Source organism: Cavia porcellus, unplaced genomic scaffold, assembly GCF_034190915.1.
Source record: "Cavia porcellus strain 051 isolate PalLab524CR breed Dunkin Hartley unplaced genomic scaffold, mCavPor4.1 scaffold_18, whole genome shotgun sequence".
Classification (NCBI taxonomy): domain Eukaryota; kingdom Metazoa; phylum Chordata; class Mammalia; order Rodentia; family Caviidae; genus Cavia; species Cavia porcellus.
The window spans coordinates 62,682,084-62,826,262 of record NW_026947501.1 but is presented as its reverse complement, the minus strand read 5'-3'; the positions used below and the strand labels follow the sequence as shown (position 1 = coordinate 62,826,262).

The window sequence follows — 144,179 nt, the reverse complement described above, 5'->3', positions numbered from 1 at the left end:
GTTAGTTCAAGAAGCCTCCTTAACCTCACAAGCAACAGGGTACTTCCCCACCTGTAGCCTTCCCTTGGGGACCCCTTACACTCCCAGCAGTACCACCTATGCTAAGCAGCCACCCTATTACTGCAACTAGACTAGAAACAAGCACCTTGGTGAAACCGGCACTCCCATTATCTGCACAGTCAGACCACCCGACTACAACTCTGCACAGGGACTACGGCCGCCCAGCAAGATGTTTCCATGCCCTAAGGATTCCCCCAGGAGTAGAAATCCGAGTGAGATTAGGTGAGCAGTGTGAGTGACTGCGTCTGCACAGCCCTGGAGGCCAGCGTTGCTCCTCTGACCCATCGCCCGGCAGACTATAGCAATTCTGCCCTTATAGAAATGGGTCAAAATGGGGCCCTAGTGTACGACAGGAGGTTAAGAGAGCCCATCAGGATGGTGGCACCTCTCAGCAGCCAGGTTGGGTCCACCAGGTCCTCTCTTAGCTCTGGAGTTCATCTTTGTCTGGCAACTAAACTGTATTGGTCCTCTCCCACCACCTGTTGGCACCACCAGCGTGTTGTAGTGAGTGACACACCTGTCATGGGTTTGCCGTTCTGTGAGAGGGCCAGCTCTGACTCAGCCACAGCAGCATTTGGGAGTGAGCTGTGCCAAGTGTTTGGCTATCTGGATCCCTGGTTGGTGCATCATCCAGAAAACAGGGCTCCCGACAGTGGGCAGTGGGCAAGGCGGTCCATGCCCCTTCCCATTCTCAAGCTGGCAGCTGGCAGCTGGCAGCTGGCACTGCCTTTAGGACCTGGCTGGGAAAGTTGCTGGATGCTGCACAGATGGTACTGTCTGCATTGTGTGGCTGACACTTTTCAGGTGATCACATTAGACACAGCTTGTTCTCAAGGCGAATATTTCCTCTGAAGGAGACGTTTGAAGAAAATCAGAACAGAAGAAGCTAAGGATTGAAGAGATTAATTCTCCATGTCCAAAATTTGACTCTAAAATCCTTCAATTACTGCTTTGTCATTTTCTAATGACCCCACTGCCCGCATGGCCTGAAGGGTTTTGTTGTTAGGGACATCACATGTGATAACACAAAGAGTGAGTCCAGTCTGTATCTCCTATCCCCCTGGACTTGGCCATTGGATACAGAAGATTATGGACAAGGAGAGTCATGATGAGCAGCTGCAATCTATAAGCCTTGGTGCACTCTACTGAGGTAAGCTGGAAGCAATAGGGGACATCTTTGAACTATGCACAGTTTCCTGAGTCCTGACCCATCTACCAGCAAGGTCTGAGGTGAAAGGGTGATCAGCTGGCGAAGGGGGGGTACAATGGCACTGGAATTGAGCAAACTATCTTCATCATCCTGGAAAGATGATCTCATCCTACAGATATAGAAATGAGAGCACAGAAAGGTTAAGGAACTTCCCGGGAAATTTACTTAAACCTGGCAATCGGGTTTGTCCCGTGACTGAGGGAGAATTTCACTGACTTCATAGGGCTGTGTGTGCTTTAAAAGAGATCTGACTAAATGGAAAAAAGAAAGCAGACGCATGACACACGAGGAAGATCACTTCTGAATAACTTTGTCTTCCTTTTTTTGTCTTTATGACCTGTCAATCATCATCATCTCCTCTTCCTCTTGATCCTATCTTTCTTCTATTTTTGGATTTTAGCATCCATTCACAGAAAAATTACATCTCACGTGTAATTGCACTCCACACCCAGAATACTCTAACATTAATATCTTACACAACTGTATAATATTTATAATGCATAGTATATCAGGACTCATCCATGGTTATCAATTAGAACTTATAGTCTAAAAAAATTTCTAGTTTTTAGCGGATGCTCTTTTATTGTTATTACAAGACTTCCTCTAGAGCACTTTTGAGTCCATGGTGAGTTGGAGAGCGCCTAGGTTCCTGTGTATCCCTGTCGCCACCCACATGCAACTGAAACACTACCACTCTCCCACACCATGACTCTCCTTCTGTCACAGTGAGGAGCCACCCTGACATGTCATCACCACCAGAGTCCAGTTTTCATAGAGGCTCAGTGCTGGTCTTAACGTATTTTATTGGCTTTCATGTGTATGTCCCATTATTGTGCCATACCCAATGACTCTGCCATCCCCAACCCCCCATATTTTGCATATTCATCCATTTTGCTCCCTATCCCCTGGACATCATCGGTCTTTTTGTGTGTGTGTGGTACTGGGGATCGAACTCATAGCCTTGCGTTTGCCAGGCAGGCACTTACACCACTGAGCTAAACCCCAACCCACTGGTCTTTGTACTGTTTCCATGCTTTTGTCTGTTCCAGAACGTCATAATAGTTGGAATCATGCAATACATAAGATTTTCAGATTGGTTTCTTGCACTTGGCAATATACATTTAAGCTTTCTTCTTAAGTTAATGTCTCTTCACGGCTGATGACTCATTTCTTTTTAACGTGGAATAATATTCCATGATGTGACTGCACTACAACTGGCTTAACACTTACCTAATGAGGGACACGATATTTGCTTCCACATTTTAGTAATTAGGAATAAAGATGCCAGGGCTGGGGATTTAGCTCAGTGGCATAAGCGCCTGCCTTGCAAGTGTGTGGTCGTGAGTTCGATCCCCGGTACTGATAAAAAAGAAAAAGACAAAAAAAAAAAAAAAAAAAAAAAAAAGGAGTAGAGATGCTACAAAGTCTCAAGTGAAGAATTCGTGTGGACGTTGGATTTCCATTCTTTTTCTCTCCAGGATCTCAATGAACATATCACGTTTCATTTAGTCTTCATATCTTCTTGGGCTCCTTTTGGCTGTGACAGTTTACATTCCTTGTTTTTGACCGTCACAGTCATCAGCATAACTGGTAGAATCTTTTGAGAAAACTTTCTTCTTTGGAATTTGATGCTTTCATCATCATCAGATTGAGTTATATCGTCCTCTCATTGAATAGCTGGTCTGTCTCTTTCAGGAGCTCTAAAGGAAGTCTGCGCACAATGGGGAGTCAAGTACCAGATAAAGCTGGTAACATCTCAACCAGTCTGGTCACTAGCAGGGACTTCGAGTTCAAGGCTGATTTTCTTATGTGTAACCTAAATCCTGGCCCTGTCAGAGCGGATACCAGAGATTGTGTAGCTGTGACTTGGTTCTGCGGTGAGACCAAATGCAGGATTATCAGGACTAATGTGCCAACACCCAATTCCTCCTTCAAAAGTGATCTCATAAATAGGCAGAAAGAACTGAGCTGCTGCATCAGGGTAATATTAGTTTGTTGGACCAAATATCGTGCACTAGCATCTTATTTATTATCAGAAAATGGAGAAGTTGGCTAAATGAACATCAGTAAAATCCAAGTAGTTTGGGAAAATAATTTTAAAAGCATTCATCTTAGATCTCCTGAAAAATATATGCCTTCCAAATTTAAAATGCTCATTAGTCAGGAGCTACCAGAAAATTAGCAAATCAAATGATGCACAGTGCTGCCTCCTTACTTCTTCAGAAAAACAAGATACCAAGGTACGATAGTACAGTATTCTTTACGAGGGCAGGTTTTCAAACTACAAAGCTCATCTACTTTAATCCTGTTCCCATGTCATGATTTTAAAACATTTTGATAGATAGAACCTTTGTGTCTCGATTCAATTTGTGAATCTTCTGAGGAGGAACCCATAAGTAATATCAGCCTAAGACAGATGAAAGTAATGCATTGTGATATATTTAAAGTGGTAGATAATCAGCAATTTGAAATAATCAACCTAAAAATAGTAAGATTGCTCTCCTCTAGTAATAGAGTTCTTTTAAACTCTCATATGTTCTTTTAAATTTTTCTTAGCTCTTTCATAACAAATCTTCCTGACAGCATGTGTTTGACCATGTCTGGATTTTTCTTTTTTTATTGGTATATGTTCTGTTTTTGTTTTTGTTTTTGTCTTTGTTTTTAATTTTTAACTATGTCTGAAGGTATGTGCAGCTATTTTGAAGACAAGAGGCATTACAGCAACCATTGTTGATTTCCTATTGTTTTAAAGTCCTGTGTCACTTACACTGATTTATTTTGATTGGCTTTATTCTGCTTGGTCGATTTTGCTTGGTTTTATTCTCTTTAAAAATAAAAATTAAAAACAAAAACAAAATAACTCAGACATGCTGGGTGGATTTTATATATATATTTCTTAAATCATTTGAAGAAGTCTGTTCCTTTCCAACAAAAATTTTCCAAGGCAAAACAGTGTCTACACATACACTGACACACCCGGAGATGCACATATACACAGATGCACAAGCATACACACATATTCTCATGCACATGCATCATGTGCAACATGTAAATGTGCACATCCCTGAATTCCAGCTATGTGTCTCTGGGAAGACGACTCTAGGGAGACTCCTTCTGATCTTTAAGCCTCCATTTGTGTGTACACACAGTGCCAGTTACTCCCCTAGGGGCTGGGAGGATGAGCAAACAGGCTATGCTTTCCCTGTGTTCAGCCTGAGATGAAAGTGTTTTGATGAAAGCTCCCAGAACGTGCTCTGAAAAGCCATCGAAGGGGACCAGGGGCAGAAGGTGACAACTTACAAAGAACAAAAAGTTGCACAGTGGTGGTGGCTGTTCAGGAGAAGAAGGGAGTAGACAGAGGAGTAAAATTGTGAGTGGCTTCAAAATAAAAAGAGCTGGATTCTACCCCAGTGCGTTCACTGGGCCACTCAACCACTCTTTCAGTCCCTACTTCCTTCATGACCCAAAGGGCATTCAGACACTGCTCCGCAAGTGACTGGCTGAGAACGCAGTCAAGACTGCCACTGTCCTGCTCCCAAGAAGACGATGGCACACACAGGAAAGAGCATGGATCTCAGCCCTGGTCAGGCAGGCGTTCCCCGCTCTGGTAAAGGGAAGCCCGGGTGCTGTGGGTGGGGACATCCAGTTTAGCCAGAGGCAGAGAAGAATTCTCAACAGCCAGCGATACACAGAGGCAGCTCAATCTCTCTGAAAAAAGGAAATGATTAATTCATTTCTCACTCAGCAATCACTGACTGAAAGTAGTTGAAACAGGCACTCAGGAATATGGTGTGAAATTTACTCAGCTTCTGTTTTGCAGTCTAATGTGTGGCTCCTCATCTGACCGGCGGTGCAGGTTGTCTCCCGCTCCAGGGCGTTGGCTTTTAACCAGTGCACAGAGGAGAACCCGCATTTCTGCAGTGGTCTGTGGTCCTGCTCCCTTCTGATCCTTATGAACTTCAGACTCAGACCCACCACACTTCCTGCAAGTACTTGGGGTCCAAAATAAACTCTCTGCATGTCGAAGACTAAAACTAGACCCATGTCTATCACCATGCAATAAACTAGAGTCAAAATGGGTCAAAGATCTAAATATTAAAATGGAAACATTAAATCTACCGGAAGAAACAAGTAAAATCTTGAAGGCGTGTGTAGGCAGAGACCTCATGAACTAAACTCAGACTGCATGGAAAATGCTACAAAGAATCAACAAATGGGATCTTATCTCATTAAAAAATAACTGTTGTACAACAAAAGAAACTATCAACAGAGTAAAAAGGCAACCCACTGAGAGGGAAAAAATTATAGCCAGTTGTCCCTCAGACAACTCTAGTTTTATATCTAGAACATACAAAGATTTGAAGGAAATTAGACTCCCAAATTCAAAGATGGGCATCTGAGATGAATATTCACCTCTCAGATGAAGAAAGGCAAATAAAGGCAGAGATGCAAATTGAAACAACACTGAAATTTCATCTCATCTCAGAAAGAATGGCTGCCATCAAGAAATCAACCAATAACAAATGCTGCTGGGGCTATGGGAAAAAAGAAATGCTTCTCCATTGCTGGCAGGAGTGTGGATCGCCATAATCATTGTAGAAATCAGTATAGAGATTTCTCAAAAACCTGGATTAGAGCTTCCTTTTGCCACAGTTATTCACCTTCTGGGTATTTTCCTAGATGAACTGAAAACATACCACAGCGATATATGTGCATATATATATATATATATATATATATATATATATATATAGCAGCACACTTTGTAATAGCTAAATCTTGGAAACAACACAAACACCCATCAACTGAGGGTTGGATAAAAAAGACTTGGTGATTTTATATAATGGAGTACTACTCAGCTATGAAGAAAGATAAACCAGAGGCTTTTATAGGTAAATGGATGGAAATTTAGATCATACTCATAAGTGAAATAAATCAGACTCACATGTGTAAGCATCATATTGTTTCCTCTTCTGTAAAAAAAGGAAAAAGTAAACAAGCTCCCAAATTGTACAGTAGATATTGTGAAATAGGAAGAAACTGTTCAAAAGAAAAGACAAAATGGGGTGAGAGAAATGAGAAAGGAAGGAAAAAGGGAAAAATACACACACACACACACACACACGATAGTTAAGACAGTTATAGAGCTAGTTTCTCCTGATTCATTTAAAAAAAAGATTTGTGCTAATATTGTTTGGACAGTGTTTCATGCCTGTGTCTTGTACTCTGAGTAACTACTATAAAGACAACAACAAGCAATGTATTGATTATTGTTACTCTTAGCCTGTGTTAAAACTGTTTCATTTTTACTTTTATTTCTATTTATTCTCTTTATAATAAAAATTTCAAAAAGAAAAAATAAAGGAGAGTGTTTAATTAAAAAACATAACACTTGGGGTCCAGCTCTATCCGCCTGGCCATTCTTTTTCCTGTGTCAGGCTTTTCCATCCCCTTTTGTCTCCTTCCTGCTTCTCTGGCTTGAAAATTCGCATTCTGGCTCCCTGCACCACTGGCTGCATTCCACGCTCCTTCATCTGGATCTGTAAAATTTGACAGCCTTCACATTAAAATTGTGGCAGATGAGTCATTTTGCTGGGGTTCATGTATGTGCCTGATGCAGTGTCCTGATTCTGGGAAGTTGTATCTTCAAGTCCAGAGCTCACCTACAAACCACAGAACCCACTCAGAAGTTAAATATCATTGAGTGTTATGTTTATGCCAAATGCACACAAAACCGAGAACCTAGCAGAAGTCTTTTGTAACTCATAGAAGGCAGGGGCTGAGCAGGACCACCCACACACATAGTGTTGGGGACATGAATGTCCCCAGCATCTTCTGTGCTTGTGTGCCATCTCAGGGTTTCTAGTATGTGTCCTTTGTGATCTAGTCTGCTTTCCTCCACAGTTGGAAACATGGATGCAGCAGATTTGAGCTGAGCCACAGTGTGAAAAATGCCGCACAGACTCTTGGTAGGAGGGGATTAAGTCATGTTCTGCCCTCAGACTCCTCATCCATGTCCCACAGCCCCAACCCTGAAAGCTGAGCTTGGCTTCAGAAGAGCAACTGTCCTTCACCAAGTGCAGAGCTGACTCCAGAAAGGTGGACTAGGAGGAGCTATGGGTGAGGAGGCGTGCAGGAGAACATTCAAGAGTTCACCTCAGGCTTCACCCAAAGCTTTCCAAAATGGGGACGTCGACACCCTGTTCACACTCACCCCATCTCTGCACTCACACATTTAAACACAGAGTTTGAGAAACAATTTTGATGGTGAGAGACAGCAGTTGCCATGAGCTATTCGTTTATGCAGCTTGCATGGATAATCACAGTGTTTCTTGCCTGGAAGAATTCCAAGGTCACAGAGCTCTGCTTTGTATGGAGGAGAAAACAAAATGTCATTGTTATACTCAAGGCTTAGAAGGGAATGGATTTAATACAGGGCACATAATTTATAGGACTATTCTATAATATTTACCCAAAGAATCAAATGCAGATGAGCACAAGGGATCTGTTCACACACTAGAGGCCCAAAGAACCCAGCTGATAGCCTGGATCCCACAGCAATGCTCTGCATGAGTTCAGCTGAATACCTAGAGCCCATGTCAGTGTCTTATGCAAGTTTGGATCAAGGGAAGACCCACAGACGGTAGTGGAAGTTAGGAAGTCTACAGCAGTGGGATGAAGGATCTGTGTTACTGGGCTGAGGGACCTGCACTGAAGCCAGGAAGCAATGTTCAAGGTAAGGGCCAGAGAGCTCCCTCGAAAAGAACTGCATCCATCCTCAGTCACAGCCGGGATCTGAGCGCCGTCTACGATGAAAACAGCTGACTTCGTATCAGACAAACCAGCGTGGCAGTCTTCTCCAGTGCACCATCTTTTCCTCTAGCTCTGCTTTTGTGCCACTGGCAACAAGCCTCAAGTGGGTCTTCCACATCCAGCACCATGCTGATTCAGCTCAGCTGGGTGTTACAAGTTAGTCCAGTAGTTAGTCCATCACAGTCATCCGAGGTCAGACAGCTAGTGACCACGAGAAACAGGATTCCATCTCAGACCTCTGAGATTCCTCCCCTCAATCCTTATACTTCACCAAAAATGCTGCAATTCAGATGGGAATTCAACCCACACCTTGAAATGCAGCCCCATTTTACTTACTGTAATACTATCTAGTCTCGTTTGAGAATAAATTGCTTATTTGTTTACAAGATATTGCTAATTCACTATCCTCATAAACCCCTTCAGCTACTCCCTCTTTGAGCACATGGGTTCTTCCTACCCAAGGACAGCCCTTGCTTTGGGTCCTTCAAAGCCACCAATGAGAAAATTCTGACATAACACAGGCTACCAAATGAGTGGGGAACAGGAATTTTACTCTGGGACTAGGACAAGACACAGCTACAAGCAATAGTGTCACCAGCTTCATCGGTTTATAACCTGGGCGCTTAACTCACCATCACAGACATGGGTGAGTCAATCCCTTCTCAGTGACCATGCATCTGGATGTGACAGATGAAGGGACAGCAAAAGATAACAAGTGATACTGCAACATATGACCAAGCTTGACAGCAACTGACAGCAGCATTGTGGGAAGAATTTAACAGAAAACTGCACAGAGAAAATCTCAGTCAGATACCAGTTTTCAGCCTAGCCTGACTTGGCTTCTAAAAGCAGAGAAGGCTCCCAAAGATCAGTGACCTACAAAGGGAATAGACCCTTCCTGGGACATGTCAGGCAGAGGGTGGATAATTTAGAGACCAAAGAGAGATGGAGAATGTGCTTTTGTGTAAACTAGTTACCATCATTTAGCAGATTTAAGTCTTTTTCTACTCTAATTTCTAAGATTTTGATAGATATAGAATAGCTTGGGGGGACACAAAAGTATTGTTGAAGGAGTGATTCCAATATTTCATGTAAAACTCTAGAATGGCAACAGTTTAGCTGTACAGGTAGAAAAAACATCTTTTGAAAAGACTTTTTGCTGATTAACTGCAATCATTGTGGAGAACACACAAATGTACTTGCAACTAGCGCATTGCAAAAGGTTTTTCATGCTTATACTTTTCTTAACTGTTTTATTCAAAGCAGTTACACCCAAATCATAATTCATACATCTCTGCAATTTTTCAAATCCTTTCTCCAGACAGTGGGATGGTTATTAAAAAGGTGAGGAGTTGGCCCAGTGCCCAAACTACCAAAAGCTCAAGTAACCTTTGTATTGTGGGAAGTAAGAACAAGATGTATTAGAAACCACGGAGGTCAATGCTACAGTCTCAAATGCAGCAATTCAATTAATGTAACAAGTATTTATTGAGCCCAGACAGTTGAGTGTCACACAACAGGCCCTGTCATCTGTAAAGCAGCACAGAGGGCTGGCTGAGTGCTGCCAGCTACTGTAAAAGACAAATAAAGCCCCAGATCTTTGGTGCTTAACACACAGAATCTTATTTCTGCCTCACATGAAATCCAGATTGGATGTTTCTAATCCACAGTGAGTCAGTACCAGGCAATTTCCTTTGCTGTCTCAAACGCACAAATCAGATCTTGCAAATGCAGTTACACAGTGGCACTCACTGTCAGGACAGGGATAATGCTTTGTTCTCAGTCTCTGTGACCAAGTATCAAATACCAATTTGCCTGGAAGATCACTGAACCTTAAAATTTGGTTACTGTCTTGATACAGGGCCACTGAATTTTGTTTGCCACCAAGGGATGAGACAGGACATGAGATCAGCTTTGGTCCTTTCAGGAGTTGGTAAACAAACAAACAAACAAACAAACAAGTGGTAACGTAGAAATGCCCCCTATGAAAGCCCCAGATATCTTAGTCCTAAAAAAATGCATGGATAAGACACCCAAGTGTTGAGAGCACTTGGACTGAGGATCCAAGACTGATTCTTGAGTAAAGGGAAAGTTATTTACTGTACAGGTACCACACCCCAATCTGAAAGCTCTGACTTTAATTAGACTGATTAGGGCTGAGAGATAACATATACCTCATGCTGGAGCTATTTGTCATTTCATGTATAAGTTAACCAGAAAAACAACCAAATCTATTAGAGGACCCAGCAGCAGGTGCATTACAAATAACCCTACAGGGCCAGGAATGTAGCTCTGAGATACAGTGCCTTCCTGGCAAGTGTGAGGTCCAGAGTTCAATTCCCAGTACAAAAAAAAAAAAAAAAAAGATAACTAACCCCTTCGGTGTCTCGGCAGCCCTGCCACTGTGGTCTGTGCCCTGCAAGCATCCTTGTGGACTTTGGGATTTTGCTGCTGCTAACTGCTGATAATCGCCTCTGGCAGTCTTTGCCCCGTCACCCTTTGAGATTTTGATCTCTTGGAACATGATGTGACTGCCTGCTGCACTCTACCTGAGAAACAGTTGGTGGCTTGCTTCTGGGCACCTGTGGAAACTGTCAAAATTAGGACCACCAGAGACCTGTGCTCCCAGGTGCTCCCATCCTGCTGGGGTCTCTCATGCTAATGACAGAGATGGGGGTGTAAACGGACTCCTCCTATCACGTAGAAGAGCAGCATTTCTGGTCCTACTGATTTCTCTTGACACGAAAATAGCTGAGGCCACAGCCTTGGGGACCTACTGTCTCACTCTCGAATACGCACGGGGACAGCTTCCTAGACACCATGCCCAGGAAGTCCTTGAGGTCTCTCTGATGAAGGTGCAGCCCACCCAAAAGCTGATGATGCCCACTTGGTGGCAGCAGCTTTCTATTCCTAGTGGTGTCGGCCTAAACTTGTTATGGGAGCCCGTAGTCTTATGGACAGGACAGAAGGCCATTGGTCTGGCTGAACATACCACTGCTAGTGACCAGGCTTGCCCGTTTTCACCTGCTCGTGAGCTTGGCTACTGGCTTAACTACTGAATGACGACAAATGAGTATATTAAAGACATTTCTGTCTGAAGCCGTCAGCTCTGAGAAGCTGCTGGTCCAGCTCCTGTGATACTTCTTGTATCCCCTGTGAGTGCCCCGGGGAGACAGATGAGACTGGACAGAATGATGTGGCTCCCTGGGGCCCCATGGCCCTAGTGGATTACTCAGTCAGCTGTGAGACTGGCCATAACAGAATTGTCATTAACCTAATGGGCTCAAAACTGGGCTTGCATCAACATGCCATGGAGCCTGAATCCCTACCGGGACTGTGTCACAGGCGCCAAAGGAGGACAGAGACCCATACCTCTAATGGGCCCAGCCCCTGTATGACAAATAGAATATGTTTGTCTTACCCCGCCTTGGACACTTGCCCATCATGACAGAGTTGTCCTTCGGTGAAAGTGGCCAACTGTGACCACGCCACAGCAACAGAGTCCAGGCTCTGCCCTGTTTCTGACTCTCTAGGTCACTGGTGACAGCACTTGTTCACAGCAAATAGGTCTCAGTAGTGATGGACACAGCCATCAGGGAACATTTCATGCCCCTTGTCACTCCCAGGCTGGTGGGAACCCTCCCATGGTGCAATGAACTTCTAAAGATGTGACTGAAAAGTTGCTGGACATAGGTAGGTATCAGAACTGGGGCCTCCACTTTGTAAGTGAGTCATGGGGGACAGTAAATGCAGCTGTTCCCTGAAACAGATGATCCATGAAAGCCGTGCTTAGAGATGATGTGGGGAGAAAGGTTGGTGGATCCCATGATCCACCTCCACCGCTCCACCCTAACAATACCTACTGGACACTTTCTTCCCCGACCGCTAAGACTGCCTGGGAAACTCCCCTGCACGTCAAAGGAGACAAAGCTGAGAGAGCGACCTGAGTCAGCTGTTTAAAAGGAAGCTTATAAAGAGCATGAAGAGTACAGTCGGTCAGTGAACCCTAGAAATCTCCTACAATGGGGCAATTGGGAGGCAATAAGAGATGTCATTAACATCGCAAATCCTTTTGTGCCCCGGCCCTATAATCCTTTAATTATTTTCTAGAAGGTTTGGGTGTGGGACATAATTAGTTGGTAAAGGGAGAAACAGAGGTAGTGGATTCAGACAAACAAGATTGTGCCACTGTGAAGGAAGGTGACCACACCTGAGAAGGGAACACAATTACAGTAGCGCATACAACCCAATTGTAAAACTTTCTGTGTGTCATGTGGGGCAATGGTCAGCTTTCTTTTTTGTATGGATACCTTGTTGTTTCAGTACTATTTGGTGAAAGGGATTTCAGTGTTTAAGTCCACTGTTTTAAGTACTGTAGTTTTCCAGTAAGTTTTGAAATCAGAAAGTATAGATCTCTACATTGTGCTCTTTTTAAAGCACTGTTTTGATTGTTTAGGGTCCCTTGAATTTGGGGCAAATTTCAAGGTGGATTTTTCTCTTTCTCTAAAAAATGTTATCGGGCTTTTGACAGGGTACAATATGGAGACAACACTAAGTGTTCCTTTCTACGAGCATGGTATATTTTTCTAATGACTGCCTTTCAGAAATGACTTTTAGTGTTGATTCTACAAATCTTTCAACTCACTGGTACCTTAGTTCATAAGTTTTAAAATCTTTTTAATGTTATTAAAAATAGCAGTTTTCTTAATTTCCTTCTCAAATTCTTCATAGTTAATGTATGAAAATACAGCTGATTGTCATGTGCTTCCAGTTTGGTATGTTCATTTGTTAGGTCTAATATTTACTCCACGGAATTTTAGTACTATCTATATTAAAGATCATATCGTGTGCAACACATCATTTTACTTTTTCCTTTCCGATTTGGGTGTTTTTGGTTTCTTTTCACCACCCAGTTGCTTTAGAACTCGCAATATTATGTTGAGGAGAAATAATAAAAATTGATACCTGGTATTAGAGAAAAAAGTTTCAGTCTGGCATTCTCAAGTGTGATGGTTGCTGTGGGTTTTCATATGTGGTACCAGCATGCTGAGATGTTTTCTTTCTATTCCTTGTTTGTTGAGTATTTTTTAAAGTTATGAAATCTGTAGAGTTTTGTCAAATACTTTCTGGGCTTCAACTGAGATGTCATATGAGTTTTATTCTCCATCCTTTTAATGTGATGCATCAATTTTCATATTTTGAATCATCTTTTCATTCCAGGAATAAATTCTGCTTGGTCATGATGTATAATTCTCTTAACATTGCATTCAGTTTACTGAATTTTGTTGAGTGTCCCATAATGAATATTTATCTCTACTTTTCTTTTCTGATGTCTGTCTGGCTTTAATGTTAAGATAATGATGGCCACACAGAATAAACTTGTAATTTTTCTTCCTCTTCAATTTCTTGGAAAATATCAACAAGGATTTCTCTCAGTTCTTTAAATGTTTAACAAAATTCACCAATAAAGCTATCATATCTTGGACTTTCTGTTAAAGTAGATCTTTTTTTCAAAATTGTGCATTTAAAATTTTTCAGAGAGATTGATTTGATTAATCTTGGGCGGTATTTCTCAAACTTGACTTAAACTCAACAGGGGAAAATTAAAATCCCACATGCTCAGCTCCTGTCCCTCGCCAATGACTTTCTAATCTCCGGGGTCACAGCCGAGGCAGCATTAGTTTTATACAGTTGGTCCAGGTGAGTTAACTGTGTAGCTGGAAGCGAGCTTCCCAGGGCTGAGGAGCAATGTAAGCACACAGCTGTATATAAGGAATGTGCTCTTAGATAAAGAAGCAAAAATTAAAAGAGGGGAGTGAGTTACCATTTTTCTTTTTTGTCCTTTCCTCTTTCTTTTTTTAAAATTATTTTGAAGGTAGTAAAATACAACAGAACAAGACAGAATAAAGCCAATCGAGACAATGCAGTAAAATTGGTACAAAACTTCTCAGCAGGTTACCGGGATAGATACTATAGTATATCTTGTTGTCTTCACAGTAGTTGTCCTTTCAATCAGGTATAAAACCTATCAAAACAGAGTACTGAATAGAGCAATCCAACTAAGCAAAACAGTGATAATAATATTTGTCTTCACAGAGATGGTAGAAGGAAATCCCTCTTATTTGCTATCTTGCATATGGTCAACCTCCCAAGAGATGCTCAGATCTCTGGTTCCCATTTGCTAAGGGGAGGGAGGCAGGAGGGATGTTTGATTCTCAGCCTGCACTCTGGTAGGCTCACAGCTGCCTATCAGGGAAGCGAGTGGGTTGCTTTGTTGCCCAGCGCCCTAAGTTCCAACATGGAGCGGATCTTGGGAGACGCTGGCTGGCTGGTTCCCTCCCTGGGTCGCCCGCCACTCACTTGAGCCTCGGCTGCTTACCAGGGAGGCGAGCAGGTTCCTTTGTTGCCCAGCGCCCTAAGCCGAGTTACCATTTTTCTTGTGCCTAACAAAACTTTATGTTTTGTCCTTTCCAACTCTAATGATTTGAGTGTGGAACATAGAACTAGTGTCTTCCAACTCCGTTTCTCTATCATTTTGTCCATTTGCTAATGAATGGGGTGACTGCTGGGTGAATAGCATCTCCACAAAATTCAGGCCCACCTAGAAACTGCGAATATGACTTTCCTTGGAAACAGATCTACTATCAGGAACTTTTATAGAGTAAAACTCCAAAGTGAGGCAGGACCAAGGTGGGGAAAAAATGGGAAATCACAAGGCAGGCATGAGGTGGGACAGAATTATGGCCAACCAATACCATCACGAGTATAATTGCTCAGGTAAAAGTTGATTAAATCGGGGACAAATGAGGGAGCGAGTCACAGAGCAAGCAGGCATTAATATAGAAGGATTCTGTTTGTAGGAGGTTTAGTGACTCCTTCTGGCTTCCTCAGGGTGACAGAGACCTATTTAGAATACCCTCCCTGATGTTCATCCTTAGGATGTGGAGATACTCGTTTGATCATCTGTCTTGAGGTCTGGCCTACAGCGGGAGGTGTCTGTCTCCCACAGTTTCAAGGTACCTGGCCTTCTGCGTGGGTTTCTTAGAGGTTTCAGCCCTGTCTGACTACCTATTAGCATTTCTGTCTAACTCAGCTGCCTGTAACAATACAGGAGGAAACAGAGGCTCTAAAAATACAGATGGATCTCCCATCTGAAATGAAAATTGTTTGCTAATTGTTATGAGCTTCAGTGTACTCCCCCAAAACTGTATATTGAAGCCTCAGCTTCCAACACTTCATAATTCTGACTGTGTTTGCAGATAGGGCTTTTACAGAGGTGATTAAGGTTGGGGTGAGTGTTGAGGTTTCAATAGGGCTATTAGGATGCAATTTAACCCTATATGACTGGCATCTCTGTAAGAGGAGACAGACACAGATCCATAGGGGAAAGAGCAAATAGAGACAGAGCAGATGGCCACCTACAAGCCAAGGGAAGAAGCTTTGGAGGAGATCCACCCACTCACACTTCGACCTTGGACTCCCTACTTCCACAGCTGAGATGCTGGAAGCTCCCAGTCTGTGGCATTTGCTCTGGCAGCCCTACTGAGCTATAACCAGGAGCCAGGTACAGCTTTTCTGCAGGATCAAGACTTTGAGCTTTAACAGCCATGGCACTGGCTATAAACTCTGGCCTATTTGTAAATAGGCGTAGAAGGATGTCTTCATGGCTGCACCTCGAAGCCATGACATTATTTGTCTCTAAATGAGAGGATTATGGGTGGGGGTTCTTTGTACTTCTCCACTGTGTTTGATTTTTAAAACTCATGTGTGTGTTATTTGAGTAAAGGCAAATTTTAAAATCTACTTTAAAATGAAGGGGGAAAAAGAGGAAAAAAACAAGTATCTTCTCTCAACAGCATTGACTATGCTGGCTCCAGAGAGCTCTAACAATCTGGAATATTATATAAACAGAAAACCTGGTGCCTGAGCAGCAAACAACAGACAAACCGACTCTGATATGACCCGGCACTTCCAGCTTCCCCAGGCCTTTCAGAAAAGAGAAAATTGGGGGGCTGGGATTTAGCTCAGCAGCATAAGCGCCTGCCTTGCAAGCAGGCAGTCGTGAGTTCGATCCCTGGTACCGATAAAAACGAAAAAGACAAAAAAAAAAAAGAGAGAAAATTTGCTTCATTTGGTATCAGTTATGAAGGTGTTATTGATCAGGAAATCTGCTTCTTTTTCCTCCGTTTTTCCCCCAGAGATGATATGAAAAACCTCAGACTCTTTGTAAACTTAAAGTGTTACAGGCAGCTGAGTTAGATAGAAACATTATAGGCAACCAGACAGGGCCCTCAAAGGAATCAATGCAAAAGCCCAGACAGATATCCTGCAACTGTGGGAGAGACAGACACCTCCACTGTGGGCCAGACCTTAAGACAAATCAAATGCACCTGCATACTTCCTATGGCTAAGCATCAGGAATTGATGCTCCAGGTCGGTCTCTGTCACCCTGAGGAAGCCAGGAGTCACCACCCCAACTCCCCACAGGATGAGTGCCTGCTCTCTTCCCACTTGCTCTATGACCTGCTTCCCCATTTGTCCTGATGTAATCAATTTTGCCTGAACAATTATACTCATGATCTTATTGGTTGGCCATAGCTCTGTTCCATCTCATGCCCACCTTGTTGAGTTCCCATTCTTTCCCCTACCTTGGATCTGCCTCAACTTAGAATTTTACACTATAAAAATTCCTAGAATAGGCAATAAATATATTCTTCTTTTAACCTCTGTTGTTTCTAAAATTCATTCTTCAATTTTAGAGAACACAAAATCCTACTGGATACACAGTAGGTTGGGAGTTTCATTCCCCTATATCAAAAGGACCAAAAGGAATGCGGGAATCCATGCACTTTGCTGGTATATCAAGCGGGTGCTTTTTTTTCTTTCTTTCTTTTCTTTTTTTTTTTTTTTTTTTTTTTTTGGTACGGAGGGGATTGAATTCATGACCTTGCGCTTGCCAGGCAGGTGCTTGTGCTGCTGAGCTAAACCCTTGGCCCTAAGAAGGTGCTTTAAAGAGAGAGGTTAATAATAAACCTTACTTTCCCCAGAGGCAAATGTTTGTCTTCCAGGGCAGTATCTGGAGCTGGCTGAGTCTGTTATTATTGGTCACCTCTTCTCTTTGGTGACCCAGAAAATGACCAATGGTTCTTAGAGCTGCAGGAAAGGTTTGGAGACTGCTGAACCTGAGCCCTTCCCCTGCTCTGCAGCTGCACCCCACTCCATTAGAGGACAAGAAACTGAGACCAAGAAGGGACAGGACCGGTATCTTCCCATGCATGTCAGATGGAAGAGATGAATCTTGTATTCCCTGGCCCAGCCCCTACACTGAACACCACTGTGAAGGAGAACAAGGTATACAAAACACTCAACTGTGTGGAAACTCGGGTAGCCAGAGGCCACCCCTTCATCCCTGGCTACAAAGCACAGGAGTCAAGATTTAGATCTTTGGAAAGTCTCCAGCAAGAATCCCAAGCGCCTCTGAGTTGGTGCCACCCCACAAAGCTTCTCAACCTTGGTTTGAAGGAAAATTTTAGAGGATATTGGGTTCAAGTCCACAGCTTTGCACTAAACTACATGTCCGGTGCCCACCTCTCATTATACAGAGCCCTTTCCTGTCCTTGTCACAGTTCACAGTTTATATGTGTAATGGAAATGTTACTGGAACCCCAGCAAGTTAATTCTAATTTACCACCACTTACAGTGCAACTCATGGCGAGAATAAAGACACTAATATATATTTATAATTATGGGGTGCCAAGGGCGTCCTGCATCCAGCCAGGATGAAGGTTCATTGAAACAAAGGATTCAGCCCAAGGCCTAACCTAGATTTTATTAATTTGTGAAGAAGGGAGGGGCTTGAAGATGAGTGACTGTGAGAATGGTGGGAAACACATGAGTACCGTGAGCTGTACTAGTGAGAGGCCTAAAAGTGCCACTGCAAATGCAGAGAGAAGCATATGCAGAAAGAGCAATGCATATAACACAACTGAGTGGCATTTAATGTTTTGGGAGCCTAGTGTTTCAGCTCCAGTGCATACGCTTTTCTGCCCTGGGAAGTCACAGCCTCTTATCTGGAGGCTTGAACCTGGGCTTGACAGCCCGGGAGCAGTGGCTCTTCATCTTGCTCTGCTCTACCATGTTTTGGGAATCACGGAGCTGGAAACAGCAGTGACTGGCCTAGCTTCAAAGATTATACCTCAGCACCTCAGCCAGCCCTATTCACAGTGCTTACAGTCAACTGAAGGGAAAGGAAATGGCTTAGCCCCGTACCTATCAGTACGTGGAGACAAGGTCAGCTTTAGCCAAAATGGAGACAACTGCTCTCTGTTCAAGGAAAGTCTTCCAGGTGGTCCTCCACACCTCATCCTTAAAAAAAAAAAAAATGAACATTTTTAAATGCTGGGGTTGAATTTTTAATCCTCTTGCTTCAGTCTCCCTGAGTGTTTGAATTACAGGTTTGCCCCACCATGCCCAGCTTGAGAGTTTAAAGCCCTATTCCTGGGCCCCCACCATTGAGGAGCTGCTATTTAAATGATCTGCTGCGTAGGTCAGGGCATCAGCATTTTTAGAGCGTCTTCTGTGGCTCTTGCATGTCACCAGAGTGAAGTTTACTCCTGGTGTGCCAACCTACCTTGTCCACACTACTTTGCCTCAGAATCCTCCAACATGACCCAAATGCATGCTGAGGCTGATGTGGTACCACGTCTCTGTGTGAGGAAGAGCAGGTAGAGTCACCGCAGGGGACTTTCCCTTTTCCTCAGCTGTGCTGCTTTCATGGGTTTTCAAGGGCCCTGGGCCTTGGAGAAGAATTCTCAGCTTTGGCAGCCTGGATGGTTGCAGGGGAACACGGGTTGCTCGTGATACTAGAAGCTGCCAGCTGCATGTGGCAGGCCTGGCCATCCGGTACCCAGACGGCCTCAGCACAGGGTCCCCAGCAAGGACTTGGGGCTGGCAGCAAAGGCTCAGCTCACACATGGCTGCTGGCTGTACTCAGACTGCTCAGGGTCGGAGAGCTGGCAGTGGGCGTGCAGACAGGCTTCCCCATCGTTCTGGCCAGGTACAGCACCGGAATCCTCCCTCCAGTCTGGAAATGGAATTCCTCTCACATGCTTCTTTGTTTGCACCCCAGAGTTGGCTGCCAAGCCTCCCACAGGACAGGGCCACCAGTTATGGGCAGCAGATGCCCTTTGCCCATAAACCTGCCTGCAACCCTACATGAGGAAAGAACCCAAGCGGGGGAAGTCACACTTTAAAGGGCTCTACACAAACAGGTCCTTCTCTGAAGGGGTGGGTGGGGTGTCTCACAGCAGAAAATGCACATGCACTGACCAAGAGTTGAGCAGCCTCCCAGAGAAAAGGAGAGTGCATCGGAATCTGCCATGGCTGGGGCAATCGCTCATGGCACCTGCGTAGCATGTGTGAGGTCCTGGGACTGATCCGCAGTACTATGAAAGAGAAAAGAAAAAACAAGAAGAAAAAGGAGGAGAAGCAGGGGGAGGAAGAGGAGGGAGAAGGGAGGACAGGAAGAAGGAGGAGAAAGGGAGAGGAGAGCTGTGCTGCCCTGCAAAGTACTCTCAGGATTAGGGCTGTTTCGCATCTTCCAACCATGAGGCGCTTGCTCTGTAACCAGCTCTTGCCTGCAACAGTCTTTTTCGTCAACATCTGGGATACACCAAGGTGTGGCAGGAGTTCTGGAGTGGTTGTTGCTTGGAGCCTAGGGCTGGCTACCTTGGGGCTCCTTCTGCCTCCTGGTAGTGCCTCTTTGGTAGCCTACGTGTTTAGTCCACCCAAAGGCTGCTGAGGTCTTGTGAACCTGTCCTTGGGCTCTAGCAAATGCAAAACTACACTCGGGTTTACAAAGTGTGTGTGAGGGAAAAGACCTGTACAGAGTGCATGTCAAGCACCTGAGGGATGCAGGGAGGTGTCACCCCTGGGGAGCTGAGTCACCTCGGCCGCCTCTGGGGATGCCCTGCCGTTACCGGGAGGCACTACCCGCACCAAATGAAGCATGAACGACAAAGTCTGCCCAATGTGTGTTGTCACCATGCCTTAGTCTGTTGCACACCATCAATTCTAAGTTTAATTCAAATGACATAGAATTTAACTCATGTCAGGGGAAAAAATCCTTATTGCACTAAACAAGTGAAAGACTGAAAATAACCTGATTCTGTATCAAAATCGTATTTTGGTGAAGACATGTTTTCTGGTGACCCATTCAACTGCGTCTATGGGATGGATTCAGGTGGAAATGGGTTGTGGGGGTGAGGTTCGTTAGGGCTGGTGGGTTAGGAGTCTGGTGTGAACAGAAGGGACTGAATTTTGGAAATCCCACAAGGCGGCCCTGTTCCTGGCACAAACTGTCCCACCCAGGTAGCCTGAGGCCTGAGGAGACGCAGTGGGGCAAGGACTTTATCCAGGCAGAGCTCAGTGGTGTGCCCTGATCCTGCTCGGTGGCGTTAAACATGCTGGAGGAGTCTGCCAGTTTGTCGGATTAAGGGCTAGAGAGGGCAGGGCTATTTATTTAGCAGTACAGGGGATTGAACTCAGGGCCTTTGCAATGAGATACATCCCCAGGCCTTTTTATGTTAAAACCTTATCTCAGTTGCTCAATTGCCTGGACTGGGCTCAAACTTGCAATCCTTCTGTTTTAGCCTCAAAGAGTGCTGGGATTACAGGCTTGCACCATCTCACCTGGCTGAGGGCAGACTTTCCAAGTTCCTGGAGTATGGATTTATGGACAAGGGAAACGTCAAGGCAAGGAGGCCATCAGACCCCAGAGTCTGTAAAGAGTGATGCCCAGCAGCTGCAGCGCCCACCACATGGCCTCTTGTGTTGACTGACTGGGGGGCTGGGTACAAGGCTGGGCTTTGTGCATTTCAGACCTGGGAGCCCCTGGGGTGTGCAGTGCTCTGAGCCGAGCTTACTATGCCACCAGCAAGGTGGTTACTCAGCTCTGCCCACCATGGCATTATTGTGAGCAGAGAAACACCTGCCCCAAAATGCCCAGCAGTCCTGAGGTTATGCTCACTCTTTCCAAGTGAATTTTCAGTGAACTTGATTTTCCCTGCAGTGGAACTTACAGAAAAATAAACACACAAATTAAAAAAAATAAAAACTGTAAAAGCTCTAGTTGTGCTCTTTTGTTTGTTGGAACAAGCCAAGTACGAAGACCTTCACACGCTGGGAACTTATTGTCCCTGTTTATTGCATGCTGGGCTCTTTGTGGCCACCTCCCTGACCATTCGGCACCAAGGAGTTCTACAACTGACACCGTTCCTGTCTTAATCCTAAAAGCCGATTTCCATTCCCTGTCTGCAAGGGAGTCTGGGAAATGTAGTAGCCACACAAGCAGCCACAAGTCAAGCCAAAACACAGGCACTGGAAGCCTAAAAGCAGCATAATGCCACACTAACCTAAAGGAGGTAACACAAATAGTAAAAAGGTAGTTTTTGTGGAACAGAAAAGAGGCTCGGTGGTTGGAAGCAAGGAAAGCAGAGCTGGCTTGAGGACTACAGTGAGGGTAAAGCAATTCAAGAAAGAACACACGGACGCAAGTACTGCAAGGTGCACAGGACAGGGTATAGTTTATAGCAGAGATCAGGGACCTGTGGTCTTTGTTTTTGTAATGTATTGTGGAACCAAGCTAAGGGCACTGTCTTACACATTGCCTATTGACTCCTCCTAAGGTACCAGGGAACTAGACATAGAACTGAGGCCCAGAAAGTCTGACACTGTCCAGCCCATTATAGGGAAGAGAGTGACCCCTCGATCAAAGCACATCTGGTGGAGATGGCCCGGGGGCATGGACTGCTAGAACTCTACCATGTCTTGAGCAAAGTATCAGAGACCTAGGGGAGGCAGGTGAAGGCGTGAGCCTGATGGAACTGCCCAGCTAGAAAGCGAGGGGTGGACCAGGAGAGAAGATGAGCACAGGAAGGATGCTGATGGACAGACAGCCAAGCCCAGGGCAGCACAGGTGAGGGCTCTTTTGGGGGTCTTGGAAGGCCGTGTATGTAAAGCACCAGTGGTCAATGGTCATGTCACCTTCAGGGTGGAAGCATGGAAGCCAGATCATAGCAGCTGAAGAACCCACGGAGGCGAGGAAGGAGAGGCTGGAGCAGTGCTGAGAGTTCTTTCAAGGCAATGAATTGCACAGGAGAACGGGAGAGAAAAAATATGCTGCTCTAATGAGAGCACAGTGGGGTGGAAAAAAGATGAGACCTTTAAGGTCACCTCCCACCACTTGCACGTTTGACACTGGGAGACCACTGAATAAAACAGTTCCCCAGAGACAAGCTCAGCAGGTTTAAATGATGTGGTGTTTAAAAAGATAGGATGTGAAAATTAGGTTCAAAAAATAAAGGATGGTTTCTTCTTAAAGAACGATACACTACATGATTTGTCTAAACTGCAAAGCCTCTCTCATGTTGTGTTACAGAAGCTCATTTTTGAATTTTGTATACTCAGGAGCATATCAAACAGAATTTGCCTGTGGGGGTATTATAGGGTGTCCAACTTGGAACTGTTCCCTACGGAATGGTGACTTCAGAGCTGGAAAACTGAGTTCTTAAAAGACAGCTGACTTGGGCAGCAGAGGAGGGGAAAAAATACATAGCTTAAGCCACATTTCATCACCTGGAACCTGGCAGGTCTCGGTCTGCTCCAGGAAGTAACACATCACACGTTTTCAAGCTCCTTTTTTATTGAAATGGATCAACACAGTGATGTGAACATGGAAAGAAGCTCACTTTGGTTTGACCAGCTTTTCACTGCTGGTCACTTTTGGAAATAACAAAGCCAACCCAAACAGCCAAAGTAAATACATACTGATCTTGTACTCGCATGGGACCAAATGCAAAGGCTTCATTTATGCTGGATACAAAATCTAAGAATCACAACAAGCTCTCCTAGTATTTCATTGCCCCATAATTGACCGACACTCCAGCTGATGCCTATCCTTATGAATGAAAAAACTCCATCAAAGAGCACACCGTGATGGGAATGTTTTAACACAACTCCACTGTCTGATGAGCACTGATTGCTGCCTTCGCTCAAATTATTTCTTCCCTTTCTCTTTGAATTTCCAGTGGAGAAGCGAAGCTGATTTCTCTGTGACTGCTCATGTTCTATATCTAAGCATCATAAAAATCATTGACAAAGCAGGTGCAAATCCAAGTGGAAAGATATGCTGCAGGCTTCACCCCACTTTTAGTGAAAATGAACTACTTCCAACAGCACCAGTAAGTCAATACTGACCTGATAGTAAGCTCGTTTAGAAGACTGCTGTAGTCATTTGTTTAAAAAACTCTTCTTGGCTAAAAGGTATATACAATTTACTATACAAAAAAATACATCTGTTATGTAAACTGGTATGGGGGTAGCACACTCCACATGTGGGAGTAAGTCAGGAACTCAGTTACCTCATCTGAACAGCTGTCAGACATAGAAACGTGTCTGGTGGGAACAAACACTCATATATTGTAGTGTCTGCAAAGGAATTTGCTGTAAAAATAGTACAAAACAAAAATAAACATGGGAGGGGAGAACTATACTTAAATAATAATGGACACACAGTAAATGTGATCGTGTTCATTCTTAACCAAGTACCACCCGGAGACCAATGACACTGCCCCCTCAGGGCCGCCTGGGTCAGTGCTGCCACCAAAGTTCCTCCTGGATCTGGAAAGTTCTTGTAGATAGGCCGGGACACCACCAGCAGTCTGTGAGCCTTTCCACTTTGGGAGTCTTGCTGCTGAAATGAGGATGCAACAAAATTTGAGAAACTGACTTGGAATTATTAAAGAACTCAGGAAGGCATAACCCTAAAATGGGTTCCTACCGAAAGTGCTACAGAAAACACAAATGTATACAAGAAGCAGCCACCCTGGGTAGCTTTTTTGGGTCACCTCAGTATGATTTTAGTTTCTGAAATAATTAAAAAAAAAAAAAAAAAACACAATCACAGAAATGTTTGCTGCAAAAAATGGTTTAAAATATAAAAAGTCTAAAAAAGCTTCTAACCCCATACTACTGAATACATAACTAGCACTTCTTTTTTTACAGTATAAGCACACATATGTATAACACAGAGTCATCTAAGTATAATCACTGTGTTATATATATGAAAAATCATACTGTGTAACCTACATGTTAACCTAGATTTTCCACTAATTAGGATTACCATCAGAACATTATACTCTAATATTCTCACCCTGAAAGCTCTAATCCTATAAACGGTTTTATACAAAAGCATGAAACTCACCTCAAGCCATTTCAACATCAGCTATCAATATCGTGATGCACTAGAAAACAAAAACATACAGAAATGTAATACTTTTGGGCATTTGTGTGTGGTTTCAGCAGGCAGATGAATACAGACCTCACCTCTGTGCATTTATCAGGGGATAAAAAGCTTGTCAGTAAAGCTGCTTCCTGCAGATTCTGTTTGTATAGCTTTTAGAAACAGGCTAAGGAGGATAGAGACACACAAACTGTGACAAGTGAAACTATGCCTAGTCACCATCTAGGTTAGAAGTGGAGAAAGTCACTAAGAAGATGTGTCCGAGACCTAGAGTAGGGGAAACCAGACCACACTGGCAGGTGCAGAATGGGCCACAAGCAGCTTTTGAAAGTCTGCTGCTAGGACCGGAGAGCAGAAGCAAATGCAAGTTCTGCAGGGGCTGGATTGTGCATGTTCTCAGGCCAGCTCTCTGGTTAGCGATCAGCAGTGGCCCTGCTGCTCTCTGCAGTTTCCATGCGATCATGGAGGACCAGTGGGCAGGGGAACTCTGCAGGGAAGGCGTGCAGCTCGGCTCTAGCACCGTCCCAACCTCAGGCTACCCTGCAGCAGGTGTCCTGCTGGGAGACCCAAGGGCAGGGAGGAAGGGCACCCATGACAGAAAGCTCCTGCAGGGCAGGCGACCCTCCAAAGGGATATCCGGTAGTGGAAAAGTAATCACACACGCTCCGTCCCGTGAGCCTCCTCTCTCTCTCACTTTCTCCCTTACGCTCTCGGTAAAGCAGCGAACTCTTTACTAAAGGGACCTGGGGCTCCAGATACAGGGTGCAGGGTGCAGGCAGGGTGGCTGAATATCCTGCTCCAGCCCACAGCACTGGAAGCAGACGGCACAGTGTGAGGATGGCAGGCTCTGGGGTCACCGCTAAAGAACATCTGCCTTCTACGGTGGGGGAGGCTGGGCACACTTGATCCAAGTCTACTTCACTCCCTCCTGTAAAAGGGGATGCTTCAGAAAACTGAGAACCAGGAAATAAGGAACATAAACCAATCTAAGCAACTGAAACCAGTTCCCCCAAATTCTCATGTGATGGGGATCAGGAGCCACTGGGATGGGGCAATTTGAGGACTAGTTTGTTCAGGCCATGGAATACTAAAGGAGGCCAAGGAATGACAGGCGGGCCATGTTTCTTGCAGAGCAGATGTCACACACTGTTGGGGACCCTTGTTGAATTAGTTTGGATTCACTCTTGGGGTCTCCATCACCACGAGCTCTGGGTAACCTGAACCACACAGGAAGTGGCCAGGAGATGGCATCTGTTAGAAATCACTGATGCTCTTTGCCTTTATGTAAGAACACCCCCACCTCTGCTCTGACCAAGGCCTGGAGCATCACGCAGAGTCAGGGGCTCCCAGTACTTTTTACTAAACCCATCTGGCCACAACCTGCGCAGAGCGGGGAATCTGTCATTCTCCTTCAATCCCTGGGATCTACCTGTTCCATCAAGGGCTGAGGCTTTGGCAGGCCCACCTGGACTTCTGCTCTCAGCTGGACTTCTGCTTTCTTGCACAACTGTGGAGCCTAAGATAAACATCTTGTATCCAACTCCATCTCAGCACTGCTGCAAGGAGGCCTGACTTATGACTCCCTCCCACTCACACCTGTCCCTCTCTTCACTGTCTTCCAAGAAGCCTCAGTGACATTTCTGGCTGTATAGAGGACATCTGGAGACTTTACAGCCAGGAAGCAAGCACCAGGAAGCAGTCCCACTAGGTCCTACTAAAGTCCTAGGAGAACTGATTTGGAGATCACATAGGCCTTAAAAAGCCCTTTTGATCTTGAAGATTTCAGTTTGCAATCTCAGTCATCAGCAAAGGTGGCACCACAAGAAAAGACAGGCCAAGTACTGTCTACTCACTCTGGAGCTGACCCTTGTCCTGTATCAACCTCACAGCATAGGACTTTAGCCACCATGTCCAGTGTACTCCAAAAAGCAAATGAAACGAAGGCCACTTGCCATTTCAGAACATTGCTGTCTCTGTTCTTGACTATGGGCCATTTCTGCTGTGGTCTGAACATTTACATCCCTTTCTAATTCATAAACTGAGGTCCTTAGCACCAGATGATGGTGTGAGGAGCCAAAATTATCTAGTGTGGGGGCCTCTGGGAGGTGACTGGAGCGCTAGCCTTTCTGCCGTGAGAGCACACAGTGAGAAAGATGGCCCTTACCAGACACTGAGCCCGACAGCACAACTGTCACTTCTCACCTCCAGAACTGGGAAAATAAATTCCTGTCATTTAGTAGCCATCTAGTTGATAGTATTTTGTTCTAGCAGCCCAAAGACATTAAGACAATTTCCTTTTCATTAAATGGTAAATTAAAGGTTATGAAGTTTGTATAATGCTCAAGTGGTAAGTTAGGAAAAATCTTTTATCTTTTGCTGAAAAGACGAATGTTGATAACTTTCTGGTTGTTTCTTTTGACGAAAGTACAACACCAGCTATTACCAGGCAATCCTGCCTGAGATAAGGATTCCCCTGCCTAGGTTGAGAGGCTCTACACAGAAACCCCTGGGATTCCCTGGTGATCTTCTAACTGGACGTGTCCCATGAAAAATGTGGGGCTTCCAGGACAAAGGGACCACCCTAGCACTGATGTTGGACTCACAGCTTTGCTCCTGCCTGCGATGTTCCCTGATAGGGAGGCAAAGAACACTGGCTTGGGACCAACTGTGTGCACAGAGGGAGGACCACATCCACCAAAGGAGACAGCTCCCTGCTGGGCCCTGTGTATCCTCTCCGCACCTCATCTCAGCAGAAAGGTCCCAGACACTTGGTAGGTAATACTCAGAGATACCTGGTGAACATCCAGAACCACAGGAAGCTCCTTAATTCTAGAGAATGAAAATTCATACAGAATTTGGCAGAAAGGTTGGAGCTCTTTTTTGGGTTGAATATAGTTAATTTACTGGAAGAAAAGGAGGAAAGGAACAAGGGAGGAAGGAACAAAGGATAAGTCTGGAAAACCATAAATACTTAAATTTATCTAGTGCAGAGAAATGCTAAATCAAAGGTGTGCATGCGTTTAATCCACAATGATTTAGAGGGGCCACACACAGCATTTTAAGATGAAACCAAACTTTAGTGGCCGCCCAAATCCACTGCTAAGAAATTCATTAAAAACACAAACTTAAGGCATCGGGGAATGCTATGTAGGGCGGAGACAGCCAGAGAAAGAGTCCTGCAGGCAGGGACAAGTGAGGGGTCAGCAGCATGCAGAGGGCTCAGGGTCTGATCTACAGGAAACGAGCACATTCGTCACACGACAGGCATGCACTCCCAGGCTTCAGTTACCTTGTCATAACGGGGTTGTGAACACCATATAAATGATCTTTATGATAACCATTATTACCATTTTCCATACTGTAACAAAAATAAATATACCAAAAACACCATGTTACCTCTAAGATGAAATGTTTACACCACAGAATACAAAGACAATGTAATGGTCATGAAAAGTTCGTGATGGTATGTAAACTCTGCAAAGGTCTAATATATGCATTCCACTCCCTTTGGAAGCTGAGGATGGAAATGACTACTGTATAGATGAATAAACACATATCACGTTCATTCCTTCCTGTTTCTTAAGTACCTTCTATGTGCTGGTTCTCATTTTAAGAGAGATCATAATTTTTACTTGGATATGTCTAGCACTTTTAATGCAATTAAGATGTTAATTAATTTCATTTAAAAATCTGTTAAATACTAATAAAAGCCTCCCCCATCCCATTTATGGAGAGTTAAAAGCAAAAAAGGCTTACTTTTTCATAGGTAGAATTTCAACACTATAAAATACAAAAAGGGGAGATAGAATTATTTATTTTCTGGTCACTATCCAAGCCCAACAATGACATCCCCCACCTTTTTACTCCAGGATGGATGCAGACAGTGCAAATTCTAGAGAAAAACATGTTGAGGAGACGAGTGAAGTGACAGACATCGAGGTCACCACACACAAGCAAAAGGCAGACTACAGAGCCAAAAGGAGAAGCAGTAATAACAGTTATCATAAAGTAAAGTGCCAAGTCCCCGACAGAGCAGAACTGTGAACAAGAAATAGGAAGGTTGGTTAAAGAACCTGAGATCAAGTGAGAGAAAGAAAACAGGACAAGCGTAAGAAAATCAGTAAAAAACGTAAACCAGCCCACCAGAAGAGGAACGACCCGCTACTCAAAGAACGGTCGAGCTCAGGCTCACCAGAGCTCATCTTTAGCAGACACTGGGAAGCAGCACTACTTGGTCAATGGTCCCCACCCCAAGAGAAGACTCTCAGCTACTCACTCATCATACACGTCCTCGGAGTTCATTCGACGATAGTACTTGGCCAGCTTCACAGCAAAGATGATTGTCGGAAGTAACAACACAGTAGCTTGTCCTATGCCAAACCAAAACAAATTCTGGGAGAAAAAAAAATCAGCAGAGTTACATTGCTTGAAGATAGAATATGCAAAATAACAGTTATGGGCCGAGGATTTAGCTCAGTGGTGTAAAGACCTGCCTGGCAAGTGTGAGGTCATGAGTTCGATCCCCAGTACCAAAAAAAAAAAAAAAAAAAAAAAAAAAAATAAGAATACAAAATAACAGTTACTTGGGGAAAAGGTTTTTTTGCAAGTTTTTTTTTTTTTTTTTTTTTTTTTGTCTTTCTCCTTTTTATTGGTACCAGGGATCGAACTCACGACTGCCTGCTAGCAAGGCAGACTCTTATGCAGCTGAGCTAAATCCCTAGCCCTTTTTGCAAGTTTTTTACATGAGTTTTTATTTTGTTCTTTAAAGTCATTTGTGAATCTAACAAAAACCAGCCATTGTGTGAAACATTGAGTTATTACACTGAGTGATAATCCAGTTATTCTTCTGGAAACCTTGAGTGGATCCTCTTATTTATTTTCCAAAAGAGGAACAGAAGCAGCCAGCGGAGAAGCCAGGATTTAGTCTCGGACCCTCTAAAGGGTCCACCCACACACACTCCATGCCCCTGCCCTACCGCCTGACTCTAACCAAGAGGCAGGCAGTTCCACAGGTCCACGCTGAAGTCCTGCTTGCTACTGTGGTTCTGCATCTGCACACCTGGAACAGTGGCATCCTTCATCTTGAAAAGATGAAGACATGCTTAGCACACCCCAGGGTCTCAACAAATGCTCCATATTTAATTTAACTTATTCTGAAGATTGCCCGTGGTTGAATTCAATCATTCTTTGTCTAAAAAGTAATGTTTGAAGTATTCTTTTTAAAATAGTTGCTGATATTTGTGACTCAGATCTCACACATAAACCTGGATTTACTAGTTATGTTGAAAAATCTGAGGTTTTATTTCATGATACTCAGTCCTTGCTTCCAAGGAGCAACAGCTGTGCAAGTGTAGCTAAGTAGTGGTTCTTCCTTCAAGGGGGATCTGGCATAGTTTACATCACTAACATGTGCAGGATGATATTCAAATATATTCAAATTCCTTAACCTTCTCAGCCAATCAGAGCGGCTATGCATGTAGTATGACCCTGTAGGTACTATGGAGGCTGCACATCACATCTGACCAGCATCCTGCTCAGCTGTAACCCCCAGGTACCTACAGAAGTTCATGTCTGAGCAACACCCAAAGCCACTCTGCCAGCCACCATGCTGCAGAATACAGCGGGGACATAGCAGTGGCCACCTGATCTCTCCAGGCTCGACCCTGATATCTGCTTGGCTCCTGGCTAAGTCTTGGTGGTCCACCTCTGATCTCTAATTTCCCATAAATGTGCTTTTCCGTTGCTTCCCTGTTCGCTGACTGGAAGATCTGTTAATGTCTCTAAACTTGCTTAGAGGTATTTTAGAGTTTTATAGCCTTATCCTTTTTCTAGATGCTGCCTCAATTCTCTGAATATCAATCAAGATATACAAGAAGCATGTTAGTTGGCCTGTGATCTATTTTGTTGGTAAAGTGAATGCCCAGAGCACTTCCTTATTCTTTCAGTCACCGTCTACAAAGCCCCAGTTATCACCCCCCAGCAGTCTCCAGGCTGCCCCTCTTTGCCACAAGACATCTGGAGGTTGGGTGACTCGATTGATTGGGGATGGAGGGTGGACACGGGGAGAGGTCAGTTCAGAATCAAGCAAGTAAACTCGAGTCTGCTAATGATAGCTTCAAACCACAGCAAGAGCTGCCAAGCACAAGACAAAATGGGGAAGAAATTGCCAGAGGAGAAAGCAACTAGGAAGCCAGGGCCCAGGACATGCACAGTTCGGAGACTGGAGGGATCATTTCCATTGGGCACAAAAGCCCACCCAGCAGACAGATGGACATGGAGTGAGGCAGGGCCAGGGCCAGAGGGCATAATATAATGCACAAGATGCCTGTGTGGTCATCCATTCACTCCACAGTGATGCTCACTGCTGGAGAGGCTGCCCCATGAGAGACGCCACAGCCACGTGCCCTGTACTCATGGGGTTCCATCTAGCATGTGCTGCAGGGAACAGATCTCAGAGAATCACAAACATATGCAATTCAACAGCAACAACATCACTACTGGAAAAACACAGTATTCTGTGGGAATGTGGAAAAGGAAGCTTTGCAATATGCTGCATCAGAACACCCTCTCTGGAAAAAAGGCTGGTTTGGACTGAGACCTAAAAACTGAACAAGAATGAAGCCATCAAGGAGGGTGCTGATGGCATTCACATGATTTCACTGAACGCTCAAAGCACCCCATTCAGGAGAGGAAGCTCAGGAAATTTCAGTTGTTTTTCAAAGTCAAGAGTTCAGCGAATGGAGAAGCAGCGCTTGAATTTAGAATGTGTTACAAAATCTGGGGACGTCAGCTGGAGGGGACAGGCTGGAGGGGGTGGTGAGAGACAGAAAAGGACAGGGAGCCCGTGCAAAGGCCTGGCATGAGGACAGTGAGATGCACGGGGAGAAATGAAGGAAGACAAGGATGTGGGAGCCCACGGAGAAGGGGGTGGGCAACAGCGTAATGGACAGGCAGAGCTGGGGTGACCTAGGAAGGGGACCACCTTTATCCCGATGCGGAGGGAAGCCACTAAGGCACTCAGCCGAGCCAGTGAGGAGTCAGCTCCGGGAGAGTCAGTGAACGCTGGGTGGTGAATGGAGTGGAGGAAGAAACCTGATTAACTGAAATTTACTGTCGCAGCAGTCACATATTAGAGAGCTTCGAAATAGAGTAAGTTTCGCCGTAGCTCTGGGGCTGTGCAGCCAGTTCCACTTGCAGTCCTGGAATAAAAGCCATCAGCTTCCCAATGACTTCCTTTCTGATGATGCCTCCTGACAAACAGGAATTTTGTTCTGATTTCTGTCATGTGACTTAGGAGAGAATGAAGAGACACAACCAGGTCTTTCATTTGTCTAGCCTACTAGGTATCAATACCAAATCACTGATCTAGATTTTAGGGTTTAGCTTCTAGAACTATATCAAATCCAAGCAGAAAACTAGTATTAGAGTATACATTACAAGGGGATCAAGGGTGGTGGATTTATTACGCCTCCTTTGGAAAGATGAAGTCTTACCAGAGGGTGGACAACGTAGCCACACAGAACGACATCAACAGCAGAATCCAGGGCGGTAGCCACGGGCTTGCAGGATAACATTTTCTCAGTAATCTATGGGACAAGAAACGAAGGCACACTCAGAAAACTCCATGAAAACTACGCACATCACTTCCTGTTGGCCTGCTTTCCCAAGAGGACCGCCATTTCAAAGACACTGAGCTGACGTCCAGTCTGTACAGAGGAGGCTCGCAGTGTTCAGTTACAGCTCTAAGCCAGACCCACGTTCTCTGAGTCTCTTTCCACCTGCATTCATTTGTTGCTTCCAACATGAAAACCCATCCAATAGGACAGTGAAGGGGACTGAGCGGCATGCAGGTCTAGCACGAGGCTTTAGTCCAGGTTTTTTATTTGACCCCTTTGTTATCTGACAAAGGAAGCAAGAAGAAAATCGAAGAACCCGTGTGATAACAGTGAGTGAAGGAAAGGGATCTGAAAGGGGGCTTGTTCCTTACATGGTGGCTTGGCCTGGAGGGCTTGATCTCCATGATAACTCCTTTCCCTTCCAAGCAAATTACCAGGAATTTGATTTTATTTTCTCCAGATTTTACCCTAGAAAATGACTCCTCTCAGATGTGGCCCCTTTTATATGCATAAAGCAATTTACTACTTACAGCATCCTTGACCCACTGGAGATATCGCTCAAAGTGTCCCAGTATTATCTTCCCATACTTTTTAGTTTCCTGGAAAGAAATCAAAGACCAGTAAAATCACTAAAATGATAACCGCATGCTTAAATATGCTGGACATTTAGCCATGGGGTGGACACATGCTTGCCTACTGCTAGGCTTATATTTTTTAAAAAAACTCACTTCAACAATAATAGAGGAGATGTTGTTTGAGACAAAGCTCTGAGCAGCATCCAGAGAGATGAGGATCTTGTCCATTTTCTCCTGGAAAACACAACAATCGGAGGCAGATCATGTGACACAGGGATTAATTAAATGATTTGCAACTCAATTTCAGTACAGCGGTCCCTGGAGATTAATTCCAGGCACCTCCCTCGGATGCCAAAGGCCACAGGTGTTCACGTCCCACATATAAAATGGCACAGTGTTTGCAAATAACCTACACACATCATACCTTCCTCTATACTTCATGTCATCCCAATTACTTTTTCTTTTTAATTTTTATTAGTACATGTCTTCAAGTGCATAACAGTTACATTCATAATGGGGAGTTGGTACGTGTACCTAACACATACTGGTTTGGGTTTTTTTTTTGTCTTTTTGGGACAGTTCACTATGCAGTACAGGCTGGCCTTGAACTCACTTTGTAGCCCAGGCTGGCCTCAAACTCACAATCACCTTCCCAGCCCTAGCACATTAATTCATTTTTATCCCCTCTTCCTCTTCTTCCTCACTCTCTCCATCTCTTAATCAATTCCCTTTGCATCTCAAAAGATTTATCTCCCTGTGTACTATTATCTGTCTTACTTTTCTCTTTAATATTTATATCGCTTATCATTTGTACTTAATTATTTATACTTCTCATATAAAAGAAAACGTGATATTTAAGCTTATGTGTGATTTATTTCACTTAACATTATGGTCTCAACGTGCATCCATTTTCCTACAAATAACTTAGATTTATTCCTCTTTATAGCGGAATAGTACTCCACTGTGTATAAATACAAATACAATATAATACCTAATGCTGTGTCATATGATCAATTGTCATACTGTGTTGTTCAGGGTACAATGATGAGAAAAAGTCTGTATGTGTTGAGTGCAGAACATTTTTTTCCTCCAAAATATTTTGACTCTGCGGTTCGTTGAACCTGCAGATGGAGAACCCATAGCTACAGACAGCCCACGATAGTGGCGGCTGAGTCCCACACTCATGAGCTGGCCCAGCCCCTGGAGGGCAGGGAAAGCACAGGGCCCAGCACAAGCACTTGCTTGGAGCCAGATACTGAGTGAGGTCTTTGACAGGACCTGTACCGCCCTAGCCTGATGATGATGACCACAGACGTGGCTGTGTCATATGCTTTAGCCCATGGAGTAGGCTCAGGGGTGGTGCTGCCAGTTCTGAACAATGCTTACAAGACGACCGGCCAGCGTTTCCATTTATCCCTGAACGCACCTCTTCCACTAAGAACACAGGAGGCCCGGCCAGCAGTTGCTCCTGAGGAGAACTGTGTAGAGGGTAGAGGGGAAGCTGTGTAGAGAGCCAGCAGGCAGCACAGGAGTGAAGGTAGGTTCTTGTGGTTGGAAGGTGCTGGGATTGACAGTTTATCATGCAACATTATCTCTATAAAAGGGACCAATGTGCCTTCCATACCTGCATCCTCCACGTCAAAACACACTTTCCACCTATGTATCTAACAACCTAAGAAGCATCTGCAGAAAGAATATGGTAGGAAAACTCATTTAAAGTGAGTAGATAAATGTCTATATTAAAAACTCAACATCTTTGAAATTCTGTGCGTGGTACTTGATAACAAAACCCATGGCAGAAAAGAAAATAAATGCTGACCTTCAGTCCACTGCTTGTGCTTTGAAGTATCCTGACATTTTTCTTTAAATTGCTCTGAGGAACAAATATGACATTTTCCAATTATTATATGAAGCAGCATGAGCATGGGTTATGTCCTCCTCCCCCAATACAGCCAGCAAAGTTGACTCTACACAAGAAGGGTTTCCTTCTAGAAAAACTATTACACTCACACCAGTAAAAAAATCAGGATACATACTTGAAGGCACACGATACATACTTGTGGGGCAGCACAGCACATGCAAGGGATCGAAGAAAACCCCTTGATGCAGGTTAGATCAAAGTGGAAGGTACTAAAGCATTTCTAAAAACAGGTATGGCTCAGCAGAGTGCTTTCGGTCAGGGTGACCATTTTTATCTATACTGAGCCATTCAGTTACTACTTTGGGCTTTGGGGGCTGTTGTCAGTCCCAACTACTCTGCTTTGCCTTTACAAACAAGAACAGCCACAGACAGCTGTTAAGTAAGTGAGCATGATCATGTTCCAGTAAAACTACCAGACCTGGCAGCAGACTATATTTGGCCCCCAGACCATGAAGGCCATAGTTGGCAAAACAACTTGCCTTTTAATGCAAAGGTTGCCCTAGCTCTGAAGAGGCCAAGAAACCCTGTCCACTTGAAGAAAAGCATTTAAAGAAAATGCCAAACCAACTTAAAGTGTTAACAACTTTGTTTTGTACTGGGAGTCATCAAGGATAGCAGAGAATTGTGAGGAGTCCAGCATACATGTTAAGATAATTCATCGGGAGGACTTTGTGACTTCCTTAGTGAATTATGAAATCAGCAGGAACTAAAGAGACAATTACAGCTAGACCCAAAGAATGGGTTTTGGACTCAACAGACTTAGCGAACCTGAGCAACTGACCTGGGGGCGTAATCCTCGCCCCCACTATTCTCCCCTGGTCCCTCATAGAAACATAGTAACTCCTCCCATTTCTGAGTCTCTCCTGGTCCCTCATAGAAACATAGTAACTCCTCCCATTTCTGAGTCTCTCTGAAATCAGTAGTCCTTCACCGTAGGAATCCTTCCTGCCATTTTTATTTTTAATTTTAAAAATTTTATTTTTAGATGAGGAAACTGAGAAGCTATAAAACTTTGCAAAGGCAGAAACAGGATGTGAAATGAGCTCAGCCTCACTCTCCTCCACTCTTGTTCTTTCTGGCCTGAAAACTGTCTTTACTGTCTTCAGGAAGAGAGAAGACCAGGGAGGCCAGGATGGGAAAGAGAAGGAAATTAGTGGCCTCAGAGAGCTACGTGGATGCTAGGTGCAGAAGGAAAGCACTTACCCTTACCTTCACATATTTCTAGGCAGAGTTTGGAGAAAAAGAATTGGACAATAGTGAGACTGAGACATAGCAAAGCCATCGGCACTGTCCTACATGCGTGGTTAAGGAGACCTGTGAGCAGCTGCAGAAATCTGAGCTAAGGGACAGAAGCCAGACACCCACGGCAATACACTGCTCACTCCTGAGGAGAAGGGAGAGGACGGATGAGGAGGGGTGGCACAATTTTGGCTTTATGGTCTTCAAAGCAGACACAGGGAGCTCTGGGAGGTCAGCAGGTGTCCTAAGGCTACATGGAAGGCAGCCAGGCACAAGCAGTCTGGCCCAGGCCCCCGGGATACGTCACAGCTTGGTGACTTACCAGTGACTGTTCCATAGGAAGGACTTGCTGATGGTGAGTCCTTCGAATATTCTCTACTTGGGCTTGGAGGGTATCTTTCATATTTCCTGGGGGCTATAAGGAGAAGAAAATAAAGGAAACTGAACTCCGTCTCTCCACACTCGGAAGCACACGCTGCTGTGGGTTTACTTCAATGACAACAATCCCACAGGAATGGTACTAGTACCCCCATTTTACAGATGGGGAAACAATGACACAAAGTGGCAAAATATCTTGCTCAGTCTCTTAGTATGAGGAAGAGGCTGTCTATGCCCAAGTCTTCCTCCAGAGTCTAGGGTCCTCATTTCTAGTCTGCCACTTCTTGGAAGAGAACAGTGAAGGTCATGTAGTCAACGCTCAGCAGATGAGGTGATAAAGTGGAAGACCACAGGGTCTAATGGTGCCTCTGCCCATCATTATCCACTTACTACCAACAATGCAAAGTACTGCGTGGAGTTTTCCTTCCACACTTCCAATCGCTATTCCCTAAACTGCAAGAAAAATGAGTGCGCATGCGTGCATTCCTGCGTGTGTATTAAAGCTGCATGGCCAGGGCTGCCCGTGAGAACTGCACGGGACAGGCTTTGTTCAATCAGTCTAAACTCATGCAAAAATCAAACTCTAGTCACATCCCTCACCCTTCCCTCATGTGACTTCTACAACTCCTACAGCATTTAATGGGATTATTTGAACTTACCAAATGATTTACTTTTGCTTCTAGGTCACGTGCAAATAATAAAAGATTCACTTTTACAGGGGTTTTATCAGTCTGCAAAAGAGGTAAACAAAAATTATGTTACAGATATGAAATTTTTAAACCTTAACATCTATTAGGCAACAGATTGACCATGGGTCCACAACCATAAAAAAATAAAATAAGGCTAGAAACTATTTATTTATTCATTTATTTATTTTGTCTTTTTGAGACAGGGTCTCACTATGCAGTTCAGGCTGGTCTTGAGCTCACTTTGTAGCCCACGCTGGTCTTGAACTCACAATTCTGCCTCAACTTCCCAAATGCTAGGAGTATAGGCGTGTACTACCACACCCGGCTCAAAGCTATAAGTGACAACATTCTTACCTATACATATCATTTTCCCAAAATACATTTTTATTAGTACATACTGGTTATGTAGACTACTGGGTTTCATTGTGAAATTTCCATGCACATAACATACTTTACTGTTACTATCCCCCATTACCCTTTATTGCCCTCCCGTCCCCCTCCTCATTCCTTTCCTCTTCTCTAATAATCTTCATTCTACTTTATATGTATCATTTTTATATTCAACCATAAAAAAGAATGAGGCCCGTGTATAACACGTAAGAACCTCAACAGCATACTAAGTGGCAGAAGCTAGACACAAAAGGTCTTACACGGTGTATTCTATTTACATGATAGATCCAGAATAGGTAAATCCATAGAAATACAACACAGAATGGTAGGAGCCAAAAATCTGGGGGAGTGGGGAGCAGCTGGTAATGATACAGCATTTTCTTTAGGGTAATGAAAACATTTTGGAACCAGAGGTGGTAATTGTATAACACCATGATTATACTAAATGCTACTAAATTGTTTAAAAATAATAGATTGTATGTGATGTGAATCTTGTGTCATTGAAGATACAAATCTTAGAATTATGCACATCTGGTACTGTGATCCCGCCCCGATCACACATGTGGACATGTGCTGTACCTGGGCCAGGTAGGTGTTGTAGTCTATATCCTGTATTCCAGAAGTTGCGAAGGCCTGAAGGTTTTTTCTTCTTTCTGCATCCAGCAGAACAACATTATCAAGATTTAAATTCAGATTTTCAAGTTCATTGATTATGTTTCCAGTATGCTGCATGAAACAAGTTTTAAACCAATGCATTATTCTCAAAGAATGTCACCAACTTAAGGCTTGAAGACAGCAATAAAATTAAGCAGGCATAAATGCATGCAGGCATTTGATGGGTATTCTTCCTTCCCTGCCTCCTTACACCCACGGCAAACACTCTTCTTTGTATCTTTTCTCTCAAAGAACCCAAAAGGAACAAGCGAGTATCATAAGAATGGGATATGAACTCCACTGGGCCACCTAGGAGAAAGGACCTCAGAAGGACTCATAGACTGGAGCCACAGAGGAGGTAGCTTGTGAATTCCAAGGCTTGACACACAGAGATGCTGAAAGGGACAGGGCAGGGTGGCATTCCAGGGACAGGACCAGCCCAAGGCTGGGGCTGGGTAGGTATCTCCCACATAGGAGATACCCTCTGGGAAACAGGGTTTGGTTACTTGGGCAAAGGTCAAGGCGATGTGGCTGTTATTCTGGGGTGGGCCTAATAACCTGTCTGTGGTTTCAGACAGCGTGAGCCAGGTGAGATTCTCCGGACCAGAACCCTGCATGGCACAGGGGAAGTGGCTCACGGTGTGATGGGCAAAGGAGAGAGCTTCTAGTTAGGATTTATTACACAACTGTATTCTGCTTATGGACATGTAAGAAGGGCTTAGGGAAGATAATCAATGGAAAATTTACATGCACCTTTCAAATAAAGCACATTTTTATATTTGAGAACCATCAAATCATCATGGTCTTATGGTCACTCCTGTGATACCTCAGTGGGCAAACTATAGGACTTGGAGGGCATCTCGTTCTTCGGTACCTCTTGGGATCTACTGTCATTCTGGAAGTCCCAAAGAAGAAGAGCACTCTAGATCCTTCTAGGCTAATGATGCCCTAGACCCATGTAGCAGGGATTCTGTTGTTTCCTTCTGCCTGGTGTGTTTTGGCTCTTTTTAAGAGCCTAAAGACTCAGTCTGGCTTGTGGACTGCAGCAAAACAGGCAAGAAGGTTACTGTCTGCTTCAATCTTTTTGCTTCTTGCCAAGGGCCAGCAGAGCTCAGCAGAGCCCATCTTACGGCCAAGTGCCACACACGAGTGAGGGTAGTATGGGTCATACTTTCTGGTCTGGGAGCTGGTAGACAAGAGAAGCTGGTTGGAGAACCAACCTCCCTGAGGAGCAGGCAGGACTTTTTCTTACAGGGTCATCAACACTCAGTGAAACGAAATCTTCCACTGGGAAGAGTTTTAAGTGAGGTCCCTCTGAAGATCTACTAGGAAAACTGAAACCACAAAATAGACAAGGGGTTAGTGTTACAGAATTTGACCAAGAGGAGGACTACACAACCTTGTGGATATACTAAATGCCACTTTAAGCTTGTTTATTTTATCTTAAAGAATCTCACACCCATTTCAACAAAAAGGCACTTAGTGCAACAATGTCAAGTACTTGGCTGTCCTGCTACCTCACCTTCTGAATGTTGAGCTCCTCACTGACATTGAAGTAGTTCTCTAGCTTCAGTGTGGTGTAAATGCCTTTATCATTTTTGCAATCACTGTGGGAAGAAACAGAAATCATGACCCAGAAAAGCAATGTGGCCACCTGTGCTCACGGTTAAGGATGAAGGGTGAGTCTTTCTCACTGTGCCATCTGTGGATGCACAAGTGGGTTCAAAGTGCCACCTTTAGCCGAAAAAAACCACAGCACTCACCACTCCCGACTCCCTTCCCTGTCTTAGTTTTGGAACAGACGCAATGGGTCTGATAAATACATCATTCTGTCTGTTTCCTTTGTGTTATTTCTTATTCTGCTGTGGACAAGTTGATAAATAGAGAAGAAATAAACTCTGTTTTAAAAAGTCAAAATGATATTTGCTAGAAAGAGATGCCCTACAAAGTTTGTCACGGGTTTTATTAAAGCCCTTGCCATGACATTTTTCCCTCTGTATTTCCAATGTTTTGACTTCACATGCTTAGATATCTAAAGGTGAGGCTATGACAGGTGAGGGTGTGCAGACATCCAGACACAGTCTATTTTGTCTATAACTAGATCATGGAAATGCTAGTCTTACCAGTGGACTCATCCATTAATGAGATCACAACTGAATGAGCTACTAGCAGGCAGGGTCTAATTGACAGAAGAGGTCGTCAGGACCATGCCTTTGAAGAGTATATCTTGTCCCAGACCCCACCTTCCTTGGTTTTCCTGTTCCCTCTGCTTCCTGGCCACTATGAGGTGAGCAGCATTCCTCCAGCATGCTCTTTCATGATGTCCTGCCTCACCACCGGCATAAAATCAATGGAGTTAGGTGACCATGGACCGAGACCTCTGAAACTGTGAGCCAAAATAAATTTTGCCTCCTTTAAGTTACTCTCAGGTAGTTTGTCACGTGACACAAAGCTGATGAATCTTTAAATGACTTCTTTCTGTATGGCTGAGATCAAACACAGAAGACTATCAACCATTAGACCAGGAGGGACTTTTTACCATCTACAAAAGTGTACTCTGTGAAGTAACACTAGACTGGGGAGGGAAAGAATACTATACAGCATTGGGGGGACTGTTTCACAAGCTAAACTAAGAGGCAAGAAAAAACCCAAGCAATTCCTTGAAGAAAAGCTTGGTGAATCCTTGACTCCTCAGAACCCAGGGCTAAGGACAAGCTCCTTCCCTGTCCCGGTGGATGACCTACAACTACTTGGGGGGCTCAAAAGAAAACTCTCCAACCCTGAGGTCTTCTGGCTCTTCCACATGAAGATGTGGTTATATAGCTGCTGAACCTCAAAACACGCTTACTAATGGGCTGAAGAGATTCAGCGTGAGAAAGTGACCAAAGCAGTGGAAAGACAGCTCACCAGCAAGATAAGGACTGCAGCTGACCTACTCTAGCAGAAAGAGTTTCCAGGGAAAGGACGCTGGCTACCTGAACACGCACTTGGTCACCTCATCTGGCAGTGACCACACCACTAAGGAGAGGGTCTCTCCCATTCTTTGGAGGTGCAAAGAGGCAAGTGATGGGAAGGCTGAAAAAAGGGAAGGATTCATTACACAGAGCAGTCTGCGGTGCATCTCGGCTGCAGCCCACAGGACCTTGAAGATTCGAGACGGCTTTAAGAGGTCGAGAGGAATGTGTGTACCACAGAGCATTCCACAGATACTAGCATTAAGTTAGGGAGTTTCTCCACATCCTCATGTGTCACAGATAGGGAAATAAATGCTGATGAACAATTAGAAGTGAGGATAGTATTATAATGTTCTGATGATGTGTCGGGCACTGTTCCAATCTGAGGTACCTTGCTGGACTCTAAAATGTCCCCCAGATGAGAGTCTTATAATAGCAAACACTGTTGAGTGGAGAGAAAGTGGAGTTGTCCAATGTCACGGGGCTCTCTTAAGCAGAAGGACACGGGTGGCCGGATTGCTTGGACCAGCCCTATAATTATATCACTGTTATGCCAACTTGGATTTGGGCTGTTCACTGAATTCTCACAAGGTCCTGTTAATGCCCCTTAGGGTCACCTTATCCAAAGCATTCCAGGATACCTTGGAAGGAGAACCCTGAGACATCACTGGTCCCAGGTTTCAAAAGTTTTTGGCTCAAGGTATCTTTTCAGTCTCATTTTTATTCTCTTTGCTAAGATTAGAAAACAGCATACCTCTGAAACTGGCAAGTTTTATGAGCAAGGTTAAAAGAAACACTTTGAAAGCAATTTTGTAATTCTGGAGAAAAGACATTTTGCATAGCAAAATATGTAATGCAGTTATTGATACCTGTAAACTTGTTCAAAAGTGAGTTTAACATTTGGGTTTTTAAGTACAATGCCAGAGAGATAATATTCCCATTCCTTATTTAGTAAGTAGGGGGTGTCCAAAACCTAAAACAAATGAAATAACATTTTTTAAAAAACAGATTTACATTAACATGCATACATACAGTAAAATGAATATTCTATTAAACAGTTTGATACTTTTTATGTCATAATACATCTCATCAACTTCCAACCAAAACCAGAAAATAATAGTGTAACCGAAATCAATCAATTGACTACTGGGAAGCACCGAAGTTACTGAACTCTTTTTTTTTTTTTTTGAGAATTCAACTTTATTTCAGTAAACACAGTAGAAATTAGGAATTTTGCTTCAGAATAGTTAATTCAAAATCACGGAGCTGCAGACCTAACCCTTCACTTCTCTCAGGACAAAATGAGATAAAACTCACACACTCTGACTCTGTACCACATATATTTAAGGTGGACAAACTAACCCATGACTGGGCATGTACCCGGTAAGTACCAGCTGAATATCTCCTTTCTGAAATGCTTGCAACCAGAAGGGTTTCAGAACTTTTTTCTAGCTTCAAAATGTTTATATAAAGGGGACAGGACCCAAGTCTAAAAATGAAATGCATCTATGTTTTATATATTCCTTAGACACATCCCGAGGGTAATTTTATACTATCTTTTAAAATATTTTATACATGAAATAAAGTGTCAAGCTGTGGAGTTTTCCCATTTGTGATGTCATGTCAGTGGTTAGAAACTTCCAGAGTTGGAAAATTCTGGATTTCAAATTTGTTTGGATTAGGGATAATCAATCCGAATAAATGGTTTTGAAATATCCCTTGCTTTTAAAGAATCACTTTTTTAATGACCCAGTAATAGAGTAAATAGTGAGCCTGGTTCGATGTCTTATTAGTGTTATTAAAAGGCCAAGGAAAGATAATATGATTCACCAACACTTTCATTCCCCTTGACCAAATGAACAATCAAAACAACATCACTATGACAATTGTTTACCTTCTACAGTCTGGTGACTTCATTACAGACTTGAGGTGAAAAACATACACACAATACAAGGGGGAAAAAGAAGCAGATTTTAAAACTCAGAATCTGGAGAACAACGCTGGATACCCAAGTCAGAAGCCAGAGACTTGAATCATAACCTCCTTGTCAGTGAGGAAGGTAAAATCCTGACAGAGCCCTGCAGGCTGCAGCAGCTGACCTCGGAGGGACCTTGAAGCCTGAATTCAGCTCCTGACTGTCCCAGCGGACATCCCCAGGGACAATCCTCTGCCACCAAGGTGTCCTTTATTGGCTCTTTTCACTTCAAATGCACAGCCCCAAGTTCTCTGGGTGGTAGGCTTTGGGTTTGAGCAACTCTTTAAAATGTCAGAAACCTCTGAAGAACAATGGAAAAAACTGAGAATTTACCTTCTCATCTTCTCAGACACCTGGGGGAGCTTCTACTGAGAATTATTTTACCTGTACCTGCATAGAAGCCACTGGTGCTCTACCACTGAGCTGTATCACCAGCCACTTTTAAAATCTGACTTTGATGCAACTCTTACTAAGTACTCTAGGCTGGGCTCTATCCTGCAGTCCTCCTGCTTCAGCCTTCTGAGTAGCTGGGATTACAGGTGTGAGGCATGAGCTTTATTTTCCAATAATATTAAAATCAACATGGACAAGCAGGCTTTAATTCTTGGCACTGATTTCACATACAATCAGAAAATAAGAATACTATTATACACATATGTATAAGCATATGAGTATTATTATATACATATGTGATTTGTGTGTATCTACATAAGTATGTGTGTGTATATGTGTGCATGTTTGTGCATATATATATTTATGTATAATATAAAACTTTTTCTCTTACAAACAGAATCTCAACTTGATGAATTCAAATCAGACTGGCTGAGTTTGGCCACACATGTCTGAAATCCTAGCACTATAGGAAGCTGAGGCAGGATGACCGTAAGTTTGAGGCTGCCCAGCACAGGCAACTTTGCAAGACAGAGTCTAAAATTAAAAAGTAAAAACAAAAAACAACTCATGTTTTAATCTGCTCTCGAAGAACACAAATTATGGGGGAAATTCAAGTGTTCCTTTAAGTCCTGCCACAGTGAACAGAAAATCACACTTACTTGGAATAACTTCCCATTTGTATAAGGTTCACAGACCAATTTTTCCATATTTACACCAATGACAAAAGTAAGAACAACGATGATCATCAATAGCCAGCAGAAGAGGAAAGATAATCCAGCCGCACTGGAAAAAATACAGATAAAGTTAGTGGTTCTGGAGGAAGTACTCAGTGCTGCTGCCCAGGGCCTATTCACTCCATCTGCTCCTGGTGTGAAATACGGCCTGCGGGTCCACCTGCCTAGGAGCGCAGAGGAAGTGGGTAGCACTTTCCGTCCTTGGCTCATAATTATGGACCCTTAGGATGACAATGCCCGCTCCACTTGCTGTCTAGCACAATGAGCTAAGAACCAATCCCTTCTGCAGAAGTGACAGAAAGTAGAGAGATTCCAGCCTGCCAACGTACCCTGGAGACTCAGAAGGAGGCTGTCATGGCCCCCATTCGCATGGTGGAGAATTGCATGAGGTATCTTTGGAGGCAGGGAGAGGTGAACAGGGCAGGGCCAAGGGGATCCCAGGAGGAGAAGCCATGGAAAGGCACAGAAGGGGAAGCATGAGGGACAGGTTGCATAGGTGTCCCCCTGCCTAGGAGTCATTGTGGATGGCACCGTGACTGTGGCCTTTGATGAATCTCCTGGTGGTGGAGAGAAATCAGTGGGTGAAAGACACACAGGCTGGCAGGCAGATGCAGCAGGATGAGAAGTGAAGGCAGGAAGGCCCAAGGGTCAGGATGGGAATGCTGATCTCCGGACCTGAATGGAAAGAAAAGCTGGATCGGGCATTGGTCGGGTTGCCAGGGAGACACTTCTGGGAAGACGCAGGGATGGAGTCTGGAGCGCAGACACCTGGATGGAGACAGCAGGAGTGGGAAATGAGCATCTGTCCCTGGGGCTGGGTGGCAGAGGGAAGCAGCCTAGGACCCACCCGGAGGACTTCGACCTTTGTGGAACAGGTGGCAGCCAGTGAGGGAGACCGGGGGAAGCCATCTGCGTGTGACATCGCTGAGGGGAGAAGGACAGTGTGCAGGAGGGTGCATGGGCGGAGGGGGCAGCACGCCGCTGTGGACACTGCTGCCCCTCTACTCTGGGGTCAGGGGTCACCGCTGACTTGGCCAGAGTGGAGCAACAGTGGAGGAAGCGGGAGCCATGTTCCACCCAGACCCAAGGAGCTGTGGCTCAGAGAGGACGGCGTCCCTGTTTCTTTTCCTTTGAAGCAGATAGCAGTTTTTGTGATCCCACTAAAAACCAGTGTGATTTTTATGAACAAGGCCCTTTGGAAGCAGTGATAAAGAGAGAATTACACAGTCACCACCAAAACGCAGGTAAAGCAGCAAATACCAGGGTTACTTAGTTGTTCAGAATAAACTAACTTCCTGTATCTGAGTAAAGTTGAACAAAACAGCAAAGCAAACACATTTTCCCTTACTAGTGTCATTTCTTCTCGTTTATTCTTTCCTGAGCAGAGATACTCCCAATTGAGTGCCATTTTCTGTATCTAGCCTCTCATGTGTGGAATTCCATTTCAGGCCTTAAGAGACCCCACGTCATTGGTTTTGAGGCTATTCTGAAGCTATTTGAGGCTATTCTAAGCCTGCATGAATGACAGCAAAGGCTTGTTCTGCGCTGAGGCCTACCTGTTTCGGGGAAAGGACTTTACACTCATGCATGGTTCAATTACTCACTTGTGACCCTGTGTCCAAAAGACATATTAGTGCATGCCACGTGGTCTCCCGCCCGCCCTTCCCCGATGCTGGTGATGCTCGTAGGTGAATGAGAACGTGCGGCCGATGCTCTGGTTCTCTATTCCCTGAAGGAGCTATGTTGACTCTTTCAGCCCCATCACACACCTCACAGCTGATTCCTAATGCATTTATCTATCCAAAAAGAGCCCCATGTTGATGCTGTGGCTCCATCCCTTGCATGGCCAGCTCTGGCATCTGGCACCCATGCATGGAATCCAGGCTGCTTGTCTAAGTCCTAACGGCACTAGTAGAGAGAATACTGTAACTCCAAGCTGCTAGAGCTTGCAGCTGGCAGCTCTGCTGACTATGGAGAATGGTGTCTTGGCTCAGCTTCTGATGCCTCTAACAAACAGATGAGTGAATTAACAAGATAAAGAAAGAACAATGCTCCCTCCGCAGATGAATGAGAAAAGAAAATGGAACATTACTCTGCCATGAAGAAGGCTAAACTGACATCATTTGTACCAAAATGGACGCACGCTGAGAAAACACAAGCTTAAATATCACATGGTTTCTCTTACAGGAGAAACCCAAAGTATAAATAATTAAAAGTGCAAAATAAAAGACAAATAATAAGAAACAGGGAGACAGATCTCCTGCAAATGGGAAGGGAACCAAGCGCTGGAGGGAAAGGGGAGGGAGGAGAGGGTAAGAGGATATAAAAAGAATTGAAAGGTTATATATGTAACCAACTTCCCATGATGAACATAATCACTATGTACTGCAAAGTTTTACTAATAAAAATTTTTTTAAAAAGAGGAGGAAGGAACAATAGATACAAAGGCCAAGTTGGAAATGGTTTCCATGGCAGCCAATTTCCACGGAGCCACCCAGTGTAAATAGTGCACCTAAACTGGTCTGTCTTATGCAATCAATCAACAGTTTTCCTTTACTTGTTTGGAGAAGTATCTACGCCAAAGAGCAAAGCACTGCGCCAAGACCCCTACTCCACAGAACTGGAGCATGGGGTCTGGGCGCACTGCCTGTCCCCCCTCCCATCTTCCCACCCACGTGGCAGAGGTATCACACTCACACCATGAGGAAGATGCCTCCCGTGTTGGACACACAGCCTCTGCTCGTCGGGGTAGCATGCTTGTCAAAGCCGCAAATGCCACACAACAAGCCCAGGAAGCAAAAGACCACGATGAGGGCCAGGAGGAAGCAGATGATCAAGCTTGCGAGCCACCTGGGAAAGCAAGCATACTGTTAGTGCACAACATAGCAACGGCAACCAGACATGGGAGTTGCCGACTAAGGCTGGAGAGTGTGTGCATGTGGGTGTTGGGGGAACTCCTGGCCATCTATGAATCTTCAGGGTTCGCTGAGCATTCCTGAGCGCTGGAGCCATCCTTGCCCTGTTCCTCCAACCAACCCACCAGCAACATGCTCCTTCAATGATCACAACATGTTTGCTTTCTTTTTTTTTTTTTGAATGTGCTACTGATAAAATATCCTTAAACCCCTCCAGCTCTTGCAAGTTTTCTGATGCTGGAAGATGGGGGAAGATATTCCAGTCTGCTTTCCCCAGCCTTTCTCTAAAATATTCTGTGGCTGCAGGACTGTTCTGGGTCATCGTGCTCTCTACTAAACCAGAAATGCTCTACGTGCCAGCAGCATGGGACATTTAGAATTTTATAAGCATCCTAAATCAAATGCCTGCAGAATGCAAATCTCAATTTTGTAATGGTCCTGGGAGACATTTGAGGATAATGGAGGTGCAATTAGGTCTTACCGACATTCCCAGAATAAACAACCTTTCCCAGCAGTGAGGAGCATTCAAGGGTAGAAACTGCTCCCCAACATTTAAGATACTGAAAAACAAAAGAATTGGCTCTGCCCAGTACCTCTCGGCAAAATTACCATAAAGCTTTTTATTCAATTAAGAGCAATCTGGGTAATTATAATAATGGCCATCAGCAGCCATTCCATGGAGGTTGGTTCCAAGTATTGGCGATGCAAAATTAAATAAGTCTTGGAGCCTAGCCTCAGAAAAGTTTTAATCAACCTATTTAAATTTCTTTTTAAAATAAGCTTATGGTCCTGAGGCAGGGGGAGGAGGAAGGGCGAGTGAGTAGCAGGCAGATATCTGTACTGTTCTTATTTGAGAAGCTCAGACTGTTGCTGAGTTTGCAAGGTCAGGGGGTTGGCCTGGCTCATGCGTCCCCTGATACCTGTTGGGGTGTCTGAGACATGGGTCATAACCCCAAAATCTTGTCGATCCCCAGACAGTAGCAGCACTGTCAGGCAAGGGTGAAAACCCACGTCTGACACATCTCAGCTGACTTTAACCAAGTCACTTCATGTCCCTGACCCCCAATATCCTCATCTACAAAACAGAGTGGTAAGTAGAACATGACCTGGGAGACCTTCGTGGGTGTAAAGGAGGTGTCACATGGAAAGCACCTGATAGGGACAAAGACTGTTATTTTATCATTTATCTGGTGCTTTGGCACAAAACACAACCTGAGTAAGAATGGCTCTGGACTCTCCAAAGGCTTGAGCAGGACAGAGATGGAAGCTGAATCCTTTGGACAGGAAGTCCTTCCTCTAAATTTCTCAGGCCCTCAAGCCCTGCCCTTGCTCATGCTCCCTCTGGGTATGGTCACCCTGCAAAGCTAAACTCTACTGCCCAAATTTTCTGAGCACTGACCTATAGCACAGCTCTGCAAGTGACTTATTAGCTTCTGGGCACAGCAGAGCAGATGGTGTGCTCTCAGTAAGAACTGATCTCAGCTATTTATGTTACAATCCCATCAGTGCAGAGTATTTTCCAAAGGCCTTTGTGAATTACATTTAAGCTTTAAATCCCATTCCACACCTAGCTTACTAATCATAATAGATTCGGAAAGCAACTGATAATCGGAAACTGCAAATTGTTGCATATTTCATTCAAGAACCTTTTTAAATAATGGAGAAGCCACGCCAGTCTCCAGGGTTTCAGTCTCCAAGCACTCACCAGTATGCGTTATATTCCTCCAACTTGGGCAAATTCCGTCGGATGTAAGTCTCAGTGTCATTGATGTAACCCGTGAAATTGGACAGCGTGGCCGTGATAGGGTATTCCGCCACACTCCTGATGTCTACACTAATGCCATTCAGGACATTTTTGATATCTGAAAACAGAGGGAACTGGTTATGTATTTTCAAACACGGAGGCAAAGGGAGCTGTGTCTTGGAACCAAACACAAACACTGGAGCCACTTTTGGCTTTTCACATGTTATGCACGTGTTTAGAATAGCGTAAGACTCTACAGCAAGTCCAGCCAGGGTCATCGAAAAGCAACAATAGCAAGCCATGAACGTGTTTTTCATAAGATGATGCCGAAGTCAGGCCAGGGTCGTCTTCATCCACTAAGTTGCTAAAACAATGGATCAGGTGGGCTGGGCATTGTAGCACACACCTGTAACCCCAGCACTCTGCGGGCTGAGGCAGAAGTTCAAGGCCAGCCTGAACTATACAGCAATAACCCGTCTTAAAAAAAAAAAAAGACCAAAAAATGGACCAAGTGATTAACATGTACGGTTGTACCTACCCTGTGCCAGGCACATTGGTGAATCTTAACTGCTTCCCTCCCAAGAGGCAGATCCAGTACTTGTAATTCTCAGTTTACTAACAGAGACCCGGACGCTCATAGAGGTTACTCATTCACAGGCCTCCTTTCCAGGAAGCTCTGGTAATGAGACCGAAAGTGGAGTGTTTCTAATGCTGAAGCTCTGTTACATGATTTGGGAATCATAATTTCACAGCTAAGAAATGGTATTCAAGGACAAAGTTATTCTCCAGGGCCGTATTTTGAATAAGTGACCCCAGATGATACATTTGGCCAGATTTTATTTGACTCTTAAAGAAGTGTGTTTGGCTAGGGATGGTGGTGCATGTCTGGAACCCCAGCTATTTGGCAAGATGAGGTGGAGGGACTGTGAGTTCCAGGCCAGCCTGAGCAGTTTAGTGAGACTCAAAACAATAGTGCATCTATGTCTTCTGTGCACAAAGAGAAATTCGCAGTGGCCACATGGATCCTATCAACGTCCAAGTCATTCTCAGTAAGGAGGTTAAGTCCCAAGAGAGCAGTGTGGAGACAAACATCCACCCCAACAGGCAGGTCCTCGGGTCACAGCTCCCTGGGTACAGAGTCACGTGGGCCAGCAGTCACTGCTTCCGGGGCTGGCTTTCCCATGGTGACTTTCAGGGGTGTTTTCTTTTCCTGTAGAGAAACCCAGGGCCTCATGTTTTACATGACCCCCTGCCCCAGGGCTGCCTGCACAACCCTGTGTCATTGCTTGCCAAGGACATACCGAGGGCGGCTCACCCCTCAGGAGTCCACTGACCCTCTAGGATCCTGAAAGGAAGAGGAACCTCCCAACAGCAGCGAAGACTAATACGATCTGAGGCCTTTGGGGACTTAAGGGGTAAATGCCAGACAGGGTAGCTTGGTCTTACATGGAATTACATAAACACAGCTGGAACTTTTTGCTGTTGTTGTTAGACAGGCTCTTTATATAGTTCAGACAGGCTGGCCTGGAACTCACTCTGTGACCCTGATGGTCTCCTTAACGCATGGGCATCCTTCTACCTCGGCCTCTCAAGAGCTGCGATGACAGGTATTCACCACTACGATCAACGGGAACCTTTTTGAAAGTGTGTTGTTCATATGGATATGAAATTTCAAAACCCAAGAAAGACGCAGACATAAACGCAGAGCCGGAGGTCTGGATGCGGTTCCGCTGAGTCCCATGGGGGGTGGCTCCCCGACTCCTCGCATGGCTCAGGGGCAGGGACCCCTGAGGATCCTCCCCCAGATGAGGCAGGGGGCCTGGCCTGCGCTCTGGGATGGTGACAGCTGTGACCCACAGGCTGCCCAGGGCCATGTCCCTCCCCTGCCTGCCTCGCCCTCCCTGGGCACATGAGGTTGTTCCTTCTTGTGGCCAGGCCTCCTGTCTGGACGCAGCTTCCTCTAGAATGCCTCCCATATGCAGGCCATCTGCAAGCACGGTGGCCAAAAGACAGGCAGGACTTGAGCCTCACACACTCACATCCCCAGCACCCGCAAAGCCTGGCACGGAATAGGCCTTCAAAGCAGGCCTTAGCCCCAAAGGCCTGCAGGCCCTGAGAACGCACAGGGGTGGGCAGTGACCTTGTGCGCACTCACTTGACTGTGTCACCCTTACAAGGGGTCTGCACAACACCACATGACAAAACGCAGAGGAGGTCCAGGGCTCTGTCAAACCCCAGAACCCACAAAGATCTGCAACACAATACACTGGATGAAGACCTCCCTACCAAAGCTCTTAATGCATGATAGAGCATTATTAAGGGGGAGCACATCAAATACCATTAACACAACCTTGTAAAAGCACTTTGGAAGCAGAAAAAGAACTACTGGGCAGATAAATGAGAGAGGCTTTTTCTGAATACCCCAAGTTTATGCCCAATATGGTATAACTAGCCATCTGGCCCATTCTGCCTTCACATTCACCCCAGTACCATAACCTAAAGATAGCACGACTCAGTCATTTAAGAATTTATTTATTTATTTATTTATTTGGCTTTTAGATTTCACGTTGGTTTTAAAGTAGCTATGTAGCCCAGGCTGACCCTGAACTTCGCGGCAATCCTCCTGCTTCAGCCTCCCAAGTGCTGGGAATCACAGGTATGCTCCACCAAACCCAGGATGATTTAAGAATTTAGACCCTCTCAATAAAGATTCTGTCTCTAGAACTCTATGCAGCCTTAGGAACCTAAAATACCATTGCATCAGCAGAGTGAGCAAACAAAAAACACCTTCCAGAAGGACAAAATAAATCCTCAGAACCTCATACACAGTATTAAGTAAATAAATAAATTTTCAAAAATTCCATTTAAGTTCATTTGGAAAATATAACAGAGTATAGTTTTTTTTTTCCAGATAAAAACAATCAGAATATGACCTTCCAAATTCTGTAGGAGCCCACATTGGGGACTCACCATTGCGGTGTGGCATCACCAGCTGGCCGCAGTGCCATGAATCATCTTAAATAAGGGCACTTTTTCTTCTTCTTTTTTTTTTTTAAATCTATGTAATTGATTGGAAGTGACTTAAGTGAAAATCTCATATTCATGCAGGAGTAAGAAAGGATTTTTTAGAACAGAATCACACAATTTGCAACAATGTATTTCTTCACACTAATCAAACACAGGATTCTTAACAAAATAACCAAGACGACAGATACCAAGTGTCCTAAGAGGATGTCTCACCTTGCACGACCCCTTCAGTTTGGTTTTTCACCTCCTCAGGTACAGAATCCAGGAAGGCATATCCCTAAAAAATATTTCAACATAAATTGATGTACAAGGTAAGTTGAAGAGCAGTACTTATCCTTCGGCTTAGTATAGAACAGAGAAGTAAAACAAAAACATAGCGTTTATTCTGAGGCAGAAATTATCAAATTTGGTCAAGTATCTGACAATTACAACAAAAATCCCACTTAGGAAGTATTTACCTTAAACTGAATAAATGGAAGATCAGATTGAAAGTTTTGCACATAGAGTGTTCCCATAATTTTAAAATCCATCTGTCTGCTCAGATGGATGCTGGAAATTATATATACATATATGTACCATATATATATATATATATATATATATATATATATATATATATACCAAGGGGGAATAATTTGGTCCCCAAGGACGTTTGGCAATAACTTGAGGTATTTTCACTGTCACAACTGTCAGGCACTGCTGCCACTGCATACGTTCAAACTGGTGATGCAAACACACATCCCACAGCACCCAGGAAAGCACTCTCCAGACCAGACCAGAGCCAGCTGTGCTGAGGTTCAGAAACCCTGAGTAGCACACCAGGCCAGTGCAGCTAGGAAGTGAATTTCTAAAGACAGAATCTTCCCCTCCAAAGCAATGATGAACGAGGGGATCTAGTCTTGTCAAAGAAGGAGTCCTAAAGCACAAATTATAGGCAATAAAAATTGTAGAGCACCTCAAACTGAAACACAACAAAAACCATACCGAACCCCACGGCATGGGCTAACTCAGAAGTGGGAAGAATTATCTCTAAAGGCCATCTCTGAGTGCCCAACCTTTCCTTGGGAAGGGGGTGAGCTGGAGCTGAGCTGACTGCTGGCGTGGACAGCTCTATGCGAGGGAATCCTGTAGCTGGCGTCACAATCTGCATAAGATTTCTGCTAGGAGCAGTGCAGACTGGTGCAACTGGTGTGGAAATCAGATTCCTCACAAAGCTAAAACTAGAGGTCCCGCTGGACCCAGCTATTCCCCTTCCTAGGCTCTTCCTGAAAGAATTAAAAGCATCATACCACAGTGACACATGCACACCCATGTTTACAGCAGCACAATTTGTAATAGCTAAATCTTGGAGACAAACCCAAATGCCTATCAAAGGATGAATGGCTCAAGATGTGGCTTTTTTTATACAATGGAGTTCTACTCAGTCATAACACAGGATAAACTTGAGACATTTCTAGCTAAATGGATGCAACTTAAGACCATACTTTTAAGGGAAATAAATTGGACATACATGTTTAAATATTGCATTGTTTCTCTGGTGTGAGAATCCCAATGCGTAAATAAGAAACAAAATGTATAATAGATATTATGAAATAGAAAGAAAATGTTTAAAATAGGAACTAGGAAAAAAAGAATAGAAGAAAACAAATGGAAACAGACTTTTGTAAATAAGAGAAAGAGGTTGAAAGGCAGGGAGGGAAAAAGAATCAAGATATAGTATGTACAGGTACCAACTCCCTATGATAAATGTGGTTATTATGTATATCTAAAATGTACCTATTAACTTAATTTTAAAAATATATCTTTGTATACATAAAAAAAGATTTACGGTGCCTGCCACTTCTCACTTTGTCTTCTGTGCCACAGGCTACTCAGAGAAGGCCATCCGCAGGGCTCCTCTAGTTTGTCTTCCCCTGGACTTTTCACCCTTTGCGGGCAGTTCATGGCTACAGGGGGTCTTGTGGTTATGCTAGCTCAGTTCTGTCATTTCACAAACGCAGTGACACCAGTGTGCGAAGAGCAAGCGACACAGTAGCCTCATCAGCTCGGGTGGGTGGCTGGCTAATAAATGGAGCCTTTGCATAATCATCACACTGTCTCATTAGTATGATAAGGAAGAAACACATATTTTGTCCCAGAGAGAGTGACTTCAGCCAAGCAAGGACTCAGGTCACACCCACCTTCACTTTAACCCACCGAGAGTCCTTTGGGCTGCCTTTTGGATGTCTTATGAAATTTTGGGTGTGTAATAAGGTTGGGTTTTCTGCATGTGGAGATCCAGTTGTCCCAGTATATTTGTTGACGGTAAAATCCTTTCTCCACTTCCCTGCTTTTGATCTTTGCCAGCAATCAAATGTCTGTGTGGGCATCTATTTTGGGACTTTATATTGGTATTTCGGTGCCTTGTCTATGTTGGTATCAATGCCATTTTGTCATGGTTTGTGTGATTTTGTGGGATTGGGAAGGGCTGGAGCTCTAATTTTGCTCTGTTATCAAAGTTGTTTAGACTATTAGTCTTTTTTACTTCTACAGAAATGTAAGAGTCAAAATGTCAATCCATAAGAAAAATAATGCTGACAGTTTGATAAGGGATTGTGTTTTTTGACCTTTATTATTTTCTTCCATTGTTTTTGGTTTCATTCTGTCTTTTATTTTTTAATTAAAAAAATGTCAGTGTGATTGTCATGCTGCAAAAAATAAAAAATAAAATCGAGAAATAAAATAAATAAAGTCCTTTTTTGCACCTGTGCATAATAATAATTCCTGGAGTTGTATGAGCAAATAGGTTGATTTTTTTTTAAGTTATGGAAACATCTTACATGAAAAACTTGGCATGATTTTCAATTTATTCAATTAAAAATTGTTCTCAGAGCTAGGTAGAGCACTTGCCTAGCATGTGCAAGGTTCTGGGTTTGATTCCTAGCACCACTAAACAACAAAAAAAAGTTCTCAGAAGAGACTTTTCTTTGGACTCTTCATGACCACATTTTTTTTTATTTTTCATTAATGCATGTTGATTATACTTCCTATGGGGAGTAGACATATACCCACAGCATATCTTTTTCTACGACCTTACCCCACCCATTTTCCATAACTAGATCCTCTTCCCATTTGCAAAAGATTTATCTTCCTGTTTCTTTTTATCTATCTTTTATTCTACTCTTTAATTCCTAATGCTTTGAGCATCTCATATAAGAGAAACTATGTAATGTTTAAGCTGTGTCTGATTAATTTCACTCAGCCTTACAGCTGATGACTGAGAATGTCAATTTCAATCTTAGGATAAATAAAAACACTGAGTCCTGAGCCCCAGGGAAGCACAGGTCATGGTTTTCTTGCTCTCTAGTGGTCTTAGCATGATACTTTGCACATAATAGATGCTTCATAAAAATTTCTTGAATTGCAATAATGAACCACATAACTATTGGCTTTCTTGGGATTCCTTCTTCAGAATATCAAGGCTTCTTTACTAGCTTCCTATTTTCTTACACACTAGTCTATTCTTCAAGTGATATAAATTAATGGGCCAGGGATATAGTTCAGTGGTACAAGTGTCTGCCTGGCAAGTGCAAGGTCATGAGTTGCATCCCCAGTATATAAAAATAAAGGTAAATGATATAAAGTAAGCCATTGTATTTAAAAAAAAAAAAACATACCAGGTTGACTAGGCCATCCAAATTGCTTGTAGAAATGTTACCAATGTTTTGAAGTTCTGTATCCACAGATGGGAGCTGAAAATGTATAAGACAAAATATAAAGATTCTCCAAGTTAATCCCAATAAAAAAGGAGAGCTACCTGGGATCCAAACCCTATCTGCTGGGATACGGCTTCACTTTCTTCTGAACAATAGGACATTACTTGGGGAAAAATATTTTGCTCACAGTAGGCTCTCTAAGCACTCAGTTTTAGATGTTTAGAGGTCTCCTGCTGCAGTTAGCTCAAAAAAAGACAAAGAAATTTAACCCAGAGATAGCATGTGAGTCAAGTTAAAAATCTTTTTTGTTTGTTTCTGATTTCTGAGACAAAGTCTTACTATGTAGTCCAGATTGGCCTCAAATTCACCATGAGGGCCAGGCTAATATCAAACTCATGGTGATCCTCCTGCCTCAGCTCTTTGAATGCTGGGATTACAGATGTGTGCCATCACACCAGGCTATATTTTAATTTTAAAGGTCTATATAAGCCAGGCATGGTGTGATGTAGTATTGGCACTGGGGAGGCTGAGGCAGGAGGGTCATCACAAGTTCCAGGCCAGGCTGGACTACCTAGTAAGTTCCAGGCTAGGTAGAACTACAGAGCAAGATCCTCTCTCAAAAGCAAAAAACAAAAAACAAAAAGTTAACACAAACTCCTATGCAGAGGTTCTGTTATGTTCTTTGCTCTTGTCCCACAGTAGTTAACAGAGGTCCCTACAAAGCTGCCAGGGCTGGGGGTAACTGCTCTCCACCCCAGCTGCCGGGTACTGCTCACTTGGTCCAGGCCGGGGGTGCCCTCCAGCTGGTCTAGAGATGCCCTGATGTCATTGCAGGTCTGCACTGCTGGGCCTGCTCTGCACTCATCACCGCCCAGCGCCCCTTGGATGTCGTTTTTCACGCTGGTCAGGCTGTTGTGCAGATCTTGGCTTCCCTGCCTCAGGCTCTGCACGCTGCTGTTCATGCCCTCCAAGGCCTCCTTGGTCACTTTGATGGCTGCAGAAGGGACACAGTGCATGAGCGCCGGTGACCCAGGCACTGCCCGCTTGTGAACAAAGATGAACTCTGCACCCACATCACCCAGACACTATGAGGGGTGCTCAGCCAAGAAGCCGCACAGGGCTCCCCTGCAGCTCCGCCACAACTCAGTGCGCCTGTGTGGGGCTTCTTTGAAACCAGAATCAGGGTCCAGCACCTCTGGGTGCCCCATTAAGTGGAGGACAAGGACACTGCTGCTTGACCTTGAAGATGTGCATCCAAGTCCATCCCAGGAAGTTTCAGTCCATGCAGAAACAAGTTAAACCCAGACACATTCTAACCTATGAATATTCAGAAACCTAGAATTAAACCTAGAGCCACAGGAAAGGACATGGTTTTAGATCTGGGCATATTTAGGCTTAGATCCCAGTTTCGCTGCTTCCCATAAGGCTACAAGTAGATTCTAGAAGCTTCCTCAGCCAGTTTCCTTGTAATAAAATGCTGGCACCACCAGCTTTGGAATGTCTCCGAGTCGGTGACTCTGTCCTTTACACAGGGACTCCCATGCAAAACCCGGGATACATAGCCATGCTGAGACACCTGAAGAACTGTTCACCGTGTGATTTCTGGGTGGGGCAGAGCGCCATCCTTGAGAGAGGGGCGTGGGGAGTTTCAATTCTTCTCTACACCTTGGTAAAAGACAGGAAATTTAAGCTGGAAGCCACTGTTCTTCTAAAGTGATTAAGTCTTTCTGGTCAGATTTCTTGCTCTGTGGCTCACAAGACAAAAAATGACAGGGGTAGGAGGAAGATGGCAGAGCGGTGGGTGTAACTCTTCGTCCTCAACAAGATCCAGAATTTGGAGAATAAAATGGATAACTGAGCATCACCCAGTCACTGAGTGCTGTGAGCAAAAGGGGGGGGGCTTAAAAAATGGTGTGTCCCTCCCTTTCCCTGAGAGCTACATAAGACCTGAGTGTTCTGAGTGCAAACACACACACACACACACACACACACACACACACACACCACGGTGCTGTGGCATCTGCTGAAAGTGGCCTGAGGTCTCATCATGGTTCTGCAGCCTTGTTAGGCTGCCTTTGGTAAAAGCTTTCCTCTCCAGAGACCTCGGCTTCCTCCTCTGAAGTCAAGGAGCAGGCCGGGTCCTAACCTAGACGTGAGGAGTCTGTGATTGAGCCGTTAAGACTGACAGTGTCACCCATATTAATTCGTCTCATTCCATACTGCAACCAGCTTTGAGGCTTTACCCAGAGACTGAGGAGGCTTCCAGAACTGGGCTCTCTATGACCCTTAGTCTCAAGTTCTCTCACCTAATCCTAGGCATTCTAGGAGGCTGAAGCAGAAGGCTTCCTCCCAAGTGTTAGCCCAGTCTGGGTAATTTAGGGACTTAGCAAGAACTTATGTTAAAATGGAAAATGAAACACAGAGCTGCGGATGTAGCTCAGTGTGACGGTCATAGATGTAAGTACCTAAAAAAGGATTGTCAAGGAGCCCCTGAGAGTCAATTTTCATCCCTCCTGCCTACTTCTCAGCACTAATAGCAAAGCAGGAGGCCTGGTACCCAGCACACGGGAGGACACATGATAAATACACAACACAGCAAAATAAAAAACAGAGACTCACAGCAAATGCAAACGAGCATGTGCTGAAATCCTGCCCCGCAAACCCCGGCTGTAACATTAGAGCTCTACCTCCCATCATCCTTCCCCCTTTGCTTCGAGAAGAATTATTTTAGTACCAGAAACAAACAACGAGACAGAAAGAAGAGATGATAAAATAAATGGATGACCCAGGAAATGTGTATGCTTAAGCATCATCTCTAGACATTCTGGGGTATAGATAATGTTATGACATGTGCCGAGAAGGACTCAGAGGTAATAAACATATATCTTCCAAAAGCTTCAAAGCACTTTGTGCCTATAAAAATATTGACTGGGTTATAACTCTGGGATTCATTCAAGCATATCAAGACCACATAAATTGCGCATCTGAGATAAGTAGAAAAGACTTTTCAGATTTTAATTTTGGTTAATTAACATTTCGCCTGCCCAGTGCCGCTCATTTCTTCTCTAGGTCCTGACCTGCAACTCAAATATGATGTACGATGTGCACAAAAGAACTGCATGCTTGGGCTTTCTCCACAGGCTCAAAACACAAAGGCTGTGAAGAAGTTTTAGCAAAAACTTTGCTACAGCGATTTGTTAAGCAGGTTGAAGAAGCTCTGGCAGCAACCGGAGCTCAATAAACTGTGACTTATTCAGGGTGGCTTAAAAAAAAAAGTACAACCTTAACACAGGAAGCACAGATGGGGAAAAGTAAAGTCTGCTCCAATCGCTTTCATCGCGGGAGCTCTAAAATTTAAATGTTAAAGGTTGTAGGGACATTTGGCAAAGGTAAAGGTCCACCCACACCAGGTGAGCTGTATTGGTCACGGACTTTTGCACGGCCTTTATCCTTGTGCAACTTAGAGCTGGAGATCTGGGAGATTCGCCCTCCAAATGCACCGATGCACAGGGGATGTGGTGCAAGGGTGCCTGGCATCAGCCCACAGCCACACCTGAACCTCAGGTTCCCAACTCATCCTCCCAAGGTTCACCACGTGGCCTTGCTGCCAACAGCCAGACACTCCCTACGCACTGACCCTATTTGTTCAGAAAGCACAGGCTTTGTCAGGTCTGAACTTCTCCACTCCCCAGCTATGGACTAAGGATCCCCCTGCAATGGCCACACTGATGTCCTAACCCTCAATGTGACTGTATGTGAAGAAAATACCTTTGGGTTGAATAAGACTGTAAGCATGGGACCTTAGTTAGGCAGGACTGGTGTCTTTATAAGAGGAAGAGACCTAGAGATGGGTCTCTTAGGCAGGAAGTAAGAACAGAATGACAGGCAGGAGCCAGGGAAAGAAAGGAGGGAAGAAGTAGCTACACGGGAAAAGAAAAAAGACAGGACGACAGGAGGCCTGGGTCTTTGAGGTCTCTACCCTTCTCTGGGTCTGAGTTTCCTGCCCTGGGAAGGAAAGGTTGGAGCTGAGATCAGACGTCTGGGGACATCGAAGGCATCAGAGGACTCTCCTTGAGCTGCGCCAGGTCCTCTGCAAAGTCAAGGAGAAAGACAGGAAAGACCTTTCCAAATAGTTAAGACCAATCCTGCCAACTCTTGGCCTGTTCCGCACACCCTCTTCAGTTTTTTTCCCGGACTGTTGAACCATAAGAAACACCATAAAAAACAGGCACACTCACACAACTTCAACATGACCCCACCCACTGTGCTCTACTGTCTCAGAAACACCAGCTCATGAAAGCATAATTTATACCAGCCCGATGTTTCATGGAGAGGAAATCATCCCCTCCACGCAGGGCCCAGCACTGACACTGCTCTCAGCATTTGGAAGACTGGAGTATTCTGTGTTCCTGAGGTCTTTTTTTCACTGTAGTAAAATACATTTATTATTAAAGTGCATCTGATTAAACCACTGCTCATAGAGGAGCTGGAGATATATATGCAACTTCTTGCTTCTAAAAGTTATTCTATCAGAAGGCAAAGGAAAAAGTACCATACTTCAGAAGGCCTAAAATTCTATACCCTATTCCTCTTCTATATCAAAGGTCAAAACACATTTTCGTTGCAAGCACAGGTAGCAAATATCCTAGGCTTGTCGGTCATATGGTCTGTGTCACAACTGCCCAATTCTGCCATCTCAGAAGCCATGACGAATGGTACCCATGGATAGATGTCTACGGTTGTGTTCCAAAAAGACTTTATTAACAAAAATGATTTTGGCACTATCATCTCAAATCACTTTCAGGCCATCACTGTAACAGCTTTGGTACAAATTTTGAGCAAACTGCCATGTCTCTGTGCATCTTTACTTGGTCTGTTTGCACGACCTCAGACTTAGGCTCTCATCTGGATGAACTCTCAGGAAAACCCAGGTTAGAGAGGGGGACCCCTCAACTGCCTCCATTTGTCATCATTTGTGCCACCATGCTTACCTGCCACCGTGACCTTGATGTCATCCAGAACAGGAGTCACTTTGGTTGCTAGTCGGTTGTGAATTTTGCTTCCAAGCAGGTTATTAATATCTGGGTTCAAAGAAGCAGAAGGCTGGGTGAGTATAGGTCCCTTACGAACCCCGCCTCCCACCCTGCGATTCCACTTTCTAATCCAGACCCTGCTCAGGGGCTGGCTCTGGTGTGGAGGTTTGTCACATACTTCGAATTCCCCACATCAGAGAAAACTCAGTCACACGGACCCGTAGACCATCTGTGCCATGAACACAGGGCTTATCACCTTGAGCAACTGCATCTATCCCCTCTTTTCCACTAGACCTGGTGGCACTGCTGTTATTTTGGGCACTGTTGTGTGCACCCTAGGGTGCTGAGCAGCTTCCCTGACCTTTGCTGACAGATGCCAGTACACAGCTCCCATCTCACCACATGGTGCCAACCAAACATGTCTTCAGATGTCACCAAATGTCACCCACAGCTGAGAACCACTAAGCCAAGCTGTGCAAGACTCCTGTGGCATAAAGGGACCAGCACTGTCCCCTTGTTATCTGTGAAGCCCACTTCAACAGGGCAACTGGCAGGGACACACTTTTTGTCCCATACAGTGAATGAACAACAGTGCTTGTGGCCCAAGAAAGCAGAAGGTTTTCAAGAAATGTACAATACAAAACCAAAACTCCTCCTGCTTATGAAACAAAAGCTTTTAAGAACTCCTGGATTGGGACCATCCAGTAAGAGACTGCAAGCTGTCAATCATGCCAGGGAATTGTTTTCCATTTTCCCTATCTTCACTTACTGCATTTCTTAGTCAGATTGTATAGGGGTGGGGGTGACCACAGTATCTTTAGAGCCAAAACAAAAACAAACAAACAAAATTTAACGCAACATGTTACTCACTGTCCAGATCGGAGAATGCTTTGTCCTTGGTGGTATTGAACTGAGCCAGTATGTAGTTAATTTGCTGGAAAAGAAAATGCCATGAAACTGTTCTCATAAGGTCCAAAGCCACAATACAAAGCTCATGCGAAGAGGCTTGACATTCAAAAAGTAACCTGAAACTAACTTAAAATTAATTTGAATTAAGGACTGGAGATTTAGTTCAGTGGTTTAAGTGCTTGCCTGGCAAGCATGAGGTCATGAGTTCAATCCCCGGTACCAAAAAAATTAATTTGAATCAGAACGTTAAGAACCCCAGAAAGTTTCAGAAATGTTGTTATTTCCTGACCCTCAGACTTCTTCATAACACTATCTGGCCACTGACCAAAAAGCACTTCCTTTAATAAGCATGAGTCTACTTATTCTGCATTGTTACTCGGAATGATTCCTTATGTCTCATGATTCTGAGGACTGCCACATGGACCTTCTTGTCAGGGGACAGCATGGCTGGAGACAGGTGGGGTCTCTTTCTTTCCACATGACCCTGTATTTTCCAAGTGACCAGTATGGGATGGTTTCTCATGGTGACCCTACTGCCAGTAAGAGTGGGCATGGCAAGGCCTCTGAAAGCCAAAGATCAAGACTAGCACAAAGTCATGAATTGTCCTGGTCAAAAGCACATCACAGACAGCCTGGACACCAATGGCTGGGAGACATGAGGAACTATCAAGAATTTGCAGCCATTTGCAGTGTGGCACAGTGGGTTCGTATTACTGACTCTTCCTACATGGCTTCTGAAGGGGCTGAGTGCCCTGCTGTCTACAGTGGCTCAGAGGACTCATCTCCCATTCCCTTAGGAATCCTGCGGATTATCATTTTTCAACAACTACTGAAAGCCTTCTTAGTGAAAATATGGATCACTAATTAAATTTTCTTCTACAATTACTAGAATAAGTTCAACATATTTTATTTGAGACCAGTTGCCTTTATTCTGTCAACTGATTCTGTCGGTACACTCACATCCTCTATCCAGCTTGTAATGACTTATTAGACTCCTTCACGTATGCTGAACCAAATTAATTTCCACCAAAGTGATGGCCATTTTCTATCCTCTGAAGGTGTATGAAAGCCACCCCAGACTTCACCAGCCATCAGTGTTGTCCAAGTATGCCAGCTTTTCAGGGAAAAAGTTGATCTTGGGAGTCTTTAGAATGTCAAATAAGAAATATTACGAATATTTACTCAAAGATTAGGAAAAACAAACATTTCCATCTTGCACTCAGGCCATAATACTAGTTGCTCTCGGTATTTTAAAAATGTGTGCATGTTTTCTCTTTTTTTATTTTATTTTATTTCCAACTGTTTAAAAACAAAAAACTAGTACATACTGAATGTCTAATATTCTTAGGACAGAATAGACAGAACAGGCTGTGGAAGAACACAGCCTGCATGTAAAGGTCCATTCCACTGGCAGGCTTCCTCATCAGTGGGCCATTATTGGCTTTCCCCTGCTGACTTTGGTACACATAAGCATTGCATTTTTAGGCGAATTCCTGCCCAGCCACATTTCCAGAGAATGTTCTGAGGGCCTTCCCTCATCATTGCCCCTTAGGCATTCTGTCCTTACCAGACAACCTGTGTGCACATGAGTGTGTAAGAGAGGAACATGACACACATACAGGTACTGACACATGGGTGTTTACAGTCAAAAGGATTTCACTGTAAGAGCAACTGTGCAAGGGATGAAAAGTTCTTTGTACTGCCCAAGGGAAAAGATACCAGTTCCCCAAGACTTAAAAGAATCATGAGACTCTTTAAAATTAACTAGCTTTAAAATGTGTATTATGATTTTGTTAGACCTTAGTAAAATAAAATCAAGCAAAATCAGAACACTAATTCTGAAACTACGCTTCTGCAAGCCTGTGGGTCACCTGTGATCTTTGTTTTTTATCCATGGCATTAAGAGAACCCCATCTACAGGGATCTGCTGGGCTCCCAGAAGGGTGCGGGCCAAGAATAGACACAGACACAGAAACCCGAACAGACTCAGGATGCGAAGTCCTGACTGGGACTGTTACCTTCGGAGCTCCGCCCAGGAGCTTTTGAAAGTCTTTGAGATTGCTGTCCGCCAGGCTCTGGGTCCTTTGGATCCAGTCCCGCATGTGGAAGCTGGCCAGAAAGCCGAACAGGATGCCGACGCTGCAGTGGAAGGCAAAACAGTTACCGAGGGATGTTGTATCCTGGGTCTGCTGCATAGCAGGAGTGGATGGGGCTCCAGAAGGCGGCCCATCTCCATCCCTCCTGTCCACTCAGACCCCCAGGTGACACTACCATGGGCCGTGAAACAGGACTCAGATCTCCCAAAAGACAAATCGGCATTCAAGACCAAGTGTCCTGTTCAGAAGTGACTCCACTGGGTGAGCAGGGCCCACCGCGGACTGTGGCCAGGTAAGGTTACCATGGAGTCAGAGCAGCCTGCAGTGTTGCCTGTGACCCCCCACATACACCTATGCACACATACATCGCACATCACTGCTCCCTCACATGGAAGCCGCTGAAACAACCACATGAGAGGTCCAGGGGCCCTCAAGGATTCTTGGTTTCTCTCATTGTCCGTTTCTGTCCTGTCCATTTGGGAGGGAAATAAGTTACTTTCACATCAAAGTGCTACAGGAGAAGCCACACACAATAGAGTGAGTACATATTGTATTATCTCACTTTACATGAAGTACAAGAACATCAGAGGCAAGAGGATTTCTTGTTTAAACAACCAAGTTCTGTTCCTGAGGTTGGATCATTAAATGAATCCCCTACTAAATGAGGAACCGCAAATAGAAACTGGATATGTACATTACAATATTAAGAATAAAGACATGGTCAAAGGAAATTCTAACGGTCACTCTGCTTTTGTTTACATAACTCTTCCGTGTCATACTGCATAACAACACAAAACTACAGTACTGTACACTCAGCAAAAATTACAATTCTGTACAAACGAAACATACTGTGCACAGAAAATGGCTTTATAAACAGGATGTGCAGGCCCATCCAGAAAAAAGGCAGCAGGTGGTAAGTTCACACAATCGGAAACAGGAGGAAGTCTACAGTAATTTGACAAAACTGATTTGCTTTTAAAGCAAGAAGCCCATGAACACTCAAAACGCTGCAAATGAGAATGGCTACGGTCCCTCTCGATTTGCCCACTAGGTGGCAGCAAGCACACAAACTAAGCGCAACACAGTTACCTGCAGAAACAATTAAAATCGTTTGGTTTTTTCCTTTTTGTGACCAGCCAATAGAAACTGGATATGATTTTTACAACCAAGTTTTGCAAGTAATAGGCAAATTTTAAGAAAACACGCAGAAAATCCATACACTACGACCTCAGCAAAGCAATTTTTTGGGCTTTGTGAATGCATATATTTGCAAGCAGAGTGACCAAGCTCCGGTTTTATACAAAAAACTAGTGTGTTCCCGGTAAACTTCTGAGTCCTGGTACACGTGGGTACTCACCCCTACCTACACACACACACACTCCTAGAAGCAGTGATTCCTTGCTGTCTCACTTAAAAACTGTTCCTTTGCAGTGTCACATAAATCCACGAGGCTGCCCAAACAGCCTGGACAGGTGTACATCACACATAGCCCCGAGCAGTATTTCTCACCACTAAGGAGAAAAACCAGATTTGCAGAAGAAAAACCAGATTTGGATTCTGGTTCCTCTCTGCACTATGCAAGCTTGGGAACCTCAGCAGACATCTTCAAACTAAAAAGATCTGCTTAGAGCTTCAGATCCAACTAGGTAAATGGATCTAATCCAACTTACACTGGGTAAGTGCTCTTGGAGCTGCAAAAGAGGGTTACTGAATGTTCATGAAATCTCAAATTTTCTTTTTAGCTTGGGGTTTCTTCCGATGGTGGGTGGAATAAATATCTGTAATATTTTGTGCCATTTAGAATGATTCTCTTATCAACCGTTAGGTCCATTCTAATGGATAGGTACTTACGAGGCAGACATTATGCCACACCAATAAGCTATTAAATGATACCCTCGGGCCAAACAAAGCCCAGTGACTCAAAGTAATGATCTGAGTTGTGTGAAGAGGAAACAAACACACAGGCAAAAGTTGGATTATAGCACAGCCCTTGCAGTTTTATTTATGGAAGCAAATTAAAAATAATTCTATACGATTACCACTAAGGATCACCCCCAGATACTATTCATCCTGGGCACACTTGCTTTGTCCTCCAATGTGTCCAGATTATTTTGCCATTCCTCATGCTCTGGACCCACCTAGTCATATACAAAGGGAAATTAGAAGTCTACTTCCTCTGGCCCTCACTGATCTCTACGCTTCATTTCCCAGATGCTTCTCCTTCCAATTCTGATGGGGAGCTTTTCACTTCACATGCTCCTTGGCCTTAATTTCCCGCAAAGACCTGGAACCTGTGTGCCAGTTTTGCATAATGCAGTCCTGCCCCCAGGGGTGCTCCAAGAGCGATGTTGAAGGAGTGGGCTTTTGTTCATAGAGTCAGGTTAGTAGATTCCCTAACTATTTGGAGTGTCTAAATCAGAAACTGTCCTTGATTCTTTATTGAATAAATGTCTTGACTCAAGCGATCATTAATCAGAAAAATGAACTGCAATGCAACATTTCAGTATGATACTAAATTTCAACACTATTTAAAGACTCCTGTCTCTGCTAATCCATATGGATTGATGAAAATAAACATACTATCTTTAAAAAAAAAGTACTGAACAATTCTGAAACATTGGACAGCCACTTTCAAAGCTGATGTGCAGACTTCCTCAGAATGTAAATTTATATTTAAATGAAGAATAACAAATGCAAATGCAGGCAGAAGGAGAAAGTAGACCCCAGGGGTCTCTCTGGGGCTGGGAGAACAAAGGTGGGGTGGGCCAGCTGTTTATGGCTCCGGAAAGCACAGACACCAGGGATGAGGGCATCCAGCACCACTGCGTTGGCAGACCAGTACTGCCAAGACCTCTGCATTATCCACAAGCACCTGGAGATCTAGATTCTAATGGAAAACCTCCCCATTCAAAAGTACTAGTTACCAATTAAGAAATGTACTCCGCAGAACCACTGGTCTCTATTTACCATCACTAACTCAATCCTTTTGTTTCAACAAAATAGAGGATCAAGGAATGGAACTTTGGGGCTGAGGGTGTAGCCCAGCAGTAGAGTGCTTGCCTACCAAGCTCTACCACGTACACACACACACAGATTTTTTTTATTTAGACGTTACTGTGTATTTTTTAAAAATCACATTGTGTTTTTATAACTTTAACAACAACCCATCAACTATTAGGATATGAGAATACAGAGAGGAGTTCATGTAACATAAATAAAGAAAAAATTTTCAGTGAATATCCCTTCACCAACTAGCTCTTCACATGTCATCAGACTATCAAAAATGTGTGCTTTTATGCAGAACAAAATCTCCTGAAACTTTTAGCAAAGATGGGATTAAAAAAAAACTTATGGCATATTAACATTATATTTAATAATTCTACATTTTGTTATGGAAAAACAACAGTCTCACATATATATCTATGAGTAAATATTTAAAACTTTTAGAGTAAAAAAGTTTTGTAAAAAACTTGTGGCTATTTTTCCCCTGAAAATTGCTGCTGAATTAAATTAGCCCTTGAAAACCAAATAAAAGCTTTCAGCCTTCAACTGATCTTTTTTTAAAGATCATTTCGGAATTTAAAATTACAATTCCTGGACCTCTCATTCCCATTAAGAAAGTCTCACGATTTTCAGGCACGCTATAGTTCAATTTCGTTTTTATTGGACTCCTGTGACCTTCAAGCCAGGAACTGACGATCAAATCCTAATGCACAGGAACCTGAAAGCAGCCAGCTTCCTGAGGACTCCTGTGATTTGGTGAGCTCCCAGGGTGACAGCAAAGCTGCCTTCTCGTACTCAGAAACTTGGACATATACAAAAGAAGTCAAGGCACAGCATCTCTCTCTTTCCTTCCCTGGCTTGCTGCCTCCTTCCTTCCCTGCCTCTCTCTCTCACTCTGTAGGCTTTTTGAAATTCTGAAACATGCAGTGATGACAAGTACAAAACAAAGGAGAGGAAACCTGTTTTCTTTTTTTCTTGGCCTGAGACCCGTCTGCCGAGCCCCCAGGGAGAGGTGGAAATTCAATCTCCACACCACTCAGCCGGACTCCCCAGACCTGCGCCCAGGTCCCGACTCCCACATCCAGCAGCTGCCTCTGGAAAGGCTCAGAGACAGAGCACGACCCGGGTGCTCCACACACACAAAGATCCACCTATGGTTTTCTCAAAAATAAACTTAAGTTAAAATGAAAATTTTGAACTAAAAAGGGCTAAATGAAAGTCAGTCGAGGCTAATTTTTAAAACAATTTAAAACTAGTGTGAATTTGTGAGAAAATTTTTTTAAAAAGTCATATCAAAGACTGTTTATCAATAGTATTAAATTTTTGCTGAAGTCAATGTTAAGCCCGAGGCCCTGCCCTAAGCCAGGAAGAGAAAGAGAGAGATGACACTAACACAGACATTTGTTCTCTGTCTTCTAATTTGGTTGACACTGTCTCCTATTTTGATCTGATCTTCTGATTTTGGTGACATACTTATAGAAATGTCCTCTTTCCCTAGAGCTTTAGTTTTCTTGGCTAGCTTTGGTTACTTGAAAACAAAATATTTAGCTATTATTTAACTCTTGATGTTTAAGATATTTACAAACCAGTAAGGATTTCAAAAGGAAAACATCAAAATACCTCTAGTTTATGGTCAAATTTAAAGTTTTCTAAATCTAAAGAAAAAATAATTCTCATAACACAACTCCAATTTAGAACCAGTTGTGTAAAAATATACTTTTTCATACCTAGTTGGGCAAAAATAGCATGCATCTTTAGAAAGAATTTTCACACTTACATATACTGGAAAAGAAAAAACATCTAAATTTATTTGATGGATCTGAATCTTGAGAATAAAAGAAAATATGGTGGTCTTTGTTTTATACACATAAATAGAAACCAAGTATATTTTTGGTTTTGTGGCTTTATTGTTTGTATAGTCTCGTATTTTAAACATAATGCAAACTACTCAGCTCAGAGCAAACTAGCATATATCACATAAAACGCAAATAGAAATCTAATATAAAAAGAGGAATCCAATGGAGCATATGTTTATTAAAAAATGGTAAGCCCATTATTAGGTATGTAAATGTTTATTTAGATAAATAACTACACAGAATAAAAATTTTTCCTGAAATTATGATATATGAATTTGCATCAGATGAAAATGATTAACTTGTTAGAAGAGCTTTGTTCTTCTAACAAGACAACTAGGGCAAAATTTTCAAATGGCCCTTCTAACTTGAGCCTCATCTTTGATATCTAAGTCTATGATGAGAAGCAACACAGTGGGTCTTGCCCTTTGGAAAAATGAAGCATGTAGACACCGGGTTGCCAGAAATCCACAGGGACCCCCCATTGAGCCTGATCGATCTCTGGGCTGTAACCATCACCCATGTGGTACTGAGGAGGAGGTAACTCTCCCCAGAGTCACAGTGGTCTGTGATTTCTAGACAGTACTCCCAACGCCAAGCAGAGGCAGTGACACCCAGGATTCCCATTGACTGGATCCTAAACCATCTTTCAGAACCCATGGAAAGAAACAGATTCAAAGTCTTTTCGGACACAGAAACTAACAGACTGAGGCAAAAATCAGAGCTAGAAAAGATGATCACAGAAGAGAGGGAGAGACCAGAAGCCCAAGCCACCCCTGAGGCTCACAGGCCAAACCTAAGGAAACCCGTGGCGGACCAGCAGGTTGTAAGGCTAAAACACGTCCATCCTGGGATGCTGGTTTATGTCCATCACAAAGGCCTAACCGCACAACCTTCAGCACATAACACTGCCCTAGAGCAAGCGGCAATGTTCTGGCTTTGTCCTTCCAATTTGTATCTAATTTAGTTAATTCAGGAGACCTTGCTGGAGCCAGCTACACTAATTCAAGAGTGCCAGCTGCAGCAGAGTCCCTTCCTCTCAGCCAACGACCTTCCCTCGAGATTTCCTTTTCGGAGACACTCACTGTGTTAATCCTTTCACACGTGTTGTTTGAAAATACAACCAAGTGTCTGCATCTTCTTCCTTTTTTATTTTAGCACAGTGACAGTGTTCAACACGGCCTGCGACCTGATCTTTCAGTTCATGTCCATGGAGGACAATTTCCCACTGACACATTTGGAGCGGCTCCAGGTGTGTCAGAGAGTTTACTGCATTGCCAGGCGTGGTGGCCCCAAATCATGCATTGCACACTTAACAGACCTTTGCTCTTGGGTGTGCTGCTAACGCTTCAAGGAGGACTTACTATTTGTGCTTAAATTCCTAATTATCACTTACTTAATGAGAGCTGAAAAATCTACAGCTACCAAGCAAATAGTGTTTGGAGAAACACAAGGAAGATGCTTTCAGTCTTTGGGCCTGTATCCACAGGCTTGGTTTGTTTCTGTTGCCGTAGGAAACATCAGCTGAACAAATGAGGGAGTGTGGAACAGTAACCAAAAATCATGAGCAGAGACCAGCGCCTTGATGCATATTTTCAGCCAAGGAGTCAGTCTGGACTCACCAAATCAGCCCCAGAAAGGACAGAAGAGACATCCTAAATTATGAGCTACATCCTAGACTTCACAAAAGGGTAGCAGATAAATAGCAAATTTAAGAAAAGCAGGTTTAGATAATATTAGAAAGTTTACTATATTCTACAGCATTCTCAGATTTTCAAATACAGGAACTGTACCCACCCATCAAGATCTCTTTAGAAAACACTAGTGAATACAGGCTCTGTCTTTGTGTGTGCTGTCTGCCTCCAGAGCTCAGAGGAGTCAGCTCTTCTTGGGAGGTAAATGCTTTCAGCAGCCTACGAGCTATCAGGATATCTGCAAGGGGAAAAACCAGGGGGCTGGCTCGTTAGGAAGGTCAGGCCAGCTTCCCACCACACTCACTTCCGGTGACAGAGATGGCTTTCCATTCCTCCTGGACAAGCACTTCTCCATTTCCTGTTTGTTGCTACCATCATTTTTGTTTCAAATTCACGGGTGGAAGTTAAAACATAGAAGAGTGGCCCTAAAGTGGAATCAGCTATTGTCCAATTATCTACTTGCCTTATAATTACACTAATCACCAAGAGGGAGCCTGAAAAGCATTTCCTCCGGAAGGGGCCACTTTCCTTCTGTCGCTGGTGCATCTCTCCACCGCACTTGTTACAGCAACGACACAGACAGAAGAAAAACCCTACCACTGGCATCAGAACGATGAACAGCAGGCCCAGGACAGCACAGACGATAACGCCAATTTCATAGTAGGCAACCTGCAGTTTGAAAAAGAAGAAGTAGCACATCCTGTCACAGGAAGCAGGAAGTAGAACATTCCACAGTGCACATATTTCACGTTTTTAACCAGTCACCATCATGAGCTGAATCAAGGTGTGTGCCTATTTTTCCATTTCAAAGCTCCTTCCTGAAACAGAGAGAACAGAGAACTGAGTTATCAGAATAGTGGACCAAGTGATTACGATCATCCTTTCAATCTCCAGCAAGAGATCCAGGTATCAGATCAAGCAATGAATGGTATAAATTTCAACCCCAAAGGTGGTTTGTGTTTTCAAATGGTTTAATAAATCTGGGCATGACTACTGGTACAATGAATGAGCTACATATAGGGTGCTTTACACCACAAAGATAGGACAAGTAGAAGTTACTACTGATTTGAAGCAATTTGGGTTGGTTTCAATTACAGAGGAATTCATAGATACCAAGGATCTGGGAGGTTTATAAATTTATTTTTTTATTTTTTTAAGAGTAGAATATATTTACCTGGAGAAAGAAAGCTTCTGTCTGAGAGACAGACAGAAGGGGTCCCAAGTGGGTTGGCCTATAAACTTAGGATAAAGGCTCAGGCTTTCCAAGTCTGGCAGTAAAACAGACCACTTACTTTTTGCATTCATACACTGGCAATAGTAACTTGGATCTTGTCAGGTGATTGTGAAAACTCAAGGTGATATACGGTTAGAGAGACTGCTTAACTGAGTACTAGGCACAGTGCAAACAAAAAAGGCATTTCTTCTGCTGTGGCAGAAGCCAGACGAAGCAATGGATGACACAGCTCCTGGCTCACACAAGGCCTTCATTTCCAGTGGGCAGCACCACTTCTAGATGCAATCAAGGGGCCTAAACATACTTTTCTTACCACTGTGGGCTTCATTCTGAGATAAAGCAAAATTAATGCAATTGGATGATGGAACTTGACCTTGTTCCAATCCCTGTGTGTTGTTACTCACATTTCTAAAAAAAACTAAAGAAAATCACAGGTTGGCAGTTGACAACTAATGGCCAAGCTGGATCGCAACAGATGCTGAAGTCAGGCTGAGCAAAATAAAATAGGAAGCAGTCTAGGTCCCCGAGTCAAGCACTGAGACAAGATCTTGTGCTGACCCCCTACTTACCTCTGCCTCACCCTGTCTTCCCCAGGGACCAGGTGAAGTACGTTTCCTTTCATTATCATGAGTGTGGGGTGAGCAAGAGGTCAGTGGCCCTCTCCAGCCTGTCCCTTCTGTAATGTGTTAGGACTGCATGTGGCAGATGGCTCAGAAACAAAAATAACCCCAAGGAGATAACGATCTTGTTCTTAAGATCGGCAGAACCGACAAGCATCTCCAGACCATGGCCCGCCACCAACACCTGGATAGGCCACCCCCAAATCAGCTGGCTACAACATGGGCTTTGAGACAAGTCACTCATCTTCTAGTTTCACTGGCGTAAGGACAAAGCCCCTTTCCTTGCCTCAGCATCTTGCCTCTCAGTTGGTCTGCTGAGTAGCAAGCAGATGGCCACTTGGGTCCAGCAGCCATCCTGGAACCAAATGGCAACCCCTTAAAGACAGCACTGAAATGGAAACCAGTTACAGCCCAGCAGGGGGCTGCAGGCTCCCCAACCCAGAAAGTGTCCATTAGCAGTGATCTCATCATCACTGGCCAGGGCAGAGAACTATAGATCTAAGGTGAAGAAGACTTAGCCAAGTGGCCAGCTCACAGTGTGCATTTAATAACAGCCATGAAGTCTGTGAGCAAATAAATGCCCAACCATTAAATCAGGTGCATGGCACGTGAAGACTGTCTACTTTGATACTGAGGTTAAAATGCTAACATGAGGGGAAAGAGGCTGAACTTTGCTGCATACATGTACGTGAGCCCCTTCCCATGTCCACAAAAGCAAATTTTTCCCTTCTTTGTGGACAACTAGAAGCCTTAATTAGAAATCAACCCACTCCAAACTTCCACACCTACTTATTTTCCTACCATTTCTCGGCAAATATTCCAAATTACTACTTCTAGACAATTTAGAAACAATAATTTTAACCCCTCCTTTCTAAACGCCAAGGAGACACTGAACCCAAAACCAGGAGACAGGTATACTGAAATACTCAAGATGCACTATGTGCAAATTTTATATCAGATACACAACCTTCCCAGTGTTACCTTCTAAGCATCACATGACCTCAGGAACAAGAAAGCAGCATTGTAAGAGTTGGCTTGAAGGCTAAAGTCTTCCTGAGATCCGGTTGTATAAAATCTACTTTTTGATAACATCAAGATCTTGGAGAATTTTATAGGTTATGTTGAGGATACGGCCAAGAGAGAATTAAAGATGATGACAGGAACAAAAACGAAACAGATAACTTAAAAAACTAACACAGAGAAGAACAAGGTGACAAAGGTGACGTCACTAACCGGCTGAAGACAAAGAACAGACAGCAGACACAAGCTTTACCTTCAAAGCCAAGACTACATTTTCTGGCTGTGGAAGTCAAAGCAGTTGAGGAGTTTGTGTGAGGCAGAGGCAGCGTGCACCAAGAAAACAGAAAAATTCACATGAGTAAGAAACCACAATCAAGAGCATTACCACCCCACACAGAGAACACAGGCCCCAGAAAGGCTGACGTGGGGAAGGGGGCCCGCCCTCGAACATGCATCAGGAAACAGGGCTGGGAGCAGAGTCCAGTGCTGGAGTTTGCGTTTGATTTTAGAAAGGTTCTTAGCTCACTGGTCAGACATGGGAAGGAGAATTACAGAGCAAGTTCCAAGTGTTTCACACTCTAACCCTGGGATCTATTTATAACAGAGACTAAGAGCTGCCTAGGGCCCCTCAGCCAAAGGTAAGGTCTTCCAGTGTCACCTCCACAGTGAAATCTGATGGTGTGGGTTCCATGCTTCATAGTATCCCATGGATTTCCAATGTTTTGGAAATGCCAGTGTCGCAGTGTGTTTCTCTGTTGCCTGAGCTGGGCTTCATGCCCCCATTCTTCCTGGCTATTCTAAAGGTATTTGTTGTCATCCTATGAAATGTCCCCTCCTTACTCTGGGCTCCTCCACAAGGCCTCCTCACCCAGAACACAATCCCACCGCTAATGAAACTCAAGGGCCAGTGCAGGTGGCGCCTCCTCCAGGAAGTCCAGGTGCTGCCCATCCCTCCTGCTTCCTACAAGGGAGCCCTGCACTTTGACAGCATTTGTCCTGTTCCCATCTCCTGTACCTCATCACACCAGGAACACCAAGACCCACAACTACCTCACCATTCCCTCCAAAGCATTCAGCACAGGACCACAGGATTGGCATGCAACCCAATAAATTAAGGTACTAAAGGAGTGACAGCTGTGATCTCACACCAAGGATTCCTGAGCAGCAATCAGTGACAGGGCGGGGGAGGGGGGAGACCTGGTCAGTGATGGTAGGCATCAACCCACAGCAAAATGAGAAAAGCAAAGCAGATGCAATGAGTCTTCCTTAAAGTTAACTGGTTCAATTAATACGATTGTGATTTTTGAAGGAGAGAATTGCTATTGTTTTTATGGCTGGTTTAAAATGTCCTTGTGTGGCACACTCGCGGTGAGTTACCCTCATCTTCAACCCTCAGCAACAATTAACCATGGGTGATGACTCCTGTCTTGCACTGTGCCATCTCTCTGTGGCCTCTGGGGCCTCTAGAATGCATTTTCCTCCTGCACGAAGGGTAGTGTGCATCCCTATGGGCAGTGTGTTTCCTCTTCCTGTGTGGGGAGGAAGCAGGGAGCTCTCACAGACAGGCAGATGGGATCCACAGTCACCAGACACCTTGCCTGACGACCTGACCTTGCATTAGTACTGAATTGGTAGCCAAAAGCTGTTGGAGCTGGTATGGGCACTGAAAGCAGCAGGGACAGGTCCCAAGCTTGTACCCACTTCCAGCGGAAGTATGAAGAAAGAGAATAACTGAGATATAGAATAATAAGGAAGCGACAACCCAGTTAATCTAGGACAGTGAACCAAGAGGAAGAGTAGAGATAAATGACGACCCGGTGGAAATGAATCCAGGGACCCATGACAAGCAAATGCATGGTTCTACTGGCAGAGATCAGCTGAATGACCAAGGCAGTGGTGGAGGGCATGAGTGAGCTGCCTCCCTGAAAATGTGAGTTATATTTATGGACTATTGATGGCACAAAACTTTAAGTACAGCCTACCTGAGTTGCCCCAAACCTGGCACTCTGATGGTAGGAATAATGTACTGTACTTTTATTTAATCGAGCAGCCACTACTTGACAGGGTTAGGCTGCAAGACTTTCTCTGCAGGACCGTGTGAGCTGGGTGACATTCTGTTGTTGTCTCTTGTATATCGAGCCAGAATGCAGAGAATCTGGGAAGTGGTTCACCCCCATATTCTGTGGCATGGGCTGGGTATGGCATGGCTCACTATTGTATCATCAGCCAATGACCTGTCACTCAGAGGATAATAGATTGGGGAATACCAGTGAGCTGTCCTTGTGACCTCTGGCTCAAAACCTCTGGTGGAGATACAGCCTCCCTGTGAGGATTATCATGTGCCAGTTTTGTGGAAAGATGCTTAGAATCCAGCATGTGCTAAGCAAATGGTACAGCTATGTTTCCTGCTTGAGAAAAGTAGGATTATTAGAGTCATTTCTCGCATCTCTGTTGCTTCACCTGTCTGTTCCTCATTTTTCCTCTTAGTCCCTTAATGCCAAGTGTTAGTCCCTTCCTGGTCTGGCCTCCACCCAAGGTTACCTTGTCCAGACTCTGGAATCTAGCACAGGTTCTCTGAAATCACAGGTTAGGGATAAACATGCCTGCATGAGCCACTGTGTGGAGCATCATGCTCTACACTCCATCCTTAGCAAACGGATGGTTTAGTCACGCTGGAGTGGAGGGAAACTTAGAACGCAACCACTTTTGCCCAGAGGTAATTACTCACTGTACTTCTTTGTGGTTACTATGTAAATTTTATACCTCCGAGGCTGCAATGCTCTGCAGACAGCTAAAGCAGTTTCTTCCGAATTACTCATTTCAGGATGATGCTCAGTGGGCTGGAATAAGCCTCACATTCGAGACTTAGGGTGGTGTTAGTGGCTTTGGAGTTAGACTGGTCTGGGTTTATCATTTGGCCCCTAGGTGACCTCAGGGAAGGGCCCTGGCTTCTCTGAGCACAGGATTTTCTTGCATCTGCTGTAGCAGCAGCACCTCCTCCTTGGAGATGTGACCTTGTGAGGATTAGGAACGTGCAGAGGTTCTAACCTAGTGCCTGCACATGCAGAGAAGCAATGGCAGCTCTTCCCGTCACACTGAAGATGAAACGGTTTGGGACTGTGCTATGTGAAGCAGGTGAGCAGCATCTTGGTTGGAGCCTAGGTTTGCGGTGGAGGTAAGGCTTCACCTCTCATTTGCCTTACTTGCCTTTAAGTCTAGTTGAAACACCAGGTCCATGGTGGAATCTTTTCAGAGAGCAAGGACACTCCGCATGCATGGTGCACACTTCTTTCAGTCCTGCATTCCCATGGCCCCGCTGTCTCAGCCCCATCAGGCTGCCATGGGACGGTACCATAGGCTGGTGGCTGTGGGCTAAGCTGGTTTCCTCTGCAGCCACCCTCCTTGGCTTATCGGTGGCCACCTCCTCGCTGTCCCTTCAAAGGTCTCTCCTGTGTAACTGTCTGTGTCTTCACTACTCCTTCTTAGAAAGACAACAGTCACGGTGGGTGAAGGCCCACTCTAATGACCTCATTCACAACCTCTTCTAAAATCCTGTGTCCAAATGCAGTAACATTCGTAGTTACTGGAGGTGAGGACTCAGAGTTTTGGACACGACTCAGCCTGTAACGTGTATACACATGTCTTGGGCTTGGCCTCTCCTCCACCAACAGTGTGCTCTTAAAAGGAAAGCCATGCTATGACATGGTACACCCTCACCACGCATTGCTCCTAATGGGAACTCCAGAAATACCAACTAGTAAAATATACTGCATTAAGCAAAAGAGAGAAAATCTCAAAAAAAATATTCAGGGAAAAGAAAGGACTTCAAAGTATAGTTGTACCTCGGCTCACAAACTTCAATCTCTCCATGATTCTGATTGTAAGTCAAACTGGATGAGAACTTAATCAAATTCGGATCCAGTGCAAGGGAAGGTGGGGAGACTTCATCCCAGGACACCCCACTGGACAGACCTTACCTGTGTGACTGTGCTGACAGGGCAGAGGCCACTGTGAAGACACTGGTGCTGCTGCCCAGGCCGGGGCCCTTATCTATCTCTTACATTGCCTCAGATTAACTAGCCAGCATCTGTGAAAGGCTTCCTCCACATCCATGGGGAGGACTTGGAAATGAGCACTGTCCCCGATTCCCCAGCACCCTAACCAGTATCTCTGGGGTCCTGGGGTGTAGATACCTTGGCTCTCTCCCTCCCTGTGCGATAAGCTGAGGTCAGTGCCTGGCAGTTTCTCATGGCTCATCTGCATAATGCAGCTGTCACATCCTGCAGCCACTGAGGTACTGGGAACCCCTTGAATAGGCGGTCCCTCCCTTCCCCACTTCTGAGCCAGTGTACCCCAAAAGAGAACTTGCCCTTCAGTCCTTGAGTCAGGGTTAGGGTTGGAGGGGACCCAACCTATCACACCCAGAATCTCTCAGACTAAATTCCATCAAAAAGCTCAGCTTTTGCCCAACTAAACCCTTTCTCCTTGGATAGCTGTAGAAAGTGTGATCTGATTCCATACCTAGCTGGGGTGGGATACAGCTGTATCCTCTCTCCACTTCACCTGCACCCCAGTGGTTCTTACCCAGGGGTAAGCACACGGGTGCGCTCCAAAGCTAGTGGCACATCCAGGACAACAGGAGCTGTCCAGCTAACAACTCAGCCTGGGACAGTGTTGGCAGAGCCCTGCCTCATGCTCACTGGGTTCCTTAGATCACTGGGGAGGTGTGGAGGAGGTGTCAGGATGTCATCCTTCAAGGCCTGAATCCAACTGAAGTACTGTCCCCAGTTTCCACTCATTCCCTTGAAGAACTAGGCGGCATACAGGTTATTAGCTACAAATAGTAAGTTACTTTTAAAGACTAACATAAAGGCAATGGTCATTTGATTCCGCCAAGTGATACAGACCAACATGAGCAATTATCTGGAGGATACAAATGAAGCCAGGAGCAGGGGAAGGATACAAACACCATCCAAGTCCTGGGGAAGGACGTGAGCTCTCCAAAGTGTCATCTACCCTCAGTCACCGTTGCTGCTGGACGTCAGTGGCTTTCAGGCAGGATTTCCACCTTGGCTTCTACATTCACTTTTCTCTGGACTATTGTTTTTGTTGCAAATTAAGAATACAGTGAGGCCATTTGCAAATATAACATCTAACTGCAGTGCCTGAAGTCATTATCCATTGGGCAAAAAGTTAACTTCCCCCTGTGCTGGCCAGTAGAGAGAATGTCCACCTATACCTCTGCCTACTGCCCCTGGACAGCAACCATCACAGGAGAAGAGGAAAGAACAGTGCACTGAGAACCAAGACCATGACAAGGAGACTGAACTTGTTGTTTTTGTTCTGCATTCAATGCAACACTTATTTGGCTGTGTTCCCCGGGCAGCCTACACAGGCACCACAATCAACATTGCAAGGACATTCTTCTGGCCAGGGGTGAAGGTGAACAGAGTGGACAGGCAGCACCTGGCACCTTAAGCAGAGGCACACTGGGCTCCTGCAAAGGCTCTCGAGGTACCATATCATGTCTCCCTCTGCCAGCAGGCCCGCTCACTCTCACACCGAAATGCTCTACTCGCACGGTACCCAGCCAGGGGTACAAACAGAGCTGCTTTCCACCTGCCCGGACCCTCTGATCCTTTCTGCACGGACCTGCAAAGCCTCTTCCCCCGAAGAGCTTCTGGTTAGAACGAGCTACTTTTCTCTATTCCTCTGTGTGTCACTCACTGATGGATCTGCTCCCACTCTCTTTCCCGTCTTTGAACCCTCAGGTCCTGTCCCTGTTTCGGAGCAAGGTCCACCTGCCTGTCCCCAGTTCCCATCTGACAGCAGCCAGGAGCACACACAGCAGCCTCAGAAAATGCTGCTCAACCTTGAAGCCGCTTTTTAGTACAGCATCTTCCAAGATAACGCACACGGTTTCTAAGGACTTCGGACCTCAAGACTTATCCTTTAGCTAAAAAAAAAAGAATATTTCTTTGGGGCAAATGTTAATTTCTGAGTAACATACAAGATTTTCTTCAGTGATCCTTTTGAAAGCCTTCAAATGGAATCTATGAAGTGTTTCAATACGCCACAAAAATCCTTAATCGAAAAAGTCTATTAAAGTCTATTAAAGATTAAGTAATCATTGCTTAAGAGGTTTATTTTCAAGTCAGTCAAAATTTTTCTTCTCATTACTTTTAATAACAAAAAAGTTACCTTGTTGAAATCAGCTGAGGGCTCAAAGTTCTTCTGTATGATCTTTCTGACAATATCTAGGGGGAAAAGCAAAACAGCAAAGTTATTCTTTCAGGCAAAATATAAAATACATACTTAGAAAAAAGAGGCAGCTATGTGCTTGCAAATTATGGTACATATACAGTATTCTCTTTTTTTTTGTACTGGGGATTGAACTCACAACCTCACGCTTACTAAGCAGGGGCTTATGCCAGTGAGCTAAATCCCCAGTCCCACATATACAGCATTCTTATAATTGTATTTCTATTTCCTGTACATTGGTAGATAATTAGATTAATGAGCCTCTGGCTGAAAGCAAAGGAGAACAAATATTTTCATTTTTGTGAATGTGCCCATTTTAAAGAGTTCATAATTTCTCACAATACACTTTAATATCTACCAGCAAACCAAAGGCAGCTCATTAATAACCATAAAACATTATTGTATGTTAAAATTGCTAATCTTACTCAGAATCACAAATACAATTTATGTGTTAAGTCCACATTTGCATAACTTTTATGAATGAATCTTAAAATTAACCTGATTCAAGAATTTTTAATACCTGTGACCTCAGCACTGGTGAAGTCTGAAGCAAGAAAGTCACAAGTTGGAGCTCAACTCAGGTAATGTGCTTAGCAACTTAGTCAGACTCCATTTCAAAACCTTGAAGAAAGCCTGGTGTGATGGTGCATGCCTGCAACTGGGAGGCTGAAGCAGAAAGATTGCTGAGTGTCTGAGGGCAGCCTGTACGATATAGTGAGACTGTCTCAAAAAGACCAAAAAAACTTGAAGGAAAAAGAAGGGTTTGTGCTGGGGCTGCAGCTCAGAGCGGAAGCCTTAAATCGAATCCCTAGTACTGCAAAAACCAACAACAAAAATATCTCCACATGGAAAACCCCTCTCTCCTACGAAGTACGCGAAAACCCGGAATTGATACGCAAACTTTGATTTTTCCATACACGTTCATTTGGGGCATTTTCAAATTCTTACACAGGTCTGGACAGAGGGGTTGCAGACAGGCGGGGCGGTCCAGGCCCCTTCCTCAGCCCAGCTCCTGCCCCACACTGGGCAAGGTTCTGACTGTGTCCCCTGGCTGCGGGTATGGGCAGCACGGGTGCATCCTTTTGTGAAACCAGGAAGTTCAAACTATGTGCTGGAAAACAAAGCAAGCCACTCCCAGTAGGGCTTTCTGGAAAACAGCTTCCTTCCAGTACCCAGTGGAGACCTGAGCAGATGTTTAAGGATTTTGCAGCAAGGACATGTGACTTTTATACCTGGTAGGAACCCTGGGAACTGGGCCATTTCCTCCACAGTTCCCAAGGAGCTGCCACCCACACCTTCAACCCAGCCCTGCAGCCACTCAGCCTAGCTTCGTTCTGCCCCATGCATCAGACTTCTGTTAGGACATCACTAGCTGAATTGTTTGACTGTTGATTTTTTAAAAAAGATCAACAGTCATCTATTTATTAAGATAGTTATATACTCATGTTCACAGTACGTTGTGACCTGGGATTTTTATCCCATGCAGAGTTAGAAAGAAGTTCAAGATCCACCCCTCATCTAATCTTAAGTGAATAATTAACCACCACAAGCACCCACATCTGCAAAATGGGGTGTGGTCCTTGGGTTCAAAGGATCACATAGGATTAAGTGAAATAGCACCATAAGTGAAGCATTACACTGAGACTAGGTGGATACTGTTGTTATTACTAAATGAAGGAATTTAAAGCACATAGATTACAGAATAATACACATGTGTGGGGTGAGAGACCATTATTTTGGAAGTACAGTACCTATTCAATTTTTCTTGTCTTTAAAAAAACAATCAGTATGAAAAGTCCTCAAAACACTAAAAATAGAAATGCCATTTGACCCAGCTCCATTCCTCTTGGGTATATCCCAGAAGAATAAAGACATGGAACTGCAGTGACACATCCATGTCCCTGTATATAAAGGTACAATTAACAATGGCTAAGATTTGGAAACTTTCTACACAACTGTCAGCAGGTGAGTAGATAAAAGAAAATGTGTTATTTATACACAGTGAAATATTACTGAGTCATAAAAGATAAAATCTTGTAATTTGCAAGAAAATGGATACAACTCCAGACCACCTTGCTACGTAAAACAATCAGATTCAGAAAGTTAAATATGACAGGCTTTTTCTTAGTTGAAAAACCTGAATCATGATAAATGAATAAAATGAAGAAAAGAGGACAGGAAACTGGAAGGTAGACTTGACATGGAACAGGTGATTAGCAGGAGGGGGGCAGAAAGGGAGTAGGATGGAGTAAAGGGGGACCAGATGAAAGATTCACCATACACAGATCGCAGTTCCCCAAATGAACATCACTAGGCCGCATTACAAACATGCACTAAACAAGAACCAAACCAGGCACCAAACTAAACAAAAACACTGAATTTCAGTGGAGGAGTGGCCCAATGCACCTTCGAAGGCCAAGAAAATTGAGTAAGGTAAGAACTGAGTCTGAGCTAGAGGTATCCACACGTGGCCAATAAACTTTGGGGATTTCCAGGGTCCCTCAGGATGTCAATAGGGTTGAAAGAAAAGATGCCGTCTGCCTTTCACGGTGCTGACACTGCACCGGGGTGCAGAGGCAGTGGTAGGTGACTGCTCCTGACTTAGTATGAATCAAGGCAGCGGCCAATACTCATGATATTCTTTACTAACACGTGTTCACATTAAATGAGAGTCAAGTACACTAAGAATATTCCTGATCAAGCATCAAACATCATTGGCATTCTACCTTAACCGGGAAGTCCAAGTCTTTTAATTATTCTGTACCAGAAAACGGAACCATGCATGGAGTGTTTATGCTTACACACACACCTAGGTCCAGTAGCTCCCTGGCTCAGGACAGAGCACTTGTACTGGGGTTTAGCTGTGAGATGCACCAGCCAGATTTCTCATGGTGCAACATTTTTTCTTTGAAAGAAAGACTAAGTGATAAAAAAAAAAAGCATGCTTAGTCAGACTTGGGTATCCAGAGATATTTTCTTAAAAAGGAAGAAAGTTGAGGCTATAAGTTTAAGAAAGCCACTGACAGCCAATTAAAACATTGAGCTTCTAGCAAAAATCAGGATTTCACAAATTTTACATCCATCACCATGAAGTTGAGAGCATTTCAACATTTCAACTTGTGTGATGTGAGCAGTAGGGACATTAAGGTAATCTTGATCCTGTAAAATGAGGTATGTCCACATCTGGATGATCGGAAAAGCTCAGTGAATCAGTATTTTCCGGGTAATTAATGCAAGATTCTCTCTAGGGGAAAAAAAATCTATGCAAAGTGGGAGGCAGATGAATAGGTTTAATGTATCAGAGAGAAGATGTATTCATATTCCAGTTTCCATGTTGAAATAGCCTGGAAAGGGCTAGGGGTGTAGAGCAGTGACTTGTGTCACCTGCCTAAGGCCTTGGGCAACAAAAGGAAAGAAAATAGCCTGCAAAAAGAGTAGTGGCAGTTTCAGTGTAGTGTTAAAGAAATAGGTCCACGATTATCTGAAGAGATGACTACGATACTCCTTTTTTACAATCCTGCGTCTCTGCGAAATCAGATGTTCACATCAGACTTTCACCCACATCATCCACCCAGCAGATTGAATTCAGATGTTGATACAAGTATCCAGCTGACTTGCACTAAGCCAGACGTCAAAGAGATCAGTAAAAGAGAGCTACCAATGCCATCTTCTCTCTACTTTTAAACAGGGAGTTATTTCTAATAAAATGATGTCTTCTGTAGAAAAGGGTTACTGTCATTACTTTTAAATGAGTAAAATACAAAAGTTTGAAAGTTCTCCATTTTAATTTCAGATAGGATAAATGTAGGTAGATAGGAACAAAACATCTTTGGGAACCTGAACAATTTTCACGAGTTACTGGGACTGGAAATCCACAAGATGTGAGACCCGGGACGGACCCAATTGGAACAACCCACCCTCCCACCATGGTGCCTGATCTAGCATCAGCCAGTGAGACTGCCCCCAGCCCTGGCTGCCCAGGATACACACAGTCTCCCACCCTGGGAGGGCTGGAGCTGCAGGATGCTGGTCTGAAGCCACTGTCACAACCTGCAGGAACAGATAAGAGAATGAAGTCAGCTAGTAAGAATGGTTCCACAAAGGCCTTGGGACATTGCAGGAGCCACGCTTTGAGTGTGTTTTACTGCAGTGCATGCGTGGAAGGCAAGAGCAGCGGCTGTCTCTGAGAAGGTTCAGCTCTGACTGCGACCCTCTAGCTGGGGGCTGAAGGGAACAGGAGCCAAATCTACAGTTCTAGAACTCAGGGCCTTGTCTATCTCTCTTACACACCCAGACCAAAGAAGGGCAGTGGCTAAAGTCTCCTCTTTGGTTATATGACACTCCTCACTACACTTGACTGTGCAGATAAACACATATCAGACAACACAGAGCAACCACAGTGACATGGGCTCCTGAGCTCCAGCACACACTTCCTGCTTGACAATCCCCACCTCTCCCCAGTCCTTCCAAGATCCTGGGGTTCCTAGAACGGCCCAAGCTACCTCTGCACTACCCCTACCCATCACCATCTTTGACTGAGATGCTTCTGCTCCAACTGGCTTCTTTGAACAAATCTGTAGGTTCTGGCTCAAGCTGGTCCTTATGAAATTCCACCTTAGTAATGTTTCTCCGTAAAATGAAGACAGAACTTTAAAACTCCATTACGTGCAGCTGATGTATCAAACTCAGGTTGAACTTAAGTGCTCTAGGGAAGATTCTACAGATGCAATCTCGACACCAGCGTTCTTGGGATTTTATGGTTGTCTGGAAATGTGAGCATAAGCAGAGCTAAGGATCCCTCTGTGGAGAGGCCACAGAGCCTCTCTTCTGCCTTTAGTGAAACTGCCTTAAACACACGGGGTTCAGGGGTCCCCCACACAGCTCCTTGCTAAGGACTGGAGCTGATTCTGTGTGTTAAATCACCACTGATCAAAGTGAAAGAACTTGTTCATATTTTTACTATTAGTTTACAAATAGAATAAAATAATATTCAAGTTTAATTTAGAATAAGTAACCCTATAAGATCTTTGATAAAAAGAGCAAAACATAATAAATAGTTCTAGGGGCTGGGGATACAGCTCAGTGCCTGACAAGCACAAGATTGGGAGTTCAAGTCCCAGTACCACAAAAATAAAAATAATAAAATAAATAAATGGTTCTAGGAAAACTTGTTATCTACATGCAGAAGACTGACTAGATCCATACCTCTCACCATGTACTAAACTAAAATCAAAATGAATCAAAGGTTTCAATGTCGAAACAAAAATAACTAATGGGCTGGAGGAGAAAACAGATAATACTCTTAAAGTCATAGGTTGTTACGGCTTGTATCTAGATGCCGCCCTGATGCTTCATGCGGTCATAGGTGGGGCTTTTCCGAGGTGGTTGGATCTAGAGTGTGTGATGCTGGGATTATAGGAACATGATTACTAAACTAGTCCAGCACAGCTCTGGGGGTGTGTGATGGGAAGACCCACCTTGGGTGTGGATGGCATCACCCAAAAAGAGGGTAGCCTGGAAGTGATAAAAAGCAGGGGAATTGCTGCTCAATACTCCGATGCTTTGCTGCCTTCCACCTGCTCCGCCACGTCATGACTGTTTCTCCTCTGTTTTGCCCCTGTCTTGCCTCCCTGCTTGGGATCCAGCTGACTATGTACTGAAAGCTCTACAAACTGTGAGCCACAATAAAAAGTTCCTCCTGTAACTTTGAGTGCTGGGTATTTTGTCTCAGCAATGAGAAAAGTAACCTAGATATGGATGTAGACATGGATGAGACTTTCTGAACAGAACCCAAATTGCACAAGAAATAACATCAAGAATCAACAAATGAGATCACATCAAATTAAAAAGCTTCCTGCATGGTAAAGGGAACAATCGACAGAGTTAAGACACAGAATAGGAAAAAAAAATGTGCCAGCCATTCTTCAGACAAGTGACAAATATCTAGAATATATAAAGAACTCAAAAAAGTTAAACACCCCCCTCAAATAAAAGACTCAATCAAAAAATGGGCAACTCAACTGAATAGACACTTCTCGGCTGAAGTCCAAGTGACAAATAAATACTCTAAAAAATGCTCAACATTTCTGATCACTAGAGAAATCCAAATGAAACAACACTGAGATCACAGCTTACATCAGGAAGAATGGCCACCATCAAGCAATCAAATCATAAAAAATGCTGGAAAGGCTGCAGGGAAAAAGGAACTGTTCTATATAGTTGGTAAGAATGTGAACAGGTGCCACCATTATGGAAATCAGGGTGGAGATTGTGCAAAAAAAAAAAAAACAAAAAAAAACAAAAAACTAGAAATCCTACTTGATCCATCTATTCCCATTTTAGGCATGTCCCCCAAAGAGTCAAAGACATTGTGTCACAGTGATACATGCACACTCATGTTTCTATCAGCAAAATTCATAACAACTGAGCCTCAATGCAGCCTATGTGCCCTTCAGCAAACTAATGGACAAAAAAAATGTGGTATTCAATGGAGCACTACTGTGCCACAAAGATGCCTAACCTAGAGTCATTAATAGGAAACACACACACCTTGAGACCATTACGTGAAATGAAGTAAGTCAGACACATAAGCTTAACTAGTGCGTAGTTTCTCTTATATGAGAAGCCCAAAATACAGAGTAAGATAAAAGACAGATAATAGGAAACTGTGAGACAGATTTTTTGCAAAAGAGGAGGGGAGGCAGAGAAAGGAGAAGAAACAGATGAATAAAGAATTAAGATGTTTTATGTACATGTACAACTTCTCATGAGGAATATTACCATCATGTTCTATAAACACATACAAATAAACATAAAAATCACAGAGCAAGAAAGTGGGTCTGCTCTGCAGGCCGGATCGGCTAGGTCTCATGCGTGTTTTGTTTCTCACCGTGGGGCAGCCTGACCCGCTCCAAGCTCTGTCAGACAGAAGGCGACACCGGCTGAGTGCCCGTCCTCGGGCTAGAACGCTAGCGGAAGTAACTTCTCTCTAACCTACCCTGCCTGTGGCTTTGTTTAATTAGCAACAGGAAACACACAAAGACTCCTCCTGCACCTGTGGTCCATCCTGCCAGCTCTGACCAAGCAAAGAATGAGCAAAAGCTCATTTTTCTCAGGAGAGAGTATATGTGACCAGGTACACACAGACAGACACAGCAGCACCAGGAGAGTGGCACCAATGTAAACTAAGATTTCAAAAGTTACATGCTGAGGCAGGCGGATCATAAGTTTGAGCCCAGTCTGGGTAACTTAGTGATTTAGTGAGAAACTATTTTTAAAAAAATCACTGCAACAAAAGGAAAAAACCTCCATTCAAGGAGGAAGGTCTGAATTCTGGTCCTCATAAAAGAGAATGCATGACAAGGCGTTTAAACCCATAAAAATCACTTTCACATGAAATGCAGCACAGCTTGCATAAAGCCCTCTTCCAGAGGCCTCTCATCCACCCAGGTACCATGCTTTAGTATCTGCCCTGCAACTGTAGTATTCCCCTGAGGGCCTGACATACTTCTGTGAGCCTTAAACAGTTTTACTACCTACGGATTTTCCTAACCAACAAAATACATGTTCATAACAAATTCAAACCACTGATTTCAAGCATGTCTCTCCTGCCAAAACTTGCAAAGAATACGCTCTTAGATAACCGGGGCCTCTGGGACAAATAGGGGACAAGGTTAACTCGGCTAAAGGTTATGATACCACGTCTTAAAACAGCCCTTGGGATGGCTTGGGTGCACCAGCTATCAGGCCCAAGCTGCTTCTTCTAAGGGACAACACAGATTAAAATCAAGATACAGGGAAAAACAGAAACATTTACACAGTTACAAGATCACCAGAACTTTCTCCAGACTTCCTTGGGGAAGGCCCCTAGCAGAGATAACTCTGTAATTTGGCCTTGTCTTCCTCATTGGTCTGAGCTTGCAAGATGTTGCTTTCATGCTTTAAAATTTCCAGATTCAGAATTCTGAAATGAAAATGTCTCTTCCCTTGACAGTTAAAGATCTCATTACTTTAAACAAATTCAGGAATATTCTAGTTATTTGCAGAGCTTGACCCACTTTATCTTTTATCGAGAAAAAAATTTTAAGGAGCCACCCTGTAGCACATATGTTTCAATCTACATTGAATCAGCATGCTAAATGTGATCAGTTCTGACAGCTGACAGATTAACTGGAAAAGAAAAATGGGACAGGAATCTTGTTGAAACAGTTTATTTTGCTTTCAGGCACACAGCTGGGCATGGTGGCACACACCTCTGTAATCCCAGCACTCTGGGAGACAGAGGCTAATCCTGAACCCTAATTCTAACCAACCCTGGGCAACTCAGATTCTACCTAAAAACAAAACTTTAAAATGGCCAGGAGTGTACCTTGGTAAAAAAAGGTCCTGGATTCAATCTCCACACAAAACAAAACACAAAAGCAAAAACTCACAAATATACAAACCCGTCAGTGTCTCATTTATTTCACTCACATTATGATCTCCAGGTGCATCCATTATCCTACAAATGACTCAAATGTACCCTTCTTGATGACTCAGTAGTACTTCACTGTTTATATGTACCACATTTTCTTTATCCATTGACCTGTTCATGGCCACTTCCAGGCCACTTCTAGTTCCAAAGCCAAGGTGGCTTCCCAGAGGGAAACAGTTTATGGTGGGCAGCAAGTAACAAAAGCAACAAGGAAGAGAGGGACCAAATCCCTTCCCGTCCCTCATATGGTATACAGGCTATGGACTGGGGTGCTGCCAAACCACTACACTGGTTCAGTAGTCACACTGCACTGCCAATCGGTCACACCTTCTAGATCCAGCCGCCTGTGAAAAAGCCCTACGCATGAACACATGAGGCTTTGGGGGGGACATCTAGACAAAAGCCATAACAGTAGATTTTTAATGAAGAACATTACCCTTGGTAATGTAAATGGGCTTCATTCAGTCAATTGAGAAGCTTTAAGAGGAAAAATTGAGGTTTCCGAGGAAGAAGAAATTCTGCCTCAAGACTTGTGCATCAGTTCCTGCCTGGCTCCTCAGCCGCCCTGCAGATTTCAGACTTGCCAGCTCCCACAGGGCCTGACACTACTTAGAACTCTTCTCTGTTTAGATATCTCTCTCTCTGGGTCTCTTATTGGCTCTGTTCCTCTGCAGGACACTGACAGGCGCTGCCAGATCTTTCTAGGGTTAGGGATTGAGAGGACTGTGGATTTAGGAGAAGCCCAGCCTTCCCCTACTCCTGGCACTGGAGAAGCCAGTATGTGAGGTCCCTAGAACCTGAGCCATAGTCTAGGACCAGCAGGCACCTCCTCTGAAGTGAGGTTGTTGTTACCTACCAAGAGCCTGTGCCTCAGGAATTTGGAAGGGCAGGCAGAGGTCTACCTTAACTTTTATTCCTTTTTTGCAATGTTGGAGTCATACTCCAGGGTCCCAAGCATGGCAGACAAGCACTCTGCCACTAAGCTACAACCTCTTCCCACCAGCCTACCTTTAAGAGACACGAGCACTTCCCCTGGACACAGATGTCTACGGGCATTAATGACAGCACTCACTGTCCTCATAAAGAACCAGAAATGCTGCTACAAAAGAAGCTCTTCCTGGGAAAACACCTGGGACCAGTCTGGTCCTTTCAGCTCTCTGCCGGGCACCGCTGTGTCATGAAGTGCTTGAGTCATTGCCTGGTCTCCAGGAGCCAAGCATGCCTTTCGGATAGGATTAGGGGCCGAGACACCCCTGGGATGATGGGGTGCAGGGAAGCTGCTCCCCTACATAGAAGCTGCTCCCTGCAGCCTTGCAATGCAGCACCCCTGTGTATCCCGCAAAGCAACGATCACTGCCAACACATTTGTGGGTCCCATGTGTATTGCTCCCCTAAAACATTCCTGGGAAGCATAATCCCACATACAGCACTTCCAGTGTGTATTCTCCATCGGGAAAAGCTACTCAGATCTGGGAAAGAATGTGGTTTGAAACACATTTTTGATCTGTCCTGAAAACCACACGATATCCATGACACAACTATGAGAATGTGAATCAACTAAACCCAATTCTGTTCTGTCACAAAGACTCAGCCTCCAGAGTGCAGGGATTACAGGAGTGCACCACCACGCATGGCAAGACAGATAACTTTTTAGCTATAATTTAACTGTGACTCTCTAAGAATTATAACCTGCCCTGTTCTGTCCTGCACCTCATTTATGAGTCTTAACTGCTCACTTTCATCTCACTTCCTCCAATGCCAGCTCTGACCTTGTGCCTTTGTGGACATAGATTATACACATACCTGGGCCATTTTCCTGATTCCTTGGGGCTTTGATTTCCTCTTTAAGGAACCAGCACCTACCCTGCAGGGTGATCATTAGCATCATGAATAATCCACACTAAATACTTGGAACTGTGCTTTTCCCAAAGGAAACACCCTGGTGGTGGTGGCTGTGGTGACTGCTACTGCTGTAGCTGATTCCTCTATCTTTTCAGCCCCAGCAAATATGACCAGGACAGCTATCCACAGCACATATGAAGATGGCAGTACAGAATTCCAGCCCCATTTAACAGCTGTGTGGCCTCGGCAGGTAACTCAACCACTCTGGGCCTAAGTGCCAACCTATTACTATCAGGAACACCTCGCAGCATACTGGGAATCACCAACTACAACAAGCTCTGAATTTCCTAATGGCTCCAACTGCCTGTTCCTCCGTGAGGCAATGGGTGTACTTGTGTGTGCCAGGCCCTTGCTCTGGCACAGTATGAGTGACCTGTGCCAAAAGGCGTGTGTGTAGGCTTGGATGAGGGCACATGTAAGGCCTCATTAGGATGAGCTCAGACCCCAGCCACGGTTCCCTTGCTGTGTCGCCAGCAGCAGAGCCATCGTGGCCGACGGGTCAGGCCATCAGGACCCAGGATATTTTTGGACACAGAATCATTTTCTCCCAGAAAAGCATTCAAACACCAGACTCCTGAGCCTCTAGCACAGTGAGCAGAATCTCCACAAAGTCTTGCCGCTGTTCCTCGCAGCAGCGCTGAAGGCCACGGCACTGAGATTGACCAGAGTGTGGTGGCTCCCAGGACAACTATGCAGAATCCAGTCGGATCTTGAGGTCTTATCAACTTTGAATCCCTCCTAGGGAAAGTTCCTTAATGTCGGAAAACAAAAGGCCGGGAAGAAAAAGGAGCACAACCCCAAAGGCCACAGCAGGAAGCAGTGAAACTTCCATAAGATCTCTTCTGTGGCTGCCGGTGGGCCACGGATGGAAAGCCTGCCGTTCCTATGGGGAGGAGAAGGAATGCGCTGGACAGATGCAGGAGTGCATGCCTGTACTCCCAGCACTCCGAGAGGCTGAAGAAACTACTGACGAGTCCTCTGGCCTCTTAGCTCTCTGGTATTCTATTCCAATCTACATAGCACGGACAGACAGATGGCAGCCCCTTACCTGCGGCCTTTAAAACCAATCTGCAGCCCTTCTCATGTGGCCTCCACCAGCTGTCTTTAAGGTTTTCATATTGCGACCCTTCCTTGCAATTCAAATCAAAGTGAACAGAAGCTCTGTAGTTCAAAGTGGTCAAACACACATCTTGCTTGGTCCAGACAGTGCTGGTCTATACTTACTGTCCTGGCATAACCATAACCAGCACTTTCTCTTGGTCTTAAACTGTCTCAATTTATATAATGAATTACGTACTCACCATAAACTGGGAGATTCTGATTTCAAATTTTACATCTACCCTTAATGCTGTGTGTTCTCAGTAAGTTACTTAACTTCCCTGGGCCTCAGTTTTCTCACCTATAACACAGAGATATTAATTCTAATAATTAAAAAATAACATCTGAAAAGCCTTTTTATCCCAACATTCTGTGATCCCTGTACTCAGGAGGCTGAGGCAGGATGGTTGTTGCAGGATGATTGATGCCAGCCTGAACTGCATAGGGAGACCCTGTCTCAAAAAGACAAAAAAAGGAAAAGAAAAAGATGCCAGATACATACTAAAGCTGATAGCTGCCATAATTACATTCCCTTCAAATAAGACCTCCCAATGAGCCAGACTCCAGGCCCCCAGAACATGCCTTCTTCATGACACCTGTGAGGGGTCCTGACATGGTCTCCTCACCCGCCAAAGCCCCCACCTTCCTTCAAAGTTAAAAGTTGAGGTCCCGAGCTGACTTCCTCATCATTAAATAGCTATAACTCACTGATCCCTGGTGACATTTAATGAACCACCCACTCACACGTCCTCTGGACTGGTTATGCAATGTGAATCATTCTGCCCCCTGCACAGTGACACAGTCCCTTCCTCACAGAAGGAAATGTTCTCTCTCCCATGTAAACCCCGTAACTCTTGACCCCAAGCATACAGCAGGGGCAGCAGCTAGGACACCCGTACGCACTCAACTGGATACCTACATGAGATCTAAGACATAACGTTCTCGTAGGTAAGAGTATTTCCTCGGGGAAAGAAAGTCTAAGAAAACAAACATGGCACTCTTACAAACTTTAGTTTTGTTTGGTGCTAAGAAGTCCCTGTCTGACTTTCCACCTCTGCTTCTTTATGAAGCCCACAAGGTTTCATAAACTAAGAACTTCTCCAGAACTAACACACAACCTCAAATCATCACCAAATCTTAAAACTCCAGCCATTTCAACGGTAAATTCAACATCAGACAAAACCTGATTGCCTAAGAGCTGAGAGTGTACAATTCCAGCTAGTTATTAAAAGTACAGTCTATTTCTTAAGTCTCATTTATTATAATAAAAAGTCACTAAGTCCCGGAGTACAGTCAGTTCTAGGTAATCAGCACACACGGGCTGCTAATGGTTCAAAAGCAGTGATCTAGAAATCACTATTCTTCTTCATGCATGCACTCAATATGGGAACACACTGTAAAACAATAGTAAGAAAAAAAAATGCAAACAATTATCTCTGGGTGGAAACATCCCTTTTTACTGTTTCTGTGATTCTCATATGAAATATACACTCCTTGTAAAAGGAAAATGGTTAAAGGTATCTAATAATTCAGCAGCTGGTTTCCTTAGTCGACAGATCGCGTCAGTGAGTGGGTGGAGAGCCTGCCAAGAGCCCACCTGGGCGCCTCTCCTGCCCTGAGTGCTCAGAAACTCCCAGAAGTGCGACGACCCGCTGCTTCTCCTCTTCCTGTCGCTTGCCCAGCTGGCTCACACGGGCTGGCTGCGCCTAAAGCAGCAGACCTCTGCCTTCAGACCTTACATTTCTGCTCACAAGGCCTTGCATGATTATTTCTGACCAGATGATCCCTTACCCCACCTCAATGACAAATTCCCTCAAAGCAAATGGCTTAATCATGGAAATTCACAGGAAACAATCAAGGCAAAGCCTTCTTCTCTATGAGGAACTGCTTGCTGCAGGGGAATCAAACTAAAAAGAACTAGAGTTGCTTATAAAACTAGGTGAAGACATTTTACAGAGAAACCCCTCCAAGAGGAAACAAATGGGAAAACCGCCAGCCCCTCCAGGACTCAGAAACACATTACAACAATGCCATGCGGGATCCTTCATGAGTCAGTTTTTCAACACTCCCCACATTGCTAGGGAGGTATATTACAGACTTCGTGGTAGGTTAACACACTCTTCCCAAAACTGTGTAAGTGGTTCTGCCTTCTGACTAATAAGCCTACTACAGAAAGAAGAATCCTAAGTGAAAATAAATAAATATACATATGCCATATGTATGCATGAGATGTGCCAAAAAACTATAGTGAATATTTAAATTTTGAAACATAGACTGCAGTAAAATGCACATGCCGTTGATCTTTTCTCAAAGATTTCTCAGTCCCACTTCAAACGCACTTAGCCCTCTGTTGTTGGCACTTCCTGAAGCAGTTCTGGAAGCTCCTTTCACCAGTGTCTTCACTAGTGCTATTGTGCCTGAAATGATTCAAAACCATTGACCTTTCGTGGTCATTTAGACTTTGGGGAAGAGCCAGAAGTTGCACGGCACCAGACCCACTGAGAAAGGTGGATGAGGAGGACACACCCTGTTTTTAGGAGCCTGGATGGCGCTCAGCATCAGCAGTCAGTGTGTTTTTGATCACACCCCACAAAGACACTCGTGAGGGCTGGGGATACAGCTCAGCAGCACAGCACCTGCCTGGCAAGAGCGAAGTCATGAGTTCCATTCTCGGTGCCGAAAGAAAAAAGACTGATGAAAGCAGACCTCCAGAACTGCTTCAGAAGGGGGCAGGAATGACGGGATAAGTGCCTGGGAAGGGGAAGGATTTTGAGGGAGATTAATGGCAATGTGTCTTTTTTTAAAAAATTTAAACACACACCATACTTTTGATAAGCCATTGTACACTGTGTTTTTTCTTACAGCTATGATAAAGTTTAATCACTAAATGTGGAGTAGGAGATTTAACAACTAACGATGAGGTAGGACAGCTATAATAAGACAGCAATTAAATGGGCAGCATCAGTACCCTTGCATTTCCAGGCCATTAAATAAAATAAGAGCCCCCTGAAGACATGTCCTGCTGTGCCACGAAAGTCTACCCGAGAGCAAAGGCGGCCACTATGCAACTAATGGGCAGGCGGCAGGGACAGTCACGCTCGGGCAGGGTAGGGCAGGGCAGCACTCTGGGTTATCACACCGCTCAGAGCAGCTTATCAATGGTGTTTGTCTGGATTCTTCTACATAATATTGTATTTTCAGACCCTGCATCTGCAGGAAATCAACCCACCAGTAAGGGTGGACTATTGTAATACCGGAGGACATGAGAAAGAGAAGCAGCAAGGTGAAGGGGTGGGGGTGGGGACACGGTCCCTCTGAGGAGATAAAATCTGAGTCAAGACAGCAGGCAAATGAAAAACAAGCCATCACTGGCTGAAGAAAGCTACAGGCAAAGGAAAGAGAGATGCAAAGGGACTGGGGCAAGCCCTGCTTGGCCTGCTCCAGGAAGAGCAGGAGGCAGCTGGGGGAGACGCACAATGGTTCAGAGGCTAAGACTGTTTATTTTCCCCATTTTTCCCCAGTTACAGTCCAGGAAACTGCTGGAGAAGGGCAGGCCTGAAGGAGAAAAGGGGACAAATCTGAGTTACACTGTCTCCAGAGAACAGTCCACTTCCCTGTGAGTAGCAAACAGGTCTTCAGGAAGACTGGCCTGTGCAGTCTCACTACAGTGCATAGCTGGGAAGCTCTTGTTGAAGTCGGTTAGCTATTTATTTGAATTTCAAGCTGATACGCATTCCTGCCCAGCTTAACTTCCATGCCTAAATTAACCTGTAATGGCCCTCAAAGGAAACGCAATTCCTTGCCAGGCAGGCATCCACACCCAGGTGTGCTGTCATTTACACCACTGGAGATTGGGCACATTACACACAGCAAGTCACAATCCACTGCCCTCCTAGAAGCCTGCTGTCCAAATCTCATTAAGCTGAGCTTCTGGGTCAGCCAATTTGCAGGAGGGTATTAAACCATCTACGACCTCCTCCTCCCCAGGGCACCTAGAGCCTTACACCTAGGCTCAAAGGGAGCCTTTGGCTAAATTTATAAAAATTTCATATTTAAATAGCAAATAGCATCAAGTAGAAACATTTTAAAAATCATAATTCAAGGGAATCACAGATTCTAAATGCTAAAGAGGTAACAGATGCTAAAGAAATAATGTCACATAACCAGCTAAACGTGACTGCCAGCACTGACTGCAGGATCGGTCAGCACAGGCCTTGTGTACGCAGCTCACCGCTCTGCCCACTGTCCACCAAGGACACTAACCACATTTGGGCTGCTGCAGGGGCACTCTTCTCCATCCTTCCACCTCTGGTTTTAAAATTACCTGCTTTACTTTTTCCTATCCCACTCAACTAGATGTATAGGATTTTTAATGTTTTTAAGGTTGTTATTTATATCTTTATTTTTAGAAGTTCTTGCCCTTATGAAAGGCTTACAGGAATATATAGGTTAAAAAAAAAAAAGGAAGGAAGGATAGATCCAAGGACCCAGGAGGGAGCTCAAAGCCCAGGGGTGCAGGCAGGAAGTGTCTCTGCCCCAGCTGGGTCCCCAACCTTGCCAGGAAGGGGACACTGGAAGGCCTGCACCAGAGGCCCACACTGCTTAAACATTTCCCAGCAGCAGCCACCTGGTATCATTCAAACTAATTGTTTTGGGAAAATTTTAAGACTAGAAAGAAGTCACTACTGTTTTTTTCTTTTTCCCATGTGAATGCACAGAGAGCAAACTCTGAAATATAATTAACTGCTTCAACGATACCCCACCTGTAGCTACAGGAATGCGTCTCCTGTGGGGTTCCAGGAAACAGGAGGGAGAAGGAGGGCAGTGAATCACTGAGGTGTAGCTGGGTGTGCGTAATCCCAGCACTGGGGAAGCTGAGGCAGGAGAACTGCCGAGTTCCAGGCCAGCTGGGACTGCAGAGCGAGCTCCTGTCTCAAAAACCAGCACAACAACAAATCACGCAGGTTTACTGCTCACTGCTAGTGGCAAAGCCCAGGAGGGTTTTACAATTTACAGTGTTGAACACTTTAAAGAAACTGACTATAGCAATTCATAGTAGTTTTTATCACTGCCTTTCAAAATGGTAAAATTTACTCAACTGATATTAGGAGTAAACAAAACCGAAATAAGCTGATTTTGAAAAATGAGAACACCATATTTCCACATGAAATTTCAGCCAGTGGACTACAGGCTGGCAACACCTGTATTTTCATAAAAATATTTTAAAAAGGAAGTTTTGTACTTATGCACATTAATCATATTGTTATATATTTTACATGCTGCCCAGAAAATTCCTCTCCATCCAGTGTGGCCTGGGCAAGGCCGATGTCTCCAGGGCACAGGTCGCAGGGCAGGTGGACCTGCAGATGAAGTCCCAAGTGCTTGCAGGGGGCATTTAATAGTTAAATAAAATTGAAAACAAAGCATTTAGGCATTTTTCTCAAAAAGTGTTTAAGAAGATAAGCTTCTAAAAACACAAAGGCAGAATTACTAAAAATAATGGACTGAACAAAACAAAGTTAATTTTTCGCTTAACAAGCACTGTAGATCCTCACCCTCATCCTGCAGTCTATTTCTATGGCAAGCAGTAACTGGAAAACAAGCGCTCTGCGAGACCCAAGGTCAAGGCGGGCATCAGGGCCATTCTCTTTGGGATGCCAATGAGGCATGGGGCCAGATGGCTCCGGTTTCAGGGTGCCCTTGGCTTCTGGTCACATAACCCTGTCTCCCCGCGGTGTTGCTCTCCATGTAGGCGTCCGCCTCCGAATCTCCTCCTTTAACAGGACACGCGGCCCTGAGTTAAGCACCGCCCGAGTCCACCAGTCTTTACTAACTGCGGCTGCTGCAATGGTCCTGTTTCCATAGAAGGTCGCATCGCACCCGCTTGAGGTCCGCGCTTCCACGTGGGAACTTGGGGAGGAAACTTAGGGTTCAGACCTAACACTGGGCTCACCCCTGGGGTTTCTCCTTTTTAGGAACAGCTGCAGTGGTGATGTATGATAACCGTGTTTCACCCGCTGAAGAAACACGAAGAGAATGGGGTCAGCATTGTTCTATAAAGCATAAAGGCCAGTCATTTGGGTGAAAATATGCGTCAGAAAACTGCCAAATTCTGGGAAAAAACAAAACTGAAACTAAGAAAAATGTAACTCTGAAGTCCAAAGGTTTTAGTTTTTGCAGCGCTTCAAAGAAATCAAAACAAAGAAACCAGAAATTATAAAGGATGTATTTTGAGTGTGATTTATATCAGAAACACTAATTTTGGAACTTCAAACAATTAACTCACAGCAAAAACAAATTTTAAGTTCTGGCCTTACATCAAAAGATTAGTGAATGAATGTTTTAAGTTCTCTGCTTAAATAACCTTTGCAAGTTAGGCAGCACTGTAAAATGACCAGAGTGGAAAGATGCCTGCAATTCGTTGGGTGAAAAATTCAAGTTACAAAGTATAGCACATAGCCTAGTATTTCTTGAATGTTTCATCTTATTTGAAAACAAACAACTTTAAAAGGACTGAGCCCAATTCTGTGAATGGACAGGTCTAGACACTGACCATCAGTACCGCCAGCATGTAGGACAGACACACCCAGACATTATCCATTTTCTGATACAAATGTACAGGATCTATGGAGGTTTTTGACCCAAATATGAACTGGAGCCTGATAAACTCAAACTTCTGCATTTTGCATTCTTGCATCTAAGTGGGAAACTGAAAATATTGGGGGGGGGGGGCTGCATCTATAGTAAACACACACAGAATTTCTTATTCTTATTATTATTCCCTAACTAATACGTAGCGTTACGTTGTGTTATAAGTAATGTAGAGGTGATTTGAACTACATGGGAGTGTTACAGGGCTTGGCTGGACGATTCATTTGGGAAAAGCAGCAGCACTGCTACAGATGAAAAAGTGCAGCGATTCACATCCAGTATACAGTCAGCAGAAGCATGTGCAGGAAGTCAGCAAACGACACCCAGAAACATCTTCACAGCAGCACACAGGTATAAGGCCACACTGGGAAACCTCCCAGATGCCACCAGCAGGACAGACAACTAGATGTAGATAGAACAGTTACACCATGTGTGACTGAAAAATACAGGGAACATTTAAATTGTTAAAAATATCACGCATGGCCATTAATCCCACTCAATATATCCCCTACACACACACACTCACTCTCTCCTCTCTCTGTTTCTCTGTCTCTCTCTGTCTCTCTCTTCATATACACTTTTCCCATCTTCCCCATCATTCTTGCCGGTTTCTAAAGCAGCTCTGGGAATCCTCTTTTGTGTGTCTTTGGTTCTGCTGCCAGGCTGCTTTAATGAACGAATGCAAAACATTTACCTTTCACGGTCATTTTGGTTTTCAGGATGAAACAGAGCTCACAGGGTACCAGATCCACTAAACAGGTGGCTGAGGGCAGGCACACCTCCCACATGCTGTGTAGCATCTCTGAGCTTCAGTTACTGAAAGAATCGAGAATCTGATCGAGGCACCGGGCTGAACGATGATCCCCAGAAGGATGCAGCCTTGTTTGAAGGCGAGATCATCCAGAACTTTTGGGGGCTTTGAATCCAAAGACAGGTGTCTTTGGAAAACAAAACAGTAAGTCTGACCAGGAGACCGCAAGACAGCCATGTGAAGAAAGAGATTGGCAGTGTGCCTGGCTCAGGTCTGGGGACACCTGGGGCCATCAGAGACACAGGAAGTGAGGGAGGGTTCTCTCTGAGAGCCTTCAGAGGGAGCAAGCCCTGGTGACACTTTGATTTTAGCCTTCAGGCTTCCATGATGATGAGAGAACGTATTTGTGCTGGTTTAATATCCCCCAGTTCGAGAGACCATCTGTTACTGCTGCTTTATGAGACCAATACAAGGGAAGAGTAGAGAAGTGGTTTTTTTTTTTGTTCACATGCTCAACAAGAACCAAGAGTAATAAGGACCTGCTTTTAAGAAAGGTTCATTCAATGCATTTCTATTATATTTGATAAACATTTCTATAGCACTTAGTGTCTATTGATTTATTACAGATAGCTAAATTAGGTAGATGTATTCTAGGCAATCAGACAGCTCTAGACCCTAAAGGAGGCAGTGTGGGTGTGGTCACCCCATCTTTTGTTTTGAAGGCAGATGGATGACCACGCCCACATACTTCCCCCTATAAAGAACAGAACAATTGGTATATTCTAAATAGGCATCAATTACCTAGGGTGGAGAACCCAAACCTCCCTGGCCCTCCCTTTCTAGGAAGTCTTTGTTCTTTCCACAAACAGTTGCTATAGACCTACTCCCTTATTGGATCAATACTACCTAAGAAGTATACTTGTGATTGCATTGGTTGACCACACTTTTGAAACCTTCCCCTGAGAAATGGGCTTGTGGGTAAACCACTTTCCAGGGACCCCTTCTACATCTCTTAGATAGAAGCTTTCTTTCCCCCAGTAATTATTTCCTGCTCTTAACAACATGTTTCTGCCAAGTATTGTGTTACAAGCCTGTAATCTTAGCACTTAACTTGGTAGGCTGATGCAAGGAGATTGCCTGCTATAGAGTTAGAGGCCACCCTGGGTTACGTAAGCAAGTTCAAGGCCATTCTGCACTAAACAGTGAGACCCTGTATCAAAAAAAAAAAATGTTGTTTCTTAGAATTGATTCTTCAGTTTTGGGGAACATGAACTCAGCATATTGGACGTTTTGCAGGTTGGGAGTTACATAATTTCCTTTGTATTACTTGGATCATTTGAGGTCTTCTATCACTCCTGTATCAAAACGTTCTTCTAAGCGCTTTATAGATATGACTTATTTAAACACAGTGATCCCAAGAAATAGCTAGTATTATTAATGATGCATTTCCATTTGACAGTGGGCAACTGAGGTACAGAGTAGTTAAGCAACCCACCCAACTTCACAGAGTGAGAAAACGTCAAAGGCAAAATTCAAGCCCAGGTGGGAAGCAAGTTCTTTTCCACCACTGGAGCATAAGCCCTTTTCCAAATCCAAAACCTAGATCCCAGTCTAGCCGTGGCCGGCCCCCAGTAATGCCAGGCACAGCCCTGTATGCTTCTCTGAGGGCAGATTTGAAGCATGCATGGCATCTGCCCAACAACATGAACAAGCCAAGCTTCATGGGTCATGGAAGCTTCCTTCTGCAGCTGCTAGGCTGGCCTCCTTTATTTACATTTGTCTTTAATCACCAGCTTCCTGCATGTGCTGGAACTCTCTAAGGCTGTCACCTGGGGAATCAGCAAGCAGGAAGTGTTCCTCCTTGTTTCTTTGGAGAAAGACATTTCTGGGCTAGGCTGAGGCTAGGCTCCATTGTATTTTTACGGAAAGTCAAGTCTAGGGCTCTATTTCAGTGGGACTTAGTGGATAAGGAAGTGCGGCTTGGCCCCAAAAGCTTTCCTCTGAATCTGGAGTCTCACAGGGAGGATTTGAGCGCCCACTGCAAAGCCACCCACTCTCTCAGGCACTGGTGAGAGAATGTGGACCACAGATTTCCTCTCCCTGGGCAGAGGCTATACAGGTAGCACTGGGGAAGAAGGCCGGGGCCTTGGGTGAAACCTCGGTGCAGCCTCTTGGTCATCACCCCTGGGTGACCTTGGGACACTGCCTTAGGCCCTCCAAGTCTCACTTTCTTATCAGCAAAGTAAAAGTGGCCCTTAGGAGCCCAGGCTCCATAGCCAGGTGTGCCTGGACCCAAACACTGCCTCAGCTCCAGACAAGCTGCAGAACCCGGGAAGTTGATTCCATCCTGTGGGCCACAGAGTCCTTTCTGAAACTTGGGGTGCCACAAGGACCTGATGCCCAGGGTGGCTGACCTGTCCAAATTCCTGTGTGGACACCGAGCAGAGCTCCCAGGATGCAGAGGGCATCTCTGGGCTGCTGAGGGTGGGGCATGAGAGTGTGGAGGAACCTGAACCCTGGCTTCTTCCCTCTGTGATCTTATTTATGACAAGGCCCACTGCCAACACGAGTTACATGATCTGTAGGGGCAATGCGGGCTTTGTGTGGATCACGCCAATGTTGGAGAAGGAGTCTATGTGGACATCAACACCAACAGGCCTGCTGGTGTGTCCATGTGACCACCTCTTTCTTGAAAACTGCCTTTCTCTATCCTGTCTCTGAAGCCAGGGTGACGGTGATGGCTCACAGCAGCCAGGCCCACACAGCACCACGCTGGCCACAGTGACTGGATGGTCCATAGTCTGTGACTGTCCCAGGGGGTGGGTGGGGCAGAGGCTCCACCTGAGAATTAAGAATTGGGATCAAAAGAGAAAGAACTCCGAGCCATCGTCCAGCAGGCTGGGACGGAATCTATGGTGTAGGCAACTGGGTCCCCTCCACAAGGACTGCGGGCAGCTGGGGCACCAAAGGGAGGCAGGAAGTACAAGTGTAGCCAGCAGGAGAGGGGGCCCCGGCACCGGGAGCTTGGCCCTGACCGAGCGCCTCCAGATACCTAGGGTCCCGGTGAGCCGCTCTCTGGATCACCACAGCTGCTAAGGTCATCAGCTGCTGTGGTCAGAGCTTTCACACTCACTGACACTTCCGAGCTGCACCCCAACCAAACTCTTCGGGAATCCGGCTTCTTCTCTCCCTTCCCTTCTTCCACTTCCCCCTCTAACCCAGCACCATCCTACCTGCACCAGATCCCAGGGGCGACTCAGATTTGCCAAAAATGTTTTTAGAATTAGGACAACACTCCTAAAATCTGACTTTAAAAATATACCAAAAACAAGATGGAAAGTAATTTCAGAGGCGTTCATAAAACTAAAAAGCAGGCGAGTACTTTTTTTCTCCTTTGCTTGCTTCATTAAAGTGGCTCAGATCTGGGTCTTCACTTAAGCCAAATTTCTCTTAATCACATAAAATAGAGAAAGGCGTCTACAGTCTTCTGTAATGCTCACTCTTAATGTACAAAAATTACTATTTTCTCATAGTGACCCACGGTTATTTTACTTATCTTTTCAAAAAAATCTTTTCTTTTTTTCCTGTTCTTTTCACATGTGTTTTCTTTTCAAGCTAGTGGTTACTACTTTAAAACCACCACAGTACAGTAAAAGGAAATCAAAGTAATCATGGACTACAGGATAGGCCATTGGCCTGACGGCACAGGATTTTGCAGCTGCTGCTTGCTAATTCATGGTGAACATGTAACCTCTTTCTCACTTAGTTTTCCAGTCTGCAAAGGGGAGTGTAGGAAGCAGAATAGCATCACCACCCTACCTCCATCACCAAACTCCCAGAGAGCTGTTGGTACAGCACAATGACTAACACAGCCAGCAAAGTGCTCACTGCACATACCAGGATGGCAGGAAACAGCTAAGAAATGGAGAAAAACAAAGCCCAGTAAATGAGCATCCTGCTGAACCCGGCTCCAGAGCCTTCTCTGCTACTCGGTTCCTGCCATCGAGACATGGTCTCCTGGACCCCGAAGCAATGACATTGTTTCCAGCAAAGCCATCCAGTGTAGGAGGTACTGTAGGAGCAGCAGCAAGGTCATTGTAGTGACCCTTCCTGTGCCAGTACCGTACACCATCTTGGTACCACTTTTAGTCAACTTTCAAATACTAAACTAATGCAATAGCTGAGGGTTTTGCTGGGCTTCTGAAGCACAAAGTTTGAAACACAGGCTTTACCTACATCACACCTGGCTCCCAGCACGTGGCAACAGCACCCAGGAAGCAGGGACTTCTCCATGAATGCTGCCTGCTCTCCTGCTCTCCCCACCCTCGCTCGGCCTGTTAACTCTACCTCAGCTTCAGGTAGGGACTCAGTGGCTGTGCCCCACCAAGCTCTGGTGTTGAAATCCTGAGCTCCAACATGATGGCATTTGAGGCAGAGACTGCAGGAGAGAATCGGATTCAGATAAGGCACCAGGGTGGGAACCTCACTAAGAGAATAGTGCCCCTGGGGTGCAAGGAAGAGAAGGAGATGGTCACTCTTTCTCTTTAACTTCCTCCCTTTCTCCCTTTCCTCTCTCTCTCTAGGAGCACATTGAAGAAAGGCTACCCAAGCACACAGCAAGAAGGTGACTATCTGCAAACCAGATGCACGGCCTCACCAGAAACCAAACCTTGCCCCTAGCCTTCCAGCCTTCCAGCCTCCAGAACCATGAGAAGTAAAGGTCCATTGTCTTAGCCCCAGTTCAGAGTATTTTGTAACCTGAAGGGGATACGGATACTCAGATACTCGAATTGGAACCATTGTCCCTTCTGGTCCTTGGATACCCACTTCCACCTAGAAGGCCCTTTCCTCCACTCCCTTGGTTATTCTGCTTTTCTTTTGAAAGAATGAGCAAAGAATTCCAACAATTCTTTCCAAGATAAGGTAGGCTGCTCTTCTCAGTAACCCTGAAACCAGCACCGCGCCCCGCTCCTGCACCACGACCTTTGTAAAATACACGCTCTCCAAGTCCTCAAACAGATTCGCCCATGTGTGATGGTCACCGTGTTCCTAGTCAGAGCAAATCTCATCTTTTCTGCCTGAGAGGTAGAGCGTTGTCTCAAAAGTCCCTGCTGTATGAGGCCTTTCCCGCTCTGATTCTTTCAGGATAAAACATGGGCTTCTCCTAGAGTATTAAATGCAAAACTCCATGTGGTAATTGACTGCTTTAGGATTAATAGACCAGTCCCTGGCCCTGTAAGTCCCTGATCCTTCACAAAGGCACTGTTCTGCGCTGCTTCCTGGCTGTGAACCTTTGCTCTCCCGCACCCTCCCATCTGGAAGTTTCTGCCTTGGAGCCGCAGAACCCAGACTGATTCTCTTGAGCCACATTCAGTCAAGAGCCACATTAAACCTCATGTCCCTTTAAGTTGTGGGCGTCGAGCATTGTGTCCTAGGAAGGAAAGCTGGTTGATACACTTGGCTAAACCACAGTTAAACCATTTTGGTTCACACACGATATAAAAGTGAAAGATTTCCCAGTTCAGTGCCCAAAAGGGGGGACTCCAGTCACTTCCACTGCTCACCCTCCTCTGGAATTTGGCATTCAAAACATCTCTACTCCTTTACATGGAAACAGACTCCTGGCATATTCATCCTGCAATCTTCTGCTTTGGTTAATGTATAAAGCAAATTACCCTAATAAATGAGGAACAGGAATCCCATTCTCTTCCTTCCTTTTTGTTTGATTTTTGAATCTTCATTTATGAAGACATCAAACCGTGATCTGATACCTACAAAATTCATGGGCCCAAGATGTAAAAAGTCAAGACTGTCCCGTATATGTTTTTTGTACTCTAAAGTACCCAGGGCACACTTTGAGACTATTAAAAAAATCTGATAACACAAGTCAAAGAGTATAAAAAAATGGAGTGAAAGAAAACCAAGAGACTTTCTTCTTAGTTAGATGTTGTCTGTTCTATACTATATTCCTTAGCAGGTCAGTCATTTTCTCCCATAGTTGTAATACTGCCCTACTTCTGGGCATTTTTCGTTCTGAGGCAGTAAATATTAATGAAGGTCACAGCACAAGCCTCATCTGAGGCTTGGATTTAAATTCTTCAGACATTTCATTCTGACTGACAATGCTGTGTTCAAAATCTTAGAATGTAAGTTTTGTACAAAGCTAAAGGATATCTTCCCTCCTAGCATTCGAATAAAGACTTGAAATAGTCCCCTTGTAAAGTATGAGAAAAGGGTCACAGTAAACAACGCATGGGAAGAGATTATGGGATTAACTAACACATTACATGCCTTAGACTCCGACATGGAAGGTTCCCAACCTTTCTTAAGAAGCCACTGTAAATTCCTATTAAGAAACTGACTTCTTTGCTTTGTCCATATCTAAATAAAGGGGCAGCAAATTTAGAAAAACTAGTAATTGTTTATTCAACAATACTCATATTAATAAAATACATAAACAAACTCAGAGATAGCTATGCAGAACAGTGAATGTGTAGTCTGTGTTAATAAACACAGATGATTTTATTTTTTGTCTTCTGGATTTCAGAATTTAGTCTTTTGTGCAGCAATATGAACAGACAGCATTATTAGTTTAGGATACTTGCCAGTGAGAAGAAAGACTCAGACTGATTTCTCTGAATTGACATTGAAACTAAAAAAATAGATAACTATATTTCAACTGTTTCTAATGATCTAAGATAGACATAAAAAATTCAATAAAAATGCATTTAAATGAAACCCTATAAACTCCACTTAACACATGCACAAGTAATAAGGTTTACTAATCACATTCTCCCCCTCCTCCTCTTTTCTTATAGATAGAAGACCATATAAAGAAGATGATAAAAATACAGCTGTAAATTTCATAATCAATGAATGTACTCAGATCTCTGTGGTTTAAAGACAAGCCCATGCGTTCACCTGTGATGCGCATGTAGGCAATTGCCAAGGTTTAGCTTTTATGAAACTGCAGAGCCACTCTGCCACAAAGAAGGACAAACTTTGGAGTCATCCATAGGTAAATGGGTGCCCCCGAGGCCACATTTATTTTAACTGAAGCAAATTAGACACATGAGCTTAAATACTGTATGGTTTCTCTTATGAAAAAAATTCAAAATACTATAGGAATAGAGAGCAAAATAAAAGATAATAGGATGTAGATCTTTTTCAAATGGGAAGGGGACCAAGACCTGGAAGGAGCAGGAGGGCTGGGAGGGGTAAGGGAATGAAAAAATACTAAAACGTATCACACACATGCACCAATCCCCCACGATGAGTGCAATCATTATGTGCTGCAAACATGTACTACTAATATTTAAATTTAAAAAGACAAGTGTACACTAGATCTAATATCCAGCCAATCAAACATTCAGTCTGCCAAACCCTAGCAGCAGATACTTCCCAAGGAATACTGTGCTTTTCAGTCTTTTCCTGGGATCACACCCCACAGAGGTCTTCTGAGTTCCAGTGATAGGAATTGAAGAGTAAGAAGGCCAAAGCAGGCAACAGTGCTGTACATAAATAATAGCACTGCGCTGTCTAATTCATACACCCACCATCTCTCCTTCCTACACCTGAACACTTAGGAGGAAAGCACTTAATCAGGTAAATAGGTTTGCACAGGTCACCACTGCCATAGCAAGCATCAAAAGACTGCCTCTTGTAGTAGGGGTGGGGAATGGGGGGGTGCAAAACTTATAAGCACCGGCTTGACCAAGAGATGCTGGGCAGTTATTAATGCTTCATTTCACAAGAGAGAACTTTTTACCCTTTGTTCAGAATGTGTTTTCAAATAACCCATTGATTTAACCAAAACAAAACCAAGCAAAGATAAGGAACTAAAGCAGAGCAACGTGGTTGGATTCCTTTTCTCAGAATCACATAATGTTGCCTTGGAAATTAATCTGGTAACAGTTTCCTTAACTTCGGCCTACATATTCTCCATCCCAGTACAAATCAATCATTTCGAGCCTCATCCCATAAGATCTCAGATCTATCTTACATGGATGGCATTGTCACTAAGAAATGATCTGGAGAGATGGTCCCGTCTGTCGGCAGCTCACACGTACCTTCAGGGAACTCCTGGGGCTGGACCACATGGACAAAGCCGTGCACCATGTGGAAGAGACCAGCGATGGGCCCGGGTACGTGGGAATCTGGGGTTTCATAGGTCACTGAAGGCAGCTCATAATGCAGATGTTCAGGGATGTCTGTGGGTGCAGACTGCCCTCCTGAGCCAGTGTTCGCGCCCAGCACCAGCAGCAGCAGCAGCAGCAGGACATTGAGTGTGAGGGCCATGGCTAGTGCAATCTCTGAAACATGAGGTAGCTTGTGGAAGCCTCAGGGAACACGATCACCTTCCTGTGCAGAAAAGACCCCCTAGGCCAGGATCTGCAGTGTTCTGTGCCTCCTAGGCAGGCTGGCTTTCTGCAAGATGTGTAGAAGAGCGTTCTCCACAGCATTCATTCACTCCGGGCACCGTACCTAGCAGGGGGAGATAGGACAGAGGAGTCACTCAGACAAGTGACCGGCCTGCACCTGGAGCTGCCCCGGAAGAGGGCATAGCTTTAAAGGAAGCCCTCCCACCTAGCCTAATCCGGGTGTGGATATGCATGGCCTGCAGGGGAGGAGCCAGTTTGCGAGGCAAATGCAGAGGAAGTCCGATCTGGGGAGATCACTCAAGACCCAGACCTCTGTGGGAATCTGACAACACCAGCCAGGAACAGAGGGTCTCGAAGTCCTGGAAATGAATGTTTACCGAGCAGGTACTGTGTCCCAGAAACTGTCACGCTTCTGTGGCATTACCCCATTTACAGATCAGTGAACTGGTGCACGATTTTGCCCAGAGGCGCTGATGAGTATTGGTGGAGCCAGAATTTAAACCCAGGAGTATGTACTAAGAACACAAACCCAAAGCAGGACCCCAAGACATTGTCCCTTCAGGGTCACCCATTCAGGTCCCAGGCAGAGTTCAGGGACCCCTAACAATGGAACAACCACATGCTTATTTTTTCTCCAAGTTTCTGTTGTTCTCCTCAATCTGGAGACCTCTTACTCTACCTTATATTCTACTTCTTTGCTTCCTAACCTCACATCAAACACCCTAACCTCAAACCAGCAGGGTGTCAAGATCAGGGGCCAAAGTGTTGAAGCCATGTGACACTGGAATCTGTTTTTTTAGAGTCACCAAATCACCCTAATGGAAGCATCTATCCCAAGTCATCACCACCACCCACCCAGGGAGAGGGAGCAAGAAACAGGAATCCTAACAACAGCTGCCACTGTGCATCCGAGGAAAGAGGACAGAGTGGGGTCAGTCCAAAGTAGACCTTGTCTGCTTGTTCTTCTATCCCTGGCATCTTACAGATGGCAGGGCACACAGTCAGCATCTGCATTCAGCATGTAAGCCCCTGCTGAATACAACAAATAAACCAAAACAAGGGATTTCTTGTGCCATTTTATGATTGTGAGTGAACTGGCACAGAACCCCAAAGATCTTCTTTCTCTGCTCTGGTATTCTGGAACACATTGGTACATTTCCTAAGCTACACACATACCTAGCTTACAAAATAAGGAAAAGGCACCCCTAAAACACACACTGTGAGCAGGGAATGAGGGTCAAAAGTGACACATTTTACAAGGGGCCAGAGGATCTGTACCTAGGTTCCAAGTCAAACCTTTTACTGTGTGTGTGGTACAGGTGACAGAAACCAGGGCCTCTCACATGTTACACATATGCTCTGTCCCTGAGCTGCACCTCGGCTCTTAATTTGTCCTCTAAGATCCTGTCACCCTTCAGTCACCTCTGTAGATAGCCACCAACAGAATGACCTCAAGTCCCCCTTTAGCAAAAGCATGAGCTGCTCAGATCTCTAAGGGACTCCCAGGACTGATCTCGTTCACCCTACACCTCAGGCTCGGTACCACATCAGGGCCCTAGTGTTCACCACAGTCCTGGTGACAGTTCCCAGGGGACTCTGTTTGAATGTCCCCCCCACACACACCAGACTCACACCTTAGCTAGCTGCTTGCTGAAGGACAAGTGGGGAGTTAAGCCTCCTCCACAGCAGCTGCAAGGATTAAAGGCTCAGTGGAGAAAGGCTGACTTCGGTAATGCCCCCAAGCCACAGAAAGACAGAAACAATCATCCCAGGAGAGCTATGAATAAACCTGCGCACTCCCTTGGTGAAAACGCAGATGCAAAGTCCCTGATGAACTGGACACTCCCATTTACCACTGCACCAAGCAGGGCACCACCCAATGCCTTGGAAGGCAACTGGAGTTCTGAGTCCAGATTCCTTTATATTCTCCCCCAGAGTATAGGTGTCTCTTACATTATAAAGGAAATTTCAAGACAATTATTAAAATCAAACCAATTAAGAAACAGCCGACAACTGATAAAAGTCAATTCAGAGTGGAGAAGTTTTGCATTTTGGTTTTCATGGCTGTGCCCAAAAGGTCTGTCTGGGAACTCATGTAGTAAAGCCCTTGGTCACAGTATCTGATGCTCACAACTTAAAGGAAGAGAGATTTAATTTGGCTCACAGTTTCAGGAGTCAGTCCCTGGCTGAAACATCATGGTGGAAGAGCAGTATGGAGCAAACTTCACGGTGGTCAGAAAGCAGAGTTAGGAAACAATGCCAGAAAATAAGGGGTGAGGGACCAGCTGTAGATGCTAAGATTAGGCCTCTGTGACTCACCCAGCAATATGCTCCACTAATCCCTCAGGTGGATTCCAAAGCCAGTAAAGGTGACAGGTCACCTTAACCATCAGGACTCCACCTTAACCATCAGACCAATGAGAGGAGCTGAGGGAGCTCCCAACACTAAATCCAGGAAATTCTCAGGATCAACATTTACATTTATGTCAGCATAAAGTGAAGTGTTTGCTTGAAATACAGATGACCACACTAATTTCCGGGATGGGGCTCTTAGTCTGCAGTTTGAGCTGCAAGCTCCCCCGGTGATTAATTCGGAAGACAGCTAAAGTTTGAGAAATGCCACTTACGATTGAAAACTCGCCTGGCCAACTCATGTCTCTTTCTAAGGACACTTCATTCAGATTTCCTAGGACAGTAAGACAATGGATGTGAGGTAAAAAATCTCCTGAAATTCCCTTACCACGTTGCTTTGTCTGTGTCAGCAGCCATGTAGTGACCCTAACATTTTTACCTGTGTAGTCCAAAGGTCTGACACGCATAGAGGAGTGTTAGAATAAAATGTGAGAAGATGACAAAAACAGTCATTTTATCTCAAAAGGATACCAAGCATTTTACCTGTCAGCTGTCTTACAGCCTGTGGAAGGACAGGGCCTGTCCTGCCTTTAGGGCTGCTGTGACTGTCCCCTCCGACCCAGGCAGCAGATAACTTGCTCTCTGGGTTCACTCATGGCAGAACAACTGGTCTACCAATGTGAAGAGTCACCTTCCCCTGAGACCCTGCCTTCAAAAACTTTGGAAACTGCTCTCAGCGGCAAATGCCTTAAACGGGTCTTGATCAATATGCCCGTCTTACTGTTTTTCCTGCTTTTTAAGGTACAGAGTTCTATTTTTCACTCCCACTGCACTGAATTCAAGGGGAGAAAGGAGACCCAGATGGTCAGTTTTAAACAGATACCTCATGTGATTCTGAGCCGGGACCCCTGAGAAACACATTTCAGCAAACGCTGGTTTAAACACAGGGTGACTGAGCCACTTCATCTCGTTTTCTTCTTTAGATGGAACTTCTCAACATCTTTCCTTTTCAAAAGGGTCCATGGAGTACATGTTTGTCACCCACGGGGTCCTTCTGGGAAGGGATGGGCTGCCTAACTTCTGAGCCCACTTTGTAAGTCCAACAGGAGGCAGCCCTGCCCCTCATTGTGAGGCCAGTGAGGTGCCCAGGTAAGTCCTGGGGAGTAGCCAAGCTCAGCCAATCAGATGCTTTCTCTTGCACCTGTACCTGAAGCACCCACTGATGCAGCTTTCCAGCCACTCTGGCAATGACAGGGGCAATTTGCCAGCAGCCACAGCTGGCTTCTGTGCTTATGGTTACATCTGCATGCCAGTCAGGACGCTGTCTCTCACATGCCCCAGGTTCCTGATCCTGCGTGGCCAGGCTTCCTGCCATTTCCACAAGCCACTCACTACCCAGCCTTCTAGGAAGAGCTGCAATCACCCAGAGACGCTTTACACAGTTTCTAACAAAGCATTTTGACCCTTAAGTCCCGTGGGTCATGCTTCTCCCCTTAGAAACTCATTTCCTTCATACTTTAAACAATAGCAACAACACAACACCTGGTTTAAAGTTTTGTTATTTTCAACCCGTCCTTTATTGCACTAGTTTACTTCATTATGCTAGAACACAAAGAAATACTCTAACATGGACATCATAAAGAAATTCTTAATAAAAATATGGCACAGTAAAGAAAACAAAACAAAGCTGAGGGGAACTGCTAAGTAGACCACAGCCCAAGCTTTTGAGACTGAGCAGGATCTCCAGTGGGTCTCACGAGCTCTGTGACAGTGACAGCTTCTCCCATTTTGCAATCTCTGATTTGATTACTGTGTTGATTGCTTTTCTTTCCTTGCTGAGACAGAATAACAGATGCCCAAAATTAAGGAAGGAAAGGTTTATTTAGCTCACAGTTTGTAGAGGTTTCAGTCCCTACTTGGCTGGCTCCAAGGCAGAGCGGTGTGGCAGAGGGGCAACAGTTCAGGGTGGCAGACAACAGCAAAAGCAACAAGAGCAAAAAGAAAGAAGTGCAAGAGAAGACTCTTTTTGTCCCTTATATCATATGTAGGTTACCCACTCTAGAGTGGGTGTAGTACTCACACCCATAACCATAGCACTAAACCATGAATCAGTCACAAACTCTAGAAGCCTGCCTCCATGACTGCATGAGGATTTGTGGGGACATCCAGCCACAAACCATACTAATCATCTGAAAAGTGAGGGTTCTGCTTAGGGCTGGCTGGTTAGGATGCCACCAGTGACTGAGGGGCTTTGCAGTCCACCATTCCACCATGCCCCGAGGCTCACTCATCCTGACAGAGAAGGCAGCTCTGTGGGGACTGAATGGGTAAACTCACAAAAAGTGTGAGAAAAGAAAAGAAAAGTAGCAACGTCACAAAGTTGCATTATATGACTTTGCCAATATCCAAAATTTCTGTGGAAAAAAAAATCACAAAGTTCAACCCAACGCATTGCCACAGAGTCCGGGGTGAGTGACATGGTGGAGGGATCTTCAAGGACTCCAATCATGCTCTTGCCAGATGAAGGTAGCTTGAAGGCAGCCAACATTGCACTGAAACCTGGTGTGCCTTTCTCCAGCCGGCGGAGCCAGGGGGAAGGTTGATCACAGCCTCGGGGTCCTAGGACAACCCGTAGCCGCAGGAAACTCGGGGCGCCTGCTTATCCGCCTTGCCCCGCAATCCAGCGCCAGGCCGGGCCGCTCTTGTCTGCCTCCCACCTGGGCAGGAGCCTGCCCCAAGCTTCGGAACACAAAAGAACAGGCGGCCAGGCGGGAGGGCGCGGGAAGCCGGCGGCCTCGGACTCCGCCACCGCCTAGGGGAAGGAGTAGCTGGAGCACCTTGGCCACTTACCCTCCTCCGGGTAGGGTAACAACTGGGGCATTCCGGCCACAGAGAGATGGGGACCTGAAACTCTGCTCCCCTCCTCGCCACTCGGACCCGCTCCAGGAAAAACTGACCCCGAGCCCCAACTCTTCCGGGAAGAGCAGCGAGGCTCTAGACTGCCCAAGTTCCCCTTTGTTGTCGTGTTGGCGCCTCCTTGCCCAGTGCGCCTGGAGAAACCCGGCTCTCCATCCCGGCCAAGGCGTGTATCTCCGGGCTGAGGAAGCGGGGATCCTCCCGGTCAGGGGAGCGTGCAGTCTCCCGCCGCCACGGGGAATTTCCCTTCGCGCCCCCAGCCCCCGCTCCTGCTCGGCCAGTTGCACTGCGCGCTGCGCTTAGCAAACCTTGTGGTTTGCTCTCTGTGTGCTCAGCCCCCGGCGCTCGGCGCCCTGCATGCCGCTCCTACACAGCCATTCCCGGCGCCGCCCCCCAGCCCCGGGAGAGCCTCCCCTTCGTTGCCGCAGCTCGCGCCCCAGAACTCGGCGAGACCCAGCCGCGGCCCTCCTCCGAAGCCTGGAAGTCTGGTCCAGAAGCTGCGGCGCGGGACACCACGCAGCTGGAAAAGTTTGCGCGCCCTACAGGATTGCCCGGATCTCCTCTTAGCCGGGCAACAGGGCCACCTCCTGCTCCCCACCTCCAGCCCGGGGGTGGGACGCAGTCGGGGCTTGGGCCACCTGCTGCGGGGTCAGGGAAGGGCGCTGAGCGAACTCCTGGGTCCCCGTTGCCTGTCCTTAGCATCTGGAAAGCAGCGCGCACGGCCCCAGCCCGATCCACGGACGCCTCTCCGGCTCCTCAGCTTCTCACTGCTTCCCGGCTCTCGCACGCCTGCCGCCTTCACCTCGCCTTACTGGATCCCGATCGCCTGGATTATTTAAAAACCGGCTCCAGAGACCACAGGACGGCTTCCCAAGAGCCCGCCCCGCCGCCGCCCGCAGCCCCGTCTGCCAGACTGGAACGGACCGCGGGTCTGCAGGAGCCCGGGACACTGCGGGAGGCCCGCCGAACCCAGAAACCCAGGCAGCCGCCGAAGACCTGTTGCGGCCTCCTCTGTCCCGGACCGAGATCTAGAGAGGAAGCCGCCGGCGTGGGGGTGACCCTTAAACGTACTCACCCCCGGCGGCAAAGCGGAGCGCGTGGCCAGGTGCCCCGTCCGCGCCCGCACGGTAATTTAAATATCGCTCAGCTTCGGCCTCGGGTCGCGCTCCGATTGGACGGCCGAGCCGCCAGGCCACAGCGCCCCGGGGTATCCACCCGGACCTGGCGGGCGTTCACTTCCTGCGCTGGGAGCTGGGAGCGGGGCCTGCACAACCCTGCTCCGCACACACGTCGCCTTTCACCCAAGCAGAGCCCTCTCCGCCCCTCCAAGGCAGCTACTTTCCTGAAAACTCCCGGTTCCCAGGCGCCTCGGGTGACTCCTCCCGGCCTCCTTTAGCCACTGTTGCCTGCCCCCGAGGCCTTGTTTGTAGAACAAAACTTAAGGAAAGCCAAGCTCAGGGCTGGTGCTGCAGCTTCCACTAGAGTACCACGCATGAAGCCCTGGGCCTTCCTCCCAGCACCCAGACAAAACACAACAAAAGTAAATGGAGTGCTTAGCGTGTGCCAGTCAGGATGCTTAGGGACTGGAGTCGTGCAAAGGGCTTAGCACGGGGATCTGCTGTAGTATAGAGTACACTGCATCCTATCTCACTGGTTTCATCGAGGGCCTTCCCGAATGACTGACTGACTGACCGACCCAGAATCTCCATCCTGCTGGTGGTGCCCTGAGCGGTGGGAGGCTTCTGACAGAAGTAACCAGGCTTCTGACTCCCCCTCACCACGCCCTCACTCATACTTCCCATCAGGAACTGAGCACGAGGGTCCTTTTCTGTCCTCACACATCCATGAATTCAGTAGGACTGGAAAATGTGTAACTGTACTATACCGACTTTTTTCTTGTCATCCTTCCTAAGCCTATAACTGATAGGATTATTTCCAAAAGATGAGAAGTATAAACAAAAGAGGCCTTTATGCTGAGAACACGGAGAGAGAGAACCAACAGCCCCCAAGACAGCTGGAGTCGCTTTTTCTCTGGGAATACCTGGCGTGGGGTGGGGGGTATATAAGTAGCCTAAACTTAGGGTAGTGCCCTAGGGCCATTAGAAATGCACACTATCTCATTGGCACACGTTTGGGGCCAGGGGCAGATTCTTAAGGGTGGGGGGAGATAGAGTCACAGGACAATCCCTAGGGGCGGGGAAGATAGGAGCTTCCTGGTTTGGTTGAGGCTTTTCTGGCTACAGTGTCCTGTCTGGGCCAAAACCCTTTCAATAACTAGTATTTCTGAGGTATGATCAAAACAGACAGAGAATGTTTAAAGAAAAACTTATAGGAAAAAGAACTGTTGCTATTAAGGCTCTCCCCACCTACCCCTCCCTTCAAGCATACTTGTCCCATTGTTCTTGGCACTTTCCGAAGCAGTTCTGGAAGTCCTCTTTCTTGTGGGTCTTCACAAGTTGTGAAGTTTTAAAACTACGGTGACTGCTGTGCAGAGTGCCATGAGAGAGTGGCAGACCAATAAAAACACGACGTGGCCCCATCCACCTCATTCACAGCACCTGGCACTGCGCATCCTCTGATTCTCTGCCCAAGTCCGAATGATCATGAATGGCAATGCTTGAATTGATTCAGATAATCAAGGCAGCGAGAACAGTGTAACTAAAGATGCTCAGGAAAGAGGACTTCCAGAACTACTTCAGAAAGTGACAAAAGCAATGAGATAGGTGTATTTGAAGTGAGAAAGAATATTTTGAGGGAGATTTTTAGCAATGCACCTTTTAATGTCATGAATTTTTAAAAATTTAAACAACTACCATATGTCTTGAAATACATAGTATTTACATCATACTGGGTATTATAAATTATCTAGAGGTTACAGTGCCCTGAAAGGTTGTGTAGAATATATGCAAATACAATGCCATTTTATATGAAGGACTTGGGCATCTGAGGATTTTGGTGCCTGAGGGGGTCCCGGGATGAATCTCCTCCATCAAATGCTAAGGGTGACTATGCAATCTGATAGGAAAAAATAATACTCAGAGAAGAAGAACATTTTTACGACAGTGTTAGCACCCAACAGGTGCTTAATGAATACTTGTGATTGTAGATGGGTGGACTGATGGGAGCATGGGGGACAAATGGATAGATGCAATGATGGATGGATGGACAAACTGATGGGTGATGGGCAGGAGCATTAACTCTGTAGCACATTCTCCTACCACAGAATCTAACATAAAACAAGTGCTGGGGTGGAGAGCGGTCTTTTTGTTTTGTTTTGTTTTGTTTTGTTTCTCTAAAGCTTCCCTCTTGAATGTGCGCGATTCCAGGACAAGAGACTGTAGTTCAGAAAACTTCTTAGATGACCGTACAACATGGCAAGGTTAGTGGCCCTGAAACTGGCTCCTAGTCAGTCCTGCATCTTCCTGCACAAGCCCGAGGCTCAGGGTCCCCAGGTCCCTGTCTTAGAGGGGGAGAGGAGCCTGAGCTGTGGAAGAGATGAGTTCCCTCCCCCAAGAGCAGCTCATCTCCTGCCTCAAAGTTTGGTCCTGTCCTGTTCCTGTGGCTCCTTAAACACCCTGAGCCTCAGCTCCCTTGTCTGCAAAATGCAGACAGTTAAAATTCACAGTGCTTGCTTTCCCTCCTAATGATAATATCAGCCCCAATAATAACAGTGCTGGTGAGCAGAAATACTTAATGAGCATTTACTATGAACCAGACACTGCCAAATGTTTTCAATGAGTTTTATGTAACCTTAGCAACCATAACAGTAGGAAAATTATGTTTCTATTGCCCCTATCTTGAAGATGAGGCTAAAATAGTTTCAGTCATTTGCCTGAGATCACACAGGTAGTGAGTGAAGCTCTGAATTCGAGCCCAGGTGCCCTGACCTCTGGGGCTCACAATGCAGTACACTAGCAAAGAAGCAAAACTCTCTGGCCACTGCTGCACTGGAGTGAAATGGTTAATTATCTGCCTTCTCCTACAGCACTGAAAGCTTCAACTGTGTTTAAAGCATTTCCATGCTCTACTCCAGCACTTGCTTCACCTGGACATTGTAGATGTTCAGTAATTTAAAAAGAACACACGAGGAACACAATGTTGAGATATTTCTGGGCACCCTTAGCAGACAGTAATGAGGCCGGACCATTTGTTGTTTGGTTCAGTCTGGAGCCCTAATCCTATAGGCCTGCTATTTAGTGCAACTAACTGTCTATGTCATTTGCTATTTGCAAAGCCAGAAGGGTGATGTCTACTCCTGTTAACATGTTCAGAATCATTAGAAGCAAAAGTTCGTGTTCCTTTCTGAAACCACACTTCATGTTTTATGCCTGAAAAAAAAATCTAAACATGAGACAGCAAGCCAGTTTGAAAGAGCCAGAAGACTCACGTGGGTCCAGCTTTGCCAGTGTGGCTGGGGAAAGTGCCTAGCTCCCCGGCTTCACACCCCTCACTGGTATCACAGCTTGGCTCAGCGACCATGTGGGCTAGTGGCTTCCATTCCAAATGTCACAGACGTAGGATTCTTCCATCATCACAGAAGGTGTATTGGACAGCTCTGGGCTAAACCATCGGAGGCTAAACAGTCAACTACAATGAAGACAAAAATGAGAGTAGCACTGGGATAAGAAACTCACATTTCAGCAAAAAACCATAAGGTTTACTCAGCCTTAGAAGTGAAGCCTGGGATAATGGCTGGGTTGGGGAGTGCTTGTCTGGCCTGTCCAAGACCCTGGGTGTAGTCCAAGCACCACAAAGGGGTGTTAATTGAGGTTAATTATTGTCAGACTAGACAAACATTATTGATTCCATAATCCTCTCTCTCTTTTGCAAGATCTTTCTTCAGATAGTTTAGCTATTTTTCTGAGTCACTAGGACTAAAGCAAAAATAGGTTTACAAGAACATGATTCTGGTGAACGTGACAATTTCTATCATGAATAACATGTTCAAAAGAAATAATGTGGCTTTTCAGATTCCCACGGCAGCTGCTGCTCTGGGATCCTCGCTGTGTTGCCAGTGGTCGCCATGGTGAAGCTCAGCAAAAGAACCAAGCAAGGCCACCACAGCTCTGCTCGGGTAACCAGTGTGCCGCCTGCTGGGGCTTCATTCCCCTTTACCTGAAACTGAAGAGTGATGCGGACCCCAGGATGCCTGAAACTACTGTTCTGAGCTTCGAATGGAAGCAATCATCAATCAGTGATCTATGGGAGCTGTGTGTGTGTGTGTGTGTGTGTGTGTGTGTGTGTGTATGCATGTGCATGCACACGCACATGCTTTGACTAGGGAGAGAAATGGCAGGGCACTCCAAACACTACCAGATGGATAGCACGGTGCTCCTCGCAGATGCATCTGTGGCAGGCTGAAACCTCTAATGACTTATTTATGATCAACCATAGCAAAATAAATGCTTTTAGCAATGAAAATACTATCTCTGTTGTTGTGGTTTGTGTGCTGATGTCTCCCCAAAGCCTCATGTGGTCATGGGTTTTTTTGGAGGTGGTCAAATCTAGCACATGGGATTAATTCATAGGATGGTGCTGGGATTAAGTCTGCATAATTACTAGATCACTCCACTGATTGGATTGGCACCACCATAATCCTGGAGAACTGGATACAATATAAGAGACACAGAGAGGCTTGTCTTGCTCTTAAGCTTCTGCTGTCTTCTGTTGCCATGAACTATTGCCCCTCTATCATGTGCCACCCTGCCTTGGAGACGGTTGATTATGGACTGCAACCTTTACAAACTGAGCAAAATCAGCCTTCCTCCCCTTTAACTTTGGGTGTTGGGTACTGTGTCTCAGCAGTGAAATAAATACGACTAAGACATTTGTATAAGGAAAAACCATGATGTATGACTTTTCAGAGAAAGAATCATCATCGTCTTAATACTGCTCTGCTCTTAAGACTGAAATTTGTGCAGTGGTAGGCGTAGAGGAGAGCTTGAATAGCTTCATGCATGCCAGATCTCCCTTGTAAATGTTTTACCTCATGATTTCCTATTCCTCTTGGTTTTTTCCTGCCGTGCCTCTGGGCTCAAATGCCAAAGATAACATCATCGGTGTTGAATAACCAAGAGCCCATAAAACACTCTGCTTGGATTTTCAGCACCTTCAGGTATGATTCGTAATTCATCTGTGGAGCCCATTGTGTACTAATTAAAAGGGGGAAAAGCTCTCATTCAATCTGATCAAAGAAGGGAAAGAACTAGAAAGGACCAGGCCATGAGAGAGCCTCAGAGGCCAAAGCTAGGGAGAAGCTGGAAAATTCACAGTTTGATATCCCACTGACATTTTAGGCATTGGAATCTGTCTTCCAGTCACAAGCTTCTCAGACAAGTGCCTCCTCTGCCGGACCAGCTTTCATTTGTACCTTTCCTCTGACATCATTTTTAATACACGTTAACTCAAATGGAGCTTTGAAGATGCCTTTATCACCCACGTGAGCAGCAGAGAATTTTATAAAACATCAGGATCCTTCACCTTGCTTCTCACAAGGTTCTTTCTAATTGAAACAAGAGAGGGCTCCAGGGGGTAGGCATCAGAATATTATCAGCACTGGTTCTGGACTTGTCCACTTTTGTCATGACCTATACAAGTTTCAGCCCGGAACTCGTAAATTTTGTAGCAGCCAAAATTACCACTATGCTAAGCAGTTGTATTCTCCTGGAAATAACTGCTATTATTACTTTCCACCGAAGAACTACTACTTTGTACTTGTCATCATCATCTAAAGGGATTGATAAGTTTTCCAAACATTAGAAGTATTCATTTCAAATTCCGGATAGCATATATGAATATCTGCTCTTCAAAATGCTTTGGAACGAGGTCAGTTTTAGCATCTTAGTGATTCCCTCATTCAGTGATAAATGAGTAAAATCTCCCATGTGGTCACTGTATATTTGCATGGGAGTTATGGTATAATTTCTTGAAAATCATAGTGAAGATGTAATGGGACTCATTGATGCTCACCTCTGGGGGGACAAATAGCAAATGTTAAATATTATGTAACTGATTTTTAAGTAAAATCTACAGTTCTCAGCCTTCAAGAGACTCTACCATTGCCCAGGGATTGCAGTGGCATCCTCTTCACTGGGACAGAAACACCTTAACCCTCACCAGAGGTTCCCTGTAAGTTTTCTCCTAATGCTCTCCCGAAAGTGACCCCATTAAAGCAATCTTTCCCTTGAACTTTCAAGCAACTTCTAAAACACAAGGAGAAATACTGCAAGAGCTAGAGTCCTTTATCTGCTGAGAACACAAAATGATTGGTTTTTCATTAACAAGCATGAAGTTTTTGTTTATTTGGTTGTTTTGTTTTGTGGCACCATGAATTCAAATCAGGGCTTCATACATGCTAAGCACATGCTCTGCCTCTCGACTGCATCCCTAACACAAACATGAGGTCTTTAAAAATCAAGGGATGGGGACTGGGGATTTAGCTCAGCGGCATTAGCGCCTGCCTTGCAAGCAAGCACTCGTGAGTTCGATCCCCAGTACCAATAAAAAAAAAAAAAAATCAAGGGATGTGGGAAACAAGTTTAGATGTTGATAAACATCAATCATAATTTAAGTACTTCACTCATGAGAATCAGGAAACATCAGCAAAGTAGGATTAGCTGAATGGAAAATGCTCCCCAGAACTATTGTTCAGAGGTGGGGAAAAAAATGCACCACCTAATACTTTCCAATAAAACGGGCAAAATTTGACTGAGATTTCCAGAATTGTTTTAACACTGTGGAAGGAAGAATAATTACAAATCAAGTGAGAAAATCATTCCGGATCAGAGATTTTTAATATTAGCACGATTGACATTGGGGATTGCCCTGTGCACTGTAGGACGCTTAGCAACATCTGTGATGTTATTATAGACAGCTAAGCCAGGCAGAAATAGTACAGGCAGGCAGACAGGGCCAGCCCTGCAAGAAGTCAGTGCAGAAGATAAGAGTGCATTGCAACTGCGGCTGGAGATGCCTTCATTGAAGGCCTCAAAATGCAGAAAATGACTGCATCTCCACACTTCCCAGAAGAATGAGCTACAGTGAATTACATTCTAAATAGGCATCAATTGCCTTGGTGGTGACTAGGACCCCCTGGTCCATCCTTCTAGGAAAGGTCCTTGTTCTTTCCATGCACGCTTTTTGCAAACCCACTGGATCAATATCACCTAAGCGACTATACTTGTAATCTTATTAGTTGACTACAGTTTTCTCCTGCCTTATACCCACCTTGCGATTTGCACCCGTCTCGTGGTTTTGCTCTACAAAACTTCCTGTAAGAAGCAACCCACTTTCCAGGTCCCCTTTTTTCTCTCTTAGACAGAAGCTATTCTCTTGATAAGTACTTCCTACTCTTAGTCTCTGTTGTTCCTTAGAATTCATTCCTCACTTTTGGAGAACACGAACTTGGTATATTGGATGGTTAGCAGGTTGGGTGTTATAATAGTTCCCTCATATTACTTGGATTATTTGGAGGTCATATATCATCCCCATAGCAATGTCAACTCCATCAGCTGTAAGTAGCAAGCACTCCCTAATTGCAATAAAAGAAACCATCTACAGTTTAAACTAGTGTGTCTAGTTCATTTCACTTAACATTATAATCTCAAAGTGGATTCATTTTTCTACAAATGACTCAAGCTTATCCTTCTTTACGGCAGAGTAGTACTCTACTGTGTATGAACACATTTTTTTTATCCATTCATGTGTTGAGGGACATATAGGCCAGTTCCAAGATTTATCTATTATGAATCGTGCTGCTGTAAACACTGGTATGCACTCTTTTATTTAGTTAGATAGATATTGTTATCTCCAGATATCTATCTATCTATAGCTATCACCAATATCTATCTATAGCTATCACCAGATAGATATTGTTATTTCCATTTTCTGGGGAAGGACATTGAGGCTTACAGACCTAGCTCTACTTTCTTACTTCCATACTAAGAACAATAGTCACCATTAATGAGTACAGCCATTATTTGAAGCACCTAATATACATACTTCATTTACTATTTATGATAATACTAGGAAGTAAGTGTTATCTAAGTAAACTAAACAAAACTATATCGAGGATCCACTAGGGGCCAAGAAGGTGCTAGGTGGTGGAGTAACAAATGGTCCTGCCTTCTGGGATCCACTGTCCAGGAAGAAAGTCGGTGTTAGTCTGCATTTCCACATGAAGTGGGGTGCTATCTAAGAAGACGTGTCTACGCGTCCCAGAACCACATAGCACGGTGTCCGTGTTAGTGTCCTGGGGCTTCTGTAACAGTACCACAGACAGCGCGGCTTTAACAAAAGAAATGGACTGTCCCGCTACCTGAAGGCCAAAGCCATCGTGTGAACAGGGTCAGCTCCCTCGAAAGTCCTAAGGGAGAGTCTGCTCCAGTCTGCTTTCTTGGCTGCTATTAGCCCTGGGAGCTCTTGGTTGATGGGTGAAATCCTCTCCGTGTCTGTAACTCATCTTCACTCTTTGTGCACAAGTCTGACTCTGTCTATGCTTCCTTCTTTTTCAAAAGGCTCCAGCCATGTGGATTAGGGTTCAATGTTATCTTCAAAGAATCTGTTTCCAAATAAGATCACATTCACAGGTAATAGGATGTTAGCATGCTTTGGAGGCAAACAATTTACCCTAGAGTGGCATCACCTTATAAATGGACTAACTGACGTTCCCACTGACTTTCCTAAGGTCGATCAGCTGGCTGAATCTGGCAACTTGAAAGCCAAACCTTCAACCATACAGCTAATCCAGCTCTTAAGGAGAAAAGTTCTGAGAAAGAGAAAGTGCTTTAGAAAGAGACCATTAGAAGAAGCCGCGGTGGTCCAGGTGTGCAAAGTGCGAGGTGCCAGCCACAGTGCCATCCAGTCTGTGCCTCCCCTTGGCCCAGACACAGACAACAGTCTCATTGCTTTTTAGGGCATATCAGGCGGCAGTGACTTCTGTTGACTCTGACTGACAGACACAGCACTTCCCAGGTGTCTGCGCTTTCAAATCTCTTCCCCATTCCCTCCTCTCCTGCCTCACTCAGTGTAGACATGCTCAGCGTTCAGTGCCGGGACTCAGCAGGGTCAGAGCCTATGTTGATTTAACATTTTGAGATGGGCTTCTCATGGAGTTCCGGGCATACATGCAGGTTTTAAAACCATTGCATTAAATATTTTTATCCTTCATGGGTGAGCTGTCAGGGTATCCCATTGAGTTTTTGGTGAACCCTTGCATGGCTCTGAAAACTAGCCCAGACCAGAGCTCATTCATGGGCTGGCTTTCACACAGTAAACAAACCTCTTTAAATAATTTTTAAATGTTTATTTATTTATTTATTGCAGTGCTGGAGGTCTTGCACAGGCTAGGGATGCACTGTACCACAGAGCCACTACAAAAATGCCCTAGAGTCTTGCTATACCCTGCTATAGTAGGCTCTCAGGATTCAGAGAGATTCACAGGATGGAAGTAGTGAGAAGAATGGAGTCATTTGTGTCACCGTCAGACAACTCCTGGATTCAGGAAAGACTCTCAAGAGCAGGTCCTCAAGGAGATTGCCTGGCAACAGCAATTTTCACAAAAGATTTTGTCCAAACCACAACTTTGCACAAAGGTCACCACAACCTTGAATGAAAATGCTTCTACAAAGATGTTTGCTTAGCAACTGCCTGCTCAACCTTGGGCCAACACTACCCTCATTGATTCTTGTAGCTGAGGATAACTGTTTCAGAACAATTTATGCAACACTCTTTGTCTTAACGTTAAACACCCTGGTCTCCCTCAGCCTCTCTGAACACACTCATGGTTCACCTAGGCAGCTAGACTCTCATGACAATGCACGGAACCTCTCTCTCTATTTGCTGTTTAAGTTGACAACAGCTAGATTGACCTCACGGAATGTTACTGTCTAGTGGGTAAAGAAAGAAAAAAAAAGTCACTTAGGGTCCCAGCTGCACCAACAGAGGGAGCACACAACATAATCTGGTCATGAGATAGGAGAGTCCAGTGGATGGATCCGAGGGGGTTTCCTGGGTTGTGGTGTTGCAGCTAATGCATTATGAGGTGCTCACTGGACAGAGGACGAGGCCAGGGACATTCTGGGCAGAAAAGTCAGCACAAACAGGTGGGTGCATAGTCAGTCATTGTTTCAGAGGAAGGGTTGGATGGTACTGTGCTGGAACATCATACTGCACAGTAAAAATAATGAGATGAATCTACTGCTAGAGCAGTAGGTTGGAGGGTCATGACCATCTCATGCAGCAAAGAAAGCCATCAAAGTTTACAGAATAGAGGACTGTGGGTTTCATGTTATTGGTCTCCAGTGGAGGAACAGGCCATTCCAGGAGGTCAAAGGGCTTTGGGTTGAGAACAATCCTTAGATTTGACTTCTCCCTATGTTACCTCTCTTTCCATTTGCTTACAAGGCAGGTGCAATTCTTACATGCAGGAGATGACTGTTTGGCTCTACAAGACATTTGCACTGATGGCTGTGTCCTGCTCCCCTTCATCTACCTCAGCAAGAAGTCAGTCCCCTCTGGAAGAATCTGTGTAGCAAGCATGGGAGGCCCCAGCACTCTAGTTTCTTTATCCCCATCACCATGTGCCCCTGGGCTCCTGCTCTGACACCCATGGCCTGCAAAGCTGCCAGGGAAGCCTTCTGCTGCCCTGAGCCAAGGCCTCGTCTTGAACACTAGTGGCCAAATCTATGTCCATGCCAGATTCTTCCAGAACCTTCAACCTGGGGCTGCAGGGGCTGCTGCATGGATCTGGGCACAATGCTTCCTCCCCAAATCTAGACCACAGCAGCTCAGTGCTCCTAGAGATTCATAAGCAGCTTGGGAATTGGTCCACTGGATGCTACATCTGATCAGAAGACTTTGATGCTTGAATTTCCTGTAGGAATCAGCAAAGAAGAGACTCAGCTCTTGACCTGTCCACAAAGCTCAGCTCCCAAGTCAGCATTTTCCCATCAGTGTTGGAGTGTGTTTGCTCCCTGAAGCTGTGGTCAGGAGGTCTCATACACTGCCTTGAAGATCTTTAGCTTTCATTGCAGAGCTAACAGCCTACTGATGGAGTGGTTGATCCAGGAGAAAAACAAAACAAAAAAAAAAACAAAAAAAAAAAAAACAGAAAAACAGAGCCTGTACATAATTGAATGCCCCCTTCTCTCCAGAAGTCTGCTTAGCTGTGAATGGCTCTGCCTACTAGATTGCAAAGAACCAAAGCCCGCTCAGGCGAAATTGCCATCCACTTTGTTTACCAGAGCATCCTTGGTCTCAGAGCTCCTTCCAAGCAGAAAATAGTACAGCTCAGCCTGAGACTGTAGCCTCAGAGGTTACTCTGCTCTCATATTGACCTCTGGACCCACTCCCCTCTCCTTGGTTTCCCTTGGCTAAAATTTTAAATCTCCATGAAGTGTTAAGTTCTAAAAGAGCTGGGATTTTGACTTGTTCTGTTCACTGAAATAGCCCATGAGCCCAGAGCCATGCATAGCATACAGTTGGTACTTGATAAATAGGTGTTAAATGGATGAATGCTTATTCTCCACCAATCAGTTACCTAGAGGAAAGAATATGGTTGCTGTAATCACCAGTACCAGATTCAAATACTGCCCTGCTGAATGCTGGTTGGTCCCTCATCTGGTCATTTTTCCTTTGTGTGTCTGAGTTTCCTCACTGGAAAGAGATCTTACCCTGCATGTGGCTACATTTCAGAAATAAATCAAGGTGTAAATTAATACACAAAGAAAAAGAATGGTGACCATATTGAGAGTTCTTGGTATATAGAATGTGGTAACAGAAGTTTCTCTCACTTCCTCTCTCTCCCTTCCCAGATTTACTTTTAAATATTTATTAACATCTTCTGCATGTGCCAGGTTATCACCCCAAGTGTTCAGGTCACAGGAATTCAGACAGAGGAGGAGAGAGCTTGTTTCTACTTTGAGATGGGTGGAAAGTCTGCACACAAACCACCCAAATCCTTTCAGATGACACTGAGAACCACAGCGATGAATAGAATAAAGGAAATGACCAGGAACCTATGTGCAAACATTTGCCTAAGTGTAAGTCATTTTTTTTCTGCACAGTGGACCAGTGCTAACTGGGGTCAAAGCTAGAGGTTTTAAGGAGACTTAGAGTCTACACCCAGCAACTCTCAATTATCCAGGATCCCCCAGTCATCTGGGAACTCTTGGTGAGGTCTGTGGGGACTGGGAGTCTTTGCACAGCAGCTCACAGTCATCTAGGCATCATCAGTGAGACCCCCAGGGTCTGGAGTCCACCTCCATGTGGACTCATCCATATGCAGAAAGCATCTCTGAGACCTGGGGGAGACTTGTAATCCTCACCCAGTGACCCATAGTCATCTGGAAACCCTCAGTGAGGATCACAGGGATGGGGAGCCTGCTCCCAGAAACCCACTCACACCTAGGAACCATCTAAGGCTGTCAGGGACTGGGAGATTGCACCCAGCCACCTGCTGTCATCTGGGAAACCTTGAGGAGGCCCATGGGGACTCAGAAGCTACATGCAATGACCTGCCCAAACCTGGGAAACATCTCTGAGAATGAGGGAATGAGGAGCCCACACCCAGAGATCTACAACCATCAGCAACTCTCAGTGAGACCTAATCCTGGGTGCCACAGGCACAGGAAGGGACTAGGACTTGGCATCTGATTGATTTGGAGGAACACAGGATAATGCCAAAAGAACAAAATGCAATCTCAGACTTCAGCCCATCCAGATCAAGTCCAGGAGACATAGACATGGATGAATTTGGAATTAACACAGCTGAAATTTCTGAAATGATAGCAATGGAAATAAAGAAACAACTCCAGGGAGCTGTAAAGGAAATCAGATAAAAAATAATCTCTCAGGTAAAAACAGAAACATAATGAAAAAATTGGAGAGTATAGGCAAAAAATACATAGATTTAAAAAATAGAGTAACATGGGAAACCTTAAATGAACAATACAAGAAACAATCAGAATACATGAAACAGATTCAAGGATATATCCAGGAAATCAAAAGTTCCATTGAGAACTGGATGTGGGGCTGTATTCCTGTAATCCCAGTACTTGGAAGGCTAAGGCAAGAGGATCACTGCAAGTTTGAGACTAACTGACTATAAAATGAGCCCAAGGCTAGCCTGAACTGCATAGTGAGACCCTGTCTCAAAAAAAAAAAAAAAAATCCTTTGAAAGCTGGAAAAACCACATGAATAAAATTGAAGACAGACTCTCAGACCTTGAAGGTAAGATTGCATCTAAGGATCAAGAAAGGAAAAAGCTCTTAAAAATAACAAAGAATTGGAAAATAACAATTCAACAGCTGCAAGATGATACAAAGAGAAACCATATAAGATTGATACGTGTCAATGTAAAAGGAGACAAAACAAATGACATAAAAAGACTATTTGAAGAAGTAATAGCAGAAAATTATCCAAATATGAGAAAAGAACCAGACATACAGATAAGTGAAGCATACAAAACACCAATTAGCCATAATCAGATCTACACCTCAACATACAATAATCAAGATCACAGAAATTCAGAAGAGAATATTAAAAACTGCTAGAGGAAAGAAACAAATCATCTATAAAGGAAAGACTGTCACAATCACAGCAGACTTCTCAACACAAGCCATCAAGTCAAGAAGAACATGGGACAGAATACTTCAAGTACTGCAAGAAAGCAACTTCCAACCCTGAATGATGTATCCTGTAAAACTATCTTTCAAAATCAATGCAGAAATAAGATACTTCCATGACAAAGAACCACTGAAGAGCTTCATGACCACCCAACCAAACCTACAAAGAAAACTGAAAGACATTCTAGAAAAAAATAAAAATGACCACAATTCCAAGAAAAACAGAAAGAAATCAACAAGCAGGGCAAGAATTAAACAGAGGGTAAAAGTAATGAAACAACAGCAGAAAGATAACATGACAGAGATAAGCTAATGCATATCGATTACAACTATTAATGTAAATGGCTTCAGTGCACCAAAGAAACAGATTTGGGGCTGGGGATTTAGCTCAGCAGCATAAGCACCTGCCTTGCAAGTGCACAGTCGTGAGTTCGAACCCTAGTACTGATTAAAAAAAAAAAAAGAAACAGATAGGCAAAGTGAATCAAGAAACAAAATCCAACAGTATACTGTATACTGGAAACACATCTGACTCAAAAGGAAACCCACAGACTAAAAGTCATAGGGTAGAAAATGATACTTCATGTGAGAAGAACCCCCCAAAAAACCAAGGGTAGTTATTCTATTTGGAAATACTATAAACTTCAAACCAAGAATGATCAAAAGATATAAAGAAGGTCAATACATACTTGTTAGGTGAAAAGTTCAAGAGAAAGCGATAATAATCATAAATACATATGCACTGAATATGGGAACACCCAACTATGTAAGACAAATATTAAGACATAAAAAATCAGATAAGCAATAATGTAATTATGGCGGGGGAACTTAACATTTATTGACATAAACAGAGAGATCAACTAGACAAAAAATCAGCAAAGAAATAACAGAATTGAATCAAACTGGTGAACAAATGGACTTAGTAGATGTGTATACAGTATTCCACCCAATGACATCACAATATACATTTTTCTTAGCTGCACATGGGATAGTCTTTAAAATAGACCATATACAAGGCCACAGAACATGCTTAAGTAAATGCAAAGGAATTGAAATTATCTCATGTATATTATCTGATCATAGTACACTGAAATTGGAAATTAATGACAAAAGAAATGGCAAAAGCTCTATAAACACATGGAAATTAAGGAGTACCTTACAGCACAATCAATGGAGGAAAAACAATGACAGAGGAAATTAAAGAAGCAATTAAGCAATATATACAATCAAATGAAATTGCAAATACAATTTACCAGAACCTGTGGGATACAAGGAAAGCATTCTTCAGAGGAAAATTTATATCGGTGAATTCTCATATCAGGAAAACAGAATGAGCACAAATAACCTAATGCTGTTCCTCAAACTTCTAGAAAAAGAACAAGTCAAACCCAAAGTCCAAAGAAGAGATCAAATTATAAAAATCAGAGCAGAAATTGACACAATTGAGACTAAGAAAATAATACAAATAATTGATAAATTGAAAAATTGTTTCTTTGAAAGAATAAATAAAATTTATAAATCCCTAGACAATCTTATCCAAAAAAAAGAAAAAACTCAAATTTATGCAATAAGAAATGAAAATGGTAAAATCACTACAGAGCCTATACAAATACAGAAGATCATCAATACTTACTTTGAAAAGGCTGGGAAACACAGACGAAATCAACAGATTCCTAGAAACATATGAATTACCAAAGCTGGATCAAGAAGATAAAAACTTCTGAATAAATAGATGAAATTTAAATCATATTTAAAAGTATACCAACAATAACAACAAAAAGTCCAGGTCCTGATGGATTCAAGGCTGAATTCTACAAGAAATTTAGAGACAATTTAATATCAATACTCCTCAAACTCTTTAATAAAACTGAAAGAGAAACAATTCTCTTCAATTCTTTCTGAGAGGTAAATATTATCCTTATACCAAAACTAGAGTAAGACTCAACCAAAAAGAAAAAAAATTACAAGCCAATCTCTCTAATGAACATAGAAGCAAAAATCCTCAATAAAATATTAGCAGACAGAATGCATCAAAGCATCAAAATATTATATATATATCACAACCAAGTGGGATTCATCCCAGGAATGCAGGGGTACATATACAAATCAATAAATGTGATATACCATATCAACAGAGCAAAAGACAAAAATCACATGATCATCTCAACAGATGCAGAAAAAGCTTTTGACAAAGTCCAGCACTCTTTCATGATAAAAATCTTACAAAAAATGGAACAGATGGCCTCTATCTCAATCTGATAAAATCTATCTATGACAAACCAATAGCCAACATTACAGTAAGTGAAAAAAAGTGAAAGCTTTTACTCTAAAATCAGGAACAAGTCAAGGATGTTCTCTGTCACCACTCTTATTCAATATAGTTCTGGAAACATTAGCCAGAGCAATTAGACAAGAGAGGAAGTAATAGGAATAAAGGTAAGAAAGGAAGAAGTTAAATTAGCACTATTCACAGATGACATGATATTGTACATAGAGGACTGCAAAAACCAACAGGCTTCTAAACCTAACAAGCAAATTCCGCAGCATAGCTGGATACAAAGTCAATACTCAAAAGTCAATAGCATTCTTGTACACAAATAACAAACTCACAGAGAAAGAAATCAGGGAAACCACCTCTTTCATGATAACATAAAAAATGAAATACTTAGGAATCAAACTAATAAAGGAAGTAAAAGATTTGTACTTTGAAAATTACATTACTCTGAAAAAAGAAATTGAAGAGGAATTCAGAAAATGGAAAGACATATCTTGCTCATGACTAGAAGAAGCAACATGGTGAAAATGGCCATACTCCCAAAACTGTTATACAGATTTAATGCAATCTCAATCAAAATCCCATTAGCATAACTCACAGATCAAGAGACAACATTCCTAAATTTCATATGGAATCATAAGAGACCTAGAATAGCAAAGACAATCCTGGGTAACAAAGTTTTCAGGAGGCATCACAATCTGAGACTTTAAATTATACTACAAAGCTGCTATAATAAGATCAGCATGGTACTGGGGGAAAAAAAACATACCTGAGGATCAATGGAACAGAACCAAAGATACAAATGCAACTACAGACACACTCAGCCATCTTATCTTTGACAAAGGGACAAAGTATGTTCACTGGAAGAAAGATAGTTTCTTTAATAAGTGGTGTTGGAAAAACTAGCTTTCTACATGATGAAAACTTAAACTAGACCCATGTCTATCACCGTGCACTAAACTAAAGTAAAAATGGATCAAAGATCTAAATATTAAGACAGAAACACTAACAAGGACATAGGGGTAGGCCAAGAGTTCATGAACAAAACCCAAACTGTTAGGGAAATACTTCAAAGACTCAACAACTGGGATCTCATCCTGTTAAAAAGTTTTTGCACATTGAAAGAAATCACCAACAAAGTGAAAAGAAAACTCACAGATTGGGAAAATATTTTTACCAACTGTCCCTTAGACAAAGAACTTTTACCTAGAATGTATAAAGAATTTTAAAAAATCAGATCCCCCAAATTTAAAGACCCAACCCAAAAATGGGCATCTGACATGAATACACAATTCTCAGATGAAGAGATTCTCAGGCAAATAAATATATGAAAAGATGTTCAACATCATTGGTCATTTGAGAGATGCAAATTAAAACTACACTGAGATATCTCACTCCAGAAAGAATGGCTAACATCAAGAAATTAACCAATAACAAATGATGGCTGGGATAGCGGGGAAAAGGAACCCTTCTCCATTGTTGGTGGGAGTGTAAACTGGTACAATCACTGTGGAAATCAGTGTTGTGATTCCTCAAAAACCTAAGATTAGAGGTTCCATTCGACTCAGTTATTTCCCTTCTGGGTATTTTCTCAGAAGAATTGAAAACATCAGACCACAGTGATATATGTGCACCCATGTTATAGCAACACAATTTGTAATAGCTTAATCTTCAAAACAACCTAAATGCCCATCAACTGAGGAATGGATAAAAAAGATTTTTATATAATGAAGTACTACTCAACCATAAATAACAATAAACTCAAGGCTTTTATGGGTAAATGGATGCAACTAGAAACCATACTCATAAGTGAAATAAATTAGACTTTCATGTATAAACACTGAATTGTCTCACTAGTGTAAAAAACTGAAAGAGTAAATAGGTTCCAAAAGTTACAATAGAGTAAAATGAAAAGAAATTATTCAAAGGGAAATTTTATTGTCTGATCAGTCTTGCATGACTGTATCCTGGTATCCTGAGCAAGTGTAACAACCATTCTTCAATGCCTATTATCTTGCTTTAAAATTCTACATTGCCATTGTTTTTCTTGTTGTTATTGTCATTTTGCTTTTGTTGTTTTTTTGTTAATTGTTTGCTTCTTGATTTCTCTGTTTTTTCTCTTGTTTTATTTATAAATAAATAAAAAACAAAAACAAACAAACAAAAAAACCCAAAAAATTAGAGGCTCTAGACTGACTTCTGCCCCTGGCCAGATCCAAGAATCCAGGTGTCACCTCTGGACCCTTACCCAAGGACAGAATCTCAGATTCTTGTCACTGTCTGATGGGCTCTGATTTATTATTTTCCCAAGGTCAGTATTTTAGTGGAGGATGTATTCGTGGAGAGCTTAATATTAGATGACCATTAAATTACTTGCTAATTAAATCGTCACTGTTACATTGTTTAGTAGCTTAATCAATTTATCCTGAGTCTTAAAGCCTGGCACCCTCAGGGTGTTATTCTGGGTTTCAGTCTCTGTGCCCTCGTGGGTTTCTGAGAGCTTCTGCTCAGCTTCCTGGGGCTGCTTCCACCCATCTCTGGCTCCCCGGGTCCCCGTGTTGGCCACATCGTTGTCAACAGAGGTCTATGCAGGGGCACTCTGGGTGATCCAGCACTCAAGCTGCAGGTCCTGGTGACAAATCTGCTTCCTGTCGAGTCAGCTGAAGGCATAAATCCTGCAGTAGTTATGGCAGGGAAAACTCAGGCTCTGGAGCCAGTGTCCTGTGTTCCCAGCCTGGGGCTGCAACATACTGAGTGATCTTGGATTTGGATTTTTAATTGCTTAGGATTTCAGTTTCACCATCAATCCAAATGGAAAAGCAGCACTTCTGCCGAGGTAATAGGTGGGTTTCATGAAAGTGCATGCTAGCCACTGCCCAGGAAAGGTTTCCTCTACACTGCTTCTGAGAGAAGTGGCAGTACCTTCATGTGACCCATAGTTTCTGCCCACCGCCCTTTCTCCTCTCCCCGATGACTTTGCAAGCCCAGCCTCATCCTTGTCTTTTTAAATTAATTAATTAATTAATTAATTTTGCTATCGGGGATTGAACTTATAACCTTGCACTTGCCAGGCAGCACTTGTGCCACTGAGCCAAATCCCAGGCACCTCGTCCTGGTCTTTTGTCCAACTCAAGCCCTTGCAGTGCTCTGAGATTTGGGGACATCACCTATTCCTTAGTCTCAATTTCCAGCATCAGAAATGACTTAGCCCTTGTTCCTCACACGACATCAGGCACGTGGAGAAAGACCCCTGCAGGGTGTGGAGCATTTTGTGTTACACAGATTAAACCCAAGTGTAAGACATGCTTGAGTCACTGGTGATGGAAAGTCTCTTGGAAAGACATAAGGTCAACATCCTTCAGCTCCCCTGGTCGTTCACACAGGAGGATGAGTATAGCTGGGCACTGCGGCACACACCGCTATCTCAGCTCTCTAGGAGGCAGAGGCAGGAGGACCACAGGTTCCAGCTCAGTTTGGGCAATTTGGAGACTCAGGGAGGAAAAGGAAGAAGAGAAAGAGGAGAAAGAAGACAGTTATGAGAGGAGCAACACTGGCCACTGCCTCTCTGCTTCTCATCCGAAATGTGGCAGCTCTCTCGCCCTCCTACTCCTGTTCCTGCCTTGTGTGATGCATCCCCATCCTCACTGGAGGGCACCTGTCAGGGTGCCTGATGTTGAACACTGAACATGCAAATAAACCTCTCCCCTTCATTCTTTGCCTGCCTGGGAACCGCATTACTGCAGTGAAAGCTGACTCACCTACGAGGGGCAGTGGGAGGTGCAGTTCAGTCCCAGGTTTCTGATCCCAAGCTGCTACTTCCCCTGGGAAGGCATGAAGTGCACTGCTCTCCGCTAGGGCGGGGCAAGAGGAAGAGGTAGCTTTCTCACCTCAGCTTCTGAGCCCACAGGAACCCACAGCACCCTGGCAGGGAGCAAGAAAACCAGGACTTCCCAGGAGTCAGGCCCCAGAGCGCACCGCTGCTCCCCATCAGTGCTGGACCGGAGCCTTGAATGGCTTCCCTGGGACCTGGGTCTCTGCTCTCTCTCCCAGCTTCTGTGCACTGCCCCTCCGTCATCAACTTCCGCCATGGCACTCAGGTGAATGAGATCCTCAGGACTATCTGGCCCCAGGGTTCTCCAACTCGAGAGCAAACTCAAGACAGGGTGAGTGGTTTCCCTGATGACACACATCGCCAAGCCTGCCTCACTGGCTGCCTTGTCCACAGCACCAATGCATGCACCCTCCTGCCAATGGGCCATTGTGCAACCCAGAGCTGGTGGAGAACATGGTCGGCTCGTGCACCCTCCTTGTCCCCCAGTGACTCTCCCCACAGCTGCCCCTGCACCTGGCCCTTGAGCCTGACCACAGAGGCAGTGGAGTTTTGTGTATTATTAGGTATGATCAAAAAACAGTGGTGAACACTTAAATTTAAAATAAAGACTTCTTATAGTAAAATATATGCTGCCATTGATCCCCCTCAAAGCTCCCCCTTCTATCTCTCTGGATGCTTTCTGAAGCAGTTCTGGAAGTTCTCTTTTGTGTCTTTAGTGTGGGAAGTGACTACAACACTTACCTTTAAGGTCATTTTTACTTTGGAGAAGCGCCAGAAACCACCAGGTGTTGTGAGGACACACAGTCACATTTTTGCGCGTCTGCTTTTGCAAAGCTGGAGGGTGCTTAGCAGCAGCGTTCTCTATAGATGTTTTCCCAGCTTATAAAGACACTCATAAAAGAAGACTTCCAGAACTGCCTCAGAAGTGGCAAGAATGATGGGATAAGTGTGCTCCAAGTCAGGGAGTATTTCAAAGGAGGAGGCTTGATGGCGATGTGTCTTTCATTGTAATACATTTATTAAACTTTTATTTAAACATTCACCATCCTTTGTGATTATAGGTTGCTGGGAGACAATACTGTGAGTTCCTGATGCCTCAGCTCAGGGCTCTCGCCTTCCAGGCTACCCTGGTTGAGGGAGGGAAGGGTCTGGGCAGATCTCCAACCTCCATTTGTGCTCTTTAAAGCAAAGCACAGCAGGATTATGTTTCTCTATTAAAGGCCTGCCCATGCTCAACTATTTCAAAGAAAAGAGACATTATGGTAGCTACTGTTGCTATCCAGTTGTCTTGTCGTGAAGGTACTGTGTTGTTTGCATTGTTTTGTTCTGATTTGCTTTGTTCTGTTCTTGTTTGTTTTGTTCTCTTTAAAGTAAAACATTTTTTTAAAAGCCTGCCCATGCGTTCTTTAGCAGAAGGCTTGATACATGATACTCATAGTTTGGCTTCCACTATGATTTCTGGCTCACAGTTCCTTCCCTGAGGCAGACTGCAGGAACCAGAATTGCTCTTCCCCAGTACAAGCCATAAAACTCTGATCTTCCCTGACTGTCTGCCTTGGAGCTGGTGGTGAAGATTCTGTAAGCTGTCTTGGCAGATAGCTGATAGTAGTCCAGCAAGCTCTGCCCCTGCCCAGGAGGAAGGGTGCTGCACCAGGGCCTCAGAGGACTCTGGACAGGCCGGTCTGGCTTTCCCCAGACCGTCTGCAAGATCAGATAACCCTGTTTATCCACTCAGATTTCTACATACTTGTCCTTGCTCTGATCATGCATGTGGCAACAGAGCATCCATAAAACCCCGCAAGGCAGGGTTGGGGGTTCCGAGGCCTGAGCCTGTGGGCAGTTCCCCTGGAGGCTGCACAGCCAGGTCAGGCGGAAGCTCTGTGTCTCTTCCTGGGTGCCCCGGGTCCCCTCTTTCCCACTGCAGCAAGGTGTGCATTTTCCTGAAACCTGGAACTGAGGACTAAGAGAACCCAAGTAGGAAGAGGAAACCCTGATGGACTGCGGTGGGACAGAGGCACAGGGAAAACAAACTGGGGCTCACAATGACATCCAGGAAACACTGGGGCTCGCTGGTTAGATGGGGAGGGGGTGAGAAAGGACTCTCGTTACTGTTGAAACAGTCACCACAGTCCTGCTTGGACTTTCTTTTTGATCTCTGTCTTCTGGGAACCTCCTTTGCACAAAAGTTCCACAGGATTAGATGCCAGAAACTTATCTGATGGTAAGAATCTCCTAGGCTGTTGGTTAAGCAGACAGAAGCAAAATCTCAAGCCCATCATCGGGAACTGGGGTCCTACAGGTTGGAGTGAGGTTAGAAATAACTATTCCCCCACTTTTTTTTTTAATCAGTACTGGGGATTAAACCTAGGACTTTCACTTTGAGTTTCATCTTCAGCTTTTTTTCAATTTTGACACAAGCTTTCTTTCAATCACCTACACTGGGTTTGAGTTTATGATCCTCCTCTCACAGCCTCCTGAAATGCTAGGATTCTAGGCCTGTGCTAACCTTGCTGCTTCAGAAATGAATATTCTTAAGAAGTATCCCGGGGCCCGGGAGGTTGTTGTGGTCGATGAACAAAACTAGGCAGCAACTGCAGAGCATGTAATTCTGCAACTTTCCTTTTATAACTGGGGAAACTGAGTCCCAGTAAAATTATGTCTAGGTGGAGGTAAATGGAGACTTGAATTCAAATCTTGCAGTCACAGGAAGTTAGAATTGTAGCCTGGTCCCTGAGCCGCCTGCTTCTCAGCTGCGTGATCCAGGACACTGGCTCTGGTCATCTTTCCTGGGATTCGTCACATTCATGGCCAGGGGTCCACAGGTTGAGGACAGCTGCGGTGTCCCAAGAGGGCACCTGGTGTTAATGCAGATGGGTGAGCAAGAGCAGCCTGAAGCGGGAACCCACAAGCAGGCGAGGCACCCTTGTGTAAGTGGCCCTTCAGGGGCACCAAGCCCCTTGCTCAGCCTAGGCTCCAGAGCACCTGGCGATTCCCTGAGAAAAAGACTTTAAAAGATGCAAAGGGTGGACAGGACTGTTACGCTTTAGATCTAACCTGTCACTACTGCCCAAGCGTGTGAAACAGAGCATGGGTGGTGAAACCTCGAGGACTCTAATTTCATCAGTGAATAAAACTATTGATGAGATTATAGTTTGCTGGCATTATTAAGCCATGAAAGAAAAAAGGATGAAGACTGGGCATGACACTGCATGACCAAATTTCAAGCACTGTGTGAGACGGAGGCAGGAGGATCACAAGTTCAAGTCTAACCTGGGCAATTTGATGACTTAATGAATCTGTCTCAAAATAAAAGATGAAAGTTGAGCTGGGGATGTAATTTAGTGCTAAGTATTCAAGTTCAATCTCTAGTACTGCAACAATGACAAAAAGAAAGAAAACAAGAGAGTGCAGAGAGAAAAGGGAGAGAGGTGGAGAGGCAGGGATGAGAGGAAGGAAAGAAGGGAGAGACGGAGGGAGGAAGGAAGGAAAGAAGAAAGGAAGGAAAGGAGGGAAGAGGGGGAAGGAAGAAGTCTAGCTGAAGGGAGTAGGTCACAGCACATGACCTTGGGGACCTCTGATCCACAGCCCCTTCCTTTCTGGCTTTCTTCTTCCTGTCTGCCCTGGGCTGAGCAGTGTTTCTGCACCGTGCCCTTCTGCCCTGATTCTCCCTCACTATAGGCCTAAAAGCTGAGGAGCAATGGAAAGCTGGCCACACAAGGGCTTAGCCTAGCGAACAAGCAGAGGAGGGCACAGCAGGCTTTGGGGAAGATGGGCAAAGGCCAGGCAAGCATGGAGAAAACAGGTCTCCTGAGGAGCCAAGGAGGAAGTATGGAAGAGAACAAGGGAACAAGAAATGAGCAGAGGCGCTAGAATAGTCAGGTAAGATCTTATCTATACACATGTATTCTACCCTCCAGGCAAAGGGCAGTCGCCAAAGACTGAGGATATCCATGGCACCGTCAGATGTGTGAGGCATTTTCGGGAACCTCAGACTCTCTACGTTTGCTCCCAGTTTCTGTCTTACCCACCTGTGGCCTAATTCTCCACCAGCAACTGGAGCAGAGCTTTCAAACTGGACTCCGAATCTCATCCCTCAACAGCCTTCAGGGGTCCCAGCTCACCCCTCACCCAGCACTGTACCCAAAGTGCTCAGGGAGGCCCAGTGTCCTCCCACATCTCCCCTCTCTACCTGAGCATCAGCCACACCCGGCAGGCACCTTCTGTCCCACAGAGCCAAGCCCCCTGCTGGGGTGCAGGTGCCCACCCTGCACCTCACCCCAGGCGGTCCTGACCAACCCTGCACTGCTGCCCCGTTGGGTGACTGGATTGTTCTCTGGAGTGCTCATGCCTCTCATCTCACAGTGCCCGGCACTCTGCTTCCTGTGTGTGTGGTAGCCGGTGAGCTCTGTGGCCCTGGGGACATGGACTCCGTTGTGGCCACACCAGTGGGGACAGTGGCTGAACAATGCTTTCCTCAGGAGTCCTTGGAGAGGTTGAGAGATGAGATTGTCTGGAGCCCAGGACGGGAGCCCTCCGCAGGTGGAAGCCTCCTTTCTTCCTACCTCGGTCCCCCTCCAAACCCTCAGGAAGTTCTCAGGGTACCTTTGACCTGCCACCAACTGACCCCTCGGGCAATATCACCTGCATGCCAGAACATGTTGTGAATCAGGACCATTTTGCAGGGAAAGCAAAAACACAAACATTTCCTTGAGCTGGACTCAGCTCTCCTGATTGAGGCAAATAGTGCCAATCTAAATTCCCCAGGTATGGGCTCGGCCTTGTGAAAGAAAACCTACCTTTTCCTACTTCCTGCAGTGTGGCTTGTGATTCCCGGAGACAGCAGTGTCACACAGAGGCCAAGGCAATCTTCTGTGGGGCATTTCCCCTCCTCCTTAGGACACAAGTGATTGCAGTAATTTGAGACATTATAAATTTACCTAAAGAGGCAGAATTGCTTTAGGACTGCCAAGGAGTTTAAAGGTCTCCCAGTTAACATGACTGCCAGGAGTTGAAAGGTCTCTTAGTTAACGTGTTTAACTCTAGATTGCTGAAGAAGTTTGCCAGGGACCCCGAACTTAAATGCAACATTAAGTGCTGAGGCGGTGTGACTGGAAAACATAGTAATTTAAGCGTTTTATTACAATAAAAGACACACTGTCATTAACCTGCCTCCAGCACATTATCCCCATCACCCTTGCCACTTTCGGAAGCAGCTCTGGAAGTCCTCTTTCATGTGCCTTTCGTTGAGCTGTTAGGCTGCTTTGATGTCCCAATTTAATTCAAAATGTGTATTTTTTATGGACATTTGACTAGGAAAGTGCCAGATCCCCTGAATCAAGATGGATGAGGACACACTGCTATGTTTTTATAATTCTGCTTTTCTCTTGATGGCATTACCAGAGGCAGTCACCATATTTTTACCACACATCGTAAAGACACTCAGATAAGAGGACACCCAGAGCTGCTCCAGAAAGCGGCAAGAGTGGGGTATTCGCGTTGAGGCAAGCGGGAGTATTTTGAGGAGGACCACTGGCAGTGTGCCTTTACTGTAACGCTTTTTAAAAATGTAAATGCCCACAGTATTTTTTGCTCAGCCCTTGCACACACGTGCTTTCGTAGCAAGAAGATCTTCCATGGTCTTCAGCTTCTCCAAATCAACCTGTGTAAAACGCTGCCTCAGAGTGACAAAGAACTCACCAAGGATCACAGGACTGATGACAGCTCAGCCTCGGCCTCCAGATCCTGCCAGGACTCATGACCACCATCTGCAAGGTCACTGGGGCTGCTAGGAGAAAAACAAGGAACAAATAAACACCCACAAATATAAGAGTTAGGAAGACCATGCTTAGAGGAGGAAAAACACAGCAATTACATCAAGCACGACTGACTCATGCTCAAGGGCAAACTTCTTTTTTCTTTCTGTTTTTTCTTTCTCTGTAGTTTCCAGATTTCCTATGAAAAAGCACTTAATTTTTATTTTTTAAAAAATCAGTTATTTAGGAAAAACAAAGTCCTGAAATTATATGCTGCTTCTCCACCCAGCCCTTTTTTTATATTTTCCTAGGTTCTTAAAAGTGTTTCTGTTGCTCCAGCTTTGGGGGAATCAACCCTTCTAGGAGACAGCATGAAATTTTAGCAAATTCATCCATTGTCGCTCTGTAAGCACTGAGTTGAAGATGTTAGTGGCAGGGCTTTGAAGGACACTTGTCATCCTCTGAATAGAAGCCTGTGGGCTTTGGAAAGGTGCCTTCTTCCTAGGGACAGTTTTGATGAGGCAAAGACTTCAGTTCACTTGAACTGCTGTGAAGTTTCCCTTCTTCGAGAACCAGCCCAAATTCAGCGAGTTCAATTTGCCCTTTGATATTGCTCGAGACAACCTTCCATTTTTTTCTATTCTTAACTTCAGTGAGGGTTTTAAAAATCTTAATTTTAAACTGCTGCTTCAGCCCGTGAGCCCAACATGAGAATTACTAAGTTCAGTATTTATAAGATTTCCCAGAATAATTTTTTTCCTAGAATAAACTTAATTGGCATACAAATTCTTGCAGTGAGCTGTGACTGGAGCCATAAATAGCTTTCGTGCCTTTTTAAATCCTGGGTGTGACCCTTCCCTAGTTCTGGCCTTAAGAAATGTTAATTCGATGTCCTTAATTTATAGGACTTCATCCTGGACTACTATTTGGACTCTGGGGCCAGTGTTTAGGTAGTTTAATAGTTCGTAACGCACGCATAAAGGGCTATATAGAATTATCCTCATCATGATGGAGAAAGACATAGCATTTTTATTTACCCATTGACATGTTAAAATTAAGCCACCAATCTACTCCTGTTTATATCTAGCTATGCTATCTTCTAGGCTTTCACACTAAAATTGTAGCGATAAAAATAATTTAAGTGGGTACAACTCGTTTGTCTTTAAATATATATATATCTGGCTTCAATCCCCAATTCTGTCTTTTACTAGTGGCGAGCTCTGGTCAGCTCACTGCCTTCTCTGGCCCTAATGTCTGAACAGGGCGGCCATGTGGTGAAGATTGTTGGAAATAAATATATTAGGCATTATTAGAACAGTGTGCAGCACATGTCATACATATAAATTCATTTTCCCCACTAATTCTGCCAGTGATGTCAATTTTATTCAGTTGAGCAAATATTAATTGAGCATTTAGTACATGCGAAGTCTAGAGATATCGACACTCCAGCCATGCATTGAAGATTCTCACTGTCTTCTAGGAAGGATAGAGCTTTGTCCTGCTCTAACCATGAAAACTGCTTTAACTAAGTAGTTCTTAGGAAAAGGAACACTACCTTCACCTGGAAGCTTTTCAGAAGAAGGTTACAGAGCCTCAAGCTAGCCCTTGAAAAATAAATTTTGGCCTTAAAGAGGAGCAAGATTTTTGGAAACCAAAGGTAGGCAAAGAACATGATAAGAACCAACAGTAAGAGCAAAGACAAGAACTGGGTACAGTGGCACATGCCTGTAATTCCAGGTTGGGAGAGGCCCAGACAGGAGGATCACCATAAGTTTGAGGCCAGCCTGGACTACCCAGTGAGTTCAAGGCCAAGCCTGGACTACACAACAAGATTCTGTCTCAGACAAACAAGAAAAATCACAAAGACAAGGAAAATAGAGTGTGGTGTAGTCAAGGGATACTGTCTGTCTCTTGCATCCATGGATTCCACACCTTCATATTCAACCAAGGATGGATTTAAAATATTCAGGAAAAAACTATGTCTGTACCAAACATGTACAGATGTCATTTTCTTTTCATTATTTCCTTAAGAATGAAGTACAACAGCTATTTATCCAGCAGTCACATTGTACCTGGTGTAATAAGTAACCTAGACATCACTGAGAGGAGGCAGAAGTATGTGTATAGGTTACACGCAAGCACTGTGCCATTTCCTGGAAGGGATTTGAACATCCATGGTCTGAGTATCCACAGGGTTCCTGAAGCCAGTGTAAAACAGGTTTCAAGTGACAAGGCCCAGCTGTGCTGTGGAGGGACCGATCTCCTTCAGAGAAATGACAGAGACAGAGAGAGAGACAGACAGACAGACAGAGAAAAGCAGAGAGACAGACAGATGGGGAAAGAGAGAGACAGAGACAGAGAGAGACAGAGAGATGAAGAGAGACAGAGAACCAGAGAGACAGAGAGACAAAGGGCAGACTGGGAATATCAGTGGTTCTTCAGTGTCACCTTGGCAGTGTCCCTGTGCCCTTAAGCCAGTCCGATTCTCCCAAAGGCAGGTCTTGGAACCCCAGAGAAGCTGGGTGTGTACCTGTTCACCCAGCCCTGTTTACTGCCTGCCAGGCCCGGACTGAGGCCCCCAGGAGTCGGCAGCGAGCTGGCCATGGCCCCTGCTCTCCCGGAGCTCCCACGCTGCTGGGACCGAGGGACTGTCGGAGGAATGAGTGGATGCAGTGTGGGATGCAGTTTTAGAGTATCCAGTTCGTGAAGGAAAGCACAGCCTGGGGAGCACTCAGTGATGTCTCCCCAAGGTGACGAGTGTGGTGACTATGTGTCACCTGCTTGTGGGACAGCAAGGTGCAGGGGGTTCAGGGCGGCGCAGTCTTCCCTGTCCGCTGGCCCCAGCATAGCAGACTGGCTGCTCACTCCCCCTGGGGTGCCGAGCTCTCCCCAGTCAGGTGCCGCACCTGTGGCCCCTGCAGCTCAGTGGAGTCGCGGGAGGCTCCTGGGACCGGCCCACCTCAGCCTGGGGCGTTGGCTGTTTGCCCATCAGACCTCGGGCCGAGGACCCCTGTTTGTTAGGGAAACATGCGCAGTACAGAGCCGAGGTCTTAATTCAGCTGGGGCGTAGCGCGGGTGGAGCCTGCTTGGCCTGGGGGTGGTGCGGGGCAGGGCCACTAGTGAGCTGGCTGCACGCGCTGGGGTTGGCACACGTGAACTTGGGGGGACAGATGTCAGCGCATGCTCTCATCCAGACCTCAAGTCTGTGACAAATTCTGACTCCCAGAGGGAAGAGACTTGGTAAAGGACCCCCTGAAAAGTGGAATCAGGAATGGATCACAGCCTGGCTGACCTGTGCCGGCACCTAGTTGACCACAGCAGACCCTGTGTTCAGCTTCCACGGCTTAGGACAGAGGAAACCAGGTGCTTGAAGACACTGTGACATGTCACACTGTGCTCTTACCCGAGGTTCACTGTAGAGTATCTGGAGCCCACCCTACAAGGGCCCTGCAGGAAGTATTTCTACTGCCCAGGCAAGATGAGGACAATAAAAGTGTCCCCAAAAGGAAGGCTCCCCTGCCTCCACGAGAGTGACTTCCTGTCACCTTCCTAGCTTACCCTGTCAGGGCTAAACCAGCCCCTGCCCTCAGCTCCTGTGTTAAAGTCCTGACCCCCAGTCCTTGACAAGGGACCTTCTTGAGAGTTAAGGCCTTTACAGTGAAGTTATTCAGGTAAAATAATGTGTTGTGGGGGGACCCTAATCCGATATGACCGGTGTCCTTATAAAGAAGGGGAAACCACCTGAAAGAGCCGAAGACACTGTGTTATGCAAAAGAGATGCAAGGGCACTCATGTTTACAGCAGCACGGTTCTCTGTGCTGAATCTTGAAAGCAGCCTACATGCCATCAACAGATAACATAACATATATGTATGTATACTTTGTAACATATACATATATATGTACTTATATGTATATGTATGTATATATATGTATGTATATGTGTGTATACCATGTTACATATATAAATATATATTATATATGCTATAAAGAGGGATAAGCTTCAGTCATTTGTAGGAAAGTGGATGCGCCTTGAGACTATAAAGCTTAGAAATAAACCAGACCCATCATATATATATGTAACATGGTTTCTTGTAGATGAGAAACCAAAGTAGAAATCAATCAAAGAGCAAAATAAAAGGCAGATAGTAGGGAGCCAGCTCTTTTGCAAATGGGAAGGGGACCAGGAGCCAGGGACGGGGAAGGCAAGGAAGGCCAGGGGATGTGAGAAGAACAGAGCTGCGTTATGTACACGCACCGACTCCCTGTGAATGAACATAATCCTCTCATGCTGCAAACACAGACTAATAAAGACTTTCTATGGTTGCTAGCAAATAAGAGTACAAAGGGTGGAAATTTGAACACTGACACAGACATACAAAGTAAAGGTGATGTGGAGTCTGGAGAGACGGGGAGAAGATGGCAGACTTCGAGCCAGGGACAGAGACCTGGTCACCTCCCTCGCTCCAGGCCTCAGAGGAGCCAACCTACGCACTCCTCGCCATGGGTCAGCCCTGTAGGCCACCCGGTTGGTGGCACGTCTACATCAGACTGACAAATCCATACCAGCGAGGAAGGAATTATCTTCATCCTACAGCAGAGGATGTGAAGCTGGGGAGGCAGGGCCCAGAGCCTCGTCCAGGAAAAGCAGGGCTTTGGAAGCCTTTCCTCCCTGTCCTGGGGGCCCTCTCAGGAAACAGGACCCCTGGGGGCACTGCAGTCTCCAGCACCCAGAACAAACTGCCTTTAACCTGCAAACCGAGAAGCTTCTGTAACTACTCCCTGCTACCAAGGCTCTCCCCGGTGCCCACGGCCCCAGCACCTGCTTCCCACAGGGGATGAGAGGATCTGATTCCTGGCAGCTGCTTCCTTGTTTACACTGCCAAGTCCTGCATGAGGCCACAGCTCTGCAAATCAGAGAGCCAAACCTCAAAAAAGCACCCAGTACTGCCAGCCTGGGCCTCTGGGAATTGTTTGAACCTGCAAACACAGTGCTGTCCCCTTCCAAGTTCACCACCCTCCAGGAGGCCTGTCACTTTCCAGCCCTCAGTCAGTTGGGCTCGGGTGGGGGCAGGGCCTGGACTATGGTGCCTTTTGCAACTAAGGAAACCCAGGCTCGTGGAGGTAGAGACACTCGCTGAAATCACTGGTCAGGCAGAGCACAGCTGAGTGTGAAATGCACCGTTTTGCGTCTCTCTGTGGGTCACATTCTGGTGAGCACTGTTGTCCACCCGGCAGCCCTGGCTGGAGAGGACAGGAACTTGAGTAAAAGCATCCTCTGCCCCTGGGCTGGGTCGCTCCACCCAGCTCTCAGAAGGAGCTGCTTTCCCAGCTTGGTTTCCGGCATCTGAATCCATAGATGAGATGAGGGACTGGGGGAGCCCTGCCTCACTCAGACACCCTGAGGCCGTGGTGCAGGTCCAAGGGACCTCAGTGGCCTTGACGGAACAACTCCCCAGAGGCGGCAGAGCACAGGGAAGGCTCCTCCTCATAGGGAGACTCGGACTCTAGGGCTTCACCGCCCAGTTCCATTTCTGAACCCTGAGAGATCAGTTTCCCCATTGTGCTCAGGAGACGAGGGGCTGCAACATCAAAGGAGCAGGAGGTAGGGAGGAAAATCACTGCCCTCTAATACTGCATCACGGGCACCAAACAATGGTTAGGCTGGGAAAAGGGCACTGCAGATTCATCCTCCAGTCCTGGTGCCCAGAGGGGACAGTTCCTGGGGGGAGATGTGAGGGCGGAGCAGGTTCAACCCCATACTGTGAGACAGAAAGAGAGAGGGAGAGAGAATAAATGAAAGGAAGGAGGAAGGGAGGAAAGGAGATAACTAAGAAGGAGAGAGTTGGTCTTCCCATCACACCCCATCATGGCTACAGGCATGTTTGTCTGTGTATATAAGGTTAAATTCACATAACAAAATGAACCATTTAAAAAAGTGAACAATTGGGGGCTGGGGATTTAGCTCAGCGGCATAAGCGCCTGCCTTGCAAACAGGCAGTCATGAGTTCAATCCCCGGTACCGAAAAAGACAAAAAGAAAAAAAAAGTGAACAATTCTGTGCATTTAGTACATTCATGACACCAGGCAACTCCACCTCTGTTTGGTTTCTGAAATATCTTTATTTTCCTCAAGGAAATCCTGGTCTCATGTATCAGTGGCTCCC

The 144,179-nt window shown here is 44.7% G+C and overlaps 1 protein-coding gene and 1 long non-coding RNA gene across 9 annotated transcripts; both read right to left on the bottom strand.

Annotated features, from left to right (window-relative positions):
* Window positions 1-22,762: 22,762 nt before the first annotated feature.
* Window positions 22,763-112,745, bottom strand: Prom1 (prominin 1). Of its 8 annotated transcripts, none has more exons than XM_063230130.1 (28): window positions 112,605-112,745; window positions 105,950-106,364; window positions 78,946-79,001; window positions 72,998-73,024; window positions 70,334-70,539; window positions 63,243-63,363; window positions 61,186-61,249; window positions 60,274-60,363; window positions 56,059-56,276; window positions 55,244-55,318; window positions 51,801-51,864; window positions 48,522-48,678; window positions 46,599-46,751; window positions 43,827-43,950; window positions 41,669-41,772; window positions 39,368-39,452; window positions 37,771-37,917; window positions 36,772-36,843; window positions 36,057-36,149; window positions 34,394-34,447; window positions 32,728-32,808; window positions 32,530-32,598; window positions 31,877-31,969; window positions 28,660-28,775; window positions 28,140-28,163; window positions 27,673-27,741; window positions 24,345-24,384; window positions 22,763-23,834 (listed from the first exon to the last, which is right to left on the bottom strand). In XM_063230130.1, exons 2-27 carry the CDS (start codon window positions 106,176-106,178, stop codon window positions 24,369-24,371), a joined length of 2,607 nt encoding a protein of 868 aa, XP_063086200.1. In that variant the 5' UTR covers window positions 106,179-106,364; window positions 112,605-112,745; the 3' UTR covers window positions 22,763-23,834; window positions 24,345-24,368. The 8 variants fall into 8 exon arrangements, with proteins under 8 accessions (XP_063086200.1, XP_063086202.1, XP_063086201.1 ...); XM_063230132.1 differs by having other exon boundaries at window positions 112,454-112,608; XM_063230131.1 differs by lacking the exon at window positions 112,605-112,745 and adding an exon at window positions 112,168-112,306.
* A 20,546-nt stretch (window positions 112,746-133,291) lies between these two features.
* On the bottom strand, window positions 133,292-138,108 carry LOC134471524 (uncharacterized). The gene is made up of 3 exons (XR_010040977.1): window positions 137,959-138,108; window positions 137,058-137,152; window positions 133,292-135,116 (listed from the first exon to the last, which is right to left on the bottom strand). It is a non-coding gene; the product is annotated as an uncharacterized LOC134471524 (long non-coding RNA).
* Window positions 138,109-144,179: the final 6,071 nt, after the last annotated feature.

Excerpts from the sequence above, each read along its gene's own strand:
- Prom1 (XM_063230130.1), bottom strand. The coding sequence starts at position 106,178 with ATGGCCCTCACACTCAATGTCCTGCTGCTGCTGCTGCTGCTGGTGCTG. Across the intron at positions 79,002-105,949 it reads GCCCCAGGAGTTCCCTGAAG|ATATTGTCAGAAAGATCATA; the intron begins GTACGTGTGAGC and ends TTTTCCCCCTAG. Across the intron at positions 37,918-39,367 it reads AGGAGCTCAACATTCAGAAG|CATACTGGAAACATAATCAA; the intron begins GTGAGGTAGCAG and ends TGTTTCATGCAG.